At 42.7% G+C, this 140,776-nt stretch overlaps 8 protein-coding genes and 2 non-coding genes across 21 annotated transcripts in view; 5 read left to right on the top strand and 5 right to left on the bottom strand.

The window, feature by feature from the left end:
- Positions 1-27,543: 27,543 nt before the first annotated feature.
- NUPR2 (nuclear protein 2, transcriptional regulator) lies at positions 27,544-28,478 on the top strand. The gene is made up of 2 exons (XM_034988747.1): positions 27,544-27,911; positions 28,240-28,478. Exon 1 carries the CDS (start codon positions 27,609-27,611, stop codon positions 27,903-27,905), a length of 297 nt encoding a protein of 98 aa, XP_034844638.1. The 5' UTR covers positions 27,544-27,608; the 3' UTR covers positions 27,906-27,911; positions 28,240-28,478.
- Positions 28,479-41,589: 13,111 nt separating this feature from the next.
- CHCHD2 (coiled-coil-helix-coiled-coil-helix domain containing 2) lies at positions 41,590-46,048 on the top strand. Its single transcript, XM_034988748.1, has 4 exons — positions 41,590-41,812; positions 43,581-43,830; positions 44,981-45,134; positions 45,747-46,048. The coding sequence occupies exons 1-4, from the start codon at positions 41,763-41,765 to the stop codon at positions 45,755-45,757; spliced, it is 465 nt and encodes a 154-aa protein (XP_034844639.1). The 5' UTR covers positions 41,590-41,762; the 3' UTR covers positions 45,758-46,048.
- A 3,116-nt stretch (positions 46,049-49,164) lies between these two features.
- PHKG1 (phosphorylase kinase catalytic subunit gamma 1) lies at positions 49,165-57,741 on the top strand. Of its 3 annotated transcripts, XM_034988751.1 has the most exons (11): positions 49,165-49,337; positions 51,464-51,578; positions 52,082-52,260; positions 52,698-52,752; positions 55,023-55,088; positions 55,344-55,507; positions 55,909-55,999; positions 56,137-56,290; positions 56,465-56,590; positions 56,979-57,240; positions 57,569-57,741. In XM_034988751.1, exons 2-10 carry the CDS (start codon positions 51,496-51,498, stop codon positions 57,219-57,221), a joined length of 1,161 nt encoding a protein of 386 aa, XP_034844642.1. In that variant the 5' UTR covers positions 49,165-49,337; positions 51,464-51,495; the 3' UTR covers positions 57,222-57,240; positions 57,569-57,741. The 3 variants fall into 3 exon arrangements, with proteins under 3 accessions (XP_034844642.1, XP_034844641.1, XP_034844643.1); XM_034988750.1 differs by having other exon boundaries at positions 56,979-57,741; XM_034988752.1 differs by having other exon boundaries at positions 56,495-56,590; positions 56,979-57,741.
- Positions 57,742-57,766: 25 nt separating this feature from the next.
- Positions 57,767-68,670, bottom strand: SUMF2 (sulfatase modifying factor 2). Of its 2 annotated transcripts, XM_034988753.1 has the most exons (9): positions 68,520-68,665; positions 66,665-66,821; positions 64,031-64,145; positions 63,568-63,612; positions 63,048-63,198; positions 62,158-62,213; positions 60,197-60,281; positions 59,864-60,008; positions 57,767-58,449 (listed from the first exon to the last, which is right to left on the bottom strand). In XM_034988753.1, exons 1-9 carry the CDS (start codon positions 68,626-68,628, stop codon positions 58,365-58,367), a joined length of 948 nt encoding a protein of 315 aa, XP_034844644.1. In that variant the 5' UTR covers positions 68,629-68,665; the 3' UTR covers positions 57,767-58,364. The 2 variants fall into 2 exon arrangements, with proteins under 2 accessions (XP_034844644.1, XP_034844645.1); XM_034988754.1 differs by lacking the exon at positions 60,197-60,281 and having other exon boundaries at positions 68,520-68,670.
- A 996-nt stretch (positions 68,671-69,666) lies between these two features.
- Positions 69,667-79,793, bottom strand: CCT6A (chaperonin containing TCP1 subunit 6A). The gene is made up of 14 exons (XM_034988749.1): positions 79,524-79,793; positions 79,059-79,122; positions 77,686-77,820; positions 76,510-76,683; positions 75,898-76,001; positions 75,179-75,289; positions 74,737-74,896; positions 74,573-74,655; positions 73,133-73,229; positions 72,670-72,817; positions 72,132-72,265; positions 71,322-71,424; positions 70,356-70,428; positions 69,667-70,083 (listed from the first exon to the last, which is right to left on the bottom strand). Exons 1-14 carry the CDS (start codon positions 79,658-79,660, stop codon positions 70,011-70,013), a joined length of 1,596 nt encoding a protein of 531 aa, XP_034844640.1. The 5' UTR covers positions 79,661-79,793; the 3' UTR covers positions 69,667-70,010.
- On the bottom strand, positions 72,487-72,626 carry LOC117999695. The gene has a single exon (XR_004676309.1). It is a non-coding gene; the product is annotated as a small nucleolar RNA SNORA15 (small nucleolar RNA).
- On the bottom strand, positions 76,787-76,920 carry LOC117999696. Its single transcript, XR_004676310.1, has one exon. It is a non-coding gene; the product is annotated as a small nucleolar RNA SNORA22 (small nucleolar RNA).
- Positions 79,794-99,599: 19,806 nt separating the features above from the next.
- Positions 99,600-128,843, top strand: PSPH (phosphoserine phosphatase). Of its 8 annotated transcripts, none has more exons than XM_034988757.1 (8): positions 99,600-99,620; positions 115,235-115,367; positions 115,616-115,762; positions 122,730-122,888; positions 123,602-123,736; positions 124,392-124,537; positions 126,168-126,316; positions 128,577-128,843. In XM_034988757.1, exons 4-8 carry the CDS (start codon positions 122,749-122,751, stop codon positions 128,682-128,684), a joined length of 678 nt encoding a protein of 225 aa, XP_034844648.1. In that variant the 5' UTR covers positions 99,600-99,620; positions 115,235-115,367; positions 115,616-115,762; positions 122,730-122,748; the 3' UTR covers positions 128,685-128,843. The 8 variants fall into 8 exon arrangements, with proteins under 8 accessions (XP_034844648.1, XP_034844650.1, XP_034844652.1 ...); XM_034988756.1 differs by lacking the exon at positions 99,600-99,620 and adding an exon at positions 111,270-111,569 and having other exon boundaries at positions 115,582-115,762; XM_034988755.1 differs by lacking the exon at positions 99,600-99,620 and adding an exon at positions 111,270-111,569.
- Positions 128,844-129,840: 997 nt separating this feature from the next.
- Positions 129,841-131,869, top strand: LOC117999251. The gene is made up of 3 exons (XM_034988189.1): positions 129,841-129,944; positions 130,061-130,669; positions 131,186-131,869. Exons 1-3 carry the CDS (start codon positions 129,841-129,843, stop codon positions 131,208-131,210), a joined length of 738 nt encoding a protein of 245 aa, XP_034844080.1. The 3' UTR covers positions 131,211-131,869.
- Positions 131,870-132,479: 610 nt separating this feature from the next.
- The window catches only part of NIPSNAP2 (nipsnap homolog 2), a 33,978-nt gene continuing 25,681 nt past the window's right edge, over positions 132,480-140,776 (bottom strand). Inside the window, exons 9-10 of one of the 2 annotated variants that reach the window (XM_034988764.1) lie at positions 137,676-137,759; positions 132,480-133,122 (exon numbers count right to left, since the gene is read on the bottom strand). In XM_034988764.1, coding sequence (XP_034844655.1) covers positions 133,076-133,122; positions 137,676-137,759 — 131 coding nt within the window. In that variant the 3' untranslated portion in view covers positions 132,480-133,075. Of the gene's footprint in view, positions 133,123-135,261; positions 136,428-137,675; positions 137,760-140,776 lie in introns of those variants that run through there. The other variant, XM_034988763.1, reaches the window with a different exon arrangement.

A 140,776-nucleotide genomic window follows, 5' to 3' on the forward strand; every position in this document is an offset into this window, starting at 1 on the left:
AAGGGAAACGGAGAAGTTTCATACGACTCTGAAGTTTCTAGCCTACGCGACTGAGTGGAACGAGCATCCAGGATAGGGAAGCCACCCATCAGGCAGGAGCTGGATACTAGAGAAACTAACTGCCCATGTCACAGAAGTCAGCCAACAGGAACAGATCGGAAGCAAGAAGGGAAACTTCCTGCAATGTCTTCTCTGTTACCCTGTACTGACAAAGCTGATCATCGTACCAGCTGGCCAAGGACACATATTTAAAGGGCCCATCTTTATTTCTGCAGAGCTGGCAATAAAGAACGGCTCTGAGCTGAGAGGCAGTAAATTAATAATAATGCATAATTCACCTTTGGCTTCTCAGGTTCCATGAAAGATTTGCAGTTTCATCTGGGTCCAAATAGATGTTCCTATTCCAAGTTTTAGGATCATATTCTTTACCAAGTGATGCCTCAACTTTTACATAATTCCCTAGTTTCACGTGGGAATTTTTTACTTTCATTTGGTAAGACTGTAAATTCTTGTTGTAATTCAGCAACCTACATACTTAAATTTGTATTCAATTTTCAAAAATAGCCCTATGGATACAAGAAATAAGGAATTCTTTTAAGGCTGTCATGGCAACTCTTGGGTTCGAAGACCATGACTTAAGTGTTAAAGACTTCAGATTGTGGTTTTTCTCTCTGTAAGTGCTCGAGTACACCCATCCCACACCATAGTCTTCCTAGTCATCATTACTCTCATAAAGGTCAAGTGCAGCAACCACTTAGCTTCCAAGGTATTTGTTTCAGTTGCCATTTCATCACAATAAACAACAAGTGATAGCTTCATTAATTGTGATGTCACTTCATGTCATAAATTACCCACATCCCATTTTCCACTGACAAAGAGCTCAGCACTGCACAAGGGTGAAAGCATGACCAAACTTGTCACCAAATCCCATCTTTGTGGGTCTATCACCTGTTATGACTCCTGATACCAGTTCTGTGTCTGTCAGGGTCTAATCAGGAGACATAAACCACACAGAACTTGAACAGGTAAAGTTTAATATAAAGAATTATTATAACAGAGGATCAGAGTAATGAAAGACTGGCTAGTAAAAGTAAAAAGAACCTTAAAGAATATAAGAAGAGCAGATATAAGGAGTAGCTACTATCCCTGGGTTGACATAGAGTGCCCAAGGGAGGGATTCCCTGCCCCACAGGCCTGAGATCCAGACCTTTTGGAGGAGACACAGTTATGGGTTATTGAAGGCAGAGAAGTCATTGTAGGGCAGCGCTGGTGGAGTTGCTAGAAATCTGCCCTCTGGAACTTGCTAGAAATCTATCCTTCAGGGTTTTTTTTTTTTTTTTTTAAGATTATTTATTTATTTATTTGTCGGGAGAGAGAGAGAGAGAGCACAAGCAGAGAAGCAGGCTCCCCTCTGAGCAAGGAGCCCGATGTGGGACTCAATCCCAGGACTCTGGGATCATGACCTGAGCAGAAGGCAGATGCTTTTTTTTTTTTTTTATTCTTATGTTAATCCCCATACATTACATCATTAGTTTTAGATGAAGTGTTCCATGATTCATTGTTTGTGCATAACACCCAGTGCTCCATGCAGAATGTGCCCTCCTCAATACCCACCACCAGGCTAACCCATCCTCTCACCCCCCTCCCCTCTAGAACCCTCAGTTTGTTTTTCAGAGTCCATCGTCTCTCATGGTTCATCTACCCCTCCGATTTCCCCCGCTTCATTCTTCCCCTCCCACTATCTTCTTCTTCTTCTTCTTTTTTTTTTCTTAACATATATTGCATTATTTGTTTCAGAGGTACAGATCTGAGATTCAACAGTCTTGCACAATTCATAGCGCTTACCAGAGCACATACCCTCCCCAGTGTCTATCACCCAGTCACCCCATCCCTCCCACCCCACCCCCCACTCCAACAACACTCAGTTTGTTTCCTGCGATTAAGAATTCCTCATATCAGTGAGATCATATGATACATGTCTTTCTCTGTTTGACTTATTTCACTCAACATAATACCCTCCAGTTCCATCCACGTCGTTGCAAATGGCAAGATCTCATTCCTTTTGATGGCTGCATAATATTCCATTGTATATATATATATATACCACATCTTCTTTATCCAGTCATCTGTAGATGGACATCTTGGCTGAAACAGGAAGAAGTAGGAAAATTGAACAGACCAATAACCAGTAAAGAAATTGAGTCAGTAACCAAAAAACTTCCAAAGACAAGGCTGTCCACTCACCACTTTTATTCAATGTAGTACTAGAAGTTCTAGCCACAGCAATCAGACAACAAAAAGAAATAAAGGACATCCAAATTGGTAAGGAAGAAGTAAACATTTCACTATTTGCAGATGACATGATATTCTATATAGAAAACCCAAAGACTACACCAAAAAACTGTTAGAACTGTAAGTGAATTCATTAGGTTATAGGATACAAAATCAATGTACACAAATCTGTTACACTTCTATACACCAATAAAAGAAATTAAGAAAATCTCGTTTTACAATTGCATCCAAAATAGTAAGATACCTAGGAATAAACCTAACCAAAGAGGTGAAAGACCCATACTCTGAAAACTATAAAACACTGATGAAAGAAATTGAAGTAGACACCAAAAAATGGAAAAACATTTCATGCTCATGGATTGGAAGAACAAATACTGTTAAAATGTCCCTACTACCCAGAGCAATCTACACATTTAATGCAACCCCTATCAAAATACCAACAGCAATTTTCACAGAAATAGAACAAACAATCCTAAAATCTGTATGGAACCACAGAAGACCCTGAATAGCCAAAGCAACCTTGGAAAAGAAAAGCAAAGCTGGAGGCATCACAATTCCAGGCATAAGGTCTATTACAAAGCTGTAGTAATCAAAACAGTATGATACTGGCACAAAAATGGACATACAGATCAATAGAATAAAACAGAAAATCCAGATATAAACCCACAATTATATAGCCAATTAAACTTCAACAAAGCAGGAAAGAATATCTAATGGGAAAAAGACAATTTCTTCAACAAATGGTGTTGGGAAAATTGGACTGCAACATGAGAAAGAATGAAACTGGATCACTTTCTTACATCATACATAAAAATAAATTCAAAATGGATTAAAGACCGGGCGCCTGGGTGGCTCAGTTGGTTGGGCGACTGCTTTCGGCTCAGGTCATGATCCTGGAGTCCCTGGATCGAGTCCCGCATCGGGCTCTCTGCTCGGCAGGGAGCCTGCTTCTCCCTCTGACCCTCCCCCCCTCATGTGCTCTCTCTCTCTCATTCTCTCTGTCTCAAATAAATAAATAAAATCTTTAAAAAAATGGATTAAAGACCTAAACGTGAGACAGGAAACCATTAAAATCCTAGAGGGAAACACAGTCAGCAACCTCTTTGACATCGGCCATTGCAGCATTTTTCTAGATATGTCTTCTGAGAAGGCAAGGGGAAAAAAAGCAAAATAAACTATTGGGACTTCATCAAAATAAAAAGCTTCTGCACAGTGAAGGAAACAATCAACAAAACTAAAGGCAACCTACAGAATGGGAGAAGATATTTGCCAAGGACATATCTGCTATAGGGTTAGTATCTAAAATATATAAAGAACTTACACAACTCTACACCCAAAAAATGAATAGTCCAGTTTAAAAATTGTCAGAAGACATGACCAGACATTTCTCCAAAGAATACATACAGATGGCCAACAGACACACAAAAAGATGCTCAACACCACTCATCATCAGGGAAATACAAATCAAAACTACAGAGAGGTATCACCTCACACCTGTCAGCATGGCTAAAATCAACACACAAGAGGGCGCCTGGGTGGCTCAGATGGTTAAGCGTCTGCCTTCGGCTCAGGTCAGGATCCCAGGGTCCTGGGATCGAGTCCCGCATTGGGCTCCCTGCTTAGCGGGAAGCCTGCTCCTCCCTCTGCTTCTCTCTCTCTCTCTCTCTCTGTGTCTCTCATGAATAAATAAATAAAATCTTAAAAAAAAAAGTTAAAAAAAAATAAAGAGCTTGACATTTTAACCATTAAAAAAAAAAAATCAACATACAAGAAACAGGTATGGGCGAGGATGTGGCAATACAGACTGGGGCAGCCACTCTGGAAAATAGTATGGAGGTTCCTCAGAAAGTCAAAAATAGAACTACCTTATAATCCAGCAATTGCACTACTAGGTATTTACCCAAAAAATACAAAAATACTAATTCAAGGGATAAATGCACCCTGATGTTTACAGCAGCATTATCTATAATAGCCAAGTTATGTAGAGCCCAAATGTCCATCATCTGATTAATGAATAAGAAAGTTGTGGTATACATATGCAATGGAATATTACTCAGCCATACAAAAGAATGAAATCTTGTTATTTGTAATGACATGGATGGAGCTAGAGAGTATTATGCTAAGCGAAATAAGTCAGTCAGAGAAAGACAAATACCATATGATTTCACTCATATGTGGAACTTAAGAAACAAAACAAACAAGTAAAGGGAAAAGATGAGAGAGACAAAGCAAGAAACAGCCTCTTAATAATAGAGAACAAACTGATGGGTTACCAGAGGGTAGGTGGCTGGGTGGATGGGTTAAAAGGTGATGGAGATTAAGGAGTACACTTGTTGTGAGGAGCACAGGGTGATGTATGGAAGAGTTGAATTACTATATTGTATACCTGCAACTAATATAACACTGTATGGAATTAAAATAAAACTAACTGGAATTAAAATAAACACAAAGAGGGGCCCCTGGGTGGCTCAGTCATTAAGCGTCTGCCTTCGACTCAGGTCACCTGGGATGGAGCCCTGCATCAGGCTCCCTGCTCAGTGGGAAGCCTGCTTCTCCCTCTCCCACTCCCCCTGCTTGTATTCCCTCTCTCACTGCTCTCTGTCAAATAAATAAATAAAATCTTAAAAAAAAACTTACAAAGAAAGAAAAATATCAGCCTTTATTCATATTGGCCTTTGAAAAAAAATGTCTAGCTATGCTAGACAGACTTCTCTCAGCCAGAGTCTTCACCTTTGGTGGGTCTTTTATACTGGATAGTGAGTCTTCTCCTCTCTAACTGAGACTTTCAGTTGTGGGTTTTCCATTGGATGGTGACTAACGGATCCAATCAAAACCCAAAAAAGGCTGATGATGGAAATCAGAGAGAGAAATAAAGACCCCCAAAATGAGAGAGTAGCTGGCTGGATACTAGAATTCCTGACAAGAAGTCTCCCAGTCTTCAGGTTGCCCAGCTTTTCCTTGTAACCTGAAAAGCTATATGGAATCAGTCCCTCAAAAAGAGAGCACAGCCTTCTCCCATCACCAAACAATTCTCCATGTGGGGGAGGGGAACAAGAACATATCAGAAGCCAGGATCTACACAAACAACTATGCACATACTGTAAGGGAAGTGTTATTACTTGCCTTTCACAGATGAGAAAACTGAGACTCAGAAAGAATAAACAGAAGTGGTAGAATCCAGATGTACGCAGTTAACACCTTGAGTTATAAGCACAGTATCTGTTTTTATATCATTCTCCTGCATCACACTGTGAGCTAGTTGAGATCAAGACCAGTCCTACTAAACTTTGTGCTTCCAACTCCTGGCACAAAGCCTAGCACATAGTAGGCTCCCACTAAAGGCTGAATCAATTAGTCGATAACTCAATAACTAATTGACATGAGTTAATAATCATATATCCCAGATAGATACAATATTATATAATCCCACCCAACACATACATCCAAACTCTAATAACCCTTGGGAATTGTCTCCTGGCTCTGCTGCAGCTTCTGAAGAATACTGGGATCCCAAGGACAGTCTACAGACTCTTGGTAGAAGAAAATGCATTATCGAGAATGTCAGTCCATGGTACTGGGACTTGCAACTTCATTTCAATGCATTGCATGCCTAAATTACTCAGGTCATGGAATAGTTAAGCAGATTTCTTTTTACTTAAAATTATCCCTCCCTCCACTCCCCCACACACTCTAGAGTCCATCAAAATTGTTGTATATAATTTGATCTTTACGGATTGTACCCAGGGAAAAGTATGATTTTTTTTAGGTCCCAAGAAGCAAAGTGTTTCATGGCCACCTGATGTGTTGTGTTTTGTGCCTTTGCTGGAAACCAGTAAGCCCACTGTTCCTTAGTGTTGGCTCAGTGCTCCTCTGTATCAGAACTGATAGGCTCTATTCCTTCACCACAGCCAAGCACTCCCAGAGTGCACCATTTTATATATTATAAGTCATGAATATTTTAAACTGAGTGCCTGTTGCTATAAAGGCCCAGTAAGTACATTTATAATTTTCCTGTTTTCGTGACTTTTGAATAAACCAAAACCACAAATAAAAACTGTTTTATTTGGGGCGCCTTCGTGGCTCAGTCGTTAAGTGTCTGCCTTTGGCTCAGGTCATGATCCCAGGGTCCTGGGATCAAGTCCCGCGATGGGCTCCCTGCTCAGCGGGAAGCCTGCTTCTCCCTCTCCCACTCCCCCTGCTTGTGTTCCTGCTCTTGCTATCTCTCTCTCTGTCAAATAAATAAATAAAATCTTTTTTTAAAAAAACTTATTTTGTTTTGCTTTATGATCAGTTACTTTTTTAAAAAAAGATTTTATTTATTTATTTATTTATTTATTTATTTAGAGAGCACGAGCAGGGGGAGGGGCAGAGGAAGAGAGAGAATCTCAAGCAGGTCTGCACTGAGCAGACAAAGTCTGCCACAGGGCTCCATTTCACAACCCTGAGATCATGACCTGAGCCAAAATTAAGAGTCAGATGTTTAACCCACTGAGCCACCCAGGCACCCCTATGATCAGCTACTCTTAAAAATAAAAATTGAGGGGTGCCTGGGTGGCTCAGTTGGTTAAGCGACTGCCTTCGGCTCAGGTTATGATCCTGGAGTCCCGGGATTGAGTCCCGCATCGGACTCCCCTGCTCAGCAGGGAGTCTGCTTCTCCCTCTGATCCTCCCCCCTCTCATGCTCTCTCTCTCTGTCTCATTCTCTCTCTCAAATAAATAAATAAAATCTTTAAAAATAAAAATAAATAATAAAAATAAAAATCGATACCTCTGCATTAATTTACCGCCTCATGATTTATTAGAAAGTATTATCCCATATATTGGTTTATTTGGCCCTCGGAATAACCTGGGAAGTGTTATTATCTCCATTTTACAAGTGAGAAGTCAAAGTTGAAAGAGGTTTTATATCTTGCCCAAGGTCACACAGCTAATAACCGGCAAAGCCAGGACTAAAATCCAGGTCTCTGAATAGCAAATAGCATTCTCTTTACACTGGAAAGAACCTTAGTGATATTTAATTCGGAGCCCAAATGAGAAACTGTAGCTCGGAGAGGCTGAATGACCTTCTCCAGCTCATCTGTCTGGCAGATTTGTTCACAGCAGAGGGAGACTATTCAATCTCCCTTCTTCACGCTACCTTAAGGATCTGCCATGTTCGAAATCACACATATACCTAGAGGCACAGAAATGACTTGTGTTATTAATCATTTAGTGATTAGGCTGAGTGAACTGAAAAATACTGGTCACATTCCTTTATCACAGACTTCCAAGGGATTCTCCAAATATCTCAGCTGTGCTAAAATATTGTACCGGAGAATGCTTTAAAAACGGGCTGAAACCATTTCTAGATGGTGCTGTGATATTTTTTGCGGTGCTCAAGTAGTATGTACTTTTCTGTAATTCGGACAGTGAAATTGATGCAATGGGAATTTTGTGACTGGTATGCCCGGTGCCGAAGTAGAAATGCCCTCAGAGAGCAAAATCCACGGACACTGAGGAAAGGAGGTCCCAAAAGAAACTTCTTTGATAGAAATACAAGGAGTATTATTTTGACGTATGCTATGGAAATTCAAGAAACATCATATTACTCCATTTGTTCTAAACGTTCACTGAAGCCCTTACTTTGTGCCGGTCCCTTTAAGGGTATCAGATAAATCCCATTTGTCCCTGTTGCTCCCTGTCTTGAGTCATACAACGATGTAGGATTATTTGGCAGGGCTTTGGGCCACATGGCTCCCCAGCCACCACACCGTTCAGCTTCCACAGCACCCAGCCCCCTGCCAGCTCCCTGGGCGGGCTGGACTTTCTCAGGAGTCACGTGGCAGTAAATCACAGGTCCCAGACCCTCACTGAATCCAACCCCAGAGGCCATCCCCAGTACTCCAACTCTTGAGGTTGCCATTCCACTTCCTCCATCCTCAGTACAGTCTCTTTGTTTTTTGTTTTGTTTTGTTTTTAAAGATTTTATTTTATTTATTAAAATGTAGAGTTTGTCCACTATAGCCAAACTGTGGAAAGAGCCGAGATGTCCTTCAACAGATGAATGGATAAAGATGTGGTCCATATATACAATGGAATATTACTCAGCCATCAGAAAGGATACCCAACTTTTACATCAACATGGAAGGGATTGGAGATTATGCTAAGTGAAATAAGTCAAGCAGAGAAAGTCAATTATCATATGATTTCACTTATTTGTGGAACATAAGGAATAGCATGAGGACATTAGGAGAAGGAAGGGAAAAATGAAGGGGGGGAAATTGGAGGGAGAGATGAACTTTGAGAGACTATGGACTCTGAGAAACAAACAGGGTTTTAGAGGGGAGGGTGGAGGGGGGGATTGGTTAGCCCGGTGATGGGTATTAAGGAGGGCTCGTACTGCATGGAGCACTGGGTGTTATGTGAAAACAATGAATCATGGATCACCACATCAAAAACTAGTGATGTATTGTATGGTGACTAACATAACATAATAAAATTTTTTAAAAAATGTAGAGTTTGAATTCTGCCTGAGCTATGGGGAATCTACAATATGTACTTAAATTTGTCTCTTACAAAATGGGTTTATTATTCAGGCACTCATACAGCATTATTTGGTACTACTGGTCCAATGCTAGAAACTTTGTCTTCCATTATTACTTGCTTTTATTTTTATTTTAAATGTTATTTATTTGTTAATTTAATTTAATTTTTTTAAAGATTTTATTTATTTATTTGACAGAGAGAGACACAGTGAGAGGGAACACAAGCAGGGGGAGTGGGAGAGGGAGAAGCAGACTCCCCACTGAGCAGGGAGCCCGATACGGGGCTCGATCCCAGGACCCCGGGATCGTGACCCGAGCCGAAGGCAGACGTTTAATGACTGAGCCACCCAGGTGCCCCTATTTGTTAATTTTAGAGAGGGAGAGAGAGCATGCGTGGGAGGGAGGGGCAGAAGGAGAGGGAGAGAGACTCTCAAGTAGACTCCGAGCTGAACAGAGAGCCCATCTGGGGGCTCGATCCCACCACTCTTGACAGCATTACTAAAACCAAGAGTCTGATGCTTAACTGCCTGATCCACCCAGGTGCCCCCACTGTTACTTGCTTTTTAAGCTTTGTTCAGCTCTTTGAGAAAATCTGCTTATGGCACTATTGACTTCAAACAAGTTATAGGTTTGATTTCCAACTTTAAAAAAATCACAATTAGTTTTATTAAAAAAACTGCCATACTGTCTTCCAGAATGACTATACCATTTTATATTCCCACCAGCAGTGAATGAGAGTTCCTGGTGTTCCAAACTCTCACCAACACTTGGTGTTGTCAGTGTTTTGAAACTTAGCCATTCTAATAGGCGTGCAGTCATGTGTCATTGTTGCTTTAATTTGCAATTCCCTGATGATATATGATGTTGAGCAAATTTTCATTTTTTTAAACTTTTTTTAAATTTAACTCCACACCCCACGTGGGTCTTAAACTCATGACCCTGAGATCATGAGTCGCATGCTCTACCAACTGAGCCACTCCTTGAACATATTTTCGTATGCATATTTACCATCTGTGTATTTTCTTTGGTGAGGTGTCTGTTCAGATCTTTTGCCCATTTTTAAGCAGACTGTTAATTTCCTTATTGTTGAGTTTTTTTTTTTTTTTTTTTTTAAGATTTTATTTATTTATTTGAGAGAGAGAGAATGAGAGACAGAGAGCACGAGAGGGAAGAGGGCAGAGGGAGAAACAGACCCCCTGCCGAGCAGGGAGCCCGATGCGGGACTCGATCCCGGGACTCCAGGATCATGACCTGAGCCGAAGGCAGTCGCTTAACCAACTGAGCCACCCAGGCGCCCCCTTATTGTTGAGTTTTAAAAGTTCTTTGTATATTTTGGATACCAGTCTTTTAACAAATATCAAGTTTTGCCAAGATTTTCTCCCAGTATGTGGCGTGCTTTTTCATTCTCTCAACAGTGTCTGTCACAGAGCAGGAGTTTTCAATTTTAATGAGGTCCAACATCAATTTTTTTCTTTCATGGACCATGTTTTTGGTGTTGTATCTAAAAAGTCAATGCAAAGCCCACGGTTACCTAGATTTTTCACCTATATTATCTTCTAGGAGTTTTATTTTTTTAAAGATGTTATTTATTTATTTGAGAAAGAGAGCACATGAGAGGGGGGAGGGCCAGAGGGAGAAGCAGACCCCCACTGAGCAGGGAGCCCGATGCGGGACTCGATCTCGGGACTCCAGGATCATGATCTGAGCCGAAGGCAGTCGCTTAACCAACTGAGCCACCCAGGCACCCCTAGGAGTAATATAGTTTTGCCAGAGGTTATCGGGAGGGAAGGACAAATACGTGGAGTAGGGGGATTTTTAGGGTGATGAAACTGTTCTCTGTGATACAGTAATGATGGACACATGTCATCATACATTTGTGAAAACACATAGACTATACTACACAAAGAGTGACCCCTAATGCAAACTATTGGACTTTATTTAATAATAATGTATTGATATTGGCTCATCAGTTGTAACAAATGCATGACACTAATACAAGATGCAAATGCAGGGGAAACAGTGGGTTGCATGTGGAAACTTCCTGTACTTCTCTATCAGTTTTCCATAAGCCTAAAACAGCTCTAAATATAAACTCTGTTGATTTTTAAAATCACAACTACCCCCAAAATGACTACAAAATAAGCAAGTATTACAAAATGAAATTAGTAGATGTGCCTGGCTGGCTCAGTCGGTGGAGCATGCGGCTCTTGATCTCAGGGTTGTGGGTTCAAGCCCCACGCTGGATGTAGGGATTACTTAAAAATAAAAAACCTTTAAAAAATGAAGTTAAATTCAAGGGAGGCTTTGTTTGTTCAAGATTATCAGGACTCATGCTTTACCAACACTGTGCGCAGGCAATTCTTTTTTTTTTTTTTTCTTTAAGATTTTATTTATTTATTTGACAGAGAGAGACAGAGTGAGAGAGGGAACACAAGCAGGGGGAGTGGGAGAGGGAGAAGCAGGCTTCCCGCCGAGCAGGGAGCCCGATGCGGGGCTCGATCCCAGGACCCCGGGATCATGACCTGAGCTGAAGGCAGACGCTTAACGACTGAGCCACCCAGGTGCCCGCACAGGCAATTCTTGAAAGCCCAAATTGAAAGGATCAACTCTTTACCTTCATGGAATTGTTCCGTTCACTTCAAGATATGATTAGGATTGTGACATATGGAAATCTTCATGAAAATGATTATCTAATCCAATCTATGCTGGAATTGGGAACAGAGAGTTTGTTCATGAAGTATTTACTACTTCATTTGCCGTTATAAACTGTTGCCAGTGGCATTTACAAACCAAAAGCCTCACTCCAGAACTTCTTGCAGGGAAAGGCGGCATCTGGGGCAGAGGTGTTGAGGTCCGCATGCTTCAGCTGTGGGTGCCGAGTGGGACACATTTGTCCATCATCTTTCTTTATTCCAGCTACTGGGAAACTTTGGTTCATCCAGCTTGATAGGGTATCATTTGCTTTCACTGGGCAAGAACCACAAATGCAGGAATGGCCATGAAAGCGCAGGATGGTACTTGAGGGAATCTTGAACTTAGGTGAAGTTTTGTAAAAGGAGAATTAAATTCTTAAAAACTCATCCCAGTCTGTCCAGCCTTGGTTGATGGAGAGGGTCTTCTGGTCATTAAAGAGGTGTGGGTTTTTTTGTTTTTTTGTTTAATAGAGATTGATCATCAAGCTTGTTCATGGCTTCTTTCTGATCAGCAGCTTAGTTTCCCAAGAACCTTTACATTGGGACAGGAGTCCTTGGAGAGTGGGCCTGAGTTTTGAGGTTACTACAGGGGTAATGCCCCCTTTATAAAGTAAGAAATGGACCACCTGCCTTAAAAACCAAGAAGTTTCTTTTAGAAAGAACCTTTCCCTAATTCCCTACCTATGTTGGGAACATGAAAAACTAGAGTTCCTGGACCTCTAATATTGCGGGCCACGTTCTGTACTGTGGAGACCTCATTGAGGTAAAGCGCTGCCAAAGCACCAGCCCACTGTCTCTCTGGGTCACTCTGTGTGTCTATGGCTGTCATGTCCCCCAGGAGATGCTATATTCCAGCTCTCCCTTGTGTTTTGTATCCTGCACAGCTCCTGGCACAAGGCCTTGCAACATGGCAGGCTGCTGAGTCAATGTTGATCTACGGCAGCTCTGACTTCAGATTCCATCAGGGCAGTTTTTATTTCAGAAAGTAAACAGGAAAGAGTGGACCCAGCTCAGCACTGGCCACCTTAGCAGTCTAAAGATAATATGCTGTTCAAAATGTGGGCAGTTCTTCTGATTTTCTGGGTTTATCTTTGCTCCCAGGGCCCTTCCGATAAAATAAATTCACTTCTCCCAAGAAACTCTCAAAAATACACTCCCTACTGAGGGTGGATCCATCTATCTTTCTAGAACTTATATCTTAAATTTCCCCTCTTTATATTCTTCCCCTCCTCAGACTACCTCCCACCCTTCTGCAGGGATAGCAAACACAGATCTCAGTGGGGCAGGCAGCCAGTTTAAATGAGGAAAGGGCACCTGTTAATATGAGGACTGGTGGGAATTGTGGCAAACTGAAAAGCATTCACATTTGAAAGTTTTTTAAACTGTCCTGGTCAGGGGCGCCTGGGTGGCTCAGATGGTTAAGCGTCTGCCTTCGGCTCAGGTCATGATCCCAGGGTCCTGGGATCGAGTCCTGCATCGGGCTCCCTGCTCCTTGGGAGCCTGCTTCTCCCTCTGCCTCTCTCTCTGTCTCTCATGAATAAATAAATAAAATCTTTAAAAAAAAAATAAAAAAATAAAAAAAATAAACTGTCCTGGTCAAATCAAATGCATGAACAGGAAGTGCAGTGCAGTGACCAACAGCCACTGTGGGATGTTTGATCTACACTGTATGGTATGAACTGCTTCACATGAACAAAAGGGCCCTTCCCAACTTGGCTCCAACAGCCTGCTCTTCAAGTCCAGCACTCCTACCCATGTCCCTACACTCTGCTTATGTGACATACTTTCATGCATACTCTCCCTGTCACTTTTGCTTGTGCATTCTTTTTGTTCCCCAACATTTATCAAACACCTAATTTGTATCAGGCACTATGATAGGTGCTCAGGAAACGATGGTGAACAAAAGTGACTGACTTCATGGAGTTTACAGTGCAGTGAGGAGACATATATGTTAGACCATTGCCAGCCTGTGATAAGGGATATGAGACAAGTATAGGGTGTGACTGAAACAAACACAAGGTCACAGAGAGCAGGTTTGGAAGGCTTCCCAGAGGAGTAGAGAGTGAAAGGGCAAGGGTGGGGGTAGGGAGAGGGTTTCCTGGAAGGGGAGCAGTACTTGTTTAGGTCCCTAAGGAAACTAACATTCCACGTGGCTGGAGAGCATGGATGTTCGAAGATGGCACAAGATAAAACTGGGAAGGTGAGCAAAGGCCAGATGTTCCCAAGCTTTGTGCCCAAAAAAGGAGTTCAGATTTTGTCCAAAGGGCAATGGGCAGCCACCAGCAGTTTTTGGTCAAAGACCATTTTGACCCAAATTTGCATTTTAGAAGAATCCCTCTCATGTCAGTGTGGAGAACAGGCTGAAGTGAGCAAGCCTGGAAGTAAGGAGGACAATTACAGGGTTCTCATCATAAACCAGCCAGAGATGATGGTGGCCTGGCCTGAGGAGCAACAGTGGGGTGGAAATCATGGACCAGACTTGGGAGACAGAGTTGATATAACTCAGAGATTGATTATGAGAGCATGAGGAGAAAGACAAGAGGTGTTACTGATGAACTTGGGAGTGCCCTGATCTCCTACTCCTTTCAACTTAATTCTCTCATTAGTCCTCATCGACCATCTAGGCACCTTCTTACCTGCTGCCCCCAGCACTCTGGTTTAGTACAGCATATTGTATGATGGTGAGAAGTTGTATGTCCTTCTTCCTTGTTGTGTTGGGCAGGGACCTGTATCAGTCAGGGTCAAATTAGGAGATGGAAGCCACACAGTAATTTTAACAGCTAAATTTTAATGTGTAGAATTATTAACTGTAACAAGGGATTTGAGTAATGAGGGGTTGGCTGGTAAAAAGTAAAGAGAACTCTATGTGGCGCCTGGGTGGCTCAGTCGGTTAAGCGTCTGCCTTCGGCTCAGGTCATGATCCCGGAGTCCTAGGATCGAGTCCCAATCGGGCTCCCTATTCCATGGGGAGCCTGCTTCTCCCTCTGCCTCTGCCTCTGCCTCTCTCTGTCTCTCATGAATAAATAAATAAAACTTAAAAAAAAAACAAGTAGGGGCGCTTGGGTGGCTCAGTCGTTGAGCGTCTGCCTTCAGCTCAGGTCATGATCCCAGGGTCCTGGGATCAAGCCCCGCATTGGGCTCCCTGCTCGGTGGGAAGCCTGCTTCTCCCTCTCCCACCCCCCCTGCTTGTGTTCCCTCTCTCACTGTCTCTCTCTGTGTCAAAATAATAAATAAAAATCTTAAAAAAAAAAAAAAGTAAAGAGAACCCTAAAGAACAAAGGATCAGCAGATATAAAGTTCATAGACCACCTCTGACGCTGACGTAGAGCACCCAGGCTGAGAACTGACCTTGCTGGAGAGGACATGGCTGTGGGTGATTGGATGGTACAGAAGTTGCTTGGTGCTATGCAATAGTAGTTGCTGGAAATTTGCCCTCCAGAATTTGCTGGAAACCTACCTTCTGAGCTGCCAAAGAAGGTCATTTCTCAGAAAGGTGTCTCACTGGAGGCACCCAGCTACAAAGCCAACCAAAGGGTGTTTCCGGGAGAAACTACCTGGCTCCTGGGTGTTGCTAACCACTGTTACTGTAGGAACCAAGTTCTGGAGGATCTACATGAACTGCAGAGCCATGGTGCTGGAAAAGTCATCTGCACTGCAAGAGCTGGGCACTGAGGAATCCATGCATACTGCAGGAGCCTGCTGGAATACACCAGAATAGGAAGGAAAACCCCTTCCTCGTGCAATTGCTCTCCAGAGCTCACAGCTGGCGAAGCTTAACATTGTACCACCTGACAAAGGAAAAATTACTTTTATAGGGTCCAGCTCCATTTTTGCACAGCAAGCAATGAAGAGTGAATGTGGATCCAAGAAGCAGTAAATGTGTAAACAGCAAGACCCCTTCCTGTTGATCATAGCTGCTGGAATACCACACAGGCTAGAAATCAACATGTCAAGGAAGGTTCAGAATGAAGAAGTGTATAGTCAAGTCCTTTGCCCATTTTTATTTTATTATTTAAAAAAAAATTTTTTTTTTAAAGATTTTATTTTATTTATTTGAGACAGAATGAGAGACAGAGAGCATGAGAGGGAGGAGGGTCAGAGGGAGAAGCAGACTCTCCGCCGAGCAGGGAGCCCGATGCGGGACTCGATCCCGGGACTCCAGGATCATGACCTGAGCCGAAGGCAGTCACCTAACCAACTGAGCCACCCAGGCACCCCCTTTGCCCATTTTTAAACTGGGTTGTTTTTGTTGTTGGTGATGAGGAGTTTTATACATTCTGGATCTAAATCCCTTCTCAGATACATGGTTTGCAAATATTTTCTCCCATTATGTAGGTTGTTTTTTCACTCTCTTGATAGTGCCCTTTGATGCACAAAAGTTTTCAATTTTAATGAAGTTCAACTTACCTATTTTTTCTTTTGTTGCCTGTGCTTTTTAGGGTCATATCCAAGAACTCATTGCCAAATTCAATGTCATGAACTTTCCCCTATGTTTGCTTCTAAGACTTTTATAAAGTCTGGTCTCATGTCTAGGTCTTTGATTTACTTTAAGTTAATTTTTGTATATGATGTAAGGTAAGGGTCCATCTTCATTCTTTTGCATGTGAATATCCTGTTTACCCAGCACCATCTGCTAAAAACCACTTGACCATATATGCTTATTTCTGGGCTCTCTCTTCAATTCCATTGGTCTGTATGCCGGCCTTTATTCCAATACCATACTGTTTTGATTACTTTAGCATCATAGTTTGTTTTGAAATCAGGGAGTATGAGTCCTCCAAATTTTTTTTTTCCAATACTGTTTTGACTGTTCAGGATCCTCAGGATCGGCTTTTTCTATTTCTGGAAAAAAAAAAAAAAAGTCATTGTGTTGTGATAGGGATGGCATGGAATCCGCAGATCACTTTGGGTAGTATGGAAATCTTAACAATATGAAGTCTTCTAATACATGAATTTGTTTTTTCTATTTTTTTACATCTTCTTTAATTAAAAAAAAATTTTTTTTAAGATTTTATTTTTAGTAATCTCTACACCCAATGTGGGGCTCAAACCTACAACCCTAAGATCAGGAGTCACATGTTCTACTGACTGAGCCAGCCAGGAGCCCCTATTTACATCTACTTTAAATTTTCAGCTATGTTTTGTAGTTTCCAGTGTGCAAAACTTCTGCCTCCTTGATCAAACCTGTTCCCAAGTATTTTATTCTTTTTGATGCTATTATAAATGGAATTTTCTTAATTTTCTTTTCAGGTTGTTCATTGTTGATGAAAAATGTGACTGATATTTCAATGTTGATTTTTCATTCTGTAATTTTGCTGAATTTATTAGTTATAACAATTTTTTTGTGTGTATGTGTGGACTCTTTAGACTTTTCTACATATAAGATCATGTTATCTGCAAACAAGAATAATTTTACTGCTTCATTTCCAATATATATGCCTTTTATTTCTTTTTCTTGCCTAATTGTTCTGGCTAGAACTTCCAACACTGTAATGAATAGAAGTGGTAAAAGCAGGCATCCTTGTCCTGTTCATGATCTTAGGGGGCGGGGGGGTTCGGTCTTTTACCATTGAGTGTGATGTTAGTTGTGCGTTTTTCACATACGGCGTTTTTTACATTGAGGAAGTTTCTTTCTATTTCTAGCTTGCCAAGTCTTTTATCATAAAAGGGTGATGAATCTTCACAAATGTTTTTTCTGCATCAACTGAAATGGTCATATGGTTTATTTTTGTCTATTCTGTTAATTTTCTTATTTTTTTATTAAAGTATAACTGACATATGACATTATGTAAGTTTTAAGTGTAAAACACAACAATTTGATATTTGTTTACACTGTGAAATGATCACCACAATAAATTTAACATCCGTCATCATACATAATTACAAAAATTTTTTTTCTTGTGAGGAGAACTTTTAAGATCTACTCTCTTAGCAACTTCCAAATATGCAACACAGTATTATTAACCATAGTCACCATGATAGACATTACATCTCCATGACTTATTTATAACTGGAAGTTTGTTGATTTTCTTACACTGAAACATCCTTGCATTCCAGGAACAAATCCCACTTGGTCTTGGTCTATAGTCCTATTAATATGCTGCTACTAGCAAATTTTGTTGAGGATTTTTGCACCAATGTCCATAAAAGATATTGGTTTATAGTTTTCTATAGTGTCTATCTGGCCATTTATGAGGGTAATGCTGACCTAACTGAATGAAATAGGAATGTTTCTTCCTCTTTCGTTTTTTGGAAAGAGTTTGAGAAGGACTGGTGTTGATTCTCTTAAGGTTAGTAGAATTCACCAGTGAACCCATCTGGTCAAGGACTTTTCTTTGCTGGGAGGTGTTTGATTACTGATTGAATCTTCTTACTAGTCATTAATTTATTCAGCTTTTCTATTTCTTCATGATTCAGTCTTGATAGGTCTGTGTTTCTAGGGATTTGTCCATTTCACCTAGGTTATCCCATTTGCTGGTGTAAAATTGTTCATAGTACTCTCATAGTTTTTCTTTTAATTTCTTTTAGATTGGTAAAATGTCTCCACTCTCATTTCTGATTTTAGTAGTTTGAGTTTCCTCTTTTTTTTCTTAGCCAATCTAGCTAAATGTTTGTCCACTTTGTTGATCTTTTCCCAAGAACCAACCTTTGGTTTGGCTTATTTTCTCTATCGTTTTTCTATTCCCTTTTTTATTTATATCCACTCTAATCTCTAACATTTCCTTCTGCTAGCTTGGGGTATAATTTGCTCTCCTTTTTCTGGTTCTTTACAATGTAAAGTTCGGTTGTTGATTTGAGTCCTTTCTTATTTCATGTATATGTTTACAGCCATAAATTTCCTCCCTTAGCACTACTTTTTCTGCATCCCTTAAGTTTTGGTATATTGTTATTCTGTTTTCATTTTTCTCAAGGTGTTTTCTAATTTCCCTTGTGATTTTTTTTCTTTGATCCATCAGTTGTTTAAGAGTTTATAGTTAATTTCAACATATTTGTGGATTTTCCAATCTTCTCTCTGTTATTTTCTAGCATCATTCCACTGTAATCAGAAAAGAAATTATGTATGATTTCAATTAAGACTTGTTTTGTGGTCTAACATATGGTCTATCCTGGAGAATGTTCCATGGGCATTTGAGAAAAATGTGTATTCTGCTGTTGTTGGTTCAACTGTTCTATACATGTCTGTTAGGTTTAATTGGTTTACATTGTTGTACAAGTCTCTCTCTTTTTTTTTTGAGTAGACTCCATGCCCACTGTGGAGTCCAATGCAGGGCTTGAACTCACAACCCTGAGATCAAGACCTGAGCTGAAATCAAGAGTTAGATCCTTAACCAGCTGAGGCACCCCAAGTCTTCTATTTTCTTATTGATCTTTTTTCTGGTTGTTCTATCCATTGCAAGTGGGTATTGGTATGTCCAGCTATTATTGTAAAGCTGTTTATTTCTCCTTCAACTCTATCATTGTTTGCTTCATATACTTTGGATCTCTGGTATTTTATACATGTATGTTTACAATTATTCTATCTTCTTGTGAATTTATCCTTTTATCAATATAAATGTCCTTCTTTGTCACTTGCAACAATTACTGACTTAAAGTCTTTTTTGTCTGATATTAGTATAGCTACCCCAGCTCTCTTCTGGTTACCATTTAAAAAAAGATTTTATTTATTTATTTAAGAAATAGAGAGAGCACAAGCTGGTGAGAGAGGCAGAGGGAGAGGGAGAAGCAGACTCCCTTCTGGGCAGAGAGCCTGACATGGGGCTCGATCCCAGGGTCCTGGGATCATGACCTGAGCAGAAGGCAGACACTTAACTGACTGAGCCACCCAGGTGCCTCTCTTCTGGTCTCTTTTTCCATCCTTTCATTTTCAACCTATTTGTGTCCTTAGATCTAAAACAAATATCTTGGGGGGCATCTGCAGGGAGCCTGCTTCTCCCTCTCCCTCTGCCCCTCCTCCCTGGTCTTGCTCTCTCTCTTAAACAAAAAAAATATTTTAAAGATAGAAGTACATAAAAGATTACATGAAGTCAATCAAAGGCAAACTTTAAGAACGAAGACCAAAAAGACTAAAAACTTGTATGATGGGCTGCAGAATAAATCAAGCACATCCTTGCTAATTTCAAAAACTACCAGTTCTTTATTGGTGAAAACATGAATCCAGATGGAACGGTTGCTCTGCTGGACTATTGTGAGGATGGTGTGACTCCACGTATGATTTTCTTTAAGAATGGTTTAGAAATGGAAAAATGTCAACTAATTTGGCTATTGCTTTGGATGTATCACTTGTTGTCATAACTGGCTGCTGCTCTTCATCCACACAACACCAGGACTTAGACATCTGATGTCATCTTAAACTCTTCATTAACTTGACTTTGATTTATTTGGATGGAGGCACTGTTGTCAAGAAAAAAAAAAGTCATGTACGTTGTCTAAAAATAAAATGCATTTAAACTCAAAAATAAAATAAAATATAGGATATAGTTGGCTCATTAAAAAAAAAAATCTATTCTGCCGGGGTACCTGTGTGGCTCAGTTGGTTAAGCGTCTGCCTTCGGCTCAGGTCATGATCTTGGGGTCCTGGGATTGGGCTCCCTGCTCAGCAGGGAGCCTGCTTCTCCCTCGTGTTCTCTCTGTCTCGAATAAATAAATAAAATCTTTAAAAAATCTATTTTGCAGGGCGCCTGGGTGGCTCAGTTGGTTAGGTGACTGTCTTCGGCTCAGGTCATGATCCTGGAGTCCCGGGATCGAGTCCCGCATCGGGCTCCTTGCTCGGCGAGGAGTCTGCTTCTCCCTCTGACCCTCTCCACCTCATGCTTTCTCTCTCTCTCAAATAAATAAATAAAATCTTTAAAAAAAAAAATCTATTTTGCCAATCTTTGTCTTTTGATTAGGGAGTTTTGTCCATTTATGTTTAAAGTAATTGCTGAAAGGGAAGTACTTACTTTTATCATTTTGTTATTTGTTTTTGTATGTATTATAGAAAATTACACATATTATGGCTTTTTTTGTTCCTCATCTCCTTTATTATGGCTTTCCTTTATGTTTAATTTTTTTGTAGTGACACTTTTTTATTTTTTTAAAGATTTTATTTATTTATTTCACAGAGACAGAGATAGCGAGAGCAGGAACACAAGCAGCGGGAGTGGGAGAGGGAGAAGCAGGCTTCCCCTCAAGGAGGGAGCCCGATGTGGGACTCGATCCCAGGACCCTGGGATCATGACCTGAGCTGAAGGCAGACGCTTAATGACTGAGCCACCCAGGCGCCCTGTAGTGACACTTTTGATTCCCTTCTCCTTTCCTTTTGTATTCTATAAATATTTTCTTTGTGGTTACCATGGGGATTGCATATCAAAGTTATAACAATCTATTTCAAATTGATACCAACTTGACTTCAATCACATACAATCAAAAACTGCTCTGGATACAACTAACACTATCCGTTATTGATAACACAAATTACATCTTTATGTATCATATACCCATTGACATAGATTTATAATTATCCCCAAGCACTTGTCTGTTAAATCCTGTAGAATATAAAAAGTTGAGTTACAAACCAAAATTATAACAATACTGGTTTTTATATTTGCCCATGTATTTACCATTCACAGAGATCTTTAAATCTTTATATGGCTACAAGTTACTGTCTAGAATGCTTTCACTGTAACCTATAGGGCTCTCTGTAGCATTTATTGGAAGACAGGTTCCTTAGCTTTTATTCATCTGAAAATGTCTTATTTTCTCCCTCATTTTTGCTGGGTATGGAGTTCTCAGTTGACAGGTTTTTTTTTTCTTAGAGCACTTTAAATATTTAATCCCACTCCTTTTGGGCCTCCAAAGTTCTTGCTGATAAATTGGCTGCAAATTTTTTTAAAGATTTTAAAGTAATCTCTACACCCAATGTGGGGCTTGATCCCACAACCCCAAGATCAAGAGTCTCATGCTCCACTGACTGAGCCAGCCATGTGCCCAGGCTGCAAATTTTATTGAGGATCTCTTGCACATGATGAATCACTTTTCTCTCACTGCTTTGTCTTCTCTTTTGATAGTTTGATTATAATTTGTTGTGGTGTAATCTCTTTGGGTTTAATCCTATTTGGAGTCACTGAGCTTCTTGGACTTGTAGACCCATATATTTCCTCAAATTTGTGAAGTTCTTGGTCATTATTTCTTCAAATAATCTCTGCCTCTTTCTTCCTCATGTCTCATTCTGGAACTCCCATAATGCATATATTGATCCGTTTGATGATACCCCACATGTTCCTTTAGCTCTGTTCACAATTCTTCATTTCTCTCCTCAGATTGGATAATTCCATATGTCCTATCTTCAAGTTCACTGATTCTTTGCCTGCTCAACATCTGCTGTTGAGCCCCTCTAATTAATTTTAAATTGTTATTGTATTTTTTAGCTCAAGATTTTTTTAGTTCCTTTTTATAATTCCTACCCCCTTTTTGATATTCTCATTTTGTTCACATATAATATTCATGATTTCCTTTAGCTTTTTGTGTTTTTATTTAGCTCTTTCGGGGTATTTAAAGATAGGTGTTTTTTTTTTTTTTAAGTCTTTATCTAGTAAGTCTGATGCTGTGCTTTTTCAGGGATAGTTTCTGCCAGTTTATTTTCTTCCTTTAAATGGGTCATGTTTTCCTGTTTCTGTGTATGTCTTGTAATTCTGTTGGGGTTGAAAATTGGGCATTAGAAAGAACCCATCTCTCCTAATCTTTGCAGACTGGTATTGCACTCAAGCATTCCTTCTCTAGTTATCTGGCTCTTCTCTAGACCTTGAGATCAGCTTGAGGTCCCTTCTGGGGAGATGTCTTCCCTCAGCTTGTGTGGCTTTACTAATTCCCCCGTATACATGGCTACTTTTGAATGTCTTAATTTTCCACAGACTCATCCAGCTTCTCGGGGCTCTAGATAATCTCTTCCCTCAGGCATCTGTAGGTCTGTAGTCCCTCTGCAGCTTTCTTGAGCACTGCCCACCACTTTTCCACCTAAGCTTTGGGTTAGACAAAGCAGATACAAGTCCTTCAGTCCCCAGGCAGGTTAGACTGTTACAAGTAAGATCTGCTCGGGGCGCCTGGGTGGCTCAGTCGTTGAGCGTCTGCCTTCAGCTCTGGTCATGATCCCAGGGTCCTGGGATCGGGCCCAGCACTGGGATCCCTGCTCAGCGGGAAGCCTCTTCTCCCTCTCCCACTCCCCCTGCTTGTGTTCCCTCTCTCGCTGTCTCTGTCTCTCCATCAAATAAATAAATAAAATCTTAAAAAAAAAAAAAAGCAAGTAAGTTCTGCTCTGCTCTCTCTGGTTTGAAGGAGGGAATTGGGGACTGGGCTGCTGCTTCTTTCTGGCCAAGACCATTGCTATGCCATGAAAGGTGTGGGGCAAGGACAAGTAAAAACAGTATAAAATTTCCTACTGTTTTGAATGTGATTTTTTTCTTGATTGGGTTTTTATTTTAACTGCTTACCAGAACTCCTACAGGATTATTTTAGCCAGTCTCTGGGTGGTTTTTTGTTTGTTTGTTTGTTTGTTTTGGTTTTTGTTTATTTGTTCGTTTGTTTTAATGTCTTGTGTGGGAACAAGAGTTTGGAGCTTCCTAGGCTACTAATTGCTCATGTCACTTTTGGTGTCTTCATTTTGCCCTTTGCTCCAATACCACCTCCTCAAAAAGAACTTCTGTGTCTAAAATATCACATTCATGACATTTTCATGCTGCATATTTCTTAATTGCACTTATCACTGAGAGATCATCTATTACATATTTTTTATGGTCTGCCTCTTCTAGAATAAAATGCATGAGAGCAGGGAACTTTATCCTAAAAGTCTAAACAATATCTAGCACATGATACACGTTTAGTAAATATATTTTGAATGAATGAATGAGGTTTAAATTATTTAAATTTCACTCACTTTCATTAACACTTTTTAATGGTTTTGGTTGCTTATACATACATATATGTATTTATTTAATAGGCATATATTTTATACCTACTGTGAGCTGGAGACAGGGGTGGGGGCAAAGGTGTTTCTAATCTTATAGGGGAGCTAGAAAAATCCACAAGTAATGCAAATGCATGAGTAAATGGGGAAGAGAAAGAAGTGTTGAATATAAGCTGTAGTTACCTCTGAGTTTGCAAATGACTGGGCTGAATCTCCATTTTTCTTTCCAGTACCTTATGAGGTAGTTGCCATAATTCTTTAGAAAGTGATGAGATAGAGCTTTATAAACTGTGTGTGCATGGTTATGCTAACATGAAGAATTAAAGTCTGCTCCTGGAGTATGATTGTAAGTTGTTTAATCCCCTGGATCTGGAGTCAAACCACCAAATAAGGTACAAAGTCCACTTTAAAATCTTGCTGCAATGATATCATCAGAATCAATTCAGAGTTCTGGGGCAAGAGAGCAAGACAAGATGGTGGCACCTGCTTTTAAATATCATCTCAGAAGCAAGGAGGGCAGGAATGTTTAGCAATCTGTGAACCAACAAGTAAGGAGTTTATATGAAGAGGCATAGTAATATGGAAGAGACAATTACCTAGGGATCAGAAGATCTCACTCTTAGCCTGGCTCTGCTTTTTTTTTTTTAAGATTTTATTTATTTATTTGACACAGAGAGACACAGCAAGAAAGGGAACACAAGCAGGGGAGTGGGAGAGGGAGAAGCAGGTTTCCCGCCGAGCAGGGAGCCCGATGCGGGGCTCGATCCCAGGACCCTGGGATCATGACCTGAGCCGAAGGCAGACGTTTAACGACTGAGCCACCCAGGCACCCCCTGGCTCTGCTTTTTATTAGTTATATAACCTTGGGGAAGTTGTTAAACTGTTTCTTCATCTGGAAAATTGGGACAGTAATATTTCACAGGGCTTTTGTAAAGACCAAGAAACATAATACATAGCCTTAAGATTGTTGTGTCTAAATCCATTGTCTATACTAAAAAGATCAAGGACTCCTTGGGGAAATGGCTGATTCCAGGGCTGGGGCATACAATGTATAGGATGAGCCTGGATGGACATCTTGGTTTACCAGAAAACAAAGGCATTCTCCAAGACTACTAGATTAATGCCAACAGAACATAGGAATTACATGAAGGAGCTCCCACTGGCCAAAGATGGAACAATTTGAGCATTAAAAAAATTATAAAAATGAATGAAATGGATTGAACACATTGTGTTTTTAAAAGAGCCATGTCCGGGCGCCTGGGTGGCTCAGTTGGTTAAGCGACTGCCTTCGGCTCAGGTCATGATCCTGGAGTCCTGGGATCGAGTCCCGCATCGGGCTCCCTGCTCAGTGGAGAGCCTGCTTCTGCCTCTCTCTCTCTCTGCCTGCCTCTCTGCCTACTTGTGCTTTCTCTCTGTGTGTCAAATAAATAAATAAAATCTTTAAAAAATAAAAAAATAAAAAAATAATAAAAAGAGCCATGTCCATCAGAACCCTGAAAACCCATCTTTTTTTTTTTTTTAAGATTTATTTATTTATTTATTTGACAGAGAGAGACACAGCGAGAGAGGGAACACAAGCAGGGGGAGTGGGAGAGGGAGAAGCAGGCTTCCCGTGGAGCAGGGAGCCTGATGCGGGGCTCTATCCCAGGACCCTGGGATCATGACCTGAGCCGAAGGCAGACGCCCAATGACCGAGCCACCCAGGCGCCCCTGAAAACCCATCTTTAAAAGGGAATTAGGGGCACCTGGCTGGCTCAGTTGGAAGAGCATGTGACTCTTGATCTCTGGGTCATGGGTTCGAGCTCCACATTGGGTGTAGAGATTAAACAAACAAACAAACTTTAAAAAATTAAAGGGAATTAAACATTTGTTTTGCCTTTCTTGTCATAATGTATTTCAGGGTAACCAAATGGCCTAGGTTCATGAAAGAAAGAATTCTAGCAAATAAATGTGGAAGGAATGATTGAATTAGAAAATTACATTTCATAGCCCATAATGAAATAATAGCAAATGAACATAATAGCAAATAAAGCAATGAACTATAGATGAAATCATTAGATAAAAGTTTATGTGGAACCTCAATTTCAAGGAAAGGCTCTTACCACCTGAGTTCACTGATAAGTCATAACATCACTAAAATTGAGACAATGAACTATGGTGGATATCCTGGTGTGATGCCAACACACTTTACTTCCTAGGAAGTTTTCTTGCCCCCAAAATTGAATCTGAGTATAAACAAGCCTCTAGATCCAACCTCAATTTATAGGAAATATGGAAGAGAGGAACAAGTTAAATGGCACCACAAAGAAGCAGACAAATCCACGAAGTGGGACATTTTACAGGACAACTGACCCAGTTTCTGCCACAAGTCAATGTCAGGGGAAAATGAAAAGGACAGGGAGACTGCCCTAGAATATGAGACTTCCAAGCAAGCTTCATGTATAGATTTCATGTATATTCTGAACTGTATTCTGATGTCTTTTAGACAATCAGAGAAATGTTCTGGACTGGGTATTAGCTAATAACAGGGGTGGTTGATTTTGTCAGGTGTGAAAATAACACTGCAATAAGTCTAGTTTTGTAGAGCTGTATATGGAGAAATATAGGGGTGAAATGACATTAGGTCTGCAGCAGAGGAAAACAGAAAGGGATATATATAAAGCAAATGTGACAGGATCTTGATAATTGTTGAATCCGTGTGATGGGATATGGGAGTTCATTGTTCTATTCTTTGCACTTTTAAGATATCTGAATATTTTCATAACAAACTGAAAAGATTTTTTTCAAAAAGATCATGCGTGGGAGAACAGTAGAAGGAGAAATATTAGTTTCTCTTTTTCGCAATAGCAAATGTAAGACGTGGGTGGAAGAGAAAATCCTCTCGGTATTTTATTAAAAACACTCTCCCGGGACTTGTTCATTTAAGGAACCACCAAAATTGCCCTCAGAGCGTGGTATGTAGGCCACGCCCCACCAGGGATAGGTCTTCACAGTGCCGAAGAAAAAAATCTCAAATCGGCAACAAACTCAGCAAGATCGAATATCTGGGAAGGCCTTTTTTTTTTTTTTTTTTTTTAAGTCGGGAATTATTTTTGATCTATTAAAAAGAAAATCCCCGAGACGATAGCTGCAATTTTTGTGGGAAGAGAATTATCTGGGCTAGTTAAACCTCACCCAAACGAAGGCGTTCTTCGCAGTAACTCCCTGAGAGCAGCGTTTGGAGAGACGGTTAACTAGGTAATGAGACCTGGGAGTCGCCGCGGAGCCTGGGGTGCGGCGGAGCGCAAAGACTCCCGCCCTGCGCTGCAGCTGCCGCCTCGGCGAGGGGGGAGACCCGGCCTTTTCGGGCGCCGTCACCCGGCCTGATTGCTCTCGCACCCCCGGGCTAGCCCGCGGGGGCCGGACACAGCTAAGTCCCCTGCACCGCCGCTCCCTACTCCGGGCCCTCACCCCCAATTGCCGGCGCGCCAAGCTAACAAGTTCGGCGTCCCCTGACCGGAGGACCTGGGCACCCGCGAATAATGCGAAATCGCGCGCCGTTCCAGGCTCTGTGGCAGGCCTTTATAATCTCCCGCTTAATACCATTCATTCATACTCCTTACCAAAAACGGGGACGGCGGGAAGGAAAAAGAGCTAATGTATGTGTGGCCTTTCCAGCCACAAGTACTTTTGGCGCTTTGATGGCTTTCCTTTCAATCTTTTATGTAGGTAGATGTTTTAAAAATACGTTACTGGAATACCAGAGATAGTCTTCAAAGCGAATTTTTCCCTTTACATCATTACTGAGCACTTTCTCATGTCATCAACAGCCTAACAAATTACTGCCGATAAAAGTCCTCCGGAGGAATGCATGGCCCGTGTTCTTTAAGCAGCCCCTCCCCGTTGTTGACACTTGGGTAGTTTTCCACTTCGGGCCGACAGATAACAAAATGTTCAGTCGGATTTTGCCAAACGCCCCTCTCCCGCCAGCAGCGCACAGGCTGCCAGAGAAGAGCGTCACGCTTCCTGGGACCGCAGTGCCGGAGCCTGGCGTGCGCCTCCTTCCGGGCTCTGTGACGTCAGCCGTCAGCCCCACCCCCCGCGGGCAGAGCCAATCGAAACGCGGGGCAGGTCCCTCCAGAAGCGCGCGCGCGCGGGCGGGCGGCCCCGGGGCGCGGCGCGATGGACGCGCTCCTTCTCAGCGCCCGGGCTCGGCTCCCGCCGCAGCCGCCCCAGAGGGGGCCGCCCGTGAGCTCCGAGGACGAGCTCTACGAGTGCCTGGATTACTCCTACCTGCGCGACTTCCCGGCCTGCGGGGCCGGGCGCAGCAAGGGTCGGACGCGGCGCGAGCGGGAACTGCGCACCAACTGGCCAGTGCCCGGCGGCCACGAGCGCAAGATCGCGCAGAAGCTCCTCAACGGCCAGCGCAAGCGGCGCCAGCGCCAGCTGCAGCCCCGGGCGCGCACTCGGCTCGGCTGAGCGCAGGTGCGTGCGGGCTGCAAGCGGCCGGAGCCCTGGGAAGCCCCGCGAGCACCCTGGCCGCCCGCGCGCCTCTCGCGTCGGCCGTCTGCAGCCGGGCAGTGTCGCCCCCTTCCGAGGCTGCTCCGCGTTGGCGAGTCACCGCTGGACCCCCTAAACGCCCCCCTCATCTCTGGGCTGCAGTCAGAATAGTGTAAACCGCTACCTTTTGGATTTTGTAGTTGGGAGAAGAGGCTAGGAAATGCAGAAAACATCTTTTTAAAAAATATAAGTGCAGAATTTACTTCCAGTGCCTATGCATGGGCTAAAGAGAATAATTTTATTTTTTTGTCAGTTTTCTGCAGGATACCCGAAGGCCCTGATAAAAGTATTTTCTCTGACTCCAGCTGTAACTGTGGTCGTAAGGGGGAGAATCCGTGTTGGTCGACATGACTTCTTTTCGACATCGCTTAAGTTTACCGCTTCAGTATCTTTTCCTTAGTGATTGTTAATTAAGTAACATCCAAGTGTCCAAGTGGGTATGCCTTTTTAGGGTTTTTAATTAAAAGCAGCAAGAACGGCATTTGAACTCTTCTGGTGGTTTTGTTTTTTGTCTTTTTCAGTTGCTACGGTAACTCGTTTCAAGTCCGCAAATGAACAAATAAGTTCATCTTATGTGTAAACAAGATGAATAGGGGGGAACAAAGATAGGAATCTGTACAAGATTTCATAGATGTGGTGTGCAAGTTTAATATTTGCCAGAACAGGAATATTTTCCGTTGTAATAGTGTATATTGAACATTTGCTAGGTTCTCTGCAATGTTGATCTCACAACAAGCCTTTCAGGTGGACGCTGCTATCTCCCATTTTATAGAGGGGATTCTGAGGCAAAGGAGTTCAAGTCACTTTTCAGAGGTCATACAGCTAGTTACAAAGGACACCAGGGATAGCAGATACTCGAAAGCATTCCCTCCTTCCAGCATCACAGTTTTCCGCTATCATATGCAAGATTCTGTTCAGAACCACCCACAAACTCCACGTTCAAAGACAAGAGTTGAGTTGTGGCTTAAAAATTATACACACAATGTCAGTGTCATGGTGGCTGTCCTTTCTCTTCAGCCTGCATTCCGTTAGGCCTCTGTGCCCAGTGGTGAGTCCTTCTAAGGAGAGAAGAGTGCCGTGTACTGGAAGGAGCAACCTGAATTTTAATCCTCACTATGACTATTCATCGCTGTGGCTTTCGGCACACTTCTGAGGTAACTACTTTCAAGTTACACCACGCTTCTGGTTTCTCATTTGTAAAATGGGAATGATACCGGATTACCGTACCAAACTATGGATTATAGATTAAATATATAAATCCTATCACACAGTTAAGGGCCTGGCACATGGCACATAAGAGGAACTCAATAAATAGCAACTATTTTTCAGTTTACAGAACACAATCCCTTCTTCCTCTCTAGTCAAAGTGTTATATTCTTCATTTACTATATTCAGAAGAATGAATAGAGGGCGCCTGGGTGGCTCAGTTGGTTGGGCAGCTGCCTTCGGCTCAGGTCATGATCCTGGAGTCCCAGGATCAAGTCCCGCATCGGGCTCCCTGCTCGGCAGGGAGTCTGCTTCTCCCTCTGACCCTCCCCACCTCATGCTCTCTCTATCTCATTCTCTCTCTCAATAAATAAAATCTTAAAAAAAAAAATTTAAAAAAAAGAAGAATGAATAGAGTTTGCTATAGTAGGAGTCCTGGCTTTGACGAGTCAAACACCTGTATGAACTTGGGCAAGCTGCTTAAACTCTTAAGTTATCTGTCCCTTATCTATAAAATGGGTATAATACTGTACCTATTGCAAGAGCTCTTGTGAGGTGTCGGGCGCCTGGGTGGCTCAGTCGGTTGAGCGACTGCCTTCGGCTCAGGTCATGATCCTGGAGTCCCGGGATCGAGTCCCTCATCCGGCTCCCTGCTTCGCAGGGAGTCTGCTTCTCCCTCTGACCCTCTTCCCTCTCGTGCTCTCTATCTCTCATTCTCTCTCTCTCAAATAAATAAATAAAATTTTAAAAAAAGAAAGTTCTTGTGAGGTGTAAATAAAATAATACATGTAAAGCTCTTAGTGCCTGGTATATAACAGGCCCTCACATGATTAGTATATGTGCTGCTGAAGCAAGCACAGCACTTACATCATTAGTAATGTTTCCATTGCCACTGTCTTGGCCTTCAGGATTTTTCCTTACTCCTACTCTCCTGCTGTGTTTCAGAGATACCATGTCCAGATTAATCTTCCTGAAGACCATTTTAAACATAAAAAAAAAAAAAACCCCTCAAGGACTGCTCTAACCCTGTAGGATAAAAAGCCTAGATTCCTTACATTGTGCTGGAAATCATCTATTAGATTTTCTTCAATTTTGTACCACAACTTCCAAAAACACACTTGGTACTTGACACAGATCTTCTGTCCTGTCCTCACCATATTCGATTCTGCTTCTTCATGTGAATCTGTGCTGTCCTACTTAGCATGCCCTTTTCCCCTTTATCATTTTAATCTTTCTAAAATAAATTCCACCTGTACTTATTTTAAGTGCCACTTTCTCTCCGAATCTTTCACCCACAGTGAATATCCATCCCTTTGAAATCCATAGAACTTCATTTAAACACCACCTAACCACTTGTGTATATAGTATTTTGTATTTTTTTAAAGATTTTATTTATTTGACAGAGCACAAGCAGAGGGAGAGGGAGAAGCAGGTTCCCCACTGAGCAGGGAGTCCGATGTGGAACTCGATCCCAGGACCCTGAGATCATGACCTGAGCCAAAGGCAGCCACTTAACAGACTGAGCCACCCAGGCATCCCGTATTTTGTATTTTTAGATCAACAGTTAAAAATTCATTCATTGGTTCATTCTTTTTTGTCTGGTATGTGCAAGGCACCACATTCACATAAGTATGTCTTAGTTATCCAATGGAAAAAATTAGATTTAGAGTGTAAGGACCTTAGTGTAAGGACCTTGGGGCTAATGTCAGTTCGTACACAATTCCCAATTCATCACAGTCCCAGACAGACATAAGCCATGTTAAAGCAACACTCTGTAGGTGTTCTAACGAGATTTTGCTCACCTTAGATACTAAAACTTTCATAGTTTAAATATAGTAACTGTAGAAATTGTGTATTAGTTACCTATTGCTGTGTAATAAATTACTTCAAAACCTAGTGGCTTACAGCAACAGATAGTTATCTTAGTTTCCAGAGGTAAAGAATTCAGAAGTGGCTAACAGGGTGGTTTTAGCTTAGGGTCATGATGTTGGAGAGGAATTAGGCTCCACTTTTTGAAAGAAGTGTCAAAGAATCTGTGGACCTATTTTAAACCACCATAGTATGCTTAATTACTAAAAGTGTGTTCATTTTAGACAAATTGGCAAATATGAACAGCAAAAACAACAACAACAAAAGGAAGCAATCACTATCCAATCGGTAACATCACTACTTAAGTGTACATAATTCAAGTCTTTAAAATATGTATGAACTTTCTCAGAATATAAACATACTATGTATACCTACTCTTCCATTTAATATATTGTGAAGATACTTTCATGTCAGGTATTCTTTCATAATATTTTAAATGGCTGTATAACATTTCATCATGTGTATGAATCATAACATATAATTCTATATTGTAGGACACTTAAGTTATTTATTGATTTTCCCTATTTTATACAACTTGTTAAATGAACATCTTTATAGCTAATTTCTTTACACATTCATGACTGTTTCTTGAATTCCTAGATGTGGAATTTCTGGAACAGGTTTGCACAATTTTAAAACTTCTGGTACCTACCACCTGACTAGAATTTTATTGCAATCATCAGGGGTCCATTCATCTAAACATTGGTATCACATATATGTAACAATTCCTCCAAGAGTTATTTGTTCAAATTTTGATCACTATATGTGAATTTGTTGAGAATGACTGAAATCACTATGGAATGAGAAGTTGTTACATAAATTTTACTAAAGAGTGATCTTCAGCAGCCTATCTCGCCTGGGGGAAGCCATGGCCGCAAGTTAGAGCCACACAGCCATTGGGTCCCCTCAGAACACAGTCATATAATTCTGGGCCCCTTTAACTGCGGTCAAGATACCAAGGGCAGGCGCCTGGGTGGCTCAGTTGGTTAAGCGACTGCCTTCAGCTCAGGTCATGATCCCAGGGTCCTGGGATCGAGCCCCGCATCGGGCTCCCTGCTCTGCAGGGAGCCTGCTTCTCCCTCTCCCACTCCCCCTGCTTGTGTTCCATCTCTCGCTGTGTCTCTCTCTGTCAAATAAATAAAATCTTAAAAAAAAAAAAAAAGATATCAAGGGCTATTCAGTTTTGGAGGGCCATATTTTGAATTTGTGTAATAAAAGACTGTCCGTTGTCACTTTGTAGGGACCAAGGGAGTCCAAATCTAGGGACAATTTCTCTTAGCAAAGTTTTTGCCACCTCCATGGCTTTTTTACCCAAATCAGGAGCCTGGTGTAAAGCCTGTATTACCTTCCATTGGTTATTTTTGGGTATAAAGATTTTCCCCTCATTATTAACAAGCCAGTCCTGTGCATTTCTTGGTCTGAATAGACTGGACTTACAGACTTTATTGGAGTTAAGGCTGGTAAAAGACGTAATATTTGTTTTATTTTGTGCTGCCCGCTTGGCTGCACGGTCTAGTGAACTGTTTCCTTTAGATTCTAAGGTCATATTCTTTGATGTCCTTTGAGGTGAATTACAGCTACTTCCTTAGGTAGGTGTACAGCCTTAAGAGTAATAATTTCAGACCCATATTTGACTGGGGTGTTATGGCTTGATAATAACCCCCTTTTCTTCCAAATTGCTCTGTGGGGAACGCCTGGGTGGCTCAGTCGGTTAAGCGTCTGCCTTCGGCTCAGGTCACGATCCCAGAGTCCTGGGATCATTCCTCATGGGGCTCCTTGCTCAGCGGGGAGCCTGCTTCTCCCTCTGCCTGGCGCTCCCCCTGCTTTGTGTGCTCTCTTGTGATCTCTCTCTCACAAATAAATAAAGAAATAAAGTCTTTATTAAAAAATTGCTCTGTGGGCATGTAGGACTAGGAAAGCATATTTGGAGTCAGTATAAATTAATTTTTAAGGCTTTGGCAATTGCAAGCACGAGTGAGCACCATAGTGTACCCAGCTTTTCTTATTCCCTTTTTTTTTTTTTAAGATTTTATTTATTTATTTGAGAGAGAGAGAATGAGAGACAGAGAGCATGAGAGGGAGGAGGGTCAGAGGGAGAAGCAGACTCCCTGCTGAGCAGGGAGCCCGATGCGGGACTCGATTCCGGGACTCCAGGATCATGACCTGAGCCGAAGGCAGTCGCTTAACCAACTGAGCCACCCAGGCGCCCCCTTATTCCCTTTTCTTTGAAACTATTGCCACCAGTAAACCAACTGTCATCGGCATTTTCAATAGGGTAATCTTTTAAATCTGGTTGCCTAGAATAAGTAAGATCAATAACCTCTGACCAGTTATGCTCTATAGAAGTATGATGGTCAGGTCCAGGCATAAGGTAGCTGGGTTTAAAGTCTGACAGGTTTTAAGTATTATTTAAGGCGTATCTATAAGCATAACCTGGTATTTAATAAGTTGGCCTCCCATCATCTATTGGTGGCCTTTGGTCTCTAAGACACTCTGGGCCTGATGAGAAGTCATTATAGTCAGGGGCTGTCCCATAGTGAGCTTTGAGGCTCCTTTTACCGGGAGGACTGTTGTATGTGTGGCTAAAGGCTTTGTTTGCCATTGTACCTCAATAGAGGTGGCTTTTAGGATAAATATGACTAAAGGATAATACCATCAAGAAGACCTCTGTTTGAGGTCCAGCATTAATTATATCCTAATTACAAGGAATCACTAGCAAGTGGGAGAAGACTTGTCTCAAGAGATAAGGGCATCCCCAAGTGTATCATCCAATCTAATCATAAAGAAAGTAGGGTCATCCATTATCTCCACAAGTCCATATTAACCCCATAGAGTGGGGTATGCTCTGGCTTTCAAGGAGCGATTTTGTCATCCCAGCCACATAGAGTTGGTCAAGGTGATAGCTGAGTTCTACAACTGTTGGGGAATCTATCCCATTTCCCAGTTGTTCAAATAATCATAAGCCCATGCGGTCCTGTTATTAGCCCCACAGAATAACAAGCAAGAAGACTGCTTATACGTGAGCTTTTGTGGCAATTCCTCTTGAAGTTTATCTCAAGTTGTCTAGCTAAAGCAAACAACATCTAAGGACAATCAAAACTAGGATTTAACATCCACAAAGTTGGGTTATTGAAACATAATTTTTCCCTCTAAAATAACCCTCATTTCCAGAGATAGCCAAGTCAAGACTAATTTGTTTGCAAAACAAGTCCAATTTTAACAAACTTGGCCTAATTATTTACATAAGTTCAGCAAGAATAATGATCAAATAGATCTTTTAGAATCTGCTTTGCTGGAACTTTTATAAGAAATCTCTAGGTTGAACTTTTAGTAGCCTCTCCAGGCCAGAAGCCAAGCCAAGTACTTGCCATCAGACATGCCTTATAATACCTGAAGGGGGAATTCCTCTTTGCAAGGTGCCCAAAGTATCCTGAGGTTCCTGCACCTGCCAGGAGGTGATATTCTTTACTCACCTGGTGAGGCTGCTGGGAACTCTTTAGCAAGGTATCAGGTCAACATTTCCAAGGGACTTTATGGCTCCAGGTTTCATAAAGTCAACCTTAGTTCCTGAAAGCTGTTTGGTCGTATCTGAATCTATGCATGTCTCTCTCAAATATGACATTTCAGTCAAAGCCTTGGTAAAATAACCAATATTTCCAATGGTGTCCTATTACAAGGAGAACAGTCTTTTTTTTTTTTTTTTTTTGTCGTTGATTCATTTGAGACAGAGGGAGAGGGAGAATATGAACATGGGAAAGAGAAAGAAGAGCCAGATGAGGGGCTCAATCCCAGGACCCTGAGATCATGACCTGAGCTGAAGGCAGATGCTTAACCATCTGAACCACTCAGGTGCCCCAGGAGAACAGATTCTTATTGAACTTATACAAATGACTATGATTGGAAGAAGGAATACTTACTGAGACCTTTTTGAATTTCAATGGGTCCAGGTAGAAAAGTTAAATGCTTCAATATGTTCACAAATGAATACTTTATCGTGTTTCTGTAAGTCATAGACATCTTAAGAGAAAGTTTGCTTAATGTGAAAGAGTAAACATTAGAGAACCAGCAATATTTCAAACAAGAGTCACAAAACTATAATCATCCTTTTAGTTCATTTAGTCCCATGTTACTAAGTCTTGTTTAATTTGAATGCAGCTTTTTAGTTAGTTCTGGAAATTCTTACCCATTTCAGTTTTGATCTTAAAGATACTGAATACCTGTATTTGTCCTAAAAGTCCTTTTTATGGACTTTCTTGAAGATGAAACTCATTTTGCAAGAGAATTAGAACAATTATAAATGACAAAAACTCAGAAATGGACATTGTTAATGATCTGATATGAGAATTCATTATGATGCAATTGACTGGGAAACTCAGTTATTTCTGTGACATGTAATTCAAAAGCCAGAACATCGAGTGATAATGACCTTATACCAGAATGTAACATACCAAACAAACAAGTCTAATTAGTCAAGATTTTGGTTCTGATTTAAATCTTGGGGAAGTTTGTTAAAACCTTAGAAAGTTTTAAAGCACATGCCTAAATAGGATTAGGGATGGTCAAAGACCTGATAAAGGCAAAATATAGAAAATGGTTTTTCTGGGCAGGCAAAGAGAAAACAACTATTTACATTTTCTTATCAAAAGCAGACCAACAATTCAAGAAAACTTTGTCCTTTTAACAGAGAGAAAGCCAACTTTCAATCTTATACCAATGTACTTTTAAAATCCATTCATTTCAATCGTAGTCCATCCTGACCACACCTAAAATTCCTTTCCAAAGGTTTCCCATCACAAACCTACAACTTTACTTTGCATTCAGATTTTGTCCCAAGCCATTTCTTTCCAACCAGTCTCATTTAGGACAAAATTACCTTCGTTTACCTTCAAAAAAATGCATTTCCATTCCTTATGATGTGGGAAACAAAAGCAGAAGAAAAATTATTAAATTTCCTTACTACCCACTGACAAGTCCTTGAAACAGGCAGAGTGACATTTCTCTAGGGACTCAACTGCCTTGATATTGACACTTTGCTAAGGGCAAAAGACAATCCTAGCCTGACCTCCCAACCCCCAAGATCCTGTAAGTCTACTTTAACATATAAAAATTCCTTTAGAAATTTCCTTTATCACTAAACCCCCCAATCATATGGCCCACCGATATATATCTGAAGGGTCTCATGACTAAGGTTTTATTAGATGGTAATAAATGACCTTTTCCCAACAATAGCTAGCCCCTTCAAGGTCCTGGAAACCTTGCTTCCAAAATTCCTTAGACACTTAACACTATCCCTAACCGCCTCCCAACTTGCAAGTATATAACGGGCCACTCCTCATGACCCCATTGCAGCTCTTTCTGCCCATGGGTCCTGTCCCCATGCTGTAATAAATCACCTTTTTGCACCAAAGACGTCTCAAGAATTCTTTCTCCTACATCACTTATATCTTTCTTACACATACAGAGTTGCTTTTATTTCCATCAGTCTTAGAGTTAGTAGAATTTTTTCACTTTTAGAAATCTTAGTCTCCAGTGAAAACTAAGTAATAACCAACTAGGAACTGTTTCACCCAAACTTTTTAGACGGCAATTTTATTTTATTTTTTAATTTTAATTTTTAATTTTTTTTTAAAGGTTTTATATATTTGACAGAGAGAAAGACAGCCAGAGAGGGAACACAAGCAGGGGGAGTGGGAGAGGGAGAAGCAGGCCTCCTGCGGAGCAGGGAGCCTGATGTGGGGCCTGATCCCAGGACCCCGGAATCATGACCTGAACCGAAGGCAGATGCTTAACGACTGAGCCACCCAGGCGCCCCTAGACGGCAATTTTATGAATCTATTAAGCACAAAGCATGTTTACCAAGAGACTCAAATATCTTTAGTTTCTTTGCAAGTCAAAAGTGCAAACCTACATTCAGTAATCAATGATTTAGCACTTTATCCTATTTGGAAAAGACCTAGATGCCCAATGAATTTAATCCCACTCATCATCCAAGCAAAACTTTAGTTTCAGGTTACCAAAGACTTTGAAAGCAATTACCCATGAAAATTTTGATAAGACAATTAACCATCATTTTGGTCATCTTTTTACTAACAAATTGCAACAGAGATAACATGAGGTTATTTGACCTTCAGCAAACCTCGATAGAATATAAGTCTCACATTTAGTGCTAACTTTAAAGACAGGTCTATCTTAAACCAACAAATTTAGTTTAAATACTAAATTATGTTCCACCTGGATCCTTCCCATTGTCAGTTTTTACCTGAGATGCTGGTGAGGAAATCTGGAGTGGGCGGTGTTAGGTCCAGGGGGTGCTCTTCTTGCTCCTTTATAGCGAGGGAAGGAGCCATGATGCCTGAGGCACAGAGGATGCTCTAGAAGCCAGTTATGCAGGCCACACCCAGGTGGTGTGGAAATAGAAAGGGGGAGGGGGAGACAGAAGAGGCCAAGTGCTGCCAGAAGGCAGAGAAAGGGTTTCCGGTTCCAGAGCTCATCAGCTCCAACAGAGGCACAGACGCCATGTTTTCCTGCCAACAAGTGGGAATAGGCAGTCCATGTTGGGCTGGAGAAGACAGGGAATTTCCCCGAAACAAAAGGAGTTTCAGCAGCTGCTTGGAAATATCCCTCAAAGTTCCTGTCCTGAGGGAGACTAACCACAGTTGGCTCTAGTTATAGCCATTAACCCGGGAAATGAGTGAAGAAGAAGCCCCCACATCTATTAGGAGGAAGAACAGTGAGAGAGTCAGAGTCCCCTTTGCTAGGGAGGGCCTGTGTTTCCTCCAGCAACCTGGGTTAATTCGGAGGCTTATTTAGATAACTATCATCCAATATGTCAGCGTGTGGAGGGGGCTCACTAGCCAGAATGTTCAGGCAAAATTCTGCAAGAGGCCCTTTTAGGTCGAGGTCTTGGTGTAGAGCAATGAAGGCTAGGTATGAGCAATGAAGTTACCCTAGATCTATTTGCTCTATTTCCTGCAGAGGAGCTCTAATAGATCCCGCTGAGGCCATGCAGTGTTACAGGAGCTCAGTCCTTTCCTAAGTTTTGCAATCTGTTTCCAGGGGGTTAAAAGGCACCCCAAGGGAGAGTCCTTGGGAACTGAAGAAAAGAGAAGGTCCATTACCTAGAAAATCCCCCTGCCCCCCAATCCTGACTCCAGGTGGCGTTCCAGGGTAAGTCAGAGGTTCATGGTGTCAAAGCGACCCAAGGCATTTCCCGAACAAAATCGCTATAACCATCGTTGCCAATAAAGGCCCCTGTAGGAGGGATGCTAGCGTCCCCCCATTTCCCCATTGCATCCCAGGCTACAGATGGGTGCCTTGAAGGTCATGTCTTATTTTACCTTGGCTTGAAGAACTTGCCATTTTTAACCCATGGAGAACACTAGAAAAGTTTTACAAGAAATTACCAAATTTTGTAGCTTTAGTTAATAGAGAACATTGATGGAAAACAGTAAAGATAGAAATCCATCATGATCTAAGCGACATTCCAACACATGTAGTCCTTACAGCCAACTTCCCTAGGAAACAGTCCCTGGTTGGGTTTTAATTCAGTCGGGTACTGGTTTCGGCGGACTGCCAGTGGAGGTCCTGTGGCCAGAAGTGGCTAGACCAGGGATGTGAAGGGGATCACATTAGATCAATCAGGAGGAAACCTCACCACAGGAGTCTTTTTTTTTTTTTTTTTAAAGATTTTATTTATTTGAGAGAGAGAGTGAGAGAGAGAAAGAGCACAAGAGGGGGTAGAGGGAGAGGGAGAAGCAGACTCCCTGCTGAGCAGGTACCCTGATGCGGGACTCGATCCCGGGACTCCAGGATCATGACCTGAGCCGAAGGCAGTCGCTTAACCAACTGAGCCACCCAGGCGCCCTCACCACAGGAGTCTTAAGATTGGCGCTATCCTGATGACTTAGGTGGTGTCCCGTGCCCAGGACAAACAACTTCATATAAGGACAGCAGTAAAGAGAGGGCATCAAGTTTCTGGGTCTTACTACCATTCTGGCCAGGGTACTAACTTTCAGCCAAAAGGCAGGCTTTCTCCTCCCCGTAGAGCAGCCACGGGCTAGAGGACTGTGGTCTGAGCAAACGGCATGCAAGTGTTCCAATAACACTTTCATGTGTCCCATACTCCTTGAAGGGCCCCTGGAATGAAAGTAAAGGAAGAGAGAAAGTACAGTACTCACCGAGTTTGCACCAAAGCTCGGAGTCCAGATGAAAAGACTTGGAAGCCCCACATTCGGGCGCCAAATGATGTGGTTTTGGAATAGAGGTGAGGTTTGGGGGGGTCGGGTCCAAAGCCAACAACCAAGAAAGAATTCTTGAGACATCTTTGGTGCAAAATGGTGGTTTTATTAAAGCACGGCGACAGGACCCGTGGGCAGAAAGAGCTGCTGCCTGAAGCAGCTTTTTTATTCCTTTTTATAGTTGCATATTATGTGATGTGACTTTTTTTTTTTTTAAAGATTTTATTTATGGGGCGCCTGGGTGGCTCAGTCGTTAAGCGTCTGCCTTCGGCTCAGGTCATGATTCCAGGTCCTGGGATCGAGCCCCGCATCGGGCTCCCTGCTCCGCGGGAAGCCTGCTTCTCCCTCTCCCACTCCCCCTGCGTTCCCTCTCTTGCTGTGTCTCTCTCTCTGTCAAATAAATAAATAAAATCTTAAAAAAAAAAAAGATTTTATTTATTTATTTGAGAGAGAAAGAGAGAAACAGCATGAGAGCGGAGAGGGTCAGAGGGAGAAGGCTCCCTGCTGAGCCGGGAGCCCAATGTGGGACTCAATCCCAGGACTCCGGGATCATGACCTGAGCCGAAGGCAGTTGCTTAACCAACTGAGCCACCCAGGCGCCAGTGATGTGACTTTTTAAAAAAATCAGTATTCTACCGACAGGAATTTAGGTTGTTTCCAATCTTACACAATTACAAAATAACCTTGTACAAATATCTAATATTCTCTCCTCAGTGTAGGAATTAATGACTTAGCCAGGTATGATTAAAATTGTCTCTGTTCTGGATGCTTGTCTAAACTGTCCGAAGTTATGTTTATTCTAAGCTCTTCTTGTGCCAGGATATCCTCTATAAGGCTCCTTTACTCCGTCTCTGCTTATGAATTATCCAAAGGCAAGTACAATGTCATATCATTTGTAAAACTTAATAATTATTAAGTTCTGGGAAAATAAAACTCTTTCGTTAAAGGTTTTTGCATTATTTACACTTTGGTTCCACATACATTCGGCTGTTACTGGAAAGACTGTGTTAAACTCTGCTACCTCTGGTGGAAGGGGGAAATTCCTCTGACACCCAAGCGGAAATGGAGGGAACATCCCTGCTTTTCCTCCTCCATAAATCCCACCCCATCCCAAGGACCTTCCATGAAACCCTCCATGAAATGCCACTAGCCAACTTTTCCCCTGCTGTAGATGTTCTAAAACAGTACTGTTACAAGCATGTCACACCAACAGTCACTAAAACACACACCCTTGGGGCCTTGCTGTTCCCTCTGCCTGGCATGCTCTTAACCTCCGTAAACATTTGGTTCTTCCAGTGCTTCCTCAAGGAGTCTATTCAAATGCTGCCTCTTCAAAGAGTCCTGCCTCTCCAGCCTCTAACCCCCATCTCACTTACCCTGCTTTCGCTTCATGTCGCCACTACCTGATTTATATAGGCGTTTCTGTCTCCCCCTCCCTGAATTTAAATTCCACTAAGGTAGAGCTTTGTTGGGACGCCTGGATGGCTCAGAGGGTTAAGCGTTTGCCTTCAGCTCAGGTCATGATCCCAGGGTCAGGGAATCGAGTCCCTCAACTGGCTCCTTGCCCCGAGGGGCGCCTGTTTCTCCCTCTGCCTGCTTCTATCTCTGCCTGGGGCTCCCCCTGCTTGTGCTCTCTGACCAAAAAAAAAAAAAAAAAACAATCTTAAAAAAAAAAAAAGGTAGAGTCTTGTTTTATTTGGAATGTATCTATCTCCAGAACCTAGCCAGCACTTGAAAATCATTCAGAACATTTTTAGTTATCAGTGAATGAATACCATCCCAATTATGGGCTGGTACTATGATACATATGAAAAGGGTCTAAAAATGTATAGTAATGAATGTTAAGGCATTACTACAATCTCAACTTTTGTTGCCTGAATCCAGATAAAAGAAATACAAATAGAATCAATCAGCTCTGTCGATCCTGCCTGAAGTATTCGGTTTCCTTCGTTCAGTTCGTATTATGTGCCCACACTGGTCCTCAAAAAATATTTCCCCAAACAAGTAACGTAATGCTGAGAAGTGTCTAAGGTCCAGTGGCAGTCGCGCCAGATATCTGCCTCACTCTCAAGGCTGGATTTGTCTACCACGTTAATAATACAAACGTTTGGAAGGAAGCAACGACGTCCTCCCGCCGTAGGAAGCAAACAGCAAGCGGTCCTGACTCAGGCTAGGAGGGGGGGACGAAGAGCGCGGGCTCACTTCAGGCACTTCCGGTTTCCGGCAGGAGCCTGGCGCCGAGCTCATGACGCAAACCGCGTACGACCCCGCGCCGCCGTGACGTCCTGTTCTTCCAGTGACCTTCAGGTCCCGCGGAGACGCCGGCGCGCGAGAGGCCTCTGCCTGTGCGCTGATTGGTCGCGAGCCGAGGCCAATCCCGCCGCCTGTTTTCCGTGCTGCCGAAGTCGCTGGGGTCTCGGCGGAATCTCGCAGCTGTAGACGCCGAGCTGCCCTGCAAGTCGCCATGCCGCGTGGAAGCCGGAGCCGCACCTCCCGCATGGCCCCTCCGGCCAGGTGAGGCCACCGCGGGGGTTAGGGGCGCTGCCGGCGCCGTGACGCAGACGGAGGACGCGCTAGGCCTCGCCGCGGCCTGGCGGAGGCCGGTGGAGGCCGCGGGCGCGGGCGTCCGAAGGCCGGTGTGGCGGGGGCCGGCCTCCGCCTGCCGTAGGCTGGTTGTAAATGCGCTTTAGCTAGATTTCCCGTTAGTGGAAACTTTCTAATTTCGGACGCCCATGAGTACTTAAAATACTTTAGAGCTCATATTTAAGTAATCTGTACACCCAACATGGGGCTGGAACTCAACGACCCCAAGATCGAGACTCCCACGCTCCTCTTCCGACTCAGCCAGCCAGGCGCTCCTAGAGCTCATTTTAAATTAAAACGGTCATATCCTATAAATGAGTGGGTATTTTTTAGTGTGAAACGGCTGAAACTTCAAAAGTAGCCCCCAAAGAAAGAAAGAAAGAAAAAAAAACCCAGTGTCGTAGAAAGGTTAGTATAATCGGGAAAATGATCGCATTTCAATAAACTGGATAATCTTTGAGCACCAGCAATGAGCGTTACAGGGGCTCGGCCCAGTTGGGAACGCAGTTACTAAAGTAAAGCCTCACGTGTACGTGACGTTTTCTAGTTCTTTTTTTTTTTTTTTCCCCCTAAGAATTTATTTATTTGTCAGAGAAAGAGCACAAGCAGAGGGAGCAGCAGAAGCAGGCTCCCTCTGAGCAAGGAGCCCGATGTGGGACTCGATCCTAGGACCCTGGGATCATGACCTGAGCTGAAGGCAGACGCCTAACCGACTGAGCCACCCAGGCGTCCCTGTTTTCTAGTTCTTAAAATATTTTAAAAATATACTGCTAATTATACTTTAACCTTAACACCAGTAACGTTAGGGATAGATGTTATTCCTCTTTTCCGGAAATAAGGAAATTAGAGAATCGGAGTAAGTGACTTGTCCAAGGTCACGCTATCAGTAAGTACGAAAGCCAGGTCTGACCCGAGTTTTCCGGTGACCACTTTAGGACGTTTAGCATGGTACCACATTGCATCTCTGGAGTACAGTGGCTTGTGTTCAAATGATACGCTAGGAGTGTAGGGAAGTGGTTCACTTAACGGAAAGAAGCTTCTTTGCAAAGGACAGAAAACCACATTTTTGTAAAGTGATGCCAATCAGGTGGTGGAAGCAAAGTCATAAACTTCTGGCCTAGCCTTATTTGGGGGATGAGCACCCAAGGAGACAATCTAAAAATGGCCAGAGGGAACATAACATGTGAAAAATTTTACTTTATTTTTTTTTAAGATTTTATTTATTTGACAGAGCACGAGCAGGGGGAGCTGCAGGCAGAGGGAGAAGGAGAAGCAGGCTCCCCACTGGGCTCCATCCCAGGACCCAGGGATCATGACCTAAGCCACCCAGGCGCCCCAATATGTGAAGGTTTTTAAAGCAGTACTGGACGTGTTAGTGAAAGCCTACTGTTGACCAGAAGCCTTAGCGATAACATAAACAGTCGCAGTAACACGTATTTTGTATGTTATATTACTGTAATACTGTATTCTTACAATAAAGTAAGCTAAAGAAAAAATGTTACTAAGAAATCAGAAGGAGGAGAAGATAAAGACAGTACTATACCTATAGTGTATTTATCGAAAAAAACCCACATGTAAGTGGACCCATGCAGTTCAAACCTGTGTTGTTAAATGGTCAGCAGTACCGTTTCTTTAGGTTGACGATTTCCAAACCTGGTAGGAAGTGGGCACTTCATACTTTTGTTCTTTTCCTTCTTAGCCGGCCACCTCAGATGAGAGCGGCGCCTAGACCAGCGCCAGCAGCTCAGCCTCCGGCAGCGGCTCCACCAGCTGCTGTCGGCTCACCTGCTGCTGCGCCCCGGCAGCCAGGTCTCATGGCCCAGATGGCGACCACTGCAGCTGGTGTGGCTGTGGGCTCTGCTGTCGGGCACACGGTAGGTCATGCCATCACCGGGGGCTTCAGTGGAGGAGGCAATGCTGAGCCTTCGAGGCCTGACATCACTTACCAGGTAAGATTTGGGGTAGTGTTGTCGTTCAGTGGTGCGTTAGGAGAAAACCTAGTTATTTGTAAGTTCCTTAATGTATGTCTGTAATTTTATTTATTTTTAATTTTTTAATATTTTTAAGGATTTTATTTATTTATCTGACAGCGAGAGAGGGAACACAAGCAGAGGGAGTGGAAGAGGGAGAAGCAGGCTTCCCGCTGAGCAGGGAACCCGATGCAGGGCTCGATCCCAGGACCCTGGGATCATGACCTGAGCTGAAGGCAGACGCTTAACGACTGAGCCACCCAGGCGCCCCAGGAACTATAATTTTAGAATCCACAGTGCTCTTAGCAGAAGATGGCTTATCAAAAGCCATGTTTGGCAGTTGAGTTAGTGCCTTAGACCAGCATCATCAAGTACTGTACAAACTGTATTTGTTCCCAAAGAGTAGAATAGCAGTTCAGCCTGATTTCACTATAAAACAGCCATTTTCCCCTTATTTTAAGTTTAGTCTCAATCTTAGTTATTTAAAAATCTCTTTAGTCGCTCTGTGCTCTCTGACCTCTTACGATATTTGCCACTGCCCCTCTTTCTGAAGTATGTGAATTTTCTCCTCTGATGAGCATGAGTGTATACTGTATACTCTGTTGTATTTCTGGTGTATTTGATACTCTCATCCGTTTCTCTAGAATAGTCCCACTTTCTCCTCCATGAAACTTCACTGAACCTCACTGGTATTTTGCGTCTTTGTTCTTGAGTCTTCCTGATTATAACTGGATTAAAGCCCATTTGCTTTCTGCCTTTATTTATTTATCTAAGATTTTATTTATTTGACAGCGAGAGAGGGGATACAAGCGGGGAAGTGGGAGAGGGAGAAGCAGGCTCCCCACTGAGCAGGAAGCCTGATGTGGGGCTCGATCCCAGGACCCTGGGATCATGACCTGAGCCGAAGGCAGACGCTTAATGAATGAGCCACCCAGATGCCCCAAAGACACAGATTCACTTTCTGCCTTTAAAAATTTTCACTTTCCATGTTATTAGATGGAAACTTTAATTTGCATCTAGTTGTAGTTATGTTTCCCCAGCTGACCTCAAAGACATTGGATACTGTTCTTTGTTCAGGCGTAAATCTAATTTCCTTTCTTAATGGTCCTGAATGTTAACGCCTTTGCAGGAGCCTCAGGGAACCCAGGCCGCACAGCAGCAGCAGCAGTTTGGCCCGTGCCACTATGAGATGAAACAGTTTCTGGAGTGCGCCCAGAACCAGGGTGACCTGAAGCTTTGTGAAGGTTTCAGCGAGGTGCTGAAACAGTGCAGATTTGCAAATGGTAGGTGATAACATCAATCCCTGATTGAACCTGCATCTGTGCAGTTCACAGCATGATACTCCTGGGCCCTAGAGGAGATTTTGTTTTCGTTCTAAAAATAATCTAGTTTTTCTAACAGAGCTGGTCCAGAGGTTTCTAGTCATTATCTTACGCTTTTACCAGTTATGCTGTGAATCTGATTCCTCCTTAAGTGGGTGTAGATTAGTGTGCCAGGTCTTGTTCTGGTTACAGGATGTGGGTGTTACAGCCTTAAAGCTGTGAATAAAAAATTACATTCCATTTTCACTGAAGTCCAAGGTTGGGTATAAAGACTGATAAGTCCTTGGCATTCTTCACAGATTATTTGAGAGATGAGTGTATTCAGTCCCTCAGTGGAACTCTGAGGTTTGGGCTGTGTGGAATGTTGGCAGTGAACTTGTTTTTATGTAACTTCCCCCTGTTGACCTAAGAATTCACCATCTATTAAAATGTTCCGTTTTCATTTTCCTGCCTTCATTTAGGCAAGAAACTGATAACCTTGGGTTTTCATCCCTCCTTTTATCGTTTGGAGGGCTTCTACTTTGTTAAGAATATACAGCTATTTCTCTTCTAACTTATCTTTTCTGTTTGCAGGATTAGCCTAATCAAGAAGTTCAAATTGAAGATATGGAAAATCATCTCTCATAACCAAGTTAATTTAGCATAAAAATATAATTGAAGGTGAATATGTAAGGTGTAAAACCACCAGTAAGCTTCTCCTTCATCATTAAATACAGCTTTCTTCAGAATTGGAATGAAAAATGTTCTTACTGTATAGAAGTTCATTGAGATGGTTTGAATTTGGGGTTGGGCAGATGTTTGTGTGCCTCCTTATATCACCTTTTGTGATGTTCTCATTTGTGAATTAATTAGAATAAAGTGATTTTCTCCCAAAATGTGGTGTCTTTGAAGTGTAAGATTATAAATTAGATACGGTATTTGCATTTTGCAAAAGTACCCAATTGTCTTGTCTTTAAGCGTATCCGTTTTATAGTCTCAGTATTAAATTCGCATCCACCTGGATGATCTGGCCGAGCTCCCTGAGCTTTTGTAGAAAAGTAGTTCTGTAAGGAGTAGCTCACTAGTAAACATAGTGCTTATTAAAAAGGTTCCAGGTGGAAGCCAGTGTTTGGTAAACTGAGCAGTAACAGGAAGTGTGGGAATAGACCCTATTACGTGAGTGGGTTCCTCTGGCCAGGTCAGCACTACATGTCACTTCCCCTACTGTATCCAGTTAATTGATCAGAGATGAAAACCAGCCTCTCAATACAGGCAGTCCCCCTGCAAATGTTTTTCTTCTATGTAAGGCACTGTAGCTTCCCTTTGCTGAAAGACTCAAGCTAGCTGTGACTGCCCACTCCATGTTGTCTTGAGATGGACTCAATTTGGGGTGCATCATTTTTTAAAAATGAACCCAGCTCCCTTCCTCACAACTCAAAATTTCATTCACTTCTGGAAGTTATCTCCAGCCTACATTGTGCTCTGCACTTTTTTACTTTCCAGTGGACCTTTCTGAGGCTATCTGATTTCTTTTCCAATCTGTAAGTTTCAGAGACCTGTGTTACTACAAGGTGAGGAAAGTGCTATTGAGTAAATTTTTCAGTTGCCGTCTCCTGTTCTCAGCTGTGTTCTTAGAGTGCCCCACTCTTTTTCTTTTAAGATTTTATTTAATGACAGCACAAGCAGGGGGAGCGGCAGGGAGAGGGAGCAGGCTCCCCACTGAGTAGAGAGCCTGACGTGGGGCTCCATCCCAGGACCCTGGGATAATGATCCGAGCCAAAGGCAGACACTTCATCAACTGAGCCACCCAGGTGCCCCTAGAGGGCCCCACTCAGTATTACTGAGTTCCTGAAAGGGGCCAAGACCACCTTGCCTGAATCACCACAGAAAGTTCATTTCTGGCAAATCCCCCACCATATTTCCTTCTGGATTCATCAGTGGGCTCCTTTGCCCATTTCTGGGAAAGCTCAGGACTTCTAAGTTCATAGTGCTATTGCCCCTTAATGTCCAAGGTGTAATGGTATGTGGTGGGTACCCTAATAGTGTATTGTTGAATCAATGAATCAAGGGAAAATGGGGCACCTGGCTGGTTTAGCAGGTAGAGCATGTCACTCTTGATCTTGGGGTTATAAGTTAAAGCCCCACACTGAGTGTAGAGTTTCTGTTAAAAAAAGTAAACAGCCATCAAAAAGAATGAAACCTTGCCGTTTGCAATGACGTGGATGGAACTAGAGGGCATTATGCTAAGTGAAATAAGTCAGAGAAAGACAAATACCATATGATTTCACTCGTGGAATTTTAGAAACAAAATAGATGAACATGGGGGAAGGGAAGGAAAAATAAGATGAAAACAAGGAGGCAAACCATAAGAGACCCTTAACTGGGGAACAAATTGATGGTTGCTGGAGGGGAGGTGGGCGGGGGAATGGGGTAACTGGGTGATGGGGCATTAAGGAGGGCTCTTGAAGTAATGAGCACTGAGTGTTGTATGCAACTGATGAATCACTGAATTCTACCTCTGCAACTAATAATATAGTATATGATAATTGAATTTAAATAAGGTAAAAAGTAAAAGGAAAATGAACTGCTGACATCAATAAAATGCGAGAGTCTGGCTGTCCTGGCCTCTCCCTGGTAGGAGCCATGGCTATACAGAGATAGACCCAGGAATAATCCACTAGATACATTGGCCTTTTTCCCTGAGGTTAGAAGGGATTTTATAAACACTGAGGTATAAAGCAGAAGTCAAGTCTATAGCTTAACATGAGGACAACAAAAGGGATCGGGGAGTTTAGTGACAGTGAGTGAAAGGACGAGATGGAAGTGTTCCCATCATTGGAGCAAGATGTTGCATCTCAGCAAGCAGAGGCCTTTATGCATAGACCCCAGGTCATGCGCAACTCCTGTCTAATGCAGCAATCCAGGAAAGTACCTCCCCAGAGTGGAAGAAATAGGTGGTCAGCATGAATAATGGAAAGAGCGCTTGGGCCCACACCTGGGGTTAGTCTGGGCCCTCCTACTCACCTATTTCGTGACCGTGAGCAAGTCACATTCTCTTTACCATGGGCTTAATACCAGAGTTTTAGGATGCAAGTGAAGATGTGCAAGTGCTTTGTGAAATGCTAATCAAATGGGTGCTTGTGGGCCTAGCCTCTGTGTGAAGCACTGTATTACAGCTCCCTTCATTTGTTATATTAGAATTAGGGGTTTGAAAAAGGGAGCTTTAGGGGCGCCTGGGTGGCTCAGTCGTTAAGTGGCTGCCTTCGGCTCAGGTCATGATCCCAGGGTCCTGGGATCGAGCCCCACATTGGGCTCCTTGCTCAGTGGGGAGCCTGCTTCTCCCTCTGCCGCTCCCCCTGCTTGTGTGCTTTCTCTTTCTGACAAATAAAATCTTAAAAAAAAAAAGAAAAGTAGCTTTAGAACAAGAGAGCAGTATCTACTGTGTGCCAGCACGTCACATACATTATTTCCAATTCTGTCAACCTCTTCATCATTCTGATGACCCTCACCCAAACAGCCCAAAGGTGCACCCTGTCAGAGCTCATACGCTTTTTCTGGCACCCGGAGCTCCTCCCAGTGGCCCACAGGCTGAACACCAAATGGGTTAAGGATGAAATCACGGAGGTAGATCAGAGATAGATTCCTAACGGGGATGTTCCCTAACGCTTCAAGTCTGCATTTTGCGGGTCAGCCCCACAAACTGTTCCTGGGTGGGCACCAACTCTGGGTCCCCATGGCAGCCAGAGCTGCTCTGTGGGTGTGCTGGGCTTTCTCCAGAGCCCTGCTCTCAGCACATACAGAAATGGCTCCCAGAGAAGGGAATGCATTCCCACCAAGGCTGGCTTTGTCTCCTCTGTGCCTGGAAGCCAACGGAGCTCCAAAGGGGAGACTGGTCACCTCTGCTGAGCTTCCCTCACCCTCCAGCAGAGGTCACCTCCTGGTGAGACTTGGCCCCTGCCGGGCCTTGGCCTGCATCCCAGGTTTGCAGTTGTGATTTATTTCTGGTACGTCTGCCTTCCGTCACCAAGTAGCAAAGCCCAAAGGACGAGCAGCAAGATATCCTACTGTGGCCACGAGTGTCTGCGGGGGAACTGCTTCAGCCCTCAGTTGTCCCCATTCCCCAAGAGGCTCTGAGACCTTTGGGATTCCTGTCACGTTCACTCAAGGGCCTGCGAGGACCTAACAGTGAGTAGCTGGGCCAGTGATGGACAAAAGCCAGGCGACAGGCAGAGAGAGGGAGAGGCTCTGCGGCAGAGAAGACAGAAACCCCAAGAGCTGTTAGACCCACTTTTCCCTTCTGAAGGCAGATGGATGCAGAGTGACACCATTGACTCTTAAAGCCCCCTCAGGGTATTTGCCTACAGAAAGTGGGTTCCCTGTATTTTCAGACTCTCTGAGCTTGGGGGAGGGATGTTTTGTTCCAAAAAGAACCAGGTTACCTACTCCCGTCTGGGGACCCCTTCCAAAGGAGTCTTGGGAAAGGGGTGGGGAGTATGGGTGGAGGCAATGGACAGAAGCACAAAGATGGCCCCAAGTTAGGCCTAGAGCAAGGGGCTGGCCCTCCGCCCCGCCCCAGAGAGGTGAGTGCATGCCAGGGAATGGAGCCCCCAGCCTGGATGGCTTCCTGGGGTGGGCCCAGATATACCCTCTGCCTGTAGTGGGCTGGGGAAAGGGAGAGACCGTGTGCTACCCAGTTTGGGGAAGGGGGGGCACAGACGCCCATCTTGGGAACTTAAAAAGGACTTGCGAGGAAATGGGCTTGTCTTAACAGGAACGGATGTTTCGGTGCTCGGTTGGGGTTGCTGACTGGGAAGGCTGTGAGCAGCCCAGGCACCGGCTGTTGGCAGAGGAGACTGTTGTTATTCTAATTCTTCCTCTAGTAACCAGGCACCAGCACTGGGGACGCCAGGCTTCCTGGAACAGCTAGCCCCACTTGGCTGGTCGGCAAATTGGCCCCTTTGATAGGCCAGGCCTTCTTGGGCCCAGAAAGGGCAGTAGGAGTGGGACTAGAGGTAGCTTCGGCCCTGCTGAGTGTCATCTTGTGCCCCTTTTCTGTCTGCCCCTCTTCCTGTTGGTAGATGATTTTCTCCATCCCTCGAATCCTGAATCTGAGGTAGGAGTTTAGTACCCTGGTGGCATCTATATTCCTGAGGCAAAGCCAGCCAGCTCAGCAGCTCTGGGTCCGGGCCTGAGTATCCTGGCTTTGTACCGCCCCACACTGCGGCAGGATCACTCGGGGCTCACTGGCCAGTATTTTGGTAGGACGTGGGACATTCTGAGGACAGGCCCATCCTGCCATCAGGACCCTGAGCCAAAGGGATACCTCCAACCGTTGACTCATATCCGGGAAGCAGCACTGGGCACAGGGGGCAGGAATGGCTGGGACGTCTCAGAGAAGATCAGTCTAATGGAGGAGGTAACCCCACACACTGACAAATGATACCAGAGCCTGGGACCATTAAGCTCTGCATCCCTCTGAGCACCTGGCAGAGTGCTTCTCAAAGAGTATGAAAGAAAGAAGAGGGAGAAAGAAAGAAAGAGAGAGACAGGGAGGGAGAGGCAGAGGGACGGAGGCAGGCAGGCAGGCAGGAAGGTTAGGGAAGTCCTGGTTAAGGGCAGAATGAGTAAGAAACAGTGGGAAGCACTGGAAGTGTGTCCTGGAAGGAGGGGAGTTTTCAGGTGAGCACAGTTAGGACTGCAGGTGGTTAGGAGAGTCTATAGGACTGCCATATTAAGACGAAATCATGAAACTTCTCATTTTTTCCACAAGTGCAGCGAACAAGCAGAGGAAAAGCAGGACCAGGCTCATCTCCTCAAAGAGAGCAAATGGCCCTTTAATTTGTCCTCTGCAAAGTTTCTCTGGGGTTCTTTCTAAAAGCAAGGGTGTGCCGGCCTCGTCAGAGCTGATCTTGGGGGCTGATGCCCAACCTCCTGCCTCTGGCCTGGGCTTAGGCCTGGCCAACCATCTGCGGTTGCTACTACAGGTGCGGCAGCTTAGAGCCGCATGGTTGCCTGGGGTTCACAAAAGTTTACATCCAGTGGGAAGATGCAGGTGGACTCTTTCCAAAGGGTTTTTCAGTTCACATTTATTTTGAACACTCACAATAGACCTGCTCTGTGCCAGGAGATACAGACGAGCAAGAAAGGGTTCCAGCCCTCAAAAAGCACATCACCTAGATCAGGATGGCTAACAGCTGCTTCTTCTTTTTTATTTTAAATTTTTAATTTAAATTCAATTTAGTTAACACCTAGTGTATTATTAGTTTCAGGGGTAGAATTTAGCTGACAGCTTCTTTCTATTTCTCTCTCAGAGCCCCTCAGAATCACCCCAGAGTTGCTGAGCATGACGCGGGATGAGGCACCTCCAGACTCGTACTCAGCACAGGGTTTTTATGAGAACTATGAGCCCAAGGAGATCCTGGGCAGGTAAGGCCCAGACCTTCCCCAGGAAGTGCTGTCTTAGGCTCCAGCCAGTTCCATGGGCCCTGAGCACTGACCCTTTTCCATCCCCAAAGCACTGTCCACTTGGAGAAACCCTTAGTTTAGGGTCCTGCCCTCCTGGCCAGGACAGATGAGAAGGGTATAAAAGCACCCGGATAAGAGACCTCTCCCAGTACAGCTCTCCCGGTGCTGTTGACAAGCACGTCCAAACCCAGCTTTGTGCCAAGTGTCAGAGATCAGGGGTCAGAGGGGAGATTATGGCCTTAGATGCTGAGAAAGAGCACTGAACTAGGAGTCAAGAGTCCTAAAACCAGGCTTATTACTCATCAGCTCCAGACAAATCATCCTCCATCTGCCTTCTTCATCCTACCATCCCCCAAAGCTCCCAGGGAGTTGGTGGATGAGGCAGGACATCTCTGTGGGGGCTCGGACCTGGGCTCTCCCTGGGATGAGGGGCCCCCGGGACCACCTGTGCTCTGCACCCCCAGAGGAGTTAGCAGCGTCGTCAGGCGCTGCATCCACAAGCCCACGCGCAAGGAGTACGCTGTGAAGATCATTGACGTCACTGGTGGAGGCAGCTTCAGCTCTGAGGAGGTGCGGGAGCTGCGAGAGGCCACGCTGAAGGAGGTGGACATCCTGCGCAAGGTCTCAGGGCTCCCCAACATCGGTGAGTAATGGCCCTACTCACCCCAGCAGGGTGCTCCACCATGATTCTGCTCTAATAACCCAAGTCAGGGAGTGCAGCCCCACTCTGCAGCTAGCCAGAACCCAGGGTGTCTCGTGTCCCCTGAAGCCCTGCCAGTCCAGTGCCCTGAGGCTTGAGGTTCCCAGCTCCATGCTCACCGCTGCGGAGATTCAGCTCTAAGCCTCCTCTTCCAGCCAGACAGAAGGGGTTGCAAGCAGGGCTGGGGCTGGTTGCAGGTCGGGGAATGGGAAAGTGAAGCCCCTGGGCGGGTCCCTCCCTGGGGGTCCTCCTTTGAACGCCATTCTGATATGGCTTCCAGCTGTTGGGGTGGGTCCAAGCAGTTTTAATCCTGTTGCCCTCTACCCCTGCTGCCTCTCTGCCCAAGCTCTCCTGCTACAAGTTAGTCCTTTCCATTTCAGTACAGCTGAAGGACACTTATGAGACCAACACTTTCTTCTTCTTGGTGTTTGATCTGTAAGTACCCAGCCCCGGACCCAGCCACACCCTAGGGCCTGTCGGAGAACCTCCTATTGTGGTCCCCTTTCCAGTGCTTCCTGGAGACCAACAGCCAGCTCTCTACACTGTGGAGGCCAAGTAGGATCACCAATGCTTTAGGTAGATCAGCCCTGGGGGTCAGGCTGCCAGGTCTTGAATCCTGGGTCCGCCATTTGGAAGCTAGATGATTTCTTTAAGTATCTGTTTTCTCGTGGGTATTACAGAAGTAATAATAGCACAGTGAATGGCAGGATGTAAATGCTATGAATTATTAACTACAATGATGATGACAAAGGTGGTCATTGAATACTCATTCTAGACATGGAGGATACAGCAATGAACAAGACATATAAGGTCCCTGACTTCATGTAGCAATTTTCACAGTGAGCGAACCGAAAGCAATAAAATAAGCCATACTACGTGCGCAGTTATGTACATGTACAGATACATAAAGCAGAACAGGGGTTAGAGAGAGGTGGGGCTTCTTTAAATGGTCAGGGAATGTTCTCCAGAAGGCGACCTGAGCAGAGACCCAGATGAAGTGAGGGAGGGATCAGAGCCAGGACCTGAAGAAGGCTCAGCAGAAGGGCAGAAGGGAGAGCCAGAGAGCAAGGGCCCTGCTCCCAGTGGGCCTTTTAGCTCCGGGAGCCTCTGTTTTCTCAAGAAAGGAAAAATGACACCAACCAGGCTCTCAGCATTAAATTCCAACAACACAAAGTGTTCTGTGAACAATGCATTCAGACTTATTATGATTATCAGAAAAGCTTGCCAGAGAAGGGAGCTCTCCAGCTCCTTGTTCCCCCACTCCACTGAGTCCTCACTAAAGAATGCAAATCTCAGCTGCATGAATCATGTCGTGGGGCTGTCTTGATTTCTCCATATATAACAGCTAATTTAGGGACTGGATTTACTTGAAATTATTCAAGTAGATTTTGTATTGTTTCATACTGTTCATACTGATTGTGAACGTTTCATACTGTAGCCATACTGAGTATGTGCAAGGTTATTTTACTTGGAGACACAAGGTAACTTGGTCTGTGTGTTCAATTAAACTACCAACTCCAGGAAGGCAGTACCCAGTGTTTACTGGTAAATCTTTCTGCAGCTGCTAACAGTGAATTCTCCTCGTGTATTTAATATGGAATTAGAATGATAAAAACTGGGGATGGCTTGTTTGGTTAAGCGACTGCCTTCGGCTCAGGTCATGATCCTGGGGTCCTAGGATCGAGTCCCGCATCGGGCTCCCTGCTCGGCGGGGAGTCTGCTTCTCCCTGACCCTCCCCCCTCCTGTGCTCTCTCTCATTCTCTCTCTCTCAAATAACTAAAATCTTAAAAAAAAAAAAAAGATAAAAACTGGATTCACACATTACCTTTTAGGAACACAGTACAGGTATTGTGTAAGTAAGGCTCACCTCTGTAAATTCTAGGTTATCTCCTAGATAGAACCCCCTCCCCACCCCACCAGCTAAGCTCAAGGGTTTTCTTGCCTCTGTGCCACCAGCCAAATCCCTTGTGCCTTAGGAATCCCACCAATTTCCCTGGAGGGGTGAATGGGAGAGGGCAGGACATACCTTTCCTATTTAACCACGGGAGACTCTCCCAGGACCCCCAAGACTTAACCAGCTGCAGCTGTCCCAACTCCGCTCAGTGGCATGGTCCTGTAGAGCCTGTAGGCAGCTCAAATATCCCTAACCTTTGAAGAAGTTGCTTGGGGAAGCTATTTTTAATGCTGTCCTGAGTTGCCCTCCAGAGTATAACTAGATTGTTCTAGCAGAGACCTTTCTACGTCATCCCAAGAAGTGAGAAGACTGAACCGTAATTCTTAATCCTAAAATAAGCAAGCTTTGCTCCCCCCGCACTTGTACTATTGCTTCTACCATTCATTCCTGGGAAGAATCAGGATACTCCTGTCCTTCTAATCTGGATCTGGGGCCTTGGGCCAGTGGCTCTGGGTCCCTCTTTCACCTCCCAGCCCTGATTTTGACCCTCACAGATCCTAGTCTGTGCTGTCACTTCCACCAAGGGGGAACCCCGACACTGGTGCCATCCCACCCCTTCAGCATCCCCTGCTCTTCTAATCTTCAGATAGCCTTTCCACTCACTTCCCCAGCTTTTCCCTACAGCCCTGGGTCCTTCACTGTGGCCCACTTTGTCTCTGGAGATATGAGGAAGGAAATAGGTCTCTGGGAGCAGGATAAGGAGGGGGTGGTCTTGGAACCAATCCAGCTACAAACACTCTGTCCCCACAGGATGAAGAGAGGGGAGCTCTTTGATTACCTCACTGAGAAGGTCACTCTGAGTGAGAAGGAAACTAGGTAAGGATCCATCTGTCCCCATCACCACTCCCTGCCCCCGAGTATGAGTGGTACCGCCACCAAGGTCTTGGAGGGGGCAAAGCATGCGTTTGTCTGGGCTGGGGGTGTGCCCTGCAGGCTTTTGTAGCCTTCCCCCAGCCTGTCCTGAGTCCTCCCTCACTGGCAGTCTGGCAGGTATATGGGCTTTGGTCTCCCTGCTTGTTACCTGGCCTGCAGAGGAAGAGATAAGAGTAACATGTGCCTGTCCCACCCCAGAAAGATCATGAGAGCCTTGCTGGAGGTTATCCGCAACTTGCACAAACTCAACATTGTGCATCGGGATCTGAAGCCCGAGAACATCCTCTTGGATGATGACATGAACATCAAGCTCACAGACTTTGGTTTTTCCTGCCAGCTGGAGCCAGGAGAGAAGCTTCGAGGTCTGGTAACATGACCTTGGTCCATGTCAAGGGCTCAGGCTCTCTCATCCATGCTCCCAGGAACAGAAAATGCTTGCATTTCTTCCCCAATTCCCCCTCCCCTCTCCCGCTCCCCCACCTCCGAGATAAAAATCCTACTGTTTCAAGCTGTCTCTTCAGGTAAGCCTCTTCCCAGGGCTGGGCCAGGTTCCCACTGCCTGAGTTCCAGGCCAAGAAACCGGCCCTGGCAGGTGGTCCTAGGAGCCAGCACTCAGCCCCTGCCCTTGGTCCTGAAGTTGGTCAGTGTTAGAATCTGAGTCCCAGCCCAAGCACCGTGGCACTTTCATCTCCGTTGTTTTCTTTGGACCCTTGTCTTCCAAGTGCCCCCGGCTGACCTATCCTGATGGTAACTGTTCCTGCAGAGGTCTGTGGGACTCCCAGTTACCTGGCCCCTGAGATCATCGAATGCTCCATGAATGATGACCACCCAGGCTATGGGAAGGAGGTGGACATGTGAGTGTGTTGGGGAAGGCAGTGACCCATAGGGACAGGGATGTTCCCATGGCTAGGAGCACCTGGCTGGGGAGGGCAGGAAATGGCAGGAGCTGCAGCCAGCCCTCCTGCCTTCCTCCCTGTCCACCTGGTGCCAGGTGGAGCACCGGGGTCATCATGTACACCCTGCTGGCTGGCTCCCCGCCCTTCTGGCACCGGAAACAGATGCTGATGCTGAGGATGATCATGAGTGGCAACTACCAGTTTGGCTCACCTGAATGGGATGATTATTCAGACACTGTGAAGGACTTGGTGAGAGGCCAGGCCTGCTGGCTCCTCCACTCAGGCGAGGGGAAGTCCCCAACAGGGGTGGGGGGCATATCGTGCTATAGAACGGAGGACCCTGCTGGGAAGACCCTATGTCTTTTCAAGTGCTGGAGGGGAGCCTGCCTTGGTGTTTTCCGCTCCCCTTCCTTATTCTCTCAGGTTTCCCGATTCTTGGTGGTGAACCCCCAGGGCCGCTATTCAGCAGAAGAGGCCTTAGCGCATCCCTTCTTCCAGCAGTATGTGGTGGAAGAAGTGCGTCACTTCAGTCCCCGGGGCAAGTTCAAGGTACTGAAGCTCCCCTCCCACCCAGGGCCCTGGGGCAGGACTCCTCAAGTCCAAGCCCCCAAGTCCCCTTCCTTCCCCCAGGGACTCCTCCTTTCACCCACCGGGCTTCCAGAGCACCAGCCCTTCCCCTCCCCACCCACCCGTGATGCTTCCAGCTCAACTTCTGGCTTCAGAGAAGGCAGACATCACCCCTCTGGCTCCTACAGCCCACATCTCTGCAGATGCAGAAGGGGTTGGGATGGAAGGGGGAACACGAGGAAGGGCCCAGCAGTAGGCACACAAGGCTTCATGGCAAACAAGCAAACAAGCTCAGGGACCCCCTGCACCGGAGGGGGAGGAGACCGGCCGGCAGGGGCTGGGCCAGCTTCCCAGTTCTGGCTCTCCACAGGTGATCGCTGTAACTGTTCTGGCTTCAGTGCGGATCTATTACCAGTACCGCCGGGTGAAGCCTGTGAGCCGGGAGATCATCATCCGTGACCCCTATGCCCTCCGGCCTCTGCGCCGACTCATCGATGCCTATGCTTTCCGGATCTATGGACACTGGGTGAAGAAGGGACAGCAGCAGAACCGGGCTGCCCTCTTCGAGAACACACCCAAGGCTGTGCTCCTCTCCCTGGCTGAGAACTACTGAGGGGCTGGCAGGCGGGAAGGTAGGGTGGGGGGCAGGCGAGGAGGCAAAGTCACAGAAATATATGCTGAGGAGTGAGATCATGTCCAGGCCTCTGTCCAGAGGGGGCCCTTGGCCCTGGCAAGGACCCCTGGAACTAGGGCCACTATCCCCTCTCAGAGGCTCTGCACAAGAAGAGCAGGGTGCTCCCATCACATGTTGGTAAGTGTGCTCAGGGCCAGGCCCCACGGAAAGGGAACCAGAGGTGGTTTGAGAGCCTTACTGCTTCTCTACTTCCCAGCTGTACCACCATCTTGGGTCCTTCTCATGGGAGGACCAGAGTTCCTGACACTCACACGTACTTCCCTTAGGGTCCCAGGAGGAGGATAAAAGAGACGACGGTCTGATACACACAATCATGGAGATTTTACTGACCTCACAGCATCCAGTGACACCACGGGAGCAGATTCTTTTCCAGGGACATGTGTTTACAGGCATATGGATGCCCTCATATAATTAACAATAGAAAGGGAAGGTTCTGGTATTTGTCTCTCTCGAGTATTATTTACTTTGTGACTCCCACAATGTAGTTTTGTCTGGCACAAAATTCGATTCTCCTAGACCCTTTGAAGACTCACATTGTGCTTTAGAGAGCCCAGCTACTGCATTCTACATACTGATAACAGAAATTAGGTTCTTTCAGAGGCATACGAAACACTATAAATGAGGCTAATGAAGGAAGTATTTTCCTTCTACAGCAGTTTGCTGGGAAAACAAAGAAAAATGGGGAAATTCTGCCTTGAGAAAACAATGTCGGATCCCTGCATGAGACACTGAGAAAGGGGGAGGGAACAGATTTAAAAATTTTTAACAAAATGCCTTTCAGAGCACTCTGCCCCAACTGTTTGAGGACTGGCCCCTATATGGTTAATATCTGACCTCTAAGAGAAACGCCCAGCTCCCCAGCCACCATCAATAAGTCAGGTCCCTTCTTCAAGGAACAGCGGTACCCCTCCTCTGAGGTCAGAGTCGTCTTCTGGCCTGGTGAGAGATGCCTGCCACAGAGGGATGGTGGAAGAGGCACGAAGTCATTCCTGAGGCTAAAGTTTGACTGTGTTGGGAATGTGGCCAGGGAGTGACACGGGTACCACGGCTCTGCATGGCCGTTCACAACTCCTCAGGCAGTCGGCCTGCACTGGAAGCACAGCGGAAGCCTAGGTTGTCTGAGGCTGAATCTGGAGTGTTGCCCATCCTGCCACCAGAGAAGAGGAAAGAGAATGGACATTCGTTGAGAAAGGGGCCTGGAGCCTTACCCAACTTTTATGCTCAACCTCCTAGGGTCTGCTCTGGTCCAGGGTGCCTGAGGACTGAGGGCAGGGTCTAGAAAGAAGCCTGGTATGAGGGCACTCCTGGGGAAAAGGGGATAAGAAGGGACCTGGGACAGGGTGGAGCAGGTGTGACTGAGCAGTCATGAGAGTATGCTCTGGAAGGCAAGAAAGGCAATGACTAGTAACTTCAACTGCTCATAGTTTAGAATAACTCAGCCGAAAAAAACCTGTCAGTAAGAAGTGAGAATACCATAGTGCCAGTGAGTACTTCATACTTTCCAAAAGACTTTCACATATATTCCCTCATTTGCCTTTTCTCCACACCTCTGGCAGGAAGGATTTGTTCACCATTTTACAGACCCAGAATCAAGATACTAGGAATATTTAAATGTCTCAGCCAAGGCCAACCACTGCTTCATGGGCACAAGAGATTTAGTGGCAAACCCAGCTTCCTCGTTCCCAGGCCAGTACTTTCTCCACTACTTTGTCCTAGAAAAGGAGGTGAGGGAGAGCAGGGGCCTCAATGTATCCAAGAAACATCTGCAAACCTGACTTCCTGAGGCCACAGAAACCGTGGTCTCTTTCTAGTCCTTCTGGAACCCAGGAATGGGAGGAGGCAGAGGGAAATCATCAAAATAAACCTACAGATGAGCAAAGTAGAGAGTGTCCCAGCAGGGGACTTGGGAGCCTGGGACCCTACCACTCAGGTGCCAGCATCTGTGTGACATGAGCGGGTCCCAGCACCTCTGCGAACCTATTTTTCCTTGACTGTAAAACAACATCATTATAGAAAATGATTCTTCGGGGCACCTGGGTGGCTCAGTGGTTAAGCGTCTGCCTTCGGCTCAGGTCATGATCCCAGGGTCCTGGGATCGAGCCCCGCCATCGGGCTCCCTGCTCCTCGGGAGGCCTGCTTCTCCCTCTCCCACTCCCCCTGCTTATGTTCCCTCTCTCACCGTCTCTGTCAAATAAATAAATAAAATCTTAAAAAAAAAAACAAAAAGGTTTTTCATGTGCTCTCCAGTTTGAAGGGCGCGTATTTCCATGACCAATACTGATGTGGCCATTCCACTGCCCTGCCTCTGCCACTAGTTATGAAGATGAGGGGAGAAACCCTTATGATGCTGGACACACAGTCTCTCCGGGTACCAAGAGCTGGCAAGAAAAGGCACAAGTTGCCTGAGGCCCTTTTGCTTCTCATGGCAAATGCTGTGTATGCTCTCTTCTGTCCCCACAACTTGGGGTGCAGATAGAGGAGTGGAAGCAGCACTAACACCAGCTCTGGGAGACCAGGACCCAGACCCTCGGCCCCCAGCTACCAGCTACCAGTCTCCTCACCTGGTGGTGACCCGGGCCCGGTGATTGGCAGAGCCATCAGCTGTGTCGATCCAGGACGCCCCCCGAAGGACACGCATGTCCTGCCCTGTAGCCTGGTATGGAGATGCTGTCCACTCCCACACGTTGCCCAGGAGGTCATAGAGCCCTGCAGCACAGCAGGTGGGTCAGTTCCAGGTTGGGCAGTACCATTCCCCATCCCCTGACCCCCAGGTATCAAAGGCTTCGGGAAGCAAACGCTTCCCTGGTGGTGTTTCTCTCTGCCTCATCCTTCAGGCAGAGTGATCCCACCAACCAGTTTGTGAGTGTTGACAGCAACATGATAGGAAATCTTACCATAGTTATTCTGTGGGGGGAAAGCATTCACTGGGGAGACTCCATGGAAGCCATCCTCAGCCTTGTCACCCTTGGGGAAATTTCCCTAAGGGGGAGAAATTTAAGCTAAAAAATTTACCATCCTGTTCCAAGATGGGTGTTCCTGCTTGGCCAGAGGAAAACCAAGGTCATATTGCTGTGTCATCTGGGGCAGGATGAAGGGCATGAGGCAGTACACTGAGGTGCCCATCCTGAGCTCCCAAACTAGTCACCTCATGTCCTCCACCATTACCTCCCGGCTGGATTCGGAAATGTGTGGTTTCCCTGTGCCCACAGTGATCTATCCCACTCCCACTCTCTCCACTCTCAGCAGCTTCCACCCCTCTGCCTTGAACCCCATGTGCTTCAGTGCCTTGGGAAGGCTCCTCTTCCCCTCCTCTGTGCCCAGTACCACCTGCCTTCTCAAGGACGACTGATGCCTGCCCTGTGCTCTCCTATACCATCTCTTTCCTTCTACCACCAACAGGTTTAACTCTCCCTCATCTGCCCTGACTCTACTGTCCTCATCTGCTCTTTACCACCAAAATGCTTGAAAAAGGAACCGATATTTGCTGATGCAATTTGTTCAATCTTCTCAATAAAACTGGGGTTCAGCTCCTCCTACTCTATGGAAACTGATCTCACTAAAGGGAAGATGAAGAGGTAATTATTTACTCAACAGCTACTATGTGTTCGGGCTGCCACATTTATCTCTTTTAATCCTTACAAGGCTGTGAGGCAAGTATTTTCTCCCTTTAAAAAACTGGCAACTGAGGCTCAAAGTGGTTAATTTATCAAAGATCACACAGTGAATCAGATCTGTCTTTTTGCAAAGCTCTGATCCCAAGATCATCTAAAAGATCAGTTTACCCCTTGGGTTCTTTTTAATGCTTCCCCCTGAAATGCTGATGCTGTGCCCCGCCCCTTACTCTACAGAGTCTCCTTGGGGGATAACATTCTTGCCTAAGATATATGCTGATGACTCCCAAACCACTTGCTCTGACCCAGACCTCTGTCCTAAGATCTAGACTCATATTTTCAATGTTTGAGCATATAAATGACAAAGGGCACCTTAAACTAAGCTGATGCTAACCCCATCAAGTTCTATCCCTCTGACCCCAAATGCATATCATCTGTTCTGGATAATGGTAACACCGCCACCCTGTTGCCCAAGCTTAGATTCATGCTTGAATCCAACTCCCTCCCACTTTTCCACTTTGATTATTACAAAACCCCGTCTATCTTATAGGCATGCCTCTCCCATTTGGCTTCTTCCCCATTCCACTTCTACTTAATTCACATGTTCATAATCCCCTGGGCCATTGCCACAGCCTCAAATTCAGAGACCCCTCCCACCCCGCCACCACTGCAGCTCTATTTCATTTAGGCCTGCACAAATTAGCAACTAGCATCCTCCCCAAATCAAATTACGTTGTTAGTCCCCTGTTTAAAAACCTTCATCAGCTCCCCACTGCCTACAGGGGAAAATCTAAAACCGTATCTTGGCACACCCGCTCCTTCATAATCCGCCTACAACCCACTGTCTACCTCATCTCCTACACCTCCCGTTTCCCTGTGCTCCAGCCTCTCTGAATTTGTCCCATCCCTGAACACACAGTATCCTTTCCTAATACAGTGCTGACACTCACGTTGTTTCTTCTGCTGTGAACGCCCTTTCCTCCACTTTTCACTTGGCAAACTCCTATTCCAGCAGCACCAATGTCATCTTCTCTGTGAAGTCACCCCCACCATTCGCAGGCAGTCACTTACTTCTACAACTCTTCAGGATGCAGCCCCACCACACTGTCTTTTGCTTTACCAGTTTACCAGTCCCATTAGAACACAAAGCCCTCTGCAGTCCCACAGCCCAACACGATGCTTAGCCTCAGGAGGTTTCATTCAGTGCTTTGAGAAAGGACAGGGGTGAGGAACGTATGTCTTACCTGCCACAGGTTGGTGCGGTTTGGCTGGAACTGGTTTCCCCATGGGTAAAGCTGACCTGCCAGTAGAACAAGGAGAGAGTGGGGGAGGGGGAGGCGAAGGGTCGTGGAAGAGGGAAAGACAGAGAGAGTGAGGGAACCAAAAGGAAGTCAGGAGGTGATGAGAAAAGAAGAGAGAGATTACTTACTTTTATTTCCCATGCCTGTTCCTTCCACTCACTGTCCTGCATTCAGAGCCCCTGGTCTCCTGATCTGCTCCAGGACAGTGGAATCCCAGGTGTGGTTCTGACTAATGCCAGTCTAGTAAGCTATCTGTTACCAGATCATGTCCAGATAAGTACAGAAATTGAGAGTAAGATTTCAGAAACTTGTCAATTGGACTTAGATTGGATAAATAAGCAACCTCATTTATCACAAGAATTTTGACTATTGGTATAGCTGGTGTTTAAAGAGTAGCAGAGGTGTGGAACATGGGGAGTTGCTGTTTCCTTCTCCTAACTTTTTGTTCAGTTAGGATTGCAAAACTTCATTGTTTGTGTGAGTCCCTTCACACCTACGGAAAAAGCAGTCTGGGTAATTCTTTTCTTCTTCCCTGTGCTATGTTGTTCTGATTATATTAATTGAAATGTAACATGCCTGGGTGGAATCTCCAAGAATAACAAATTTTATGTCTGTTTCTTTATTCCAGTTTTCCAGTTATTAATTTTTTTGGCATTTTACACAAGTATTGGTCTGAGATGGATCAGAATTGAAAACAGTAACAACTGGCCCTCCACCACACAGTTTAAGAAGCACTGCTCTAGGGAGTATGGACCCTTCCCACCCTTCAAAGCTCCCCATGCAGGACAGGATGGGGAGAAGAATAAAGGGAAGTCGCTGTGCCATCTCTATACCCTTCAAGCCCCCTCGGGCAGCAAACTCCCACTCTTCCTCGGTGGGCAGCCGTTTCCCCCGCCAAGCACAGAAGGCACGAGCATCATTCCAGCTCACGTGTACCACTGGGAGCTCCAGTCTCTCTCGGATGCCAGAGCCAGGACCTGCAGGCTGACAGCCAGGATGAAGTGAGACAGGCTTCTGGGAGTGCACAGAAGTCTGAGGAAGGCTAGGCTTAGGGTGCCTGAGTTCAGCTTTTACCACTAGATGGAGCAAGGAAGTTGGAGGAGATAGCCTGGTGAGTGAAGAGAGGCCTAGAGTCAGAAAGAGCATAAATATGAGCCAAGGGAGAAATGGGATGGGCAATGGGAAAAGAGCTCAGGGCAGAGGAAACAGGGCTGCTTGGCTGTTGGCCTTGAAATTTCTGTCACACTTTTAAATTTAGTGTCTCTAGATAGGCAAGGGGTCTTCCAGGGAAGCCAGGCCTCCAGAATAAGAGTCAACAGGGGTAGAAAATGAGGCAGAGGAAACAACCCTTACCTGCCTCCAGAACGCCCTTTCCACTGGAAGCCACCAGAGAAGAGACTGCAAAAAAGAAGTATGACGGCAAGATGCTCTGACCCAGCCAGGGCACCTTCCTGACTGACACACACGAGGCAGAACAAATACTTCAGACTGGGACTCAGGTGGCCCAAGTGCGGCTGTTTCTGGACCCCGGAAAGCAGGACATCTCACTACCATTATTAGAGGGATGTCAAGCTGTTCTCCTGCCAGTTCAGGGAGTAACTTGAACCCTACATGTATCTGGTTCCTTACAGAGTCTCAGTATGCAGAAACCAGCTCAGGGTTAATGTCCTGGGAGTGTATGCCCCTCTGACTCTTCCACAGAGGATCTCTCTTGCTCCTTCCTTGCCTGCAGCTCTCAGGTGGGATTCTCTATGGTGGCTCTGGTGGGCCCATGACCCGCTCACATTCCCTTGGCTGCAAGCCCAGGTTCTCTCACCTCCATCTGATGGGTCATGTTGTTTCTAAGCTCATCGGAGACAAAGTCTTCAAAGACAAAACTCCACCCGAACATCTCAGCCTCTGTCCGGTACTTTTTTTCCCTGACAAACTCCCTGAGAAGAGATACTTCACTTGGTTAAGCTGATAAGGTTCCATGTCCCACTCTCACCCCCTCCTGCTCCAGAATACCTCATATATCTTTCTCCTCAAAGCCACACATCACAGAGTTTCCATCAACAACAAGCAATTAACATGAAAGCCTGAGCAGGAGATTTTCTTTTAAAATCTGTTGCTCTATGTGTAATTCATATATAGAAAGGCACTCTTTTTAGTGCATGGTTTTGTGAGTTTTGACAAAGCATATAGTCACTATCACAATCAAGATACAGAGCAAGTCTATCAAACATCTCTTAAAATTCCCTCATGCCTCTACAAACCACTGATCTGTTTTTTGTCCCTATAGTGTTCCCTTGCCCAGAATATAAATTCACAGAAATTGAATCATACATTATGTAGCTTTTGGGTCTGGCTTCACTTAGTGTAATGCTTCTGAGATTTGTCCATGTGTTGCCAGTATTGGTCGTTTGTCCCTCTTTGTTGCAGGACAGCATTTTATTGCATGGATGTACCGAATTTTGCTTATCCATTCACCAGGTACATGCAGGTCATCGGGGTTATCTCCAGTTTTTGGAGATTATGAATAAAGCTGTTGAGAAGATTTAAGGGTGGGAATGGGTCTCTTTTCTGAAAGGTCTTCATCACATACCTACTCTCACAACAATCACGAGAGGGAGGCAGAACGTGTGTTACTATCTCCATCTAACAGATGAAAAAAACGGAATCAAATAAAAATAATGTGTTGAAATTTTAGAATGGATGTTCACATAGTTTGCTATGGTATAGCAAATTCAGCAAGCAAACTGCCAGGGTAAGATGGATTGTTTTTATTGGGCTAAAAGTACCCCATCTGTGCCAGCCCTCTGATATGAGAAGACAGTGTTCACCCATCAAAGGGGCATTGAGAATGGAGGAGGTGATCAGATTTGGCAGCAATAGCTATTTACCAACCTCAGAGCATGTGAACGGTTTGAAAATCTTTTACCAGAGAAGCAGAGACAAATCATGGGTTCTAAGCAAAGTTTAGGGGCTTGCTGGAAGTCTATCATAAAAAGGTCATAAAAATAAATAAATACGTAAGTGCCATAATTTGAAATATAAAAGATTTCTATCATAAAATATGTCATAACTTGAAATATATAAAAGTGCACACTGTGCATCTAGCTAGCTAGCTATTTCTGGTTGTCAAGCCTGATCAAAAGTGATTTCTCCTTCAATTTTAATAAAAATTCTTTCAAAAAGCACATATAAGTAGTGCACATTGTATTACAGAAAAATGAGAAAATACAAGTAGATAAAAAGAAAAAAATTGAAATCATCCATTATCACATCAACTAAGATAAAGCCATGCATATCCTTTCCTGTTCTGCCCCCCAGCAAGAATTTTTAAATAGCTTTAAGAAGGTGCTTCCCGGGGGGGAAAGAAAAAAGGGGGATGCTTCCCTGGAATTATTTTCTTTTGGAAGTCACAAAAACATGGGTAAAATCTGTTACCTAATGCAATGTTACATCTTCCAGTTCTTTTTAAATGCATATACACTCCATGCACATACTTTTAAAAATAGGATCATACCCTGTATATTGTTTGTAAGCTACTTTCTTCACTTAACATCTCACAATTCTTTTTGACAAAAGGATTTTAATGGCTACTAAATATTCTGTGATGTTGTTACAGTATGTTTAAGCGATCCTTATATTGTTAATATTTGTTTACAATGGCATCTTTTTAGCTAAATGTTTTAAGACCTTAATTCTTTCCTTAAGGAAAATCTCTAAAGATGGAATCACTAAGTCAAAGGGCCTGAGAAGTACACCAACCATCCTTATGTTTACTTCAGTCTGTGTCTCCTGAATCAATTTTTCCCCATAACTTTTTATTTTAAAGAGTTTTAAATCCACAATGTAACATTTAAGTCATTTCCCACATTGCTTTGTCTTTCTGTTCCCTCCTTTTCCTTTTCCCACTCCTCTTTCTATAGTCCCCCTGTATCATTTAAGGTAAGTTACAGATATCTCCTGGATCATTTTCTGCTTTAGCCTACACAAACATACACAAAACATACCGCCTTGAGGAGACTGAGACAGCTCAACATGGCTTCTTAGACTGAGCTGGAACCATAATGTTTGTCCTAAACTAACGCCATTTCCCTAAGTAAATATAAAGGGAATTTAAGAGACTCTCAGCTACTAGGACCCTTCTCCCAATCCCTCCCTCCTGTGGAAGAGGTTTTTGTTGAGTGCTTGACTTCTGCCCATATTTCTCAGTGCTATACCCAATGTAATGGAAAATCCACTGGCTGAAGAGTCAGGGGATTTGAGTTCCAGGCCCAGCTCTGCCACTAACAGAGAGTGAGTCTCCAGACTTGATTCTTCATCTGAAAAATGTAGGTAACACTTATCCCACAGTACTATTGCAAAGATGATATGTTATAGTAAACAAGCTACTTTCCATTTAGATATTAGGAATGAAAATTAGAAAGAGTCTCTACCCCTCCTGGAAGAACACCTGATGTACCTGAAATCTTTGTTGGTGACAGGAAATATGTCAATGGCAAAGGGTTTTACTGTCACCTCTCGGGCAGGCCCTTCACCATCTCTGCCATCTGGTGAATTTGTTCCCATCTGGAATCTCCCACCTGGTAGCTGGACCATGTTAGTAGTCTGCCCATTTCCTGCAGAGAAAAGGAAGCATCATCAGTAACACATGAATATATATAAAACAAGTGGCAATATTTGGATTATATGTAATATTCATAATGGTGTAATGAAAAAAAAAATGTAGGCTTAAAATCTGGCCTTAAATTCTTGTTCTGCCACTTAACTCGTTGGGTGACCTTAGGCAAATTAGTTAATCTTGAGTTTTGCTTTCGCTCCACAAAATGGAGACAACATCTAACTATTTCAAGGGGTCGCTGTATAAATTAAAATTACATGTGTGAAATGTTGTGAGCAGATGGTAATTATTCAACAAACGTTTATTTCTGTCCTTACTGCTTTATTCCTGTACACAATAACTCTTTGTCCCAGCTAGGTAAATCTAGACACTAAGAACCTGAAATACTTCTAGCACCTTTCTATCCATACTTCTGCTCTTGTTGTTTCTCTGCCGCTTCCTCCCCACTTCTTGATTTTCACCATTATATCATATGCTCCAGAAAATACCTATTTTGCCACTGTATTCCCGGCATCTAGCACAAGAATACAATAATTAGCAAACGATTGAGATCCTTCATATCTGCTGTTTGAACATCTCAGAAAATCAGAACTAAAAGGATCATTAATTCAACCCCCTTATTTAACAGGAAAAAACCAAGACCCCAAAAGGAAAATCACGTGAAGAGCTAGTTAACAAGGAATAAGGACTAGATCCAGGTCTCTTTACTTCCAGGTCAGTGCTGTTTCCAACCCACCACACTTGTCTTCACACTTTCGAATGTTATGTTTCTTCTTAAGGATATCTGAGTACCATAAGTTCCTTAATGGCAGCAGAGTCCACCGTCTTTGCATGTTTCTCTATCTTTAGCCCTCTTGTTCTCATTCTGACACACACTGATTTCATCTACTTCAAGGGAGGAAAAAATGGAGCAAGCAGGGAACTCTCAGATTAAAAGGGAATTAAGAAACAACATACAACTGCAACGTATGAACTTTATTTTGACACTAACTCAGCAACTGTAACAAACACAGTAGGTGAATTTGAACACTAACCCGACGTTTAATGATACTGAGAACTGTTAATTTTTTTTTTTTTTAAAGATTTTTATTTATTTATTCATGAGAGACAGAGAGAGAGAGGCAGAGCGAGAAGCAGGCTCCCAAGGAGCAGGGAGCCCGACGTGGGACTCGATCTCAGGACCCTGGGATCATGACCTGAGCCGAAGGCAGACGCTTAACCATCTGAGCCACCCAGGCGCCCGAGAACTGTTAATTTTTTAAGGCAGGGAAAGAGAACGGCATTTTTTTCATGACTCTTTGTCTTTTCAAGCTGAGTATTTACAAATAAAATTGTGTAATGCCTGGATTCGCTTCAAAAAGGCCCCAGGGAAATGGGAAAGTGGGAGCGATACCGAAACAGCAAGATTAGCTATAAACTGGCAACTGTTTTAAGTTGCGCGACGGGTACATGGGAGGGGGTGTCTTTATGTTCTCTTACTTTATGTTCAAAAAAGTAAAAAAGAAGTTAGATAGGATAGGATATGAGCCGTTAACCACCTGACCAAGTTGGCCGCCTCTGGGAGGTGCCTGCCGCCGCTCCAAGCCCACCCAGGAAGCGGGCGGAGGGGCCACGGTCTCTTTCCCCGACCAGGGCGGGGGACCCACCCCCTTCCTGACGTCTCCCGGGGCACACAGGGCCAGGCCAGCACACTGACCTAGCTCGAACCGCGGACCAGACAGGAGCAACAGCAGGGTCAGCAGCGGCGGCGAGGGGCCCATGCCGGGAACACGAGCAGCGCACACACCGTGGGCCCCGCCGCGCATGCGCCCCGCGTGCACCACGTCGGCCGCCGTACTGCGTGCGCACTGCCCGGTTTTTTTTTTTTTTTTTTTTTTGCCGATGGGTTTGATTGGTCCCAGGCTACAGCCGGGTCTAGAATTTAACGTGTGTGGAGCCAGATAGGTGCAATATTCTCAGGGTTAGCGTTGAGGGACCAGGCCATTCCAGAAGCCCCTTCAATACCCCATGAACAGAACATTTTGACTGATTTCCTTCCTTTTTATATTCAAACCCCTTTTGGGCGCTGGAATACCATTTCCAGATCAAAGACAAGGTTTCAGCTTAACATTTACTGCACACTTATTGTACGCAACTGCCAAGTCCTCAAAAATACAAAGCTTTGCAACACACAACTTCACGGTCCAGGACTGCAGAGATAAAAAATTTTGTGCAGACAGGTGGGAGAAAAAGGGCACTGGAGGGTCTGGGATGGGTACTTCAGCATAAGCAAAGGTGCAGGGGTGTGAAAACATGGTCCACTGAAAATCTCTTATCCCTAAGCCCCCATGCTTGAAAGGTCTTCCACCTCTGCCTTTTCTATTTTCTCCACTTCATACTTTGAGTTTATCAACTCCCTTGCCTCTACCTCACCCATCTTGCTGTTCACTAAAACTTTAGGAAGCATTTTTTTTTTTTTAAAGATTTTTATTTATTTATTTGACAGAGACACAGTGAAAGAGGGAACACAAGCAGGGGGAGTGGGAGAGGGAGAAGCAGGCCTCCCGCTGAGCAGGGAGCCCGATGTGGGGCTCGATCCCAGCACCCTGGGATCATGACCTGAGCCGAAGGCAGACGCTTAACGACTGAGCCACCCAGGTGCCCTTCTGGGGAGCATTTTAGCACAGCTACTTTGAAAGCATTGAAAGTCCCAATGATCCAATAGTTTTACTCATAGGAATTTATACTAAAACAGGGATGCTTTCAAAATTTTAAGTTACTTTAAGTATTTATATTATCATAAAAACTTACAAGTGTAACAGTATAGGGACCTATTGGATAAATTAAAATACATCCATTAGAAGAATTATTAAACCATTATAATTTGTTTTTCAAGGAACATTTAATAACAAGGTAGATAACATATACTTATCTCACATGGTACTTTCATATCACTGAAGCTAAAGCAAAACATCCTTTTCATTGGGTAAAAACAGCCTGCTTAATGTGTGTACATTGCAGTGCAATTTAAAAAAATACTGTAATTTCAGAACTTCAGAATTTAAATGTCAGTGTTCTCTTTTTTCATATGGGAAAAGAAAATGCTTTTGAAAATTATTTGAGGCTTGGACAAAAATTCTGTCGCTATATTCTTAGGATCACTCTGTGGCGTCTTCATGATTCGGATGACACAAGGGAAGCTTCAAATTCAACCTTTTAGAGAAGACATTCCAGCTCTCATGATCTCATCAACCAGGAGTATGTTGGTGGCAATCACAGTGCTGAAAGGAGTGGAAAATCAGATGGCTCAGGTTTGAGATATGAACCCTAATTCAACTCAATTTCCAAACAAACTGCAAATTATATCCAATTAAGTTTCTCCTTTCCCCTCCAAAACATGGAAGGCTAGTTTTATTTCTATGCTTTCAGTTGATCACAATTTTTGCAAAACCAAAAAACCAAAACCAAACCCAAGTAATTAAACAGAACACACCAAATTAAGAGTATGATGATTCCCTAAAGGTTATTTTAGTTTTGGCTTTCTCAAACTTACCAGGAGTGAAGAAGCTGTTTCTTTACACAATAGTTATCCCATACGCCTACTTCGGCTGCTACCATTGGCTCACCTGCAAAGTAACCCAGTATTCTTAAAATCACACATAGCAGGTTATAAGATCAGAATGCTAAGACAACAGAGTATTTTGTGATTTGCTCATCACTGATTATTCTCATTATCCAAAGTTCCTCCCAATTTTGCTCCAAACCATGACTCCTGTATACAGTATCTTTGATTAAGTGGCTGATCTCTACTCAGAAGACTTCTAGTAATAGTAATGCTGTATTTGGTTACCAAATGTTTGAACATCTCTATTTTTCAGGACACATTCTCGTTTGTCCATCTTAAAGTAAAGCACTCGAACTATATAATCTGGCCAAAATGGGCTTATCATTTCCCTCATCCCAGAAACCTTTTCTATTAACTTGAATGTAAATGATGTTATTGACAATAGGTCTTACACATACCGCATGGGTGTCTCTCTCAGTTCTCTTTCTTCCACTTACTGTATTTGTCGATTTTGTGTTATTGCATTTAAGATGAGGGCTTTAAATCATTTCACTACGACTTGGTCCCATCTTCCAGCATTTGCTATCCTCAGCCTTTTCTCACCCATGAATATGATCATCTAATGTATTTTCTTATTAAAGTCCCTAATAAAAGATTGAGTAAAGCCAGCCCAACATGAAATCCTTCCATATTAACCTTAACCACCTACCACTACTCAGCAATATCAAAAATCCATACTCTTTGAAATTATACAAATGTCTACTCTATTCCACTAATTACTGTATCTAGTCATTCCATTTTTATATCATTTTTTAGAACTCAGGGTTCCCTAATAACACTGGTGTCAAACTGCAAAGCATCTCTCCAAGATTCATTTGTCTGCATTTTTTATTCTTCCTGGCTTCATCTCACCTGAATCTAGTTCTCCCCCTACTAATAGTTGCATTGTCTTACCTGTGTTTAAGTCCACACCCACAAGTTGACCTGATTCTGAATGTTCTGCTTTAACTTTAACTAGTGTTTCCTGAAGGTCAAAACCAGAGTTCTGAGCAAGTACCTAAAGCAAACAAATTTAATCCTTTAAGGACAGAACCCAAGAAGTGATAGTCAATCTACAATAAATAAACCATAATTCCAATTAAGAAAAACGAACAAAGGGGCGCCTGGGTGGCTAAGTCAGTTAAGCATCTGCCTTCAGCTCAGGTCATGATCCCATGGTCCTGGGGTCGAGCCCGCACTGGGCTCCCTGCTCAGTGGGGAGCCTGCTTCTCCCTCTCCCTCTGGTTGCAGCTCCCCCTGCTTATGCTCTCTCTTTCAAATAGATAAATAAAATCTTAAAAAAAAAACCCAAACCCTTAATGAAGACAGACCAGTATTTATGTTCAGAGAATAGGCATCTGTTACTAACTCATTGATCCATTTCAAGCCCAGCAACACACCGATCATAAGCAATACCCCCAAATGAGCACACAATAGAATAAAAACAAAAAGCAAGCTTGTACTCTAGTATAACCCCTACACTGCAAACCCTCTAAAAACAGTTTATCTCCTGCACCTGAAACTTCAGATACTCAATTCCCTTCCAGAGGAACCAAATACATTTGGATGATGAGAGATACCTGCTCTAGCTACGTTCAGGAGAAAGCTGATAAAACCTGTTTACTCAAAATCTACATTATGAAAAAGACCCCACATTATCAAATACTTTCATCAGCTAACTCATTTTGATGTAGTTAAGAACACGGACTGTTAAAGCAGTCATACCTTGGGAATAATGAGTAATGCATCAGCAAACGCTTGAACTCCCAGTTGGGCCCTGCCCTTTACACTGGGCTTGTACTTAATCAAGGCTTCTGCCATTGCCACTTCCACTGCACCTGCACCCGGAACCACACAGCCTGGGGGAGGCGGGGAGAGGAGAGAAGTGCTGAACTAACAAAACTGTAGAATCATTTTAAGGAAAGACATAAAACATAACATAAAAAACATTAATTTCCCGAGAATGTAGTATAGCCACCACAATGTTAATACTGCACTTGAAAGCATTATAAGCAACACATCAAATAGCAAAATGGTTCAATTCAACTAGTACTTGCAAGCTCTTAGTATTAGTTCATTTACTTGTATCCACTTTTAAAAATGGTATGCTATGAAAAAGCTTAGCACACCATCACAGGCATTTTAAAGGGAAGACTTTACTTTTGCATGGTGTCTGGCTGTGTAAACTACTGATAAAAAGAACACAGTATTCAGCCATGCCTTTCACACTAGCCAAAGAATATAAATACAGTAAAGATCTTACCATCATCAATAGCATTTTTAACAGCCCTCAAGCCATCTCTTATTGCATCTTTGATTTGAGTGAGTGTGTGCTTATTTGGTCCTTTGATCAATAATGTGACAGAGCGAGGATTGTTACATTTCTCAATAAAAGTGAATTTCTCTTCTCCCTATGTGAATGAAGAAGGGAAAATATTTTCAAAAACAGGATATGGTTGTACAAAGAATGAAAAGAGTAGAGGGCTTACGGAAGAATAAGTAGTATATTAATAAGGGAACAACACACCAATCACATTAAAGCAAATTACTTAAAAAAAAAATGCGTATAAAAGTGATTTTTCCCATCAATAGCTTATCATTACTACACATAACCTTCAAAATGTATGTAAACAAAGCAAAAATCTGATCCTAAGTTTGAATGAATTTTTACTACCGAAGAATTCATGAACCAAAAATTATTATCTTCGGAAAGAAAATACACTTACCAATGTATATTCATAGACAAGTCCTGCATATCCCAAACAATCAGGATTTAGGTCATCAAAGGAATTTAGGGCTACTCCACCACAAGCAAGAGTCAGCCTGAAATATTGAAGTGTGTTTTGGGAGATGTATAAGCAGCTTTGTTATGTATGTTCAAAGAGATCTTTAATAATTTTTATGAAGCAACCTTTCAGAATTACATACTAAAATCCTAAAGTTATTTTTTAAATAACCTTGAACCTTCCCATTCACCACCAACCAGCTAAAAACCAGTCTTTTTTCCTAACTCGACATTTAACCCACGCTTTTTTTTTTTTTTTTTTTACAAGATTTTATTTATTTATTTGACAGAGAGAGACACAGCAAGAGAGGGAACACCAGCAGGGCGAGTGGGAGGGGGAAAAGCAGGCTTCCCACCGAGCAGGGAGCCCCATATGGGGCTCGGTTCCAGGACCCTGGGATCATGACCTGAGCCGAAGGCAGACGCCTAATGACTGAGCCACCCAGGCACCCTAATCCACTCTTTCAAAGTCAGCAAATACTCCTCTGATAAGAAATCTAAAGATGGGGCGCCTGGGTTGCTCAGATGGTTAAGCGTCTGCCTTCGGCTCAGGTCATGATCTCAGGGTCCTGGGATCGAGTCCCTCATCGGGCTCCCTGCTCTTTGGGAGCCTGCTTCTCCCTCTGCCTTTCTCTCTCGCTCTCTCTCTCATGAATAAAAAAAAAAAAAAAAAGAAAGAAATCTAAAGATGAACAAGAGCTCTTTATCGTGGTGAGATCTGGGGAAAAAGTAGTTCTCTGAAACCCCCTGATGCTCTTTTGACATGGTTGGTAACATACATATACATGTCATGGTTTAAAACTAAAGCATACACCAATGTTCACAGCAGCATTATTCACAACAGCCAAAAGGGAGAGACTTAAATGTCCACTGATAAATGGATAAACAAAAGGTGATACACATCCATACAATGGAATATTATTCATCCTTAACAAGAAATGACATTCATTCTAATATGTGACAACATGGATGAACTCTAAAAACATCATGCTAAGTGAAATAAGCCAGCATAACAGGACAAATATTGCACGATTCCTTTATATGAGGTACCAAATTCATAGAGACAAAATAGAATAATAGTATTTACCAGGGGCAGGGGAAAGAAACAAAGTTACTGTTTAATGAGGCGAATTTCAGTTTGGGAAGATGAAGAAGTCTGGAGATGAATGATGATGACGGTTGCACAATAATGTGCATGTAACTTAATGCCACTAGATTGTACATTTGAAAAAAATGAGTAAAATGATAAATTTTATATTATGTATATTTTAATCACAACAAAAAAGGAAAAACACAATAAGAACGGGGGGAAAAGAAGTAATCCCACTTAACTTGCAAAATAAGTAAAATCTACATCACTAAAGTAATATGCTATCCATACCTTTCCATATTTCTCCTTTTAGCTCTACGGAGAGCTACTATACCTTCTTTTGCAAGAGCATCTAAGGAAAAGGGGTCAATTCCCTATAACAAGAACAAAAGTTAGTTACAACAGAAGTCACCTTAAAAATAATAATGGACAATATAGACTCATTTCATTCTCACCTTTTGATTAATAACAACGAATCCTTTATCTGAATCACCACAGACTTTCTTTTTCAGTTCTATTATCTTTTTAACTCTATCTTCAATGAATTTTCTTTCAGCTTTTACAAGTTTCTCTCTCTCTTCTGCACTCTTGTAAAAAAAGCCAGAATTCACTTCTCTATTTAAAAAAAAAGTTACAAAAGGGGAGTGGGGGAGAATGTTTATTTTTTGAGAAGATAAACCAGTAGCCTCAGAAACAGGTCTTGAGATTTAACAAACAGCCACTGAGCTCCAATCCTGCCCCTGGTGTATTTTCAGAGGTTATTTCCTATAATTCACCCGAACCCAACTGAGGCATTACTGCCCTCACAGTGGGGAAACTTAAGTCTCGTAAGGGATGTGCCCAAAATACCAAGCTCCTCCACCTCTCTTTTCCATTTGTAACGGGCTATAAACTCACGTTTTCTCATATTCTAATGACACATTGCATGTGAGGATGTATGCATCTTCTACTCTTTTTTTCATATCTGGATGCCGTGCCCCATGGTCCAAAACAAGACCTCTGATTAAACTGTTGAAACACATAATAAGTCATGTTGTTATTGATTTCCAGATAATAACATACACTAATGAAATTCAAATACTGAATTGAGACTGTATTGATAATTTTCACACAACTTTATTTCTTGAGTTTTTGAAAAAGACTTTTGGGTGAAACCTAGGCAGGTTCAATTATGAAAAAACAATATCCAGAACACAGCGCAAAAACAAGCCATTCAAACAAAAGTAACAATGCTTATCTTGTAAAGAAAATTCTGCAGAGAAACAGTTGCAACTGGTAGGCTCTCAAATGTCATCACCTCCTTTAAAAATTATTTTTTAACTAGGTCTTTGAAATGTAATATATATTCTAAATTCCCCAACAGTCTCCTACTATGCTTTGTAACCTACAGTTTAATAAATCATTGACATAGCTCGCTTTTCAGAATCATACTGACTATAAACATGTAACAATAACCTCATTTCAGGAGGAAACACTACTGAGCAAACTAAATATTCATCTAGGCAATACACATAAATTAAAAGAAAAAGACATCAGCCAAATAATATGTATTATATAAAGTGCCTGAAAATTTGTAAACATACATTGTAAGTATTTCATAGCATTCTACCACCTACCTTGTATCAGTTTCAGATTTATGTTTCATCTCCATGATCTCAACCATGAAGAGGTCAATAGGTTCATCTTGTTTTTTAATGGCCAAAATGGAGTCCACTACAGCCTACAATAAGAGCAGAACCATTAGATGAATTTGATTTGCAGTCCAGACACTTATGTGGCTTGTTCTTCAGAGAAATATACATTTCTTTAAAACCTGAATCAATCTTCGCCTTCTTCTATGAGGTAACAGAATACATTACTCGTAAAGGATTGCAGTCATTTTACATTTCTGACATCTCAATTCATAATTATGTAAAGAATCATTGACATCCCTACTATTCTATTAAAAATATTGATAACAGGAAGTTTTTTCACAATAAAAATCTCAATTTTATAAACCTTTAATGAAAACTCCAATATATCTTTATAGTATGGTCAGGTATACTATTATTTGATGTTCTCATTTCACATACATCAGCCGCTCATTGCCACAAAAAAAGAAACTACTTATCTCACATGGTAGGATACTGTGAAAGTTTTAGATAGCACCTTGTAATTCCAACCAGAAAGTATGCCATGGGTTTCAGTATATAGGTGTACATACCGGACATATACCACATTTAACATACCTCTGTTAAGACATCAGCAAGTTCAGCATGCACTTTAGTGCGTAGAGATGTTCTGGCCACATCTATAAGTGTTTCCCTGTCCATTTCTTTGCTTACTTTGACTTGTTCCAAAAACTGAAGTGCCTTTTCCTTTGCAGCTTCAAATCCTTCTGTTATTATTCTGGGATGAAGACCCTGTAAACATACAATTACATAACCACCACTAACTGGAGTTCTTCAATTAGATGAAAAAGTAAATTTTTAAAGCAATATTCTGGATCATTCATATGCTTTAGTATAATGTGCTGATTTTTTGAATACATTTAAAAGGATAAATAGTCCTTTCAATGCAGAGGAAAAGAACAGACATTACTCTAGCACAGAATCAAAGCCAAGGGAACTATAAAGCACACTTGGGTGTTCACTGTGCAGACCACAGGAATAATGCCCCAAACCTAAAACTGTACTCAGTAGGACCATTTATCTTTCCAATTCACATCATTTACTAACAAAAACAAATAGGGAGATGAAGGGTCCGCTTTTTCTCTCTTCCAAGAATTTCTTGGCACTGGATTACTACTAAGGTTTGCTTTAACCTTCAAACTAACTCAGGGCTAAAAATGTAGTGTAATTCTTCTTTAAATTTACGTTTTAGTTGGCTTTCCTTATAAATATGCCTAGTCCTGAATATCCTGTTTCTAGATCTCAACTATCAATCTGTTATAGACAGACATATGTAAGTAATATGTGATGCAACTTGATTAAAAAAACCCTGCAGGCCGGGCGCCTGGGTGGCTCAGTTGGTTAAGCGACTGCCTTCGGATCAGGTCATGATCCTGGAGTCCCAGGATCGAGTCCCGCATCGGGCTCCCTGCTCGGCAGGGAGTCTGCTTCTCCCTCTGACCCTCCTCCCTCTCATGCTCTCTGTCTCTCATTCTCTCTCTCTCAAATAAATAAATAAGATCTTTAAAAAACAAAACAAAACAAAAAAACCCTGCAGGCCAAGGAAGGTTCCTTAATCTGTCCAGGATCACAATAAACTTGTATTAAGACCAGGATATAGGCTCTGGTTCCCCGAGTTAAGCCCCCTGCTCTTTACATTCTACCATATGGCCTTGCTACTATTAACACCTCAATTTATATAAATAAATTTCCTATATATATAAACTACCATGGAAACACAAGAATCATGTATACTTCAGAAATGTAGAGATCCGCCTGTTTCAGTAGCTCTCCAATGATTAGAACATTGGAAGTGGTACCATCACCAGTTATGTCATCTTGGGCTGTTGCTACTTTGGCTATTAAGGAGGCTGTTGGGTGTTGAATTTGCTGAAAGTAGAAAAAGAAGAAAATTACTTAAGTTGAAATAGTCTAAGTATACCTTAAAATGTGTGAAGGGTCTCCTTAAGTGCATCTATTTGCATAAATTGCCCAAGTGTTCAGCTACATGCCATACTGATTTAAAACTCACCATTAACTATTTTGTACATCCATTTATGGTAACCCAAACATTTTCACATTTAGATTTGAGAAGATTATCTCCACTCTACTGATGAGGAAATCTGAGGCCCAGTTAAGTTTTACTGAAGATGACAGAGTTAACAGTAAGAAATAATTTCAAATCCATGCAAGCTTCTTTAGGACTCTTGTGAGAATAAACCAGGTTCCTTCTAAAATTAAACCTCACTAGCCTCCAGTGTTACTTGGATTGAACAAAAAATTAAAAAGACCTTTTAACAAAGATCATCAGTGAATGCTAAATTGCTAAAAAGTTCTGTAAAAACAGGATATTCATTATGTCTCCAGTATCACCCATAGATTCTTAATTACAAAGGACGCAAACAACGCTCCTGAACTGCTTTTGGTTTTTAAGTCTCCTTATTCTCCTGTAATCTAGAACGGTTTCCCAGCCTTTTGTTTTTGGGGACACTGACAGTTTTAAGAATCTAGGTCAGAGGGACGCCTGGGTGGCTCAGTTGGTTAAGCTTCTGGCTCTTACTTCAGGGTCCTGAGTTCAAGCCCAGGCTTGGGCTCCAAAAACAAAAACAAAAAACCCTAAATTTTATTCTGAACTCAAAACACAGGCAAATCATTTCCTTTTCTTGGATTTTAAGTGCTAGATTTTGGAAACTTAGGGATGAGTAAAACAATTGCTCCTCTCAATAGTCTCACACTCTTTGTCAGTGGGAGGTGGAGAGAGATGTTGACAGAAATCCACGTTTTAAAAAGAGAAAAAGTATAACCATTTTGCACTTTCCTATGTCAATCGCTTAGTTTTTCAGATTTTAACAGAGTTAATTTTAATAACTACAATCCTTTAACCAAGGACTTACATGGCAAGAATAAGGATTCAAAAATAAGTAATCAGATTCCAGGGCTCCTCCCGGCATCGTACTGTCAGTACTATTACTGACTGCATTCCTTTTCTACTTCCTCCATTGTCTGAAAGACCTGCTGAGAGCTGACTCATTTCTCCTATCTTGAATATGAACATTAAAAATCTCACTGCGAATCACATGCATTACGGAAAACCAAGACATTTTCGACCTAATATAGCAGCCTCTCACCATTTCATGAAGCAGGACATTGCCATCTTTAGTAAGCTTGATGTCTCCAGCACCAGAAACAAGCCTGTTCAACGGGCACAAATGAATCACAGTGTGACTTTTTCAACGGAGACCTAACTAAGAGTCCCATTACTATCGGGCTTTACCCAGATCCTAAGGACCTGGGGCCACGCGGCTGGTTCTCCCCACCCGGTAACAGGAATGGTGCAGTGCCCACCCCCTCCCTTCGGAGAAACAGCCGGCCCAACTCTCAGTTAGGGTCCCAGGGCGCAGGGGCGAGCCGCGCACGCGGGCAGCTTTGTTCTCAGCAGAGGTGGCATCGATTACAAGAGGAAACGGCCGGGGCAGGGAACAGGAGCGACCCGGGAGTCTGCGGGTAAGTAGGGCCGCAGCGACGAGCGCAGAGGCCCGGGGGCGCCAGGCCCGTGATGGCGCTAGGTACCAGCCCCGCCAGCCCCGCCTTACATCTTCATGGTGCCCTTAGGCCCCAAGTTGGTCCTCAGCACGTCCTGCAGGCCCCGGGCCGCGCTGATGTTCACCGCCAGCGCCGCCTGGGCTCGAGCCACCTCGGCCTTGGGGTTCAGGGTCTTCACGGCCGCCATAGCTAACCAGCACAGGAAGAGGAGGAGAGCCGGCGTGCGGAGGGCCCAGAGCCCGCTCAGCGTGGCCAGGAGGCGTTCGCGGCGCGGGTCTTCTGGAAAAGTCGGGCGCGTCCGGCCCGCCCCCAGCGTGCCCGTGCGCCGCTACCATTGGGCCGCAGGTCGGCCCGCGCCGCTCATTGGGTCGCGGCGCCTACGGTCCCGCCCCTCGCGGCCAGCCCCGGCGCCATTGCGCACAGGAGCGCCCTGTTCCGGGGCAGTAAGGGCTCGCGGTGGCGCGGTGTCGCCGCCCGCCGGGCCCCAGCTTTGCAGACCGGGGACCTGAGGACGGAGGCGGGGCCTGTGGGCCGCGCGCGTCCGGGCGTGACTGCAGAGCGGGCCGCTCTCTCCTGGAGGTCTCTGGCCGCAGGTGTAGGGTGGGCTTCCTCTTCCCCCCGCGCGCGGGTTGCCCTGCTTCCTCCCCTCGCTTCTTTCTTCCCTGTCACCAGCGTTTTCTTGACTATCTACTGTGTGCTTAGAGGGGTTCTCGGTGCTGCGGGGATACAGAAGTGAATCTGATAAGGGCTGCTCGCCCAGTATTGTAGGTGTTTTAAGTTTAGGGGAGACGAATGCAAGGTAGAAAGTGCTCGATGCCTTTTTAGCAAGCTGCAGGATCGGTGTGTTGGCGGCTGAGGAGAAGCTGGTCAGCCCACCCTTCCCGCTCAGGACACACTGCTCTCAAGGCAGGTTTTATTTATTTATTTATTTATTTTTAACAACTTTATTTATTTACTTGTCAGAGAGAGAGCACAGGCAGAGGGAGTAGCGGGCTCCCTGCTGAGCAGGGAGCCCCATGAGGGACCCTGGGATCATGACCTGAGCCGAAAGCAGATGCTTAACTGACTGAGCCACCCAGGCGTCCCTCAGCAGGTTTTAAATCTCAGATGATTGAGTAGTAGTCTCCTTTTTAAGGCAAAATTCCGAAAGATGTCTGCAGTTATTTTCTAGTATCCCGTATTCACCCCCCCATTAGATATACAAGATAACGTCTAGTATTTCGTTTTTATAATAACAAAAATTGTTAGAATTCAAAGGTGCCAAAGGGCATATGGTGAAAAGTACGTCCTTGTCCCTCTAGTTCAACTTCCTTCAGACAAGCATAATTACCCTTAGATGCTCTGAATTTCCCAGATGCTTTCTGAATTTATAAATATGTATAGGGATATAAGCATTTTCCCCACACAAAATGTCGATTTATGATACACACTGTTGGGTGTATTATACTTAAAGTATCTTGGCGATTGTACCATATCAATATGAATAGGGATTCCTCATTCTTATTAACAGCTGCATGATATTCTTTGTAAGAGTGACAAAATTAACTAGTCATTCACTGGTTGATATTTAGGTTGTTCCCAATCTTTTGCTATTGAAGTTGCAGTGAATACCCTGGTATATAATGCTTTTAAGTGGCATTGTATAGTTGAGAATCAAAAGCACATATATAAGTTTGAGTAATAGCAGTACACAGGAGACTTGTGCTTACCTTATTTGGTAAGTATGCATATTTATTTACTGTTACAGATGTAAGGGGAGACATGAGCAGAGATGAAGATTGTGGAACTTTCAGGCATGTGCTTGCAGGTGGAGAAAGGGGGAGCGGATCTCCTGAGGTACACAATTTAAAGGGGGCACCATAAAACTCAGTAATTGAGATCAATAATATTTTAATGCAGTATTTTTTAAAAAATCAAAATTAATGCAAGAAATCCACAATGAATGGAATTTTAATTAGGCATCTCTACTAACATCACACCAAAGTCTCAGCAAAACAGAAAGAGCCACATGATCCCTGTAGAGGCAGTCTGTTTGCATATATCGTTCTACTGGTCTCCGTTACCACACTTTCAAGCAAATTAATTGTTTTCATTATATGATGCAAAAGAGTGTAGCAAGGGTGTGTTGTCTATATGGTAATGTATGTATAGAGTGGGAAAACTTCAGAATGTCTTTGGAGAATTTCACACAAAAGATCATGTTGTGGGAGCAGATCCATTTCAATCCATGATTGAAAAAAATGAGGTGGTAGCAGATGTTTAGCCATTTGATTCAGGAGGGATTTCAATACAGAATAAAATTTTGAGGAATGAACCCTAATGAGGCAAGGTGGTATATTAGAAAGAATCCTAGAATCAAACAATTTGAGTTTGAATTCTAGATTTGCAATGTTTACCACTAGGTGAACTTGGATAACTTATTTAACTTTTTTGACTATTTCCTAATATATAAAGTAGGGGTAAGTGACATCTTAGAGAAAATTAAATGAGATTGCATGTGTAACATGCTTTGTATTGTGCCTGACATGGAAGGTGTGAAGTAATTGCCACTTTTGCGTTCATATGGTGTAATTAAGGCATATAATTCTTTTTTTTTAGCTATATAATTCTTACAGCACCTTCACATGTAGTGTTTCATTTGATCCTAATATGAATCCTTTGAAATTTAATAGGTCAGGTATAATCAAACCGGTTTCATAGATGATTAAATCAACACAGAGAAAGGTTAAATGACCAACAGGGTCATGCTGTGTTGTATGAGGAGAGGGCCAAAAACCTAGGTTTCACCCTTGACTTCTCCCTTTGCCCCAGCCCCCCACATCCACTTACTCCCTGAACACTTTCACTTTCTAGATATATCCATCTCTACTTACACCACTCAGGTTTAGGCCATGATGATTTCTTACTTGTACAACTACTATAGTGCCCTAAGTAATTGTTCTGCCTTATTCCCCATGTTACTACTGGAACAACCTATCAAAAGTAGATCTACAAGCCACAGCTCTGCTTATAATCCCTGTTATCCTCAAGACCTTAGACTGAAATATAAATGCCTTAATTTGCTTCCAGAATCAACTACATCTTGTGCCTACCTCTCTGGGTTAAAACCCTTTTCTCTCTCTCTCACTCCATGCTCTGGTCATTCTGAATTTTTCAGTGCTTGGAACATTCTACCTGCCTTTCTTCAGCCTGAACCACTCTTCAGGGACCACTTCTCTCCTCTCCTCATTCTTATCCCCATTCCCATCCAGTGGGTATAGAAATAAATAAAATCCCTAATCCTCAAGAAAGTGCATGGCCTAGTTATGGAGATAAACTTGTAAACAGGTAAATGACCATAAAGTGTAGGATGTAATAGTTAAGAGATAAATGAAGTACAATGAGCACAAAGGTATTAGCTTTGAGCACCAAGGAAGGTTTCTTAGAGATGAGGCTAATGGGATTTTGAAAGATAGATAGATCCTTTTTGGAAGAAAAGGGCTTAGGAGAGTGATTCCAGACAGTAACAGTGAAAGGACCTGGCATGCCCATTGAAAGGTGGATACTTAGGATGGAGGGAAGAAGGTTGCAAGAGACAAATCTGGAGAAGTAGCATTTCCTGACTGTCATGTCCTGGTTAAGACATCTGGGCCAGCAGTGGGAACCCAACAAACTAGTGATGAAGATTACTCTGGAGGTGGAATGGAGGATGAACTAAGGGAGAAAACGAAGGATAGGGCATTCAGAAAGAAGAATGTTGAAAAGTCCACGCAGAAGGTGATGAAGGCATATTTAATGACATAAAGAGGTGTTCTTGATAAGAGGGAAAAACGTTTTAAGTGGTATAAATTATATGTTCTCATTTTTGTAACCACTCCCCATGTATCTATACCAAAATAAGGGTATGCATCAAAATATTAATATATTAAAATTCAGAATATTTTTATTTTTGCAAACCTCCCCAAATTTATGTATCCACAGAAGGGAGATGCAGAAGTATATACATGAAAATATAAAATATACAAAGTATGTCCAGTGTCTTATTTTTATTAAGTCCCCCAAGTGTATGTGTATATGTGTGTGTGTATATGTATATATATGTATATATACGTACACATATGTATATATATCAATAAAGAACCGAAAGAATATACATCAACATGTTTAACATTTTGTTTCTATGTTTGCCAATCTTATAGGTGAAAAATGGTATCTTAAAAGTTTTGTTTATTGAGAGTGAAGGTGAGCATATATCTTATATATCTTTGTAGTTCTATTTCTGTGAACTGTCTATTCATGTCTTTTGTCTGTTTTCCTGTTTGGTTTCTTGTGGATTTGTAGGAGCTCTTTTATGTTTTCTGTGTTGCAATTAACTTGTCTCAATACTGTTTGTACAGTATTTTGTATTTATGTCTTTTTTCCAATTAAAAATTAAAAAAATTATTTTCATGTAGTCAGATGTATTTTTTTTCCCCTTTTATGGGCATTTGGATTTTGTGCTATACTGTGTAAGACAGGCCTTATGCTCTTAAAAAGTATTCTGAAAGTTCTCCCATGTTTTCATTTGTATTTTTAAGGTTTTAGTTTTCATTTTAACCCTTGATTCATTTAAAATTTATTTCAGTAAGGAATGTGATAAGAATCTGTTGTATTATGAAAATATGTATTTGGTCTTTGTCCCTGGTTCCTGGCACAGAACTCCTTAACCATTTCTGAGTGATGGGAGTATCTATTGTTTTCCATAACCATCCCCTTTAGAATACACCTGAGTCTTTGCTAATGATGTGAGTTGAGGTGGGAACCCTAGATAGCCTCAGGATGGGGACTGGTCACTAGAAAGACCAAACACAGTGATTAGAGGGTGGGGACTCTCAGTCCCATTCCCCCATCCTCTGGGGGAGTGGAGGTGGGCAGCAGATAGGTTATAAAAATGATTGAATAACCAGGGTGGGTAAACATTGATACAGTGGTAGGGTGGTGTACCTAGAGGGCTTGGAAGCTCTGCTCCTTCCTCAATACCTGGTCTTGTGCATTTCTTCCATTTGGTTTCTTCCTGAGTTGTATCCTTTATAAATAAACCATAAACCTAAGTGAAGTGATTTCCCAAGTTCTGAGTCAAGTCTCAAAAATTTTCAAACCTGAGGAAGGAATTGTGGGAACCCCCAAATTTGCAGCCAAGTCAGACAGAAATGGAGGTAGCATGTAGGCCTGGAACTTGTAACTGGTGTCCGAAGTGGAGGCAGTCTGGGACTGAGCCCTTCACTGCAGGGTCTGTGCTAATTCCAGGTAGAATTAGAATTGAATTGAGTTGCTGGACACCCAGTTGGTGTTGGAGAATCGAGGAAGTTGGTGTCTGAGGACTGAATTGGTAATTGGTGTTTGGAAAGAGCTCACACAGAATCCACTTATTTTCTTCCAGAATAAGTCACATTTTGCACCATTAATATGTAATGCAGTTATTAGCATATGCTACGTTCTCCTATGTATCTGGGCCCACTTTGGACTATATTCGTAGCTAAGTCCATACAAGTAGCAACACCATATTTTATTTACTATAGTTTTACAATATGTTTCAAAATTTGGTAGAGCTGAATCCTCTTCATCAGTCTTTCTTCAGAAATTTTCTGGCTATTTTGCATGTTTGTTTTTCCTAAATGAAGTATAGAATTATCTAGTTCTGAAAAATCTGTTCTTTTGACCTATGCTTTCAAAAATAAGCATGTATTACTTTTTTAATAAAACACATGTTTTATATGTGGGATATTCAAATTAAAGCAGTGGACATACACATACCAAAAGGCCAGGGACTATAGGCATTCTTGAGGTAAAATTGACAGAATTTTGAAACATGTACTACATGGTTACCATTTCTAGTCTAGGAGTCTGAAGAGGTCAAAGAAATCCCAGAAGTGGGGCAGGTTTAGAATGGGTAGGTGGACTAATAGTATTGATTTGGGGTAATATTTTTCTGTTATTGGCCGTTCATTCTTTGAGTGTACTTTGTGGCAGAGTACTATGCTTGGGGTAAACATGCACATGAAAAGAGAAGGCTCTTTCCTTTAGAGCCTTCCTAGTCTGTTAGACAAACATACAGGAGGACACACAATATATACGATGTACTGGACAGCTATAATGGTATATTCTGAGTGCCATGCTACTAGGGAAGACTTCCCAAAGCAAATCTTTTTTAAAAAAAACTATTAAAAATATATATTTACTTATTACAAAGATAATACATGATAATCATAGAAAAAGTAACAAAAACAAATTTTTAAATAAATTCACAAACTCCTCTCAGAACCATTTGTGATGGTTAATTTTATGTGTCAGCTTGTCTGGGCCACGTTGGTTCCCAGATATTTGGTCAAATATTATGCTGAAACTTTTGTGAAGGTGTTTTTTGGATAAGAGATTAACAATTTAAATCGGTGGGCTTTGAGTAAAGCAGGTTATTCTACATAGTATGGGTGGGCCTCATTCAAAGTTGAAGGCCTTAATAGAATAAAGACTGACCTCCCTATAACAAGAAGGAATTCTGCCAGCAGACTGCCTTTGGATGCAAAGTGCAACTCTTTCTATGCTGCAGGTTTTGGATTTACCAAGCCTCCACAATCACATGAACCAATTCCTTAAAATAAATTTCTTTCAATCTCTCAACAGTAGATAATGCCCTCACTATAGGTGGATATATAGATGTATACACATCTTGTTGGTTCTGTTTGGAGAATCCTAACTAATACAGATTTTGATACTAAGAGTGGTTCTAAAGGAACAGAATCTTAAGGATGAATTCTCTGAATTGGCTCTGGTGTTTCTAGAATTGGCTCTCTGGTCCGATTAGATTTAAAGACACTAATGATTCTGTTTCCAGTAGTAAAGAGAGTAGAAGTAATGATAAAGTCTGTGACATGATATAAAAATAGAAATATGCAAAATATCACTATTGGATATTCCTAATCAAACACTTAATAAGAGGCAAGGAACTGGATTACCATGTACATGATACCTTCAAACATTGTTGTCAAACTAATGAGTATAATGAGATTGGCTGTTGCTCCTGATGGAACTGAACAAAGTGGGGAGAAAAAAGGATGAGATTAGGGATTCAGATTCCCGGCCCAAGCACTGTATAAAGGATTGAAAGCTTCTATGTCTATCCTGAAAGATACTCCTATAGATGCAGAGCTGAGATTGCTGAAAACCAAACCCAGAATCTCACCATGTTAGTAGCCGAATAATAGTGCGAATTGAAAAGTGAGGGCATTGATGAGGAAGGAATGGGATCCTGATATTTGGAATGGAATGTGTGAGAATACCCTGATGAAGCTGGGGACATTGGGCCTGTAAATTCTGTTGTACTTTGCCAGTAGAAGCAGTCTATAGCTCCTGTCTGAGGAGATATACCCTGCTTTGTACTAGGAAACTGTAATGGTCTCCCCCAAGGCAGTTGCCTTGAAAGACACTGCTGATTCTCTTCAGAACCCACCCCCACCACCCCTCTTTGCTTCTAGAACTGTAACTAGACTAATATCCCATTAGGCCCTGGAAGCACAAGTAATTATATGAAGATGTGGCCCAAATATTCGTGGTCCCAACTCCTGCTATCCTACCTTCTCTCTCCCAGTCTGCACCTGTGGCTTTATAGGAAGTTCCCTGTGATCAGGTGACAGAGGAAGAGAAAACTTGGTCCTGGTTTACAAATGGTCCTGCAGGATATGCAGGCACCACCCAAAAGTGGGCAGCTGTGCACATCCATGAAAGGCAGTGATAAAGGGAGATCCTCTCAGTGAGCAGAACTTCAAGCAGTTATATATACCAATTCATGGGCTGTGGCCAATGGTTTGGCTGGATGGTCAGGGACTTGGAAGGAACATGAATAGAAAACTGGGGACAAGGAAGTCTGGGAAAGAGATACATAGATTGACTTCTCTGAATGGGTGAAAAACATGAATATATGTGTCCCATATAAATGCTCACTCACCAAAGGGTGACCTCAGCAGAAGAGGATTTTAATAAGTGGATAGCAATTGGCCTCTTCAAGCCACCACTGTCATTGCCCAATGAGTTTATTTTAAAAGTGGCCATGGTGGCAGGATGGAGGTTATGATGGGGTCAGCAACATGGACTTTCATTCACCAAGGCTGACCTGGCTGTGGCCACTGCCAAGTGTCCAGTTGGCAGCAGCAGAGACCAACACTGAGTCTCTGATATGACACTTCCTCGGGATGATGAGCCAGCTACCTGACGGCAGGTGGATTACATTGGACCACTTCTGTCATTGAAGAGGCAACAGTTTTTATTGGAATTGACACTTACTCTGAACATGGATGTGCCTTCCTTGCACACAGTGCTTCTGCCCAAACTACCATCCACGGACTCTCAGAATGCTTTATCCCCCATCATGGTATTCCACACAGCACTGCTTCTGGTGAAGGGACTCACTTTATAGCAAATGAAACTTGGCAATGGGCCCATTCTCAAGGAATTCACTGGTCTTACAATGTTCCCCACCATCCTGAAGTAGCTGGTTTGACAGAATGGTAGAATGGCCTTTCAGACTCAGTTACAGTGCCAGCCGGGTGGCAGTACCTAGTGGGACTGGCGGAAAGGTTCTCCAGGAGGCTTATATGCTCTGAATGAATGTCCAAGATATGGTGCTGTTTTTCTCATAGCAAGCGTTCACTGGTCTAGGAATCATGGGGTGGAAATGGGAATAGCATCCATGGTAACCCAGTAAATTTTTTGCTACCTATCCCTACAGCCTTATGCTCTACTAGCCTATCTTAGTTCTAAAGGGAGAAATGCTTCTAACAGTAATAATTCCAATGAATTGGAAATTAAGACTGTCACTTGACCACTTTGGACTCCTCATGCCCTTGAATCAACAGATTTGTCTTTTAACCTAATGGAGTGTTTTTGTCGTGTGGAAACATTTTTATTTACATGTGGTCAAACTTATTAATGTTTTTGTAAATTTAAATACTCATTAAAAATACCTCCTTTACTGCAAAAGTAAGTTTATTTCTCCCTATATCACTGGTAATTTTTGCTTTATGAGTATGATATTTATACAACATAATTACATAATTGATTTATACAATGTTATTACATAATTGATATTTGTAACTTTTCGTTATGAATTATAACTGTAAGCAGTAGTTCTTACTTAAAGATTTTTGGCTTCCACCTTATCTTCTATTAAAATTATTACTCCTGCTTTCTTTTATTTGCCCTTGACTAGCAGATCTTTAGTCATCCTATTTCAATCTTCTGAATCACATTAGGTGAGCCTCAATAATGCAACATACAGTTTGGTTTCACTTTTAGATGCAAACTGAAAAAAATTTTTAAAGATTTTTATTTATTATAAATATTAGGGGTAAACACCTATTAGTGAAATTACTGGGTCATAGGGTATCTCTATTTTTAACTTCTATTTTATTTTATTTTGTTTTTTTATGTTAGTCACCATACAAATACATCATTAGTTTTTGATGTAGTGATCCATGATTCATTGTTTTCGTATAACACCCAGTGCTCCATGCAGTACATGCCCTCCTTAATACCCATTCCGGGCTAACCCATTCCCCCTCAACAAAACCCTCAGATTGTTTCTCAGTATGGAGGTTCCTTGTTTTCCAGAGTGGCTGTATCAGTTTGCATTCCCACCAACAGTGTAAGAGGGTTCCCTTTTTTCCTCATCTTTGCCAACTCCTATTGTTTCTTGTATTGTTAATTTTAGCCATTCTGACTTCTGTGAGGTGGTATCTCATTGTGGTTTTGATTTGTATTTCCATGATGCTGAGTAATGTTGAGCATTTTTTCATGTATCTGCTGGCCATTTGGATCATGTCTTCTGCCCATTTCTTGACTGGATTTTTTATTTTTGGGGTGTTGAGTTTGGTGAGTTCTTTATAGATTTTGGATATTAACCATTTATCTGATATGTCATTTGTGAATATCTTCTCCCATTCTGTAGGTTGCCTTTTAGTTTTGTTGTTTCCCTTGATGTGCAAAAACTTTTTGCCTGATGACGTCCCAATAGTTCATTTTTGCTTTTGATTCCTGTATCTCTGGAGAGATGTCTAGCAAGAAGTTTGCTGTGGCCGAGGTCAAAGAGGTTGCTGCCTGTGTTCTCCTCAAGGATTTTGATGGATTCCTGTCTCACATTTAGGTCTTTCATCCATTTTAAGTCTATTTTTGTGTATGGTGTAAGAAAGTGGTCCAGTTTCATTCTTCTGCACATAGCTGCCCAGTTTTCCCAAAACCATTTGTTGAAGAGACTGTCTTTTTTCCATTGGATATTCTTCCCTGTTTTGTCAAAGATTAGTTGACCATAGAGTTGAGGATCCATTTCTGGGTTCTGTCTTCTGTTCCACTGATCTATCTGTCTGTTTTTGTGCCATACTATACTGTCTTGATGATTATAGCTTTGTAATACAGCTTGAAGTCTGGAAATGTGATGCCTCCAGTTTTGATTTTCTTTTTCAACATTCCTTTGGCTATTTGGGGTCTTTTCTGGTTCCATACAAATTTTAGAATTATTTGTTTCAGCTCTGTGAAAAATGCTGGTGGTATTTTGATAGGGATTGCATTGCATGTGTAGATTGCTTTGGGTAGCATAGACATTTTAACAATATTTGTTCTTCCAACCCATGTGCATGGAATGTTTTTCCATTTCTTTGTGCCTTCCTCAAATTCTTTCATAAGTGTTCTGTATTTTTCAGAGTACAGATCCTTTACCTCTTTGGTTAGATTGTTCCTTTCTTATGGTTTCTGGTGCAATTGTAAATGGGATTGATTCCTTGATTTCTCTTTCTGTTGCTTCACTGTTAGTGTATAGAAATGCAGCAGACTTCTGTACATTGATTTTATATCCTTCAACTTTGCTGAACTCCTTTATCAGTTCTAGCACTTTTTTTGGTGGAATCTTTTGGGTTTTCTACATTTCATGTTGTCTGTGAGGAGTGGAAGTTTGACTTTTTCTTTGCCAATTTGGATGCCTTTTATTGCTCTTTGTTGAGTAGACATCCTTATCATGTTCCTGACCTTAGGGGAAAAGCTCTCAGTTTTTCCCCATTGAGGATGATATTCGCGGTGGGTCTTTCATATATGGCTTTTCTTTTCTTTTCCTTTTTAAAAATATTTTATTTATTTATTTGACAGAGAGAGATAGTGAGAGCAGGAACACAAGCAGGGGGAGTGGGAGAGGGAGAAGCAGGCTTCCCGCCGAGCAGGGAGCCCGATGTGGGACTCGATCCCAGGACCCTGAGATCATGACCTGGGCTGAAGGCAGACACTTAACGACTGAGCCACCCAGGAGCCCCCATATCTGGCTTTTATTTTATTTTATTTTTTAAAAGATTTTATTTATTTATTTGAGACAGAATGAGAGACAGAGAGCATGAGAGGGAGGAGGGTCAGAGGGAGAAGCAGACTCCCTGCCGAGCAGGGAGCCCGATGCGGGACTCGATCCTGGGACTCCAGGATCATGACCTGAGCCGAAGGCAGTCGCTTAACCAACTGAGCCACCCAGGCGCCCCCATATATGGCTTTTCTGATGTTGAGGTATGTTTCCTCTATCCCTACATCGTGGAGGGTTTTTATCAAGAAAGGATGCTGTACTTTGTCAAATGCTTTTTCTGCATCTATTGAGAGGATCGTATGGTTCTTATCCTTTCTCTTTTATTAATGTGGTGTATCACATTGATTGATTTGTGGATGTTGAACCACCCCTGCTGCCCAGGAATAAATCCCACTTGGTCATGTGAATAATTCTTTTAATGTACTGTTGGATCCTATTAGCTAGTATCTTGTTGAGAATTTTTGCATCCATGTTCAACAGGGATATTGGTCTGTAATTCCCCTTTATGGTGAGATCTTTGTCTGGTTTGGGGATCAAGGTGATGCTAGGCTCATAGAATGAGTTTGGAAATTTTCCTTCCATTTCTGTTTTTGGGAACAGTTTCAGAAGAACAGATATTAATTCTTCTTTAAATGTTTGGTAGAATTTTACTGGGAAGCCATCCAGCCCTAGACTCTTGTTTGTTGGGAAATTTTTGATTACTGATTCAATTTCTTTGCTGGTTATGGGTCTGTTCAGGTTTTCTGTTTCTTCCTGTTTCAGTTTTGATAGTTTATATGTTTCTATGAATGCATCCATTTCCCCCAGATTGCCTGATTTGTTGGCATATAATTGCTCATAATATTCTCTTATAATTGTTTGTATTTCTTCAGTGTTGGTTGTGATCTCTCCTCTTTCATTCATGATTTTATTTATTTGGGTCCTTTCTCATTTCTTCTTGATAAGTCTGGCTAGGGGTTTAACAATCTTTTTCATTCTTTTAAAGAACCAGCTCCTAGTTTTGTTGACTTGTTGTACTGTTGTTGTTTTTTTTAAATTTCTGTATCATTGACTTCTGCTCCAATCTTTATTATTTCTCTTCTTCTGCTGGATTTGGGTTTTATTTGCTGTTTTTTCCCCACCCCTTTGGGTGTAAGGTTAGGTTGCGTATTTGAGACTTTTCTTGCTTCATGAGGAAGGCCTGTATTGCTATATACTTCCCTCTTAAGACTGCCTTTGCTGCATCCCAAAGGGTTTGAACTGTCATGTTTTCATTTTTATTTGCTTCCATGTATTTTTTAAATCCTTTAATTTCCTTCTTGACCCATTCATTCTTTAGTAGGATATTCTTTAACCTCCATGTATTTGTGGTCCTTCCAAATTTCTTGTGGTTGACTTCAAATTTCATAGCATTGTGGTCTGAAAATATGCATGATATGATCTCAATCTTTTTGTTCTGGTTGAGTCCTGATTTGTGACCCAGTATGTGATCTATTCTGGAGAATGTTCCATGTGTACTTGGAGAGAATGTGTTTTCTGCTGCTTTAGGATGAAATGCTCTGAATATATCTGTTAAGTCCATGTGGTCCAGTGTGTCATTCAAAGCTCTTGTTTCAGGGTGCCTGGGTGGCTCAGTTGGTTAGGCATCTGCCTTTGGCTCAGGTCATGATCCCAGGGTCCCGGAATTGAGCCCCACATTGGGCTTCCTGCTCAGTGGGGGGAGTCTGCTTCTCCCTCTGCCCCTTCCCCTGCTCATGCTCTCTGTAGCTCTCTCTCGTGTGCTCTCTCTCTCTCAAATAAATAAATAAATAAATAAAATCTTTAAAAATTTTTTGAAGAATTTTTAAAAAAACACACAAAAAACAAAAAAGAAAACAAACCTCTCACTTCCTTGTGGATCTTCTGCTTAGGTGAGATGCCCATTGCTGTGAGTGGGGTGTTAAAGTCCCCTATTCTTATTGTAGTATTATCAATGAGTTTCTTTAAATTTGTTATTTTTTTAAACTCTTTTTTTTTAAAGATTTTATTTATTTATTTGAGAGAGAGAGAAAGAGAGAGAGCACATGAGAGGGGGGAGGGTCAGAGGGAGAAGCAGGCTCCCTGCCGAGCAGGGAGCCCAATGCGGGACTCGATCCAGGGACTCCAGGATCATGACCTGAGCCGAAGGCAGTCACTTAACCAACTGAGCCACCCAGGCGCCCTTAAACTCTTTTTTTAAAAGAGTTTATTTATTTGATAGAGAGAGAGAGAGCAGCAGAGGGAGAGGGAGAAGCAGACTCCCCACTGCGCAGGAAGCCCGATGCGGGACCTGAGCCGAACGTAGATGCTTAACTGACTAAGCCACCCAGGCACCCTCTGTAAGTTCATTACTAATTGATTTATGTATTTGGCCACTCCCAAGTTAGGGGTATACATATTTATAATTGTTAGATCTGGTTGGATAGAGCCCTTTATTATGATATAGTGTCCTTCTTCATCTCTTATTACAGTCCTTGGTTTAAAATCTAGTTTGTTTGATGTAAGGATTGCCACCCCAGCTTTCTTTTGATGTCCATTAGCATGATAGGTGGTTCTCTACCTCCTCACTTTGAATCTGGAGGTGTCTTTGGGTCTAAAATGCGTTTCTTGTAAGCAGCATATCGATGTGTCTTGTTTTTATTTTTCTCTCTGATACCCTTGTCTTTTGATTGGAGCATTTAGTCCATTTACATTCAGAGTAATTATTGAAAGATACTAATTTAGTGCCATTGTACTACCTATAAAGTTGCTGTTCCTGTAGATTCTCTGTTCCTTTCCAGTCTTTGTTACTTTTGGTCTCTCTCTCTGCTCAAAAGGTCCCCTTTAATATTTCTTGCAGGGCTGGTTTAGTGTTCACGAATTCCTTTAGTTTCTGTTAGTCTTGGAAACTCTCTCTCCTTTATTCTGAATGACCAGTCTTGCTGGATAAAGTATTCTTCGCTGCTGCATATTTTTCCCAATTAGCACATTGAATGTATCATGCCAGTCCTTTCTGGCCTGCTAGGTCTCTGTGGACAGGTTGGCTGCCAGCCTATGTGCCTACCTTTGTAGGCACGGTACCTCTTGTCCCAAACTGCTTTCAGGTTTTCTCTATATCTTTGTAATTTGCATGTTTCACTATAGTATGTTGAGGTGTTGACCTATTTTTGTTGATTTTGAGGGGAGTTCTCTGTGCTTCTTGGACTTGAATGCCTGTTTCCTTCCCCAGATTAGAGAAGTTCTCAGCTATACTTTGTTCAAATGAACCTTCTGCCCTCTTTTCCCACTCTTCTTCTGGGACTCCTATATTACGGATGTTATTTTGCTTTATGGAATCACTAAGTTCCCTAGGTCTACCTTTGTGATCTAATAGTTTTCTTTCCCTCTTCTTTTCGTCTTCATTATTTTCCATAGTTTTATCTTCTATATCACTGCTTCACTCATCTGCTTCTTTCATCTTTGTTTTTGTGGTCTCCACTTGGGACTTCATCTCAGTTACAGCATTTTTACTTTTGGCCTGACTAGATTTTGGTTCTTGTATCTCTACAGTAAGGGATTCTCTAGTGTCTTCTATGCGTTTTTCAAGCCCGGCTGGTATCTTTATAATTGTTGTTTTAAATTCTAGTTTGGATATATTACTTATAGCCATACTGACTAAATCCCTGGCTGTGGGTACTACCTCCTGTTCTTTCTTCTGGGGTAAATTTCTCCATCTCATAATTTTGTCCAGAAAAGAAAAGAAGAAAGAAAAAGAAAAGAAAACAAAAATAACAACAACAACAGAAACAAAAAACAACAAAAACAAAAAACTAGATCCTGGTGTGTTTTGGTCTGCTTGTTAAAAGAAACTAGATCCCAAAATAAGAAAGAAAGAAAAACATATATATGTAAAAGTAAAATAAAATACAATGAAAGGAAACTAAAAATACATATACAAAATATATATAAAATAAAAATTAAGAAAGAATTGAAAAAATAAGAAAATAACTGAAAAAGTAACACTAAAAGACTAAAGAATAAAAATACAAAGAATGCTAGATACTGTCTTCCCTTAGAGCTGAAGCTTTGCAGCCCTCTATGATCAGTAAACTGGGTGCGAGTGAGTTGTTTGTAGTGGTCTTCCGGGGGAGGGGCCTGTTGCGCTGATTTCTCAGGTGGGCTCGCCCTAGTGGAGATGTGCCTCCCTCCAGTGCACAGCGAGGCAGGGCTCTGTGTAAGCACCCCTGGGGTCCACTAGGTGGTGCTGTTTGGCTCCCTGCAGGCTTTCAGCACTGATGGGCAGGATGAGTATCTCCTTGCCCAGCTGTCCAGCCGCAGAGCTGAAAGTTTACATCCCAGACTCTTCAGTGAGCCCTCACAGGAGAGCAATCAATCACTGGTGTCCACCTGGTTTCTGCCAGAACTCTGGGTTCACCCTGCCTGTGTCTGAGCGTTTTTCTCTCAGGCATGCACTGAGTTCCAAAACTCTTAACTTTTAGGGACTCCTGCAGTGCAGACCCACACTCTTCCTCCCAGGGAGAGTCTCACCACCTTTCTGCCTTGCGCTGGACCCGGCCCATGAAAGTGGTCACACGACCCTGCAGCGGTTTGCAGTTTATGACAACACAGAGCAGACAGCCGGCGCCTAGGCTCACTGTTCTCAGCGGGCTTTCATGCTGCTATGCCTGGGAACCGTTAGGCACTCAGACACCACCCGTTCTTGCGGACCTGGGGCATCTCAGACCCGGCGGTCACACCTGGGATTCCACCCTGCTTCGCCACCAGAGCACCTTTAAGCCAGGCGCATCCCCCACTCTAGCAGACTTCTACAGGTTCCAGTGTTGGCTCCGCTGCTTCTAAGACTTTGGGGTAGTCTCCTTAGGCAGGCTCTCTCCCCGCTACCATATCCTTAGATATATCATACTGGATTCAAGTCTGGACATCTCCTACCTTCCAAATTAGTGGTCGCTTTTCTACTAGTAGACTTGCAGCATTTGTTTTCTCAGACTTCAGATTGATTTTTTGGGTGTTTAGAATGATTTGATAACTATCTAGCTGTATTCGAGGGATGAGACAAACTTAGGGTCCCCCTATTCTTCTGCCATCTTAACTCCTGTCCTGAAGAGATCTTTAGATTCCCAAGAACTATATGGATCTCCAGACTGCATCTCTCACAACTCCCCCATTTCATTCCTCTGGGCCTGTTTCAGACGCCATTATCTCTGGCGAGGGCAACGGCTCTTGCTTTCAAACGGCCTTTAGAAGTGAGGACCACACTATGGTTCATCTTGATGGGATGAGTGTCCTGCAGATGCTGGAAAGAACAGGAAGGCCTTAGCATGGAGCTATGACACTAGGTCCAGGAGGGGGAGGAGCTGAAGGAGGACAATGTGGGATCTGCTGCTGCTGGTTCCCTTAAACACTTCCAAGTGCCACTTCCCATGTAGTTGCTGCCCAATCTCAGCTGCTCTTGGTAGCCCTTACTCAGATCTTGGAAACTCTAGTTGCTTTTCGTCTCCTAGTATTGTGGAATACAGGATTTTCAGGTCCCCCTCAATCATCTCTCTGTTGCTTTGTAGAATTTCTAGGAGGAGGAGAGGGAAGATTCAGTCATGAATTGCTGCACTTTTTATGTTGTATCATATTGCTTTGTAATATAAATTTTCCTATTTTTCTCCATTATAAGGATAGCTTTGTGTTTTCCCTAATGACAAACATAATACATAATGCATAGCCACGTAGGAAATTCAAGTAATACAAAAGAGTACAAGGAAGAGTGAAAATCATTGAGAGGCAGCCATTCAGCATTTTGGTAAACATTTCAAATATCTTTCAATTACATACAGATTTATATGGATAAGTTCATACTATATATATTGTTTTGTATTCTGCATTTTTATTCAGTAATTTGTCCAAAGTTCTTTGTCAATAAATATAGATTTACCATCCTTTTAAATTGCTATGCTGTATTCTATTGTACAATAAATGTATATACCATAAATTGTTTAACTTATCTAATGAACATCCTAAAAGAGAAATATTTATGCATTGATTGAGCTCTTTGGGATAGGTAACTAGTTAAGGTAAAAAATTGCGTGGATTTATATTCACACTACCAATAAGTGCCCATTTTCCTGCATCCTTATCAACCTTTCCAATCTTGTATGTCTGTGAAAAAATTTGTAACTCATTATTTTTCTTTGAATTTCTTTACTAGTGTTAATTAGATCTTTTGTTTGTTTATTGGCCTTTAGTGAATTGCATATTCATGTTGTTTGCCCATTTTTCTACTGGAATTAGTTTTCTCCTCTTATTTGTAGGTCTTCTTTGCAATCTGTGCTGTTCTTTGGCCTGCCTTTGTCATAATCTGTTCCTTGCTCTTCCTTTGCTCTGCTCTGACATCTAGGAAAAATACATTTCCCCTCAAGTTCCTGTGTCAGCTGGCTTCTCGCTAGATTTGGCCAAGAGAAAGCCCTGAAGAGAGGAAGTGAGAAACCAGGGTATTTCTCCCCCATGTTTCAGGTGGCAATGTGTGCATTTCCTCTGTGACTCCCGCTTCAACTGGGCAGGTCACTGCGGTTCCAGCTCTACCGGATAATCCTGTGCCTAGTAATACCACTTCCCCAGAGTTGGTAAAGGCTTCTTGGAATTGTTAATCTCTGAGCTGCTTTACCATACCCTGTTAGGCTTCTCAGTTCTTCCATTAAATATCTAACTATTTCTCTGTCTTAACGTCCCTTTATTGTATATACTCATAATGGTTTTAATTTTACTATAGCTTACTTTTTTAATATTTAAAGACTTTATATTTTTAGAGCAGTTTTAGGTCCAGAGAAAAATTGAGAGGAAGGTACAGTTTCTATATATACCCTTTGCCCCCATGCATGCATAGCTTCCCTCATTACCAATGTCCCTCTCCAGAATGGTACATTTGTTACAATTGATGAGCCTACGCATCCTAATCACTCAGGTTCATAGTTTATATTAGAGTTCACTCTTGGTGGTGTACATTTTTTGGGTTTGTACAAATATGTAATGACATGTATCTATCATTATAGTGTCACACAGAGTATCTTCACTGCCCTAAAAATCCTCTGTGGTCTGCCTCTTCAATTTATCCTCCTACCCCATACCACCCCCTGCAAACCCTAGCAACACCTGACCTTTTCACCTTTTCCATTGTTTTGCCTTTTCCAGAATGTCATATAGTTGGAATCATATAGTATATAATCTTTTCAGATTGGCTTCTTTCACTTATTAATATGCACTTAAGCTTCCTCCATGTCTTTTTAGGCTCAATACCTCATTTCTTTTTAGCACTGAGTAATTAATATTTTGTCTGCATGTACCACACACAGTTTATTTATCCATTCACCCGTTTAATTTAATTTTTTTTATTGTGTTTTTTTTTTTTTTAATTTGAGAGAGAGAGAATGAGAGACAGAGAGCATGAGAGGGAGGAGGGTCAGAGGGAGAAGCAGACTCCCTGCTGAGCAGGGAGCCCAATGCGGGACTCGATCCCGGGACTCCAGGATCATGACCTGAGCTGAAGGCAGTCGCTTAACCAACTGAGCCACCCAGGCACCCCTAATTTAATTTTTTTAAAGTAAGCTCTATACCCAGTGTGGGGCTTGAACTCATGACCCCAAGATCAGGAGTTTCATGCCTACTGACAGCCAGCCAGGTGCACCCCTACCCAATCACCTATTGAAGGACATCTTGGTTGCTTCTAAGTTTTGGCAATTATGAATGAATAAAGCTGCTATAAACATCCGTGTGCAGATTTTTGTGTGGACATAAATTTTTAACTCATTTGGGTAAATACCAGGGAGTACAATTGCTAGGTTGTATGATAAGAGCATGTTTAGTTTTTTAAGAAACTGCCTGTCTTCTAAAATAGCTGTACCGTTTGCATTTCTCCCAGCAATGAATGAAACTTACTGTGTTTACACACCTTTGCCACATTTGGTGTTGTTAAGTGTTCGAATTTTTCTAATAGGTGTTTACTCGTATCTCATTGTAATTTGCATTTCCCTGATGATATATGATGTGGAGCATCTTTTCGTATGCTTTTTTGTCATCTGTATATCTTCTTTTGGTGAGGTATCTGTTAAGATCTTTGACCCACTTTTAAATTTATTTTTTAATTTATTTTTGGCCCATTTTTAAATTGGATTGTTTTTCTTTTTTCTTTTTTTTTTTTTTAAGATTTTATTTATTTATTTGAGACAGAGAGAATGAGAGAGAGCACATGAGAGGGGGGAGGGTCAGAGGGAGAAGCAAGCTCCTTGCTGAGCAGGGAGCCCGATGCGGGACTCGATCCAGGGACTCCAGGATCATGACCTGAGCCGAAGGCAGTCGCTTAACCAACTGAGCCACCCAGGCGCCCTGGATTGTTTTTCTTATTGTTGACTCTTAGGACTTCTTTGTATATTTTGGATAACAACTCTTTATCTGATATATCTTTTGCAAATATTTTCTCCTACTCTGTGGTTTGTCTTCTCATTCCCTTGACATTGTCTTTCACAGAGTAGAAGTTTTTAATTTTAATGAAATTCAGCTTTAATGAGCATTAAGTATTTCTTTCATGGATTATGCCTTTGGTGTTGTATCTAAATAGTCGTTGCCATTCTTAAGGTCATGTAAGTATTCTCTTACGTTATTTTTTTTTTTTTAAGATTTTATTTATTTATTTGACAGAGTGAGAAAGCACAAGCAGGGGAGCAGCAGAGGGAGAGGGAGAAGCAGGCTCCCCAGTGAGCCGGGAGCCCGACATGGGGCTCCATCCCAGGACCCTGGGATCATGACCTGAGCCGAAGGCAGACGCTTAACCGACTGAGCCACCCAGGTACCCCTCTTATGTTATCTTCTAGGAGTGTTATAGTTTTGCATTTTACATTTAGGTCTGTAATCCATTTTGAGTTAATTTTTGTGACGGGTGTAAAGCCTGTATCTAGATTCATTACTTTTTGCGTGTGGATGTCCAGTTGTTCCAGCACCATTTGTTGAAAAGACTGTCTTTGCTCCATTATATTGCCTTAGCTCCTTTGTTGAGGATCAGTTGACTGTACTAATCTGGGTCTATTTCTGGGCTCTCTATTCTTTTTCACTGATCTATTTGTCTATCTTTCACCAATGCCATACTGTCTTGGTTATTAGTAGTTTTATAGTAAGTCTTAAAGTCTTAAAGCAGTCCTACTACTTTGTTCTTTTCCTTCAATATTGTGTTGGTTATTCTGGTCTTTTGGTTCTTCATGTAAACTTTAGAATCCGTTAGTTTATACCCACAAAATAACATGGTGGAGTTTTGAGTGGTATTGCACTCAATCTATAAATAAGTTGGGAAGGACTGACATGTTGACAATATTGAGTCTTCGTATTTGTGAACATGGAATATTTCTCCATTATTTAGTACCTGTTTGATTTTATATATCGGTTTTGTAGTTCTGCTCATATAGATCTTGTACGTATTTTGTTAGACTAATACCTAAGTATTTCATTTTGGGGAGTGCTAATGTAGGGGAGTGCTAATGTAAATGGCATATTTTAAAATTTCAAATTCTCTTTGTTCATAGCTAGCATATAGGCAAGAGATGACTTTTATATATTAACCTGTATCCAGCAACCTTGCTCTAACTACTTATTAGTTTTTTTTGTCGATTTTTGTCAGATTTTCTATTAGATGAACATGCCATTTCTAAACAAAGACAATTTTATTTCTTCCTTTCTGATCAGTATACCTTTTATATCCTTTTCTTGTTTTATTGCATTAGTTAGGACTTCTAGTACAATGTTGAAAAGGAGTGGTGAGTGGTAACATCTTTGCCTTGTTCCTGATCTTAATAGGAAAACTGGTTTCTCACACCATTAAGTATAATGTTAACTATAGGGTGTCTTTTTAAATTTTTTTGTAGCTATTCTTTATCAGATTGTGGAAGTTCTCTTTTATTCCTAGTTTACAGAGAATTTTTATCATGAATGAGTATTGCTGTGTTTGTATTTTGTTGTATTTTCTTCATCTATTGAAATGATCATGTGATTTTTATTTTTTAGCCTGTTGATGATTACATTAAGTGATTTTCAAATGTTGAACGAGCCTTGAATACTTTGGATAAATCCCACTTGGTTGTGGTATATAATTCTTTTTATATGTTGTTGGGTTTGACTTGCTAATATTTTGTTGAGAAATTTTGCATCGGTGTTCATGAGAAATATTGTTCTATAGTTGTCTTTTCTTGTAATGTCTTTGTTTTTGATATTAGGGTAATACCTCATAGAATGAGTGGAAGTAAGTATTCCCACTTCTTCTAACCTCTGAAAGAGATTGCAGTGAATTGGTATAATTTCTTCTCTAAATGTTTGGTAGACCAGTTATCCCCATTTAGGCCTGGTCTTTGGTTTTAGAAAATTATCAGTTATTGGTTCAATTTCCTTAATAGATATAGGCCTATTCAAATTGTCTTCTCCTGTGAGTTTTGCTAGATGTGTTTTTCTAGGAATTGGTCAATTTCATCTAGTTATCAAATTTATGTTTATAGAGGTGTTCATTAGTTTTTTTTTTGTTGTTTTTTTTTTTAGAGAGAGAGAGCATGTGGGTGGGGGTAGGGGAGGGGAGGGGCAGAGGGAGAGGGAGAGAGAGAATCCTAAGCAGGCTCCATGCCCAGCATGGAGCCCTGTTTGGGGCTCCATCTCACGACCCTGAGATCATGACCTGAGCCGAAATCAAAAGTCAGACACTTAACCAACTGAGCCACCCAGGCGTCCCCATAATATTTCTGAATTATCATTTTAGTTGTCATGGGATCTGTACTGATGTCCCTGCTTTCATTTCTGATATTTGTAATTTGTGTCTCTTCTCTCTCTCTTTTAGTTAGCCTGACTAGAGTCTTAATAACTTTATTGATCTTTTCAAAGAACCAGCTTTGGATTTTGTTGCTTTTCTCTATTGATTTCCTGTTTTCAATTTCATTGATCTCTGCTCTAATTTTTGTTTCTTCTCCTTACTGTCAATCTAATTTGCTCTTTTTCCCCCTAGCTTCTTAAGGTAGAAACTTAAGGTGGATCTTATTTTTCTATTCTAATATAGCATTCAATACTATAAATTTCCCTAGAGGGAAATATTTTGTTGAGAAATTTTGCATCTGTGTTCATGAGAGATACTGTTTTTACTGTATCCCATATATTTTGATCAGTTGTGTTTTCATTTGCATTTAATTAAAAATATTTAAAAAATTCTCTTGAGAGTTCTTCTTTGACCCATGTGTTGTTTAGAAGTGTTGTTTAATTGCCACATTTTGGGGGATTCCAATTATCTTTCTGTCATTGATTTCTAGTTTAATTTCACTGTGGTCTGAAAGCAGATATTGTATGATTTCTATTGTTTCATATTTGTTAAGGTACATTTTTGGTGTAGAATGTGGTCTATCTTGGTGAATTTACATGTGAACTTAAGAAGGATGTTCTGTTGTTGGGTGAAATAGTCTGTAGGTGTCAATTATATCTAGTGGATTGATGGTGTTACTGAATTTAACTATGTCCTTATGTAACTTAACTTTTTCATTTAGTAAATATGAACATCTTTATCAGTGGGGGTATCCTATACACATAGGTATGGGTGACCATGTATCCTACACAGCATTATTGATGAGACCATATTTCATTGACTGTGAAATATACGATTTATTTAATCATTCTTTTTGGAACTTCAGATATAATTCAGTAGTACTAAGTATATTCACATTGTTGTGGGTAATAGATATATAGAATTTTTTATTTTGTAGATCTGAAATTCTCTACTCATTCAACAACCACAGAGCATAAGCTTTTAATATTGATGAAGTCCATTATTATAATCTTTTTCTTCTTTTCTAGATTGGGATTTTAGTATTGTCTAAGAACTATTTGCCTAACCCCAGGTCATAAGATTTTCTCCTACATTTTTTTCCCTAAAAGTTTTAGAGTTCAGTGTTTTTATTTAGATTTATGATACATTCTGGATTAATTTTTATTTTTTAATTTTTTTAAATTTTCAAAAATTTTTAAAAGATCTAATTTATTTATTTGACAGAGAGAGACACAGCAAGAGAGGGAACACAAGCAGGGGGAGTGGGAGAGGGAGAAGCAGGCTTCCCGCCGAGCAGGGAGCCCGATGCAGGGCTCCATCCCAGGATCCTGGGATCATGACCTGAGCAGAGAGGCAGATGCTTAATGACTGAGCCACCCAGGTGCCCATCTGAGTTAATTTTTAAAGGAAGTGTGAACTTTAGATCATGGAGGTTCATTTGCTTTTTTTTTTTTTTCCTGGGCATATTAAATTCCGATTGTTCCAATACCATTCATTAAAAAAGCTATCCTTTCTCCACTGACTTGCCTTAACACCTTTGTAAAAAAATCAATTGGTGATAATTTGTTTGAGTCTGTTTTGGGATTCTATTCTGCACCCTTGATGTATGTGCCTATCCTTTTCTAATATCTTACTGTAGCTTTATAATAAATCTTAAAATCAGGTACTGTGATTCCTTCAAATTTATCCCTTTTCTTCAAAATTGTTACAGCTAATCTAGCCTCCCCCCCCCCATTTATTTAAACTTAGAATCAGCTTGTCTATATCTGTAAGAATATGCTGGGCATTTGATTGGAATTGCAATTTGAAGAAAGTTGATTTCTTTAGTGTATTGAATATTCCAATTTGTGAATATGGCATGTCTATCTATTTAGGTCTTTGAATTTTTCATCAATATTTAAAAATTTTCAGCCTACAGTTCTGGATATGTTTTATTAACTTTATTCAATTTATACCTCAGTATTTCCTTTTTAAAAAGCTATTATAATTGGTCTTGTTTTTTAATTCTTTTTTCAAACTCTTCGTTGCTAGTATGTTGACTTTTGTGTGTTGACCATGTATCCTATTATCCTGTAACCTTACTAAACTTTTTAGTTGTAGATTTTTTTTTAATCCCTTGGGATTTTCTATGTAGATAATCATGTCATCTGAAAAAAAGGACAGTTTTATTCTTTTTCTTGCCTTATTGCACTGCCTAGTGCAATATAATGTTGAATAGGAATGGTGGTGAGAATGGACATCCTTGCCTTATTCCCCATCTTAGGGAGAAAACATTCAGATTTTCTTAATTAAGTATGAGGATATCTCTAGGTTTTATGTAGATGCCTTTCATCAGAATGAGGAAGTTTCCTTCTATGCCTCGTTTGCTGAGAGCTTTTATCATGAATTAATGTTGAATTTTGTCAAATAATTTTTCTGCATTGGTTAATAAGATGTGTTTTTTCTTTTTTATATTGTTAATATAGTGTGTTATGTTGATTGATTTTCTAATGTTGAACCAGTCTTGCATGTTTGAGATAAATACCACTTGGTCATGGTGTATAGTTCTTTTTATTCATTGCTGGATTTGATTTGCTAATATTTTTTTGAGAACTTTTGTGCCTCAGTTCCTGAGATACCAATCTATGGCTTTCTTCTCTTCTCTTTTCTTTCTTTCTTTTCCTTTTTCCTTTCCTTTCCTTTCCTTTTCTTGCTTCACTCTCTCCTTTTTTAGGCACTACCTTTGTCTACTTTTAGTATCAAGTAATATAGGCCTCATGAAATGAATTGGAAAGTATTTCCTCCTGTTTTATTTTCTAGAAGAGAGTGTGTAAAATAGATGTTAATTCTTCCTTAAATGTTTGATAGAGTTCTCCAGTGAAACTATCTTGGCCTGGAAATTTTTTTCAAAAGGTTCTTTAAAAACCCTGCAGATTAAATTTCTTTAGTTAATATAGGAATATCCAGATTATATATTTTTCCTATTGGTTGAGTTTTGTAGCTTGTGGTTTTCAAAGGAACTGGTCCATTTCATCAAAGTTGAATTTATGTGTATAATATGTTCTGAGTATTTCCTTACTATCCTTTTAGTATCTGTAAGGTCCTCAGTGATATCTCCTCTTTCATTCCTACACTGGAAATTTGTGTCTTTTTTTGGTCAATATTGCTAGAGGCTTGCCAATTTTATTGGTCTTCTCAAAGAACCAGCTTTTGGTTTTATAGATTTTCTGTATTTTTTGGTTTCAATTTCATTCATTTTTGCTCTAATATCTGTTATTTCTTTCCTCTGCTTGCTTTGGGTTTGCTTTGCTCTTCTTTTTCTGTACCATCCCCCCCGCCCCCCGCCTTGGTTCTTTATTGATCTAGCTGCAAGTTGACTGACCTTTTCCTTTGTAGTCTTCTATATGCTGTTAAATCAATCCAGTAAATTTTTATTTAGTATGTTTAATTTTTAGTTCTATATTTTCCATTTAAAAAGCTTCCATTTCCTCCTGAGATTTCTCATCTGGGCAATCAATGTGACAATTTTTTCCTTTAGGTCTTTGAATATATTTAGTTTTAGCTTCATTGCTTTAAAATCTTGTATGGGAATTGTAACATCTCTGTTATCCTGGGGTCTATTATATTGATTGCCTTTCCCCCCTTGATTGTGAGTTACATTTTCCTGTTTCTTAGAAAGTCTTAATTTTTGATTGGATATTGGACATTTTGGATATTTTGGATTGAGTATTTTCGGGACTTAGTTTCCACTATCTTTTTCTAAAGAATGCGTACATTTGTTCTACCAGGAAGTTAAAATACTAGTTGATTGCTTTGTACTTGTGGTCTCTTGATATTTTACTTTGTTAGGTCACCAGCTGGCCCTGAGAGGGCTTCACAAAGCATCTGGGAGACACTCTGGAAGCTCGGCCACTCTGGGCTAAACTCCCTAGGCTGAGCCCAACACCTATGTCTGTCCCACTGTCCCCTCCTGACCTCTCAAGCAAACCCTTTGAAGACTTGGCCCCTTAGTTTCATCCTTAGGTCTCAGTTTTCGAGCAAATACTTTGTTCTGGGACATAATGTTTACTCCTAAACTGTGGTCCTTCTGGGGTTTTAGTGGAAAGCCTAAGATGTGTACCAAACCCCTCTACTTTGACAAGATTCAAATGACAAACTCTGTTACTCTATGGTGGACAGCAGCTGAAATCTCTCTTCAGCTTCCTTTAGCCTTCCACCTACAGATAACAGAGGGCTCACCTCACTGGCTTAAACAAACAGGATTTTTTTTTAAAAAGGAAATCTAAAGATGGGTGGCTGCTGGTATTGGGAACCATGGTGCAATCATTTCAGAGTTGGGTTGCTGTCATTCTTTTGGTTTTTCTTCATGGTTGCAAGATGACTGCTGTACCTCCATTCATCTCATTAATATTAGAGGTTGGAGGAAATAGAAGGGGAGTAGGCCAGAGATGTTATTCTCCTCATATTGGGAAAGCAAAAGCTTCCCCAGCAAACTCCTCAGCATGTTTCTGTATGAATCTCACTAATCAAATCAGGAATGCATGGTCACCCTAAGTTGAAGGAGAGCTGGGAATGTGGATAACAGGAATTCACAATTGGCTGAGATCAGTTAGCAACTTTAGATAACTTTTTGAATATGTAATCATTTGACTTAGCAATTTGAGGCATTTATTTATTTATTCATTCGTTTATTTTAGATTTTGTTTTATTATTTATTTTTTACTGTGGTATAGTTGACATATAACCTTATATTAGTTTCAAGTGTACAACATAATGATTTGATATTTGCATGTATGGTGAAATGATCACGGTAAGTCTAGTTAATATCCATCACCATACATAGTTACAATTTTTTTCTTATGAGAACTTTTAAGATCTACTCTTTTAAAAAAATTTTGTTTATTTATTTGAGAAAGAAAGAGAGTGTGAGAGAGAGAAAGATCATGAGCAGGGGGGAGGGGTAGAGAGAGAAGCAGATCCCTGTTGAGCAGGGAGCCCAATGTGGGACTCGATCCCAGGACCCTGGGATCATGCCCTGAGCCAAAGGCATACACTTAACCGACTGAGCCACCCAGGCGCCCGAAGGGGCTCAGTTGTTTTTCTTAAGATTTTTTATTTAGGGGCTCAGTTGTTAAGTGTCTGCCTTCGGCTTGGGTCATGATCCCAGGATCCTGGGATTGAGCCCGCATCAGGCTCCCTGCTCCATGGGAATCCTGCTTCTCCCTCTCCCATGCCCCCTGCTTGTGTTCCCTCTCTCGCTGTCTCTCTCTCTGTCAAAAAATAAATAAAATCTAAAAAAAACCACATTTTAAAATTTATTCATGTGTGAGAGAGAGTGAGAGAGAGCATGAGCAGCAGGGGGGGGCAGAGGGAGAAGGACAAGCAGACTCCCTGCTGAGCACGGTGCCCTCTGGGTGCTCAATCCCAGGACCCTGGGCTCATGACCTGAGCTGAAGGCAGATGCCCAACTGACTGAGCCACCCAGGTGCCCTGAGCGTCTTTTGTTCTAAGAGAGCAACTCTGGGTGGGCTTCTGGATGAGACCTAGTCACCAGAAAGACCAGTCCATGATTAGAAGCTTGGAAATTTCAGCCCTGCCCCCCATTCTCTTGAGAAGAGAGATGGGCTGAAAATGGAGTTAATGATCGATCATGCCTATGTGATGAACACTCCATAAGATCCCAAAAGTATGGGGTTCAAAGAGCTTCCAGGTTGGTGAACACATCCACATGGGGAGGGTGATACACCCCAACTTCATGGGGACTGAAGCTCCTGCACTTGGGACTCTCCCAGACTTCACCCTATGTGTATCTCTTCATTTGGTTGCCCATCTGTATCCTGTAGTAAGCTGGTAAATGTAAGTATTTCTTGAGTTCTGTGAGCCACTCTAGCAAATCAATTAAACCTAAGGAGGGGGTCACCGGAACCTCTGATCTATAGCCAATTGGTCAGAAGCACAGATGATAACTGGTATCTGAAGTGTGTGTGTGGAGGGGGGCAATCTTGTGGGACTGAGCCCTTAACCTGTGGGATATTATGCTTTAAGAAGATAGTGTCAGAACTGAGTTAAATTAGGGCGCCTGGGTAGCTCAGTCGGTTAGGCATCTGCCTTCGGCTCAGGTCATGATCCCGGAGTCCTGGGATCGAGTCCCACATCGGGCTCCCTTCTCGGCGGGGAGTCTGCTTTTCCCTCTGACCCTCTCCCCTCTCATGCTCTCTCTCACTCTCTCTCTCTCTCTTAAATAAAATAAAAATCTTAAAAAAAAAACTGAGTTAAATTATAGGATAATAGGATATACAGCTGGTGTTGCAGAGAATTATTTGATATGGGGTAAAACTTCCACAGAAGTAAAGTGTTTTGTGTCAGTAGTAAAAGACAACACAGGAGGAAAGAATTGGGTTTTGCTTCCTACATGGGAAGGAAAAAACTGAGTTTTTCTCATTTTAATTACATACCCATAACTTACTTATTTATAGCTGGAAATTTGTACCTTTTGGCCACCTTTACCTATTTCACCCTCCCCCTACTCCTAAAGCATTTAGTTTTAATTGATACACAAATCATTACAAAAGTAAAAAATGTTTTTAAACTAATCTCAACCAATATGAAACCAAATAAATTAGAAAGGTAAATTCTTCATTCCTTTTACTCCCCAGAATTAATTGCTTGCCAGAATTACTATTGATATACACAGAGTTTTCTTCTTTCAGAAATGGGAATCGACAAATATATATTGTTCTGCAGTCTGCCTCACTCACAGGACACATCATATTTCCATGGTGTGACTTATTTTGAATGTCAATGTTTACATTAAGTTGTATTTTTCTTTAACTATATTCTTTTAAAACATTTATGATATTTCAGTGTATTGGTATTTAATGTATTGATATACAAATATCACATGTATCATAAAATATTTTATATATACACACAGATATAAAAAAATCTATATACTCACTGCCATTAAAGAAATCTATAATTTCTTCCCAGTCTCATTTTCTTTCCTGTATCCAGAGATAACTACCATCCTGAATTTTATGTTGTAAGTTATCATTTATGATATTAAATGATACTCTCTTTTTTAAGTTTCTGGTCAATGACTATATGTATACAGTATTGTTGTGAACATTCTTTTTTTTTTTTTTTTAAAGATTTTATTTATTTATTTGAGAGAGAGAGCACATGAGGGGGGCGAGGGTCAGAGGGAGAAGCAGACTCCCCGCCGAGCAGGAAGCCCGATGCGGGACTCGATCCTGGGACTCTAGGATCATGACCTGAGCCGAAGGCAGTCGCTTAACCGACTGAGCCACCCAGGCGCCCTGTTGTGAACATTCTTATATGTGACTCCTGCTACTCATGGGCAAGAGTTTCTTCTGAGTGCATTCCAGAGGTGGAATTGCTGGGTCATAGAAAATGTGCATGTTCAGTGTTATTAAATGATATCATATTGTTTTCTGGAGTGATTGTTCCAACTTACTCTATTTTATTAGCACTGAATAATTTTTATTAATTTTTAAAAAATATTTTATTTATTCATTTGAGACACAGAGATACAGAGAGAGAGAGAGAGAAAGCATGAGCAGGGAGAGAGGCAGAGGGAGAGGGAGAAGCAGGCTCCCCGCTGAGTCAGGAGCCGGATGTGGGGCTCGATCCCAGGACCCCGGGATCACGACCTGAGTCGAAGGCAGACGCTTAACCATCTGAGCCACCCAGGCGCCCCTAGCACTGAATAATTTTTAAAAAGTACGTGATTCTAGGGCGCCTGGGTGGCTCAGTTGGTTAGGTGACTGCCTTCGGCTCGGGTCATGATCCTGGAGTCCCGGAATCAAGTCCCGCATCAGGCTCCCTGCTCAGTGGGGAAGTCGGCTTCTCCCTCTGACCCTCCCCCCTCTCGTGCTCTCTCTCTCTCATTCTCTCTCAAATAAATAAATAAAATCTTTAAAAAAAATAAAAAGTACATGATCCTAACACAGTTAATCATCAGTCAGTATATTAGCTTATAAAACTGTGATCTATAGGAAATTTTTCAGGAACACTACTAGGATTACCTGTATTACTTCTTACTAGCCAATTATGATTAAAACTTTGCAAATAATTTGCTAATATTTTTATTATACTGCATTGTATTTGGCTCACATGTGCTATTTAACATTATTCCAGAAGAACAACAATGAAGCATATTATAATCTGCTTGTATAGTTACGGCTTGTCAGGCAAGATTACTTTGTGATTCTTACATGTATCTGTGACCACCCATTAGCTTCCTCTGGACATTTTTTTTTTTTTTTTTTTAATGTGGTTTGTGTCTACAACACTGCCACCTCATGACCACAAGTGTTAGTACAGGTGCGATACAGAGACCATGAGTAGCTGACAGATTTTATTCAGTACAAATATTTTATTTGAAATTATTAAACATATATGAAATATGAACATAGCAGAAATTAATACTGCTTTTTCACATTATTGTACTTGGGTTTCTTTCCCCCTAGAAATACTCAATTACCATTTATACTTATATATATATATACCAAGTATACTTATATACTTAAATATATTTATATACATATATACTTATATAACTTATATTACATCTATATACAAATATTTGGTGTTTAACATCTTGTTCTTTTATTATGCTTATTTCTAAGTTACTACAAAATATAAACAGGTTCTTGACTAGATTCTTGCTTTAGATCCCCTTATTTTGCCCTGCCCCATTAGTGGTATCATTTTCTAGCTCGTATTTCAAAACACCAAAATTCCTCCTCTCCACTCTTCAGATCAGAAGCCTCTTTGACCCATCTGGGAGAAACTAAACCAGGTGTGCTGAATGTCATTTTCTTGCTGAATGTCAAGGGCACGCCTGACTAAAGAGCTGAATGTCATTTTCTTGCTGAATGTCAAGGGCACGCCTGACTAAAGAGCTGAATGTCATTTTCTTGCTGAATGTCAAGGGCACGCCCGACTAAAGAGCAGCGGCACTCCTGTTCCGGGTAGAATTGTGTTTTTGAGAGGTTCTGTAGCAAAGGGCAGGGATGCGGTAACCACATGTCCTGCTCCAGCAATTGCATCCCCTCTGCCTGAGTGACCACTTGTAGGGAAGCTGAACTGTTAGCATCTGAGGTTTCAGGTTGGGTTTTAGGGCGGGACCTCCGTGCCCAGCTCCAGCCAGCGGAGCCAAAGGTAAATGTTTGGAGGTGCTCACCCCATTTATTATAGTCAACTTAAAAGTAGCTAGGCAAATGACACCTAGCAGAAAATAAGATGACAAGAAAAAAGAAAAGAAAAAGGCTGCAGGCTCATTTTGTCACTCATGGCTTTCTGCATTTTAGTTGCGAATATAAGTAGTTTTGCTTTTGATAATATATATTTTTAAACTGAAGTATAGCTGGCATATAATATGATATAAGTAGTTACTGAAATTCTCTTGGAGACCTACATTCTTAGAAGAACAGGGCAAACGCGGATTCAGAAAAGGTCCCTAAGGCGCCCTCGTTAATTGCAAAATCAGCACAGAGGTGCCTGGCTTCTCTCTTACCCTCATCCCTAGTGGTGCGGGCGGGGAGCGCTTCGGCCCCTCCTCCGCAAAGCGGAGGCGGTGAGGCTCCCGGCTCCACCGCGGAGCGCTAGTCTCGGGCGGCCGCCCGCAGCCCCGCGGGGCGGAGGGGCGGGCTCGGGGAGCCCCACCCAGGGGCGGGGCCCGGCGCTTGTGCCCAGCTCGGCTCTGTGGAGTGTGAATGTGCAGCCCGCAGTTTAGAAAAGCACATGCGAAGCCTACCAGAAACCGCCGCACCATCGGCAGATCTCATATGACTGCTTGGTAGACGCTCTGCGGGTCTGCACCGGTCACCTCCTCGGATCTCCGCGACTGAAGGTCGCAGCCAGCCCTCGGCCCCCCCGCAGTCGGAAGGCTAGAGCCGCGGGAGCCCGGGAGGCGGTGGCGGCGGCCCAGGAAGGAACAGCAGCACCCGGGTGAGTCTGGGCGTGTGTTTATCTCTCCGGGTGCCCAGCTTTCTGATTTACCAGTCTGCCTTTTCCGCATCCAGGGCTCCGAATCTACGTGCACTTTTCTTAATCGGGTTTTTAAAAATTTCATGGGATTTCAAGGCTTTCTTTTCATCAATTTACTTTTGAGTAGTTTTCCCTTGTTTTATCCCACTGGTGCCTGTTACCAAACAGCATGAATGAATGATGCAATCCTGCATAGGGGAGTCATCAGTACAGATTGGGAAAATCTCGGGAATTTAGAGTGGCTGTGTCTGTCTGACTTTGTCATCTTCTTTCCCATCCGAATTAGAATTTTAAATAAGCACTTACCAGATATATTGTTGTAAAGCGACAACTTCAAGGTGGGAATTAAATATTCTTTCATTCATAAAGTTATTTACTATATATATATATTTTTAAAGATTTTATTTATTTATTTGAGAGAGAATGAGAGACAGAGAGCACGAGAAGGAAGAGGGCAGAGGGAGAAGCAGACCCCCTGCTGAGCAGGGAGCCCGATGCGGGACTGGATCCAGGGACTCCAGGATCATGACCTGAGCCGAAGGCAGTGGCTTAACCAACTGAGCCACCCAGGCGCCCCGTGAACCAGATTTTTGTAAAGTAACAGTTATTTCCAACCTTTAATTTTTAGAATCACCGGTAGGATTGCAGGAACTCTAGGAAGTTAGGAAATGCAGTGCCAAGGAAGCCAAAGTCCGTGGTGGTCTGTAATAACCCAAGTCGAGGTTTTAAAGATTTTTTCTAAAAGATTTTATTTATTTATTTGACAGAGAGAGCACAAGTAGGCAGAGTGGCAGGCAGAGGGAGAGGGAGAAGCAGGCTCTCCGCTGAGCAGGGAGCCGGACATGGGGCTCGATCCCAGGACCCCAGGATCATGACCTAAGCCGAAGGCAGTGGCTTAACCGAGCCACCCAGGCACCCACTATATATTTTTTTAAGCAACTTGCACATTGTAGTTACTCTTTAAATATTTGAATGGCTGGTATTGGAATGAGGATCAGGGAAGAAAATGATAAAATCCAGGATTTCTAAATTTTATTACAACTACCTGGTAGGTTTTCAGTATAATAATAGTGCTGTTGCTTATATGTTGGTGAAATAAAGTAGTCAGGACGTTTTAAGTTTTCAGATGATTTGATACATGCCTAATAATTTTTTTAAGGCTGACTTTTTCTTTCTTTCTTTCTTTTTTTAAAGATTCTATTTATTTATTTGACAGAGAGACACAGCGAGAGAGGGAACACAAGCAGGGGGAGTGGGAGAGGGAGAAGCAGGCTTCCCGCCAAGCACTGAGCATGATGTGAGGCTCGATCCCAGGACCCTGGGACCCAAGCCGAAGGCGGATGCCTAACGACTGAGCCACCCGGGCGCCCCAAAGCTGATGTTTTCTTGATGTATAATTTAATGCAATAATATGCACCCATTTTAAGTGTATATTTGGATGAATTTTGACAATTGCATACACACTTACAATCACCAGCACAATATAACACTTCCATCACCCCTGAAAATTTCCTAAAGTCTTGTTGCAGCCAGGTCGCACCCCCCCTAGCCCCAATGACCTGATTTTTGTCATTATAGCATTTGTTTGTGTTTTCTAATATTTCATATAAATGGAAGCATGTTGTATGTACTCTTTTGTGTCTGGCTTCTTTCAGTATAACGTTTTTTGTATTTATCCCTGTTTTGGCATGTAGTACTAATTCCTTCCTTTTTATTGCTGAGTAGTATTCCATTGTAGGGATATACCGCCATTTGTTCATCCATTTATCTGTTGATGGACATTCTAGTTTGGGGTTGTCACAAATAAAGCGCTCTTGGATTTCTCTTGGATAAACCTCCAGGGTGAGATTGCTACCCTACCATATATGTTTATAAGAAACTGCTAAAATGTTTTCCAAAATGGTCGTACCATTTTCTATCCCGGCAGCTCCAGCTGTTCCATGTCCTCACCAATACTTGTAATGGGAATAAATAACTCAGAGGGTTCAAAGAGTTCAATACTCTTTTTTTTTTTTATTGTAGTCATTTTTTTTCAGTTTATTTTCATATCTTCTTTTTTGGAATGTCTATCCCAATATTTTGCTCATATTTTAATAAGTTGTTTGTGTTATTACTGAGTTGTAAGAGTTCTTTATTCTGGATACAAGTTCTTTGTCAAATATGTGTATTGTAAATATCTTCTCCTGTTCTATGGCTTGTCTTTTTCTTTCTTTCTTTTTTTTTTTTTTTTCCATAATGGTATCTTTTGTTGTTTTGTTTCTGTTTGTTTTTTAGAGAGGTGGGGAGGGGCAGAGGCAGAGGGAGAGAGAGAATCTTAAGTAGGCAGTATGCCCAGCGTGGAGCCCAACGTGGGCCACCATCTCACCACCCTGAGTCGTGATTCTGAGCTGAAATCAAGAGTCAGATGCTTAACTCACTGCGCCTCCCATGTGCCCCATCATGGTATCTTTTGAAGAGCAGAAGTTTTTACTCTTGATGAAGTCCATTCTATCATGTTTTCCTTTTATTGTTCATGCTTTTGGGGTTTTATTTAAGAAAGTTTTGCCTACCTCAAAGCTGTTATTCTAGCTGTCTATTGCTGTATGACAAATTACCCCCAAACTTAGCAGCTTAAAACAACAAACATTTATTTTTTTCACAGTTACTTTGAGTTAAAAATCTGGGAGCAGCTTAGTTGGGTGGTTTTAGTTAAGGGTCTTTTAAGAGGTCATTGGCCAAGGTCAACTTACCTGAATGCTTTATTGGAGAAGATCTGTTGCCTAGCTCCTTGGTAGGATTCAGTTCCTTGAGGGTTGTTGGACGGAGGGCCTCATTTCCTTTCTGGCTGTTTCCTGGGGGTCCCTTCCAGTTCTGCCACATGGGCCTCACCATAGGGCAGCTGCCAACATGGGAACTGCCTTTCCTTAGAGCAGGGAGGGAAGCTGGGCCAAGATGGAAGCCACATTCCTTTTTTTGCTTTTGAGATTAACTCAGAAATCAGATGAGAGAAAGGTTATGCACAGACTGGATTTTGAACCCTCTGAATTATTTATTCCCATTACGGTTCCCCTCCTTTCCAATCTCTTTGCTTTTTCTTGCCTCATCTTCTTAATTATTTCTTTTATCTTTTTTTCTTCTGAGTTTTGGCACTTTTACCTACTATTTACAGTTTTAATTATGAGGATATTAATTCAAAATTGTTGGCTGTGTTCCCTTGATATTGGGCAACGGGACTCTTCTGTGACTGTTCTTGGCATGTTGGCGACTTTGTGTACTCATTTTGAAGATAGCAGGATCTGTTTTGCAGAGTCTGTGATATACCTGAGTCAGCTCCTCTGTGTCTGCATGTTGTTCTCTCAGTAGGTCCTCTCCCTTCCCTCTCCTTGGCGTTCTGCTAATCAGGTGTGGGTGATTTCCTGTCAGACCTGACGCTTTTACAGAATCGAAGCCACAGAAAATAATGTGTTTACCCCTCTGCAGTGCTGAAAGGAGGCAGAAGTCAAGCATTTCGCAAGGGAAGCAGTCTTAGGGCACTTGGCATCTGACCCTTCTTCGTACCAGTCTACCAGGGGGAGAGGGAAGCTCGACCGTTTCTCTTTCTTCTCTTGTGTCTGGACCTTGATGTTCATTTCCTCCTCTCCTTCTAGGCTCTTCCTCTTGCAGAACTCACAAGGTCTCTTGTAAAGAAATTTGTAGTCAGAACTTTATGCTGCATTTTTATTCAGGAAAGAAGCAGGAAGAGAAGAGTGTCATTTCCTAGGAATCCAGCACTGGAGAAACGTGAGTCCGATTTGTCTTTTGTTGTTGTTATTTATCAGTTACCAGTATCCTCTTCACCTAAATAAAATTGTGTGCTATAATGTATGTGGGATCCATAAAATCTCAGGTTCCCCAGAACAGCTGTTCTTTTTTAATCATAAAATGTACTATAAATGCATTGACCAGGAACCCTAGGCCTAGTTACCAGAGGCTCTTTGACTCTCCTTTGATCCAGAAGCTTCTCAGGCTGCATTTGTGCATTGTTGCAGTGCCCAGAGGACCTGAAACAGACTCAGCCCTCCTACCCAAGGTGACATCCATCTAAGCCTAGGAAGTTTTGTTCTCTTGGGTGTGCTTGATCTCCACAATCTCCACAACCTCTGTACCAGCTTGCATTTGTTCTTACACGAGTGAAGGTAGGAGGTCAGTCCTAATAAAAGAGTAAGTTGGTGAAGGCAACTCTGGATGTCTTTCATGAAATACATAGATGAAGAAGTTCAAAGAGAGTTTGGGTGAAGAGGTTTTTCTTATCTAAAATCGGACCTCCTAAGGCTGGCTCTGAAGGACCACTTGCGTTTGTACTTTTGGAGCTGGGGGTGAGAAGGAGTCGTCAGCAGAGACTTCTTTAACATTTAGAAGAGGCCCTCTTTCCCCCAGATGGACCAGCTGGGCGCCGGGCGGGTGGGAGACCTGTTCTGACCCATAGAAGGGCAGTGGCTCAGCGGTCAGGACTGGGCCTGGGAGCTGCCATGGCAAAGCACATGCCCTTCCACCAGAACTTTTTCCACCCCCAGTCCTATCCCCCTCCCAAGGCCACATGTAAGGGATCCAGAGTCCATTCTCTAGCAGTGATTTTTGTGTGTGTGAAATTCTAATGTACACAATTTACTTTGAAGCACCTGAACTTAGCAGATTTCCGCCCCCCCACCCCCGCACCCCGGTAGCCATGAGAATTTTGACTATGAATTATGAGTGGCTCCCAGTTGAGACCTGAAAACAGAGGCAACCAAAGTGAACCAGGAGGCAGGGCACTTTACAGTGTGGGCTGGGAAAGGCTGAAGGAGGCTGAGGCCGTCTGAAGTCTGAGCAGGGAGCTGAAACCTGTGTCAACCCTGTGGTGGAGGCCATATCCCCTGCCGTGAGCATTTTGTGGGCAAACTTAAGGTTATATAATCCAGCTCTGTCTCCTAGGGAGGGCGTGGAGACAGAATCAGCCTTCCAAGTAAATTCAGTGCAACTTTTGTCTCAAACATCCTCTTTTCTCTGCCTTTGGCGCCACCATGCACCCCAGGAGGCAGGGATCAGCATTTCGGAGTCCTAAGTCAGGACTCGTGTTCATCTGGGGATCTGGAAATCAGTCCTCACTTTATTTGAGGAGGTGTGTCTTCCCTTTCATATTTGAGGCTGATGGTCTGGTTGAAGCTATTTCTATTGTCAGTGGCTGGGGAGAGGCTTAAGCCACTGGCTTTTCAGACATGAACAGTAATGATTTGTCTGGTCATCTCAGGGAGCCTGGTGGCCTCTTGGAGATGGTGCCCGTTCTGTACTTCCCAGGTCTTCGGCGAGGCATGGGGGCCAGTGTGGACTGGCTTTGCTGTTAGGAATTTTAAGGCTCAGAAGCCTGTCAGTCCTTCTCAGGAGTATTGTCCATTCTTAGGTACATTGTATTGCCTCATGCACAGTCTTTAGCCTGTCCCATTGATCTCATTTGAGCTCTTCTTTTTTTTTTTTTTTTTTAAAGATTTTATTTATTTATTTGACAGAGACAGAGACAGCGAGAGCAGGAACACAAGCAGGGGGAGTGGGAGAGGGAGAAGCAGGCTTCCCGCTGAGCCGGGAGCCCGATGTGGGACTCGATCCCAGGACCCTGGGATCATGACCTGAGCCGAAGGCAGTCGCTTAACCAACTGAGCCACCCAGGTGCCCCTCATTTGAGCTCTTCTTATGTTATTTGTCTGTTCCTGGCTTTCCCTCCACTACATGTGACTCGTTCTCTATGCTCAGTGGGGTTGCATTGCACTAAGCACTGCTTTTCCGCGAACAGACTGCTGTCTTCTAGGCTGGGTTAGCGAGCCTGCCTAGCCGTGTGGTATGAACTGTGTTGATTCCCTCTGGACCAGAGCCATATGGGTGGTCACTGAGCCACAGAGAGAGTGGGATGTGAAGCTCCTTGGTGTTCCCCGGCTTGGTGGAAATTCGACGATTTATGAAACCTGTTTCTATCTGCTGGTCTCCCAAAGAATGTGCAGACTTTCTTCTTTCACTGTTAATGAATCATCACCCATTGTGTTGCCCAGCTAGCAGAACTTTGGTCTGAATTCTTTTTTTTTTTTCTTTAAGATTTTATTTATGAGAGAGAGAGAGAGAATGAGCAGAGAGAGGGACAGAGAGAGAGGGAGAGCAGGCTCCCTGCTCAGTCCCAGGACCCTGGGATCATGACCTGAGCCAAAGGCAGATGCTTAACTGACTGAGCCACCTAGGTGCCCTCGTCTGAATTGTTCATGAAAATCTTTGACATTTCCTGAGTCCACATAGTTTATTATCAAATGTTTAACCTTATTTAGTTCTGCTTAATTTATCTACCTCTCAATTTATCCGCCTCTTAATTTATCCACCACCTTTTATGTTGTGTCTGTGTATTTGAGATCCAAGTTTTAATTCTTTAGCCAGTGCTTAGGAGCTGTGTGACCTTGGATCATTTAACTTCGTTATACCTCTAGTCATTAATCTGTAAAATGGACACATTAATATCGTTCCTGCAGAAGAGCATGGGGCCAGACCCAGGTGATGGCTTTGAGGTTTATTCCAACTTCAGAATTTATGATGTCAGTTCTGTTTCATTGGCGATAGTCGTCATTGTGGTTAAGGATTTTAATTTTAGGCTAATAGCACTCTAAGTTGGAATAGTTTTATTGAGCACAATAATCTCAATTCTTGCTGAGTTCTCAATAACTTCTTAGATTCAACTCTATTTAATTTATGAAACATTTACTTTACACCTGCTGGGTCCTGGAAACAGAGATGAAAGATATTTCAATCAAGGAGAGGAATGGGAGTGATTAATTAATTCTCTGAAGGAGTAGGAAAGAGATAATGTAGTATAGGGAAGGTTATTTAATCTTCATCTTGAGGAATAAATAGGAATTTGCCCACTGGGTATGAGGGATTAGGTGATTTCAGGCAGAGGGAACAGCATTTGCAAAGAAATAGAGGTTTCAAAAACCATGACATATTTAAGGAACAAGACATCCTCTGTATACCTTGAGCATAAGTTGTGTGTGTGTGTTTGTGTGTGTGTGTGTGTGTGTGTGTGTGGTGTGGGTGGTCCAGTTTTGTGGAACTGAACCCTTAACCTGTGGAATCTGGTGCGATCTGGGTAGATAGTGTCAGAATTGAATTGACTTATAGGGGACACTATGCTGGTGTCTAAGAATTGCTCAGATATATAGGAATCCCTCCATGTTGGAATTGGGGTACAGAACCCTTTTTACTGGGGTTGTTGATGAAGCATGATTTGCTATGATTGTTGAAGGAGGATGATGCATATATGGAATTCATGTATTCATTATTTGTTTTTTATGTATTTGAAATTCTCTACAATAAAAAGTTAAAAAAAACAGTTGTGGGTATGTAATTCACAGTTATATCATTTCATTTATTCATTCAACCTTCAGAAATTAATTGATCATCTACTCAAAAGAGGCTCAGAATAAGTATTTTGGAAAATTTTGGATCTTAGTATAAAAAGCTTGCGATCCAGGAGTGGAGGTGACATGCACATAAATAAGTTTAAGATAAGTAGGAATATTATAGATTTCATATATTGAAAACAGGTCTACATAAAGTACTGTGGAAGTTCTGGGGAGAAATTTTTTCCAGCCCCAGGGAATCAGGGGAGACTTTATAGTGAAGACGGCATGTGAGCTTTATTCATTCACTTAATTCAACAAATATTATTAAGCCTTACTGTATGCTAGGTACTGTTCTCAGTCCTAAGGATCCAGCTGTGAACAAAGGTGATAAAGCTCCTACACTTGTGAAATTTACATCCTAATTAGGACAGATAGATAGTACATAATAAACATAATAAGTATATCTTATCATATGTTAGAAGATGATAGATGTTACGGAAAAAAGAAAAAGTAAGGCCTAGTGAGGGATATTAGTAAAGTTGGGTTAAGGATAAGGAGGGAGAGGTTGCAGTCATAAATAGGGTGGTTGGGGTTGGCTCATGGAAAAAGGTGATACTTGGGCAAACTCGTTTTTTAAAATTTCATTTTCTTTTTTTAAATTGAAGTATAGTTGACACACAATGTTGTTTGGGCAAACTCTTGATAAGGGATTGGCCAAGTGGGTATCCAAGTGAAGAGCATTCCCACCAGGGGCACAGCTGGACCAAAGGCCCTGAGCGGGAAGCCTGGTCCGTGCATTTCCAGGACAGCAGGAGGACCAGTGTGGTTGGAGCAGAGTAGCAAGGGGGAGATGAGTAGGAAATGAGGTCAGAGGTGTAATGGGGAGGGTGTGGAGGTGGTGGTAGTGGTATGAGGGTAGGGGGCAGACCTTACAGGTAATTGCAAGAACTTTGGCTTTTACTCTTAATAAAATGAGAAGCCATTGAAGGATTTTGAGCTAGAAGTGTGACATGATTTGGCTTTAGCTTACAGTGATTACTTTGGCTGTTATGTTGAGAACAAAAATGGGTGGGAGACCTTTTAGGAGGCTCTTGGTACCGTCTTGGCAAGAAACATTGGTAGCTCAGGCTAGAGCGATAGCAGTGGATAGGGTAAGAAGTGGTCAGATTTTGGTTGGTAGAACCAACATAGTTTCCTGAATGATTGGATATGGGCCATCAAGGGAGAGAAGGAAGGTGCAAGAATGGCAGTTTTGGCAGGACAAGAAGATCAGGAGTTCAGTTTTAGGCATGCGAAGTTTGGGGTGTTTCCCAGCACCTTAGTGGAGGTCAGGTAGGTGGTTTGAGTTGAGAGTTTGGGAGAGAGGACTGGGCTCCAGGTACAGATTTGGGAGTTCCTGTCCTAGAGATGACATTTCAAGCCATGGGCCCGGATGAATTTATCGAGGGAGTGAGTATGGTTAGAGAAGACCAGAGGTGGACCGTGGTCATTGCAACATTAAGAGACTGCAAGAGGAGCAACGAGCAAAGGAGCTGAGTCTCTGTTTAATGGAAACTTCATTTACATTGAGGCTGATATTAGTTTAGAGTTTAATATTCTATTATCATTGGATTCATGAATTGCCTCCTCTTTCCCCCATTTTAGTGGGTCTTCTGTGAAACTCCTGTTTCCCATGAAGAGCACTCTTTTGTAAGGGTTCCTCACAGGGGTCAGCAATTTTTCTGTCAAAGGCCAGGTAGTAAATATTTTAGGCTTTGCAGGCCTTTCAACCTCTTGCAGCTACTGATCCTCCTCTGTTGTACGAAAGCAGACGTGGACACATAAGCAAGTGAACGTGGCTGTATTCTACTGAAACTTTAGTTATGGACACTGAATTTTGAAGTTCATGCGGTTTCCGTGTGTCACAAAGTTTTATTCTATTGATTTCTTTTTTCAATTATTTAAAATATAGAGGTGCCTGGGTGGCTCAGTTGATTAAGTGTCCAACTCTTAATCTCAGCTCAGGTCTTGATCTCAGGGTTGTGAGTTCAAACCCTGGGTTGGGCTCCATGCTGGGTGGATCCTATTTGACAAAAAATTTTTAAAAAATGTAAAAATTAGTCTTACTTCACAGGCGATACAAAAACAGGCTGATTTGGCCTACTGGCTATAGTTTACCAGCCCCTGGCGTAAAATGTCTGGTTAGAAATCAGTTGTGAAGTGTGTTGGCCAGCCCCTTTGAGTCTGTCTTTAGCCAGTGTCTATTCTAAATATAGGTTATTTGCATCATCTGTGTGGCCTCGTACATGACATATTTGATGAGAGATGGGTCTAGGCAACTTCTAGGATCCCATTTACCCCCAAGATTCTAGTCCAGCGATTTTCTTAAAAAATAAAAAACCCCACAGGATTCCTTTTGAAACTCTGTCCTCCATAGTTTCTGCAGCACTGTGGTCTCTCAGTCTCTTCCTGTGCATCTTGACCTCCTTTTCCTTTTCTTCCCAGGCTCCTGATCTGATCCTTTCTGTTCCTGCGGGCTCTGTTCTCAGCCCTCTTCTTTCCCTTCTCTCTCCATTCTCTGGTGACTTTCATCAGGCCACGCCCTCACTTACCGCCTCCGTACTGGTGATTAACAGATGTGCAGTTCAGCTCTCCCCTCTCTTCTGTGGCAAAAGTTTCAAGGTTTTCCATTACCTAGATGTTAAAATCCAAACTCATCAGCCTGGCCCAGGGCCCCGCTGGTGCACCACCTGGCAGTCGGACTCCACTGGGCAGCTTCCGGCATGTCGTCCATCATTCTTGCTCCTTGCCTTTGCCCCTGCTCTTCTCTCTGCCATCATTACCCTCTCTTCTTTCCTCCATCTCCCTGCCCCCTACTCCCAGCACCCACCAAACTGATACCCTGCCCTTTAACAACCCACTCAGGCCACTTACCCTTCAAGATTCGGTTCGAATTTGTATGCCCCTGGAAGCCCTGTCTCATAGGCAAGGTTAAGCATTTTTCTCTGTGTACCCATAATATCTTTAGTATCTTATGCATATTTTCACTTCACAACTTGCCTTATTGCAATAATTGTCGGGTCGAAAATAGCCGAATATTGGTTGAACATCAAATATATTTATAAGTTGGTACCTTCAGTAGAGAAGAGTTTGGTCCTGTACATCTGTGTATCCCCAGAGCCTGACATTTAGAAGGTGCTTACTTTGTGTTAAAAAACCAATGAGCCCGGGCGCCTGGGTGGCTCAGTTGGTTAAGCGACTGCCTTCGGCTCAGGTCATGATCCTGGAGTCCCGGGATCGAGTCCCGCATCGGGCTCCCTGCTCTCAGGGAGTCTGCTTCTCCCTCTGACCCTCCCCCCTCTCATGTGCTCTCTCTCTCTCATTCTGTCTCAAATAAATAAATAAAATCTTAAAAAAAGAAAACCAATGAGGGGCGCCTGGGTGGCTCAGTTGGTTAAGCAACTGCCTTCGGCTCAGGTCATGATCCCGGAGTCCCGGGATCAAGTCCCGCATCGGACTCCCCGCTCAGCGGGGAGTCTGCTCCTCCCTCTGATCCTCCCCCTCTCATGCTCTCTGTCTCCCATTCTCTCTCTCAGATAAATAAATAAAAAATCTTAAAAAAAAAACCCAAAAGACGAATGAGCCCATGAGTCCATGTTTATGCGGGATATGCTGACTTTGATACGGATCAAAGTAGAGTGGCATTAGCAGGCAAAACTGGGTCTTTTTATGATGGTGGGTCTTCACGTATATTTATCTTTTTCTGTCGCAGGGGGAAGGTTCTCGCAAGGATGGTCTCCCATCCCGAGTTGCGGCGACTTTTCTGTGCGGCTGACGCAGTGTGCTTTGATGTTGACAGCACAGTCATCAGAGAAGAGGGAATTGATGAGCTAGCCAAGTTCTGTGGAGTTGAGCATGCGGTGTCAGAAATGTAGGAACAGTATTCATTCACTTTACGAAATGATAAAGAATTGCAAAAGAGGGTGGCTTTCGGATGACATGCGGGACCAGGGCCACAGTTCCCCGATTTTTCGTCCCTGACTGCAAATCATGGGCAGTAAGCTTCTTCCGTCACTCAGAGCTGAACTAGCTCGTGCACGTCATCCAGTCATCCATTTATACGAATTCTTACAACCAAAAAAAAAAAATTGTTGCCTCTTACAGATAAGTGTGGATGACATGCTTTTAGCTCAGTCAGGGAAACGATGGCCGTAACGAACCAGAGAAGATGACGAGGTGGGGCATCACCAAGCGTCCAGTGCTTTGTGTCGTGGTTGAATTGTAGCCTTAGTCGTTTGCTAGAAAGCGAGTTCTGGCTCAGAGTCTCTCAGCTTCTGCCTGGGTGAGACTCTTCCCTCCTTCCTGCCCTCCGCACTGCTGCCTGCAGTCACCAGGTCACGGACCATTTCATGTCCGGCTGCCTTTGCTGCAAGACGTGGCCACAAATACTAATATGATTCTCCAGCAAACTTTCAGTAAGTGTATTACCAGGCCTTGCTCCCATGGCGTTGTAGCATGTCTGTTGTATGGTGGGGCTCTAGGCAGCACCTTCCGCATGGTGGACGTTGGACAAGCTGGGGAGGTAAGGTGTAGACTTCAGGGACATCCGACACGGCTAGCCTCATTGTTGGGTCTTCCTCCTAGGACACGGCGAGCCATGGGTGGGGCAGTGCCTTTCAAGGCTGCCCTCACAGAGCGCTTAGCTCTGATCCAGCCCTCCAGGGAACAGGTGCAAAGACTCATAGCAGAGCACCCCCCACACCTGACCCCGGGCATAAGGTAAGAGGAGCCCCGGTCTGGGTACTGCCTCTGTCAGCACCTGCATTTTGGGGCATGTCCTCTTGAGAGTATCTCATCATCGCTCTAGTCCTCCCTTCTGCCTGCTGCTTTCAGCTCTTACGTGTGGTCCTGTCTGAGTGGTTGGCCCTGCCCAAGTCATCTCTCCCGAGGGAGAGCCTAAGCTTCCTCTTCATTTTGTGTTTCTAGGTTCATGGGCAGAACAGCGTTGTGGGATGGTTTCCTAAGCAGTCCAGCCCCACCTATTAATTTAGTGCCATTTAGAAAAACATACATGGGGCACCTGGGTGGTTCAGTTGTTAAGTGTCTGCCTTCAGCTCAGGTCATGATCCCAGGGTCCTGGGATCGAGCCCCACATCGGGCTCCCTGCTCAGTGGGGAGTCTGCTTCTATCCCTCTCCCTCTCTGTGTGCTCTCTCTCTCTCTCTCGCTCTCTGTAGCTCTCTCTCTTAAATAAATAAATAAAAAAATCTTTTAAAAAATACATAAAACATTATAATTAACCAGGCAATATACCTTATCCAATATATTTGGGCAAATGCTTTGAGAAGAAAAAAATGTATTTTAGTTTCCTTTTCATGTTTCATGTTTTCTCTTTTATATTAATCGTTTTGGTGTTTTATATTTCTTTTTTTCAGGGAGCTAGTAAGTCGCCTCCAAGAGCGAAATGTTCAGGTTTTCCTAATATCTGGTGGCTTTAGGAGTATTGTAGAGCACGTTGCTTCAAAGCTCAATATCCCGTCAACCAATGTTTTTGCCAATAGGCTGAAATTCTACTTTAATGGTAAGATTTTAATGGTACCATTTTCCCTTTCTTGTCAGTTTTATTGTTCAATATCTTATGTAATGTCTGTTGGAATGCAGCTTAAGCAAGACAGCCTCAGAGTTAAATATTGAGATGAAGGATTCTCTTTTTTAAAATTTTATTTTATTTATTTTAATTAATTAAAATATAGTGTATTATTAGTTTCAGAGGTAGAGTTCAGTGATTCATCAATTGCATAGAACACCCAGTGTTCATTACATCACATGCCCTCCTTAATGCCCATCCTCCAATTACCCCATCCCCTTACCCCTCGCCCCTCCAGCAACCCTCAGTTTGTTTCCTAGAGTTAAGAGTCTCATGGTTTGTCTTCCTCTCTGATTTTGTCTTATTTTATTTTTTCCTCCCTTCCCCTATGATCCTCTGTTATGTTTCTTTAATTCTACATATGAGTGAAATCCTATGGTAATTGTCTTTCTCTGATTGAGTTATCTCACTTAGCATAATACCCTCTTTTTTTTTTTTTTTTTTTTTTTTTTTTTTTGAGATGGGGGTTTCTCTCAACTGGAATCTTTTGCTCCTTGGTATCCTTTGTTCTGTGAAATAGACTTAGGCCATCACCTCTCCTGGCTTTAGTGTGTCCATCTAATCTCTCTCAGTATATAAATGTCTGCACTTGATTCCTGGGTACCCACGTGACTCATTTTGTTATGTGTTATATTTCAGTTTTTTGAGAGCTCTTATGTATTTGAACCAGTTTAGGCCCAGGAAAGAGAGTTTGTTAGCAGCGAGTCACTGCTCTGTCACTGGGTGTGAAGTGCCTCCTGGCCCTTCTCTGGACGATTGCAGAGCTGCAGCTGTGTTTACTACCATCTCAGGGGGTCTCTAGTTAAGGCAATGGGGGGCTGACATCCTTAAAATCAAATAATGGTTTTAAAAAAAATTTTTTTAAAGACTTTATTTATTTATTTGACATAGAGAAAGAGAAAGAGAGAGAGCACAAGCAAGGGGAGCTGCAGAGGGAGAGGGAGAAGCAGGCTCCCCACCGAGCAGGGGGCCCGATGTGGGACTCGATCCCCAGACTCTGGGATCATGACCCGAGCCGAAGGCAGATGCCCAACCGACTGAGCCACCAGGTGCCCCAAAACCAAATAATGTTAATTTTAAAATGTTAAATGTGTTGGTGGAACATTTTTGAAGGGTCTACAGGCAGAGACCATTAAAAAAATGTAGACAGGGAGTGTGGTAATTACTGTAAGAAAGAAAATCCATCAAATATAAGTTGGAATCTCCTCTTTGATGAAATTATATATTAACTTTTTAAAAAACGTCAATATATTATTGTTTCATGGTGTTCTGCCACCTCAGCGAGGTTTGAGAATTACAACTCTGACAGCTTAGAGGATAAAACCGATCGACCCCAAGGTGTTTATGACCTAAAGGAGTAACCTCAACAAGAGGGATCTGCAATTTAAAGGCAGAGGTTGTTTATGCGGGGAAGTAGGTATGGAAATCCAGGCTGTGTTACTTTACTGAGGGCCATTTTTAGCTTTCTCGGTGACATTTAAGTGAGGGTATCATCTATGCACAAAGCTGGCCCTACTGGTAGAATTCTGTGGATCACTGACACTGTTTTAACTGCTCTTTTAAGGTGAATATGCAGGTTTTGATGAGATGCAGCCAACAGCCGAATCTGGTGGGAAAGGAAAAGTTATTAAACTTTTAAAGGAAAAATTTCAATTTAAGAAAATAGTCATGATTGGAGATGGAGCCACAGACATGGAAGCCTGCCCTCCTGCTGTATGTATCGAGTGTGCTGGTTTTTTCTGGTTGTGTTTTTGTTTTAGACGGCTGATTTAGAACTCCGTAAGATTGGTGACCGTTAAACGAGAACATCTAGGTATCATTGTAAAAAACCAAAACAAATAAAACAACTTCAATCTCAGCATGTCAACCGACTTTTTGCAAACCTAAGGAAGAAAACCACTTAGAACTTTATGACCCTGTTCCTGCCACCTCTCAGCCTAGGTGTGAGCTCCAGGTTCGGCTTTACTTCCCCAAACAATACCACAAATAATAAGACAGCTCTTATAACTGTAATCCAAATCTTAATGTCTTTATATATATAAGATTTTATCATTTGAGAGAGAGAGCATGCACGTGCATGTGAGAGAGAGAGAGAGAGAGAGCACGTGGGGGGGGGGAGAAGCAGACTCCCCGCTGAGCAGGGTGCCCGACGTGGGACTCAATCCCAGGACCCTGGGATCGTGACCTGAGCTGAAGGCAGACGCTTAACCCACTGAGCCACCCAGGCGCCCCTGTCCTTTTTATATTTGATAAAGTATTTCTTCATACATTATCTTCTCCTTGTTACTGATTAGGGAACTGAGGCTCATGAGGTTTGATAATGTGCCTGTGTTAAAACATTTTGTTCTTCTGAGTGAATGCTCTTTTCTGAGACTAGCAGGAAACCCAGGCTGTATAGCAAGTGTCCTGAATATCAGATGTGCCCCTTTCACGTAGGACTTTGCCCTTATCATCTCATCCTAAAGAAAAACTGAACCAAAAATATAGTGGTGAACTTTTTATTATTTTCCTGAGATCTAAAAATAGTTGTCTCTGTAAATAATTAACCCAGAGTGGTTAAAGAATCTTTGGATCCTTTTAACTGACTTGAGTCAATTCAAGGTAAGACATCTTTAGATGATTTACAACCCACATTGGGGTTGACTAAGTCACAAAAGCTGGGCTAGTTTAACGAGGAGTGTGTGGAAGGAAAGGATGCTGAGTTCTGTCAGGGAGCTGCTCATCCTGATGTCAAGAAATGACAAAACTATAAATTCCAGAGGACCCTAGCAGTCATCAGAAGATGACATGGCCTGACTGAACCAAGTGCGAGGGTGTGCATGCAGGTGTGTAGCCCTCAGAAGTGGGCAGAGGAATGAATGATCTGGAGGAAGGTCAGCAGCCACCGCGTGAAGGCCTGGCAGGACCGAGGGAGGGGGGCCTGGCAGGACCGAGGGAGGGGGGCAGCAGAGCAGAGTGGGGATGTACTAGGCACGGACCTGGGCTGGTCAGGGGGCAAGACCCGGCAGGAATGGGCTTTTTCTTCAGCGACTGCTGAAGACTTTACGTATCAGGCTCTTGGGTGTTCCTGTTAGGTCGTGGGGAGCCCTGGAAGGCTTCTGGACAGAGAAGGAATGCATCAGTGTGTTGGGACAGCTGAGTTGGTGGTGCATGCAGAAAGGGCTGCCACAGAGGCAGGAAGCTCAGTTAGGAGGCTAAATTTAACTGGAAGGTCAGAGTCTTGTTATTTTTGCCCCCTAGTGTGGTCTGAAAACAAAAATGAAGAGAAAAGGCAAGTAAAAGGATTTTGAATGTCCATATTAGGTATAATGTGCCTATATCCTGGCAGAAAAAGAGGGAATACCATTTAAAAGATCAAAAAGAGAAAATGCCATTTAAAAGAAGGTATCACTTGGTAGAAATTCAGGAAACAATGTAGACATAACATTAAATAATTTTAATGATGGAAAGTGGAGTGCTGCCGGCAGATGGTGGGGCTGTCATCTCCTTCGGCCCAGAACAACACCTTCCCTGGCAGGGAGGTCCGTCAGATTCACACAGGGCACCTGTCAGGAGATGCCTGCTCTGGTCCTGGTTCTAGGCGCAGTGGGACTTCAGCTGCACCCCAGGCTTCTCTGTCATCTTCCCTCTTTGAGATTGCCTGGCTGGGCCTGCATCCAGTTGAGAACTAAAGACATTTACCACCTGATGGGATTTTATCTTTGTAAGCAATTTTATTGGTTTTAAAGGGGCTTGATTTCTCCTGGAAGCCTGCAATGTCCCCAGCCTGAATGGATTTGCAGCGTGGTACACTGACTCATTCGTTCTTGGGACAGGGGAGGCAAGGAGGCTCCCAGGGAGCTGGGGGGGCACCCCCTCGAGGCTGGGCTTTACCTCTCTTTGCACAAACAGTTTATTCTTTCAAATAACACTTACTGCCCCAGGTGCTGCTGTATCTTTTTTTTTTAACTCCTTTTTTTTTTTTCCCTCTTAGGATGTTTTCATTGGATTTGGAGGAAATGTGATCAGACAACAAGTAAAAGACAATGCAAAATGGTACATCACTGATTTTGTAGAGCTTTTGGGAGAACTGGAAGAATAATATCAATTTTTATACGGTTCATAACAACTTCAGGTTAATTTCTTAAAGTTACACAGTTTGATACCGTTTGCTTACAATTGCCTATTACAACTTAATGTATAGATTTGGTACTGATTATCTGTACTTCCAAGTAAACTATGGAAAATTGCTCTTTTTTAACTGCAGTCCCAGCATTAATACGGCCATTAATTACCTGGAGAGTTTTATAATCTGAGTTCTTTATGTATTTTCCTAGCGATATTTTATTTGAAACCTTTTAAAGGTGGATAGTAAATGAAACACCTTCCCTATTGGAGATATGGGTTAGGCAGCTTTAAGTGAATGTTGGTTTTCCCTTTGGTAGGTAAATAAAAGTTCATCCATATATCAGTACAGATTGGTGCATTGTCACTTTCTGCCTATCCTGTATTTCAATATCAAGTATTTCAAGCACTTTCAGTGTTTGAGTAGAAACAACCTCCAGCCAGGAACCAAGGAGTTGGAGACCCCACCCTGCTCACAGGGCATCCTGCTGGTCACCGCGCAGCCCCCACCAACCCTCACACTGGGCCGGAGGGCTGGAGGTGCTTTCTTAGCTCTTGGAATTTGTCATATTGGCACTGTTACAAAGGCTTTAAAAAAATGGAGCCTTAAACAAAAGTAGTGACCTTAAAGAATGGGCATTTGAGGGGCGCCTGGGTGGCTCAGTCGTTAAGCGTCTGCCCTCGGCTCAGGTCATGGTCCCAGGGTCCTGGGATCGAGCCCCGCATCGGGCTCCAGCCCCGCATCGGGCTCCCTGCTCTGCAGGAAGCCTGCTTCTCCCTCTCCCACTCCCCCTGCTTGTGTTCCCTCTCTTGCTGTCTCTCTCTCTGTCAAATAAAATCTTTAAAAAAAAAAAAAGGGGCATTTGATAATCACATGAAGTAAAAGAACTAAAAACACATTTTACTCATCCCAAATGAATTTCGCCTTAAATGAATTACGAAATACCTCCTAAGAGCCTATATGAACCATCCTTTCTTAACAGAGGACTTGGAAAGACCTGAAAGCCAGGTTTGTGTTTATTCTGCGCAGTGCCAAGAAAGAGAAATTTCAGAACATGCTTCGAAAGTATGCGGTGATATACCCTCCCTGGCAGAAAAATGGGGGAGGATAAAGCACAGGTCTAGGGAGAGGCATGCAGTCGACAACTAAGCAGAAAAGGCCGGAAGGGTTTAATACAGGAAATTACTTGAAAAACTTACAATTCAACCAAATAATCAAATTTGGGCAAATAGTCAGGTAATTATGTGGCCAAAGAACCAAATCAGATGAATCCGATTTCCTTCCAAATCCGAGTTGCGGGCGGAGGGCCGCGACAGGTGTGGCAACGTTTAAACGAGAGCCCACCCGCCGAGGCGGTGCGGATGCCTGCCGGCGGCTCGCCCGCACCCGTCCCGGGGCTTGGGCCCTCGGAGCCGAGCCGAGCCGAGCCGAGCCGAGCTCCGGGCGGGCCCGCGCGGGCCGCCTCTGCGCAGGGCTGCGCACTGCCGTCCCCCAGGGAGCCAGCGCGGGAGCGGGAGCGGGGGCCGCGGGCGGTGGGGGAGGGCCCACGAGCCTTTGGCCCCCAAGGCTCCCGAGGCCGGCCTTCCCCAGCTCGGCGGCCCGGACAGGCGCTGCGTACTGGATTTGGCTCGGAGGCGTCCGATCGGCCGGGAGAGCGTGGCCCGCGTGGAACCTCTCCAGCCGGTTACGCAAGCGCGCTTGGCCACGGCGAGCCGCGCGCACAGCCGCCCCTCCGTCGGGTTGGCGGAGTCTGGAAGGACGGCCGCCCTGCGCGAGCGTCTTCCGCGCCTTTCGAATCCTGCGCTCACGGCCAACGGCCTCAGATCGGCCCTCCCGAGGGTGCCGCACGGGACGGTAGTAGGACAGGAGGCAGAAAGTGCCGGCGGTGTGATGCGCCTTGCTGCCCGTGTGACGTCATTTTTCATTCTGATGACGCACCCTGCTTATGTAAACAGAGAAAGGTAAGACTTGGGGTCGTAAAGTTAAGAACTGAAGTTTTTCGTGGTATTAAATGGAAACGGGACAAGTCCCTCAAAGCTTTTATCTGCTTAAAAAAGAGAGAACCCCATGGCATTTATCTCCTACGCCAGCCCCCTTCTCTGGTTTGCTGTTACGATTCTTCTCTCTCTCCTCCTGGAGACAGGTGTTTCGCCATGACTCCTCCTAGGGCGGCCCCCCGGGCTGTCACTGCCAAGAGCTGGGCAGAGCATCCCAGACCTGGGGCAGGAGCCTTGGAGGATTCTAGAGGATTCCAGAGATTCAAGGGGTCGGCCTCAGTACATGTGGGCACCAACATAATGCCTTTGGCCTCTGTGACCCTCAGGATCGTTGCGATCAGGTTCACAAAACCTGGGCGGTGATCTGGCCACATGTCACACTGCTTACTTTCACATTTCCCAGGTGTTTTCACATGTCCTCATGGGATTCTCCCAACCCTGAGGTCAGCAGTATAGATATCACTGTCCTCTTTTTAACAGGCGGCAGCAAGCTCACAGAAGTTAATGACTTTCAGAGCTGGAGCTCGGGCCAGTGACTTCCACAGCATTCTTTATCGTGTGCGTTACTGGAGAGTTAATTCACTGGGGCCAGGAGAATCTACCGAAAGCTAACACTTAACACTTTGATCACAGGTGTTAATGTATATTAATGCAGTAGATGAGATTTTATTCCCTAGGTTGGAAGACCTGTTTTACAAAATATTCAAGTGGTTTCATTTTCAATGGTCATTGAACTCTGCAAAAAGTACTAGTTTTAGCACTAGTTAAGAGAGGACCATTCAGTACTTTGCTGATCAGTTTCCACCTCTGAACATATTTTGATGTATGTTTATTATTCTCCTTTTGAATTGTTTTTACTGAGTTTACCTAGGCATGTATCTTAATTTCCAAGGATCGCTAGAACTTGCATCAAAAATAGTATGAATAAAGACAGTGCCCTGCTTTCTGAGAGCCTCATGTATTTTCCAGTTGGAGCTGACAGTCTCCATACTTTCTCTTTTAAGATTTTATTTATTTATTTGAGAGAGAGCACATGAGAGGGGGTTGGGTCAGAGGGAGAAGCAGACTCCCTGCTGAGCGGGGAGCCGGATGCGGGACTCGATCCCCGGATTCCAGGATCATGACCTGAGCCGAAGGCAGTCGCCCAACCAACTGAGCCACCCAGGCGCCTTCCATATTTTCTCTTTTCTTATCTTCCCTTTCTCCCTCTCTCCATTTACTTTCCCCCTCCCTTCCTTCTGTCCATTCATCAAGCACATTATTGAACATATGTGTCCCAGCCAGAAACTGAAGGTATCAATTTAATAAATACAATGTGGAACTGAAGAAAAGGCTCTTTCACAGGCAGCCATGGTATGAATAAGGGGGAAAGAAATAGGTTCTGTCAAATGTTGGTCTTAGGAGAGCAAAGTGTGGGTCCTAGAGGACTTTTAAAAAGAAGTAGGGATGATATCACATAAATGATAATTAAAAATGAGTGGGCTTGTGCAAGTAATATTCACCAGACTAGGGGACGCCTGGGTGGCTCAGTCGGTTAAGCGGCTGCCTTCGGCCCAGGTCATGATCCCAGGGTCCTGGGATCGAGTCCCACATCGGGCTCCTTGCTCAGCAGGGAGCCTGCTTCTCCCTCTCTCTCCCTCTGCTTGTGCTCTCTCTGTCAAATAAATAAAATCTTAAAAAAAAAAAAAATATTCACCAGACTTACACCCAACGAATGGAAAATGAGTTTGGAAGTTTTGAATATTCCTAATGAAAATTCGTAGGACAAAATAATACAATTCATTCTTCTATGGGCATTTAATAAAAGGATTTGACAAAGTGGGCAGGAATTGGTAAAATAGTGATTATTTGATAAATTAGCATAATGAGAGAATGTTCTTGTAAGTCACCGAGGGACCGCCTTGTTGCTCAGTTAGTGGTCGGTTTTCAGATCTCCCCTATCCCAGTCTTACAGCAGCATTTGACACGGGTGGTCTCATCCTTGATGGACTTGGTTCACTTAGCTTTCATGACATCCCACCTCCTTGAGTTTTTTCCTATCTCCCTGATGGGTTTTCACTCTCTTCCTGGCTCCTCCTTACCCTGGCTGTCTTCTCTGTCTACACTCACTCCCCGTAAGACTTTAAATTCTATATGCAGACAATTCACAAATGCCTATCTCCAGGTGAGACTGCTCTCCTAAACTGCAGAATTCACATGTGCCTACCTGATATCTCCACCTGGGTATCTGCATCGACCATCTCAGACTCAGTATGAGCGAAACAGTTCCTGATCTTCACTTCCCCAGATCTGTTGCACCTACTCCACCTACAGCCTTCCATCCTTCCAGTTGTGGAGGACAAGACTTCGGTCACTTGATTTCTTTTTCTTTCATTCACACTCCGCAATCATTCGTTCAGGAAATCTTCTTGGCTCTGCTGTTGAGATAAAATCAGAATTTCACCATTCTCCCTACTTCCACTGCTACCCCTAGTCCAAGCCACCATTTAAAATGTAAGTCAGATCATGCCCTTCCTCTGCTCAATACCTTCCAGTGGATCCCATCTCAAAGTAAAAGTCAAGGTCCCTCCAGGCGCTCCCAGCACTCTACTGATCGAGCCCCAGAACCTCTGGCTTCCCCCACCAAGTCCTCCCTCTCCTGTTTCAGCCACTGGTCTCCACCGCTCTAGTGCATGCCAGGCATGACCCTGCTGTAGCCATTCCCTCAGCATGGTGGGATTCCCTTCCAAACGCTGGCTAACTTTGTCACCTCCTTCACGTTTTTGCTTAGATGTCAGCTTTTCAGCGAGGCCAACTCTGACAATACTGCATACCGCCTCTCGCAGCCCACCCTTAGGTTCCTGATCTCCATTACCCTGTTCTACCTTCCCCCACTAGAACACGTATCAACTTCTACCATATCATGTAACTTAAGGGTATTTTATATTTTAATTGCTAGTCTCTTCTCAACTGGACTGTAAGCTTCACAAAGGCAGGGATCATGTTTTGTTCATGATGTTATTCCCTGTGTCTGATGCTTGGCACTAACAGAAACTCAGTATTTGTTGACTTGAAGGAAGACTAAAGCCTAGCGTGAGGCAGGCTGCTTTGTGAAATCCAATGACTTAATTAGGACAGAAATTCCTCTTCCTAGAGTAGGGTATATTCTGAAAGAGCTCCATTTTACGGTCAGTTTGTTGCTCTGTGCTTTTTCTGAACAGAAAGCTCCTTTAAGAAAGCAACACAAAAAGAGAAAAGGAAAGTTTCTGAAAGAAAACCTCATTCTTGCATATTCTGTTTGGCATCTGGACATCCTGGTGCTCACCAACCGAATGGCCCCTGGATAGGGAGTTGGGTGGATGATGCAATTTAGAGAGCCTCATCTAACTCATCCACCAACTGTGAGCTCAGTTGTGAGGGTTAATTTTATAGGTCAACTTGATGGCCTAAGGGATGTCCAGGTGGCTGCTAAAACATTATCTCTGGGTGTGCCTGTGAGGGGTGCTCCTGGAGGATTAGCATTTGATTCAACAGAATGAGTATACACATCCTCCTCATCGATGTAGGTGGGCATCTGATCCATTGGCGGCCCAAGCGGAACAAGGCAAAGGAAGGGCAAATGTAGGCTGTCTGCGTGAGATGGGACGTTCATCTTCTGCTCTCAGATACTGGAGCTAGCTCCTGGTTCTTGGGCCTCTGACCTTGGACTGGGAGTTAAACCATCAGCTCTCCTGATTCTCAGGCCTTTGAACTTGGGACAGAATTATACCATTGATTTTCTTGGTTCTCTAGCTGGCAGATGGCAGATTCTGGGACTTCTTGGTTTCCATAACCATGAGCCAATCCCTGTCTCTTCTTATGCATATCTTATCTAGATATCCTATTGGTTCTGTTTCTCTGGAGAACCTTAACGCCCCAGTGAATGATAGAAAATTCCGGACTTCTGCAGTGTTCAAGTCCACACAAGTTATAAGTGACAATTCCCTCCGTTCCTAGCAATTTTTTCCCAGTTCCGAACAGCTAGATCACCAGTAAAGCTAATTCACCAGTAATACTAATTCTACCATTTTTCTTTATATAGTGTAGAAAGCAGTTTCATATAAATAATTCATTCACATCCTACAAACATGCTCTGGGCATCCAATCAGTACAACTGTTAAAATGCAGGTCTTCTATGCTGGAGCTACCCATCCCTCCTGCTTCCCGTGGCATTAAGGAGTTACAAAGATTCAGAGCTGAAGGGATGTTAAATGCCATCGGATTCCACCTCCCCATTTTATGGATTCAGGGAACTGAACACCGAAGATGGGAAGTACCTCGTCAAGGAGCAGAGCCTGGACTTGGAAGCGCTTGTTCTTCTACCAGCTGACCCAGCCCCCCAGGTCCCAAGCCCTGGTACAAACACCCGGTCCTCAAAACACTTCGTTAAACGGCTAGGGGGACGCTGAGGAGCTTTCTTAGCATTTTGCTCTGTAGACTCACATATGCCCACTAAGCAGGGACAAGCTGTTTTTCAAGAGGGGCAGGGTCATTTTCAGCACAAGTTCAGTAAAAAAAAAAAGATTGCAAACAAGTAATATGTGAAAATCAAGAGGATTTTTATTGATTTTTATAGGTTCTTGGAGAAAACCATTCACATGTAAAAGTTTGACATTTGCTGTGATATTTATTCACACTTTATTTTACACATAAATCCTTTAATTTGGGGGTCAGACATAAGTTTTCACTTCAACGGGACTTTCACATGATGACAGTCACAAAATAGGCACACTGTGTTAAAAAAACTAAATCAAACAGAGCTAGACAAAGTATGCACTTTATTCCAACTTAAATCTCAACATGCACCACCCCTCATACATGATCTTGGAAGTATCTGCTATGAGCTTACTAAAACATTAACTACAGAATGTCTGAGGTCACAAATGATTGTTTACAAAATAAAACCTCTTTTCCTAATGCTACTCATTTTATTATAGAAAAATATTACAAATAAAAAGTAGTGCTATTCAAGGTGTTCATTTCAAAATCACATATGATACATGGTTCAAGCCATTATTTCCCCTCATATCGAGCTATCACAATACACTATGTAAAGACTGAATTACTAAGTGTACCTCAGCAACCACCACCAGCTTAGTAATGACATGTCGTTTACTATGCCAACTGATTAAAAATGAGAGTGAATTAAGACATTTTCAGGTATTGGGTACGCTCTTAATTTGTTCCGAGTCTGAGGCTCAGAAAAACTGCTAGAGTAACATGACAAAATTTATATTTCTTCCTGATACAAGAAATTTGTCTAAAAATCTGTAACTATAAAACAGATTTGCTTTTTATAAAGAAATTGCTAACTTTTTTTTCATGGTTAGGTTCCTATTTGGAGAGGATTCAAATTTTAATTTGGGCCCTCCTTTCCCAGAGGGTGGGGAAGGGTGCCTGGTAGTATAAGGTGTATGCAACTAACATAGGGATGTTTCAAAGAGGACTACAGAGCACTGTTACAATCCAACTCTAAGTTTCCTTCTTGTGATTATGTAAATTTTAAAGAAAAGAGGTCTCTCGTAAGCTATATACAGCAGTTTACACTTCAGTGTTTCTTTTTCACTTGATATACAATTAAAATTAATTTATGACAAATACTTGTCACATAAATTTATGTAGGCACATCTAAAATCTGTTTACTGGAGGGGTGAGGTCTTCAGTGGGATCATGATTCTGGATTCCATTTCCTGAATAAGTGGGACTGAAAACAAGGATCAAGATTATTGTGCTTGTTCTTTTCTACACAGATTATGGTAAATGTACAGTAACAAACAGGTTGCTGAGAATGTTCAGAAGACATGCTGCTTGGAATCAGAACAGAGTACCGGAAAACAGAGAACTGATCTCAGCGACAGAAATATACAAGCTAATGGTAGATCAGTTAACATCCCAGGAGATGTTTTTAAAATTAAAACAGATTCTATCTGGAGATCTGTTTCACTGTCGGCACTTAGGAAAGTCCACGTTGTAACAAAAGTGGTGCTTTCTCAAAAGGTTGAGAACTCTGAGCTAAAATAAAGTTATATAAAATCAAATCACACTGCATGTGACTAGATAACCAGCACTTCTGAAACTCACTGCTGAGTCAAATACGCCTCTGGGAACTGATGAACATGTAAGAATAAGCAGCCAGTCACATACAATTATATGATGTTTGGAACTAAAAGACAAGATAATACTTATTTTCTGGAACAAAGTACTCTTTGATTTTCTTAGTAGTATACGGGCTTAAATGTACCTGACAGGCCACATGATTGGTACTTATTACTATGTCAGTATTACTGGGTTGTATTCAGCCCAATTGTTCTTATAAAAATCAAGCCTCCAGGATTTCATAGTATACGTGTACATGGCTATCCATGCCCATGCATACACATGTATACACCGAAAGTCAAAATGTCAAATTAATTTTCAAAATTACTTTTTAATTGCTGTATTATAATGTTTTGGGGAATAGATAACTTTGATGAGAAAGGGAAAGCTTAGAAAAAAATTGTGTAATAAATATTCAGAGAATATAGAAAAGTACAAAAAAAAGTAATGATGAAAAATTTCCAACATACAAGTGTCTGAAAACTGTACCAGACAATATACACACTTGCTATATATTTTTTAAGATTTTATTTTTAAATAATCTCTACACCCAACGTGGGGCTTGAACTCACAACCTTATGAGATCAAGAGTCGCACACTCCACTGACCAAGCCCACCAGGCACCCCCCACACATACTTGAAAGAATGAAATTTCCTTATTGAAAAGAAGGCATGTAACTATTAAGGAAAAATCTGACTATTCTCCATCCCCCCAACCTTATGATTCACCATCCTAGAGCAACATACTATTTAACAACAACAACAAAAAACCAAAAAACCTATTAGCCTTGAGGGGAAAGAACATAAAACAGTAAGATGAGAAGAATGACAGATTTTATGTTTATGAAAGTATTACCTGTATAATATACCAATTCTTCCCAGCCATGTTTATGCCATGCTGCATTCCGTATATCTTCCCTGGTTTGAAGATCCTTGTAAGCTGAAAAAGAACCACACAGAAGCAAGGCTTAAACCCAACAAAATGTCCTGCATTCCACTAGTATGTCCATCAAGTCAGCTGCTCAGCTAGTTTTCTCAAAGAGACCACTCTGGGGATTTAACAATAAGCTGAGATCACTGTGAGCTGGTCACTCTGAGCAAAATTATGTTAGGCCTTGTGAGAGAAGCAAAATAAACAACTCTTTAAATTTGAAAATCTAGTGGATCCAAGATCTACCTTTCAAACCAAGTGAATTTCTTCAATAACACGTTAAATTCATAATCAGAAACCGTCAGACTACAGATAAGCAATATTCGATTCCATTTTGCTCAACATTTCCAAAGCACTACAATGATGTGCATGACAGGCTGTGTTCAATGCAGTGGAGAGCAAAAAGACAAGTGAAGGCAAGGTCAGCCCCTGCTGAGCACTGTGGTATATTTGAGAACAAAGCCCACAAGAGCACGGAGGAAATGAGAGAGCTGTCTGGAGGGTGTGATTTGACCAGGTGGGTCTCGAAGGTTGCAAAGAATGTCGACAGGAACAGAAGAGAAAGCTGCTCCAGGTGGAGAGAAGAGCATGGTCAAAGGCATCAGCATCTTCGGTGTCATGTGGTACAATTCAGGTACCTCATCTGGGTGCCTTGGTTTCTGATTCCCAGCCTAGGCAACCTCCTTCCGAGTTCTCACCAGGGAAATACCTCCTAGGCATCTTGACAGGGGGTCAGTCAAGACAAAGATAAGAATCAGGGCTTCTAGTTTCTATTCTGGGACACACACCTGTTCTCCACAAGACTTCCTTTTCCTGATGAGAAGACCTACCCTTGTTGGCCTAGGAGTTTAACCATCTAAAGTTTCCCTCAAGTAGTAAAGGAATATACATTTATTACATGCAATTTTGAAGATGCTGAAAAACAGAAGGAAAACAAATCTTGTACCTCTCACCACCCAGAGCAAAACACTAAGCATTAACGTGACAAGAAGCAGCATTCCAACTGAGGTCAAGTACATGGCCGGTGCACTGTGTGCTGACCCCTTGCAGGGAACACAGGTTGGGGAGGGCTGTGTTCTTATTTTTTCATTTCAAATTTTAATTTTCTTAATTAAAAATTTATTATTATGGTAAAATATGCACAGCCAAATTAACTATTTTTTTTTAAAGGTTTTATTTATTTGTCAGAGAGAGCGAGCACAAGCAGGGGGAGCGGGGCAGGCAGGGGGAGAAGCAGACTCCCCTCTGAGCAAGGAGCCCAATGTGGGACTCGATCCCAGGACCCCGAGATCATGACCTGAGCAGAAGCCAGACGCTTAATGGACTGAGCCACCCAGGCACCCCAGCAAAATTAACTTTTAACCATTTTATTTATTTATTTATTTTTTAAAGATTTCATTTATTTATTTGACAGAGAGAGACACAGCGCGGGAGGGAACACAAGCAGGGGGAGTGGGAGAGGGAGAAGCAGGCTTCCCGCCAAGCAGGGAGCCCGATGTGGGACTCGATCCCAGGACCCTGGGATCATAACCTGAGCCGAAGGCAGATGCTCAATGACTGAGCCACCCAGGCGCCCCAACTTTTAACCATTTTAAAATGTACAATTCAGTGGCATTAAGTACATTCACAACTGTCCCCTTCATTATTATCCATCTCTCAAACTTTTTACCATCACAAATTAAAACTCTATCCACTGAACACTAACCCCCCATTCTCCCCGCCCCCTCAGCCCCTGGTAACCTCTACTTGGCCCTGTCTCTATGAATTTGCCTATTCTAGGCACCTCATGTAAGTGGAATCTGATGTTTTCAAGGTTTATCTATATTGTAGTATGTGCCGGCATTTCACTCTTTTTTATGGATGAATGTGCGTACGTACCACATTTTGTTTATCTGTTCATCCGTCAATGGACATTTGGATTTGGGGAGGCTTTTATTTTATTATTGTTTCTGTTAGCGAGGCTTTTAAAGGTGGGAGGCACTTGAGCATATACATATTACTGGGGAGGGAGCCCCTAGATGGGTGGTGCCGGAGCAAATGGATGGAGCAAGGCCTTGAGGAAGGTGGGGAAGGAGTGGCGTCAGGTGCGAGGGTAAAAGGAGGTGCTACGTGCTAGGAAGACCTGCTTTGAAGCCAGACACGCCCAAGTCTGAGCCTGGTTCAGTGACTTGACAGCTGCAGCTTCTAAGTGATTTATTTATCATCCATGAGTCACAGGTACCTCACTGTGGTCTGTGGTTGTAGGGATTAAAGAGAATGATGCTTAAAATAACCAACACACTGGAGGTGCCTGATCAGTGTGGTTCTCTAAAAAGTATGGAAAAGTGAGGCTAAGTTTTTGGGGCAGGCAATTGAAAATTCATTTCTGCATATCTCAATACTTTTTCCTGTAAAGGAGGAAGCAGGCAGTGGACATTTGGGACACTAACTGGGGACAACAAAGGAAGGCAGAGAAAGGCACCGCCTCAGAAAAGACACGAGCTGCAATCTGGCCACTTTCCAAAGCCAAAGCACCACATTGTTCCTAGCTTCTGCATCTGCGCACGGAGGATGATCTTGGTGGACTCCTCCGCATCTTGCTGTTGCTGTGTGAAACCTCAAGTCCTTTCCGTGGGACAGAGTTAAGGGCCTGGGACCCCCTGGTGCCTGCCTGTCTCCTCCTTCACCTGGGAGTTCCCATCCAGACACACTGTAAGCCCTGACATGAGTGCAGTCCCTGCGCTCGTGTACAGAGGACGTCTGGGAAGGTGTGCAGGCGCCAAGCCTGAGAGGAAAGTGAGCAAAGGGGACAGGCCTGACTTTTCAGTTTATATTCTCCAGACAGAACACATACTATTTAAAAATAATAATAATAAAAATGATGTCACCCCTACCTCAAAACCCAGAAAGGTTAAATTATGTTTAGCATAATCTCTAAAGGCAGATTTTAAAGATGTGTTCCCAAATCTGTTGGAAATGTTATCTACATTAAAATAATTTTCAACTGCATTTGATAGTTAAAAAACAATTAGTCTTCATATCATACA

The sequence above is a fragment of the Mirounga leonina genome, unplaced genomic scaffold, assembly GCF_011800145.1.
Source record: "Mirounga leonina isolate KUSES-001 unplaced genomic scaffold, KU_Mleo_1.0 Mir_454, whole genome shotgun sequence".
Classification (NCBI taxonomy): domain Eukaryota; kingdom Metazoa; phylum Chordata; class Mammalia; order Carnivora; family Phocidae; genus Mirounga; species Mirounga leonina.

Excerpts from the sequence above, each read along its gene's own strand:
- NUPR2 (XM_034988747.1), top strand. The coding sequence starts at position 27,609 with ATGGACGCGCTCCTTCTCAGCGCCCGGGCTCGGCTCCCGCCGCAGCCG.
- CHCHD2 (XM_034988748.1), top strand. The coding sequence starts at position 41,763 with ATGCCGCGTGGAAGCCGGAGCCGCACCTCCCGCATGGCCCCTCCGGCC. Across the intron at positions 41,813-43,580 it reads CGCATGGCCCCTCCGGCCAG|CCGGCCACCTCAGATGAGAG; the intron begins GTGAGGCCACCG and ends TTTCCTTCTTAG. Across the intron at positions 43,831-44,980 it reads GGCCTGACATCACTTACCAG|GAGCCTCAGGGAACCCAGGC; the intron begins GTAAGATTTGGG and ends ACGCCTTTGCAG.
- PHKG1 (XM_034988750.1), top strand. The coding sequence starts at position 51,496 with ATGACGCGGGATGAGGCACCTCCAGACTCGTACTCAGCACAGGGTTTT. Across the intron at positions 55,089-55,343 it reads CTGAGTGAGAAGGAAACTAG|AAAGATCATGAGAGCCTTGC; the intron begins GTAAGGATCCAT and ends GTCCCACCCCAG. Across the intron at positions 55,508-55,908 it reads GCCAGGAGAGAAGCTTCGAG|AGGTCTGTGGGACTCCCAGT; the intron begins GTCTGGTAACAT and ends CTGTTCCTGCAG.
- SUMF2 (XM_034988753.1), bottom strand. The coding sequence starts at position 68,628 with ATGCGCGGCGGGGCCCACGGTGTGTGCGCTGCTCGTGTTCCCGGCATG. Across the intron at positions 63,199-63,567 it reads AAAGGGCGTTCTGGAGGCAG|CCTGCAGGTCCTGGCTCTGG; the intron begins GTAAGGGTTGTT and ends CCTGGCTGTCAG. Across the intron at positions 58,450-59,863 it reads CGGGCCCGGGTCACCACCAG|GATGGGCAACACTCCAGATT; the intron begins GTGAGGAGACTG and ends CTCTGGTGGCAG.
- CCT6A (XM_034988749.1), bottom strand. The coding sequence starts at position 79,660 with ATGGCGGCCGTGAAGACCCTGAACCCCAAGGCCGAGGTGGCTCGAGCC. Across the intron at positions 76,002-76,509 it reads TTGCTGATGTCTTAACAGAG|GCTGTAGTGGACTCCATTTT; the intron begins GTATGTTAAATG and ends CTCTTATTGTAG. Across the intron at positions 71,425-72,131 it reads CATTACTCATTATTCCCAAG|GTACTTGCTCAGAACTCTGG; the intron begins GTATGACTGCTT and ends TGTTTGCTTTAG.
- PSPH (XM_034988757.1), top strand. The coding sequence starts at position 122,749 with ATGGTCTCCCATCCCGAGTTGCGGCGACTTTTCTGTGCGGCTGACGCA. Across the intron at positions 122,889-123,601 it reads GAGCATGCGGTGTCAGAAAT|GACACGGCGAGCCATGGGTG; the intron begins GTAGGAACAGTA and ends TCTTCCTCCTAG. Across the intron at positions 126,317-128,576 it reads TGGAAGCCTGCCCTCCTGCT|GATGTTTTCATTGGATTTGG; the intron begins GTATGTATCGAG and ends TTTCCCTCTTAG.
- LOC117999251 (XM_034988189.1), top strand. The coding sequence starts at position 129,841 with ATGCAGTCGACAACTAAGCAGAAAAGGCCGGAAGGGTTTAATACAGGA. Across the intron at positions 129,945-130,060 it reads AAATTTGGGCAAATAGTCAG|GCGGTGCGGATGCCTGCCGG; the intron begins GTAATTATGTGG and ends CCACCCGCCGAG. Across the intron at positions 130,670-131,185 it reads GCTTATGTAAACAGAGAAAG|GCGGCAGCAAGCTCACAGAA; the intron begins GTAAGACTTGGG and ends TCTTTTTAACAG.